Genomic DNA, 116,401 nt, shown 5'->3' with positions numbered 1-116,401 from the left:
CAAACTAAAGCAATAGCATTACTATAAATGACACATTGTGGAATACAAAAATATTAGCAAACAGTAACAGTGTCATGCATAATACAGTCCCTCCAGAAAAACGTGATTATGCGATCGCATGATTCGATGCATAATCAGCCAAAGTTCACATATTTATGTGGGGGCCACATTTTTTAAAGGTGCAGTGTGTAAATTTTAGCGACATCTAGTGGTGAGGTTGCGAATTGCAACAAACGGCTTAGTCCACTGCTCACCCCTCGCTTTTGAAACACACAGAGAAGCTACAGTAGCCGCCACTAGACAAACATGTCATTATTGGAGACAACTTAGTAAAAAATGTGTCCGTTAAGGGCTTCTGTAGAAAAATGGTGGCACAAAATGGCGACTTCCATGTGGGACCCTCTGTGTATGTAGTTAAATATGTCTCGTTCTAAGGTAATAAACACATAACAGTTCTTTATGAAAGGTCTTTATACACCACTAAAAATATAGTTCCTTTTCAGTCGGTCACTACGACGTCACGTCGTGACAGACGATTTGGGAACCGCTTTGCGGGTGACCTATCTACTTCGAGAAACTATGAAAACGCCAATGAACTTGGCATGCAGGTATTTGCATAATGCCGGCGCCGCCCCGACAGGTGCGTATATAAGCCGCAGGTGCACAATACCAAATAAGCTTTTATTGCTTCGAAGCCGGCAGATATCTGCTTACGAGAAGCATACTGATCTTCGTAGATCCTGTCTCTAAGAGGAAAATTCTCAGCTTGCTGAAGTTGGTTGGGCAAAGACACCTCAGCGGAGGCTCGCAGTGTTTTTCCTCCACCCTTTCTCTCTCTCTCTCTGTCTCTTAATTTAGGACTTGAGTTTGAGTGAGTGCGTTGCCTCTCCCTGTGTGTTTCACCAGCTCGCACAAAAGAGTGATTTCCCTAAAAGAGCAGCACGTTTGAGCTTTGTGTCTTTTTAAAGACAGCCACTCATTCGTGTCATGGTCGGGGTCGTCTTTTTAAAGATGGATTTCCGTCCACGCTCTGTTTCTGGATGCGGTGTGTTCATCGCCCCCCGGGATGGCCACGAGCATTGTCTTTCGTGTCTGGGGCTCCAGCACGCAGAGGCAGCGTTGCGTGATAGCTAATGCTTCGTCTGCGAGGGCATGACTGTGGCGGATTTGCGGAGACGGGTGTCGTTCCTCCGGCAACGGCCCCCGCCTTCCAAGTCTACCAGACTTGCGAAGGATGGCCTCCGTATAACAGTGCTGGGTCGGTCTGCTGGTTCGTCCAGTAGCGTCGGAGGGGGGGTTGTCAGCTTTGGACGTCGATCCAGACCCGCTCCCGCCTTCGGGTAGGGTTGCGTGTCCTGCGTTCGATCCCGAGATGGCAGTCATGCTCGCTCGGGCGACGGTCGGCTTGGAGTGGACTGAACCTCCCCCACCCTAACCGTCCCGCCTCAATGATTGGTACTTCGGGGATGCCAGGGCTTCTCAGTCCTCGCCCCCAGTGCCCTTCTTCCCCGAGGTGCATGAAGAGCTGACGCGGTCGTGGAAAACCCCGTTTTCCGCCCAGAACCGGACGTTTCAGCCTTCACCCCTCACCTCTCTCGAGGGTGGAGATGCCAGGGCGTACATCAATCGTCAAGGCGTTTTACGCTGGCGTCACCTGTTGCATCTCGCCCGTCACCTCCTTACTTGGAGTCAGAAGAATTTGAGGTCTCTTCGTGTCATTTACATTCCGGGCATGCTCAATGTAGAGGCGGATTTGCTCTCTCGGGCTGCGCGTCCCGGCGAATGGCTCCACCCCATAGCGGTTCAGCAGATTTGGAGACATTTCGTCAAAGCGCAGATAGATCTGTTTGCTTCCCAAGAGACGACTCATTGTCGCCTGTTCTATTCACTAGCCGACAACTCGCTCGGCGTGGATGCATTGGCACACAGCTGGCCGCGAAACACGCGCAAATACGCGTTCCCTCCGGTAAGCCTCATTGTGCAAACCCTATGCAAGATCCGGGAGGATGAGGAGGGCGTGCTGTTGGTGGCACCGTATTGGACAACCAGGAGTTGGTTTCCAGAACTCTCTCTCCTCGCGACAGCCCCTCCTTGGAAGATTCCCCTGAGGAAGGACCTTCTTTCTCAACAAGAGGGCACATTATGGCACCCGCGCCCCGACCTGTGGTACCTCCATGTGTGGTCTCTGGACAGGGCACGGAGGACCTGAGTGATTTACCGCAAGAGGTATCTAACACTATTGCTGCAGCGCGAGCGCCGTACGAGACAGGCTTACGCGCTTAAATGGACCCCGGCCCGGCTTCGTGCCCAAAGTTCCCACCACTCCTTTCAGAGATCAGGTAGTGAACCTGCAAGTGCTACCTTTGGAGGAGGCAGACCCAGCCATGGCTTTGTTGTGCCCTGTTCATGCACTACGTGTGTACATAGACAGGACGCAAAGCTTTAGGACCTCAGACCAGCTCTTTGTTTGTTACGGTGGTCAGCTGAAAGGAAAAGCTGTCACCAAGCAGAGGATGTCCCATTGGATTGTGGATACTATAGCCCTTGCATATCAAAAGCAAGACGTGCCTTGTCCATTTAATTTAGGTGCTCACTCTACACGCAGTGTGGCATCATCTTGGGCACTGGCTCGCGGTTCCTCGCTAACGGATATTTGTAGAGCTGCAGGCTGGGCGACACCTAATACGTTCACAAGATTCTATAGTGTTCGTGTCGAGCTGGTATCCACTCGGTTTCTTTCTGTAAACTAGTTAAGAACACAGAGGGTCGGCTCGTGTGTCGGCTTGGAGCCTCTATTTTGGTGCTGCAAATTTGCACCATTATGGAAAGCCGTCAAGGCAAAAACGTCACAAAAACTGTTTTTGGCTCTACTCAACCGCCCTGATAGCCGGTGTTGCGGAGCATCCGCTGTCAGCCTATCACTGATGTATTCTCTGTAAACCTGTGTAGGCTAGGCGTCCACATTTGTCCCCTACATGGGGTTCATTTGTGTGTATAGTCCGTGGGGTTCTAATCCTCCACGTTTTTCCTTAGCAGAGCCTGCTCTGCATCTCTCTGCATACCATGTATTGTTCAGAGACTTCTTTGAGCAACCTGTCGGTTGTTTCATATTTTTATGTCATCCATTTAACCTTCTTAGGGGATGGCTTCCATAGTGTTCTAGCTCCGCTCAGTTTAGACGCTTACCCAGTTCGCTGGTTCACTATCGTGGGTTAGGGAACAGGTAGTGACCGGCCTTCTGCATTTCGCCTTAGATTCCGCCCCTTATGTGGAGGGTGGAGGGCTTTTGCAGGCACTGGAAGGGTTCAGCTGCTGTGGCGTTTTGGTAGGGCTTCCCAATTCGTCTGTCACGACGTGACGTCGTAGTGACCGACTGAAAGGGAACATCTCGGTTACGTATGTAACCCTCTTCGGAGACGTCACGTCCCATCGCCACAGTTTGCTGTTCCATTGCTGTTTTCAGGCCGGGCACTGTTGCACGGCTTCTCAGCAATAATATAGCTGATTAGGTATTGTGCACCTGCGGCTTATATACGCACCTGGCGGCAAGGCCGCGTTATCCTAATGGGCAACATGGGCTGCAGCCCAGGGCCCCGAACACTAGGGGGCCTCCCAGACAATTCTATTTTGAGTTTTTAAAAACATTTTGATTGACGTAATTATGCGTAAGTGCTACCTAGAGCAGAGGCCCCCAACCACTGGGTCGCAAGAATGTTCTGAATTTTTTTTTATAATAGCTACGTAATAGCTTATGGGATATTTTGTCCTTTAAGAGCCGACTTCAAATAACATTGATCATTTCCACTCTTGTACAAGGCCGCGGTCTCTCTCTCTCTCTCTCTCTCTCTCTCTCTCTCTCTCTCTCTCTCTCAACGCATCCGCAATCATTGCTGTTTTTAGAGTTTGAGTATACATTACTTCTAAAATACAGAGGTATTATTTATGAATCATTTGCAAATGTACCTCTGCAAATGTACCTCGCAAATCATGTATACGTGTAGACGTTCAACATTGTAACATCGCAAATGACTGAAAAGTAGGCTAATTTCAGAATTATCCAGATCAAACCATGATCAAAATAAACTCTTTAACTGCAGTAATAATATTTTAACGGGTACACTTTTAACGTAAGACAGCATCCAAGACATAATCTATTAAAGACTTCTCCCTGTATTAATTTCGTGTAAGAAGGCTGTGTCTTTATTTCTTGTTTGTGTATGGATCGACTTTTTTCTTAGTTTAACTGTTTGATGCATACACGAATAGCCATCTTCTGTGGTAAGTCCTTACATTAAAAAAATGTATATGCAAAAGCGAAGTTGTAAGATAAGGCAACATGCATGTTTATTCTGTTTCATGTTTATTTCGTTTCATTTTGTATAGCCCTTTTTATTTTTTAATTTCTGCACCCAGAGCAACATGCCTTCGCTTTTTAAAAATAGTGTGTGTTGATAATAAACGTTTAAACTAACATTGTGATATGCTGAAAATATTTATTTTAAATAGTTGTTATTATAGGCAAGTGAAGTGTTGATTTGAGAGGCTCAATTCATCATGCATGTCGTCAACTTGCTGTCGGCCGCTAACCACTAGTTATCATAAAAACTTTAACAAACAAAAACTGCTCTAAAATGTAAATAAAAAAAGAAATATAACTATTTTGCCATTTAAAACAAAACTGAACTGCTTTAATTGCTGCAAGAGTACAGCTGTACAAGCTGTGTAAGCAGTTATTTTTTGCTATTTCTGCGGATTTCTTTTGCAAAATCTATGCAGAATTTTGCAGAATGATTTAAAATGTTTTAAAACGATCCGAGAGAATGTGCGCTGTGAATATTACAAAAAATAAAATATTTTATAACATATTATACATTTTATTAAAGGATTACCCTGAATTAAACTAGACCAACATGAACCAACAGATAATGGATAATGTGCTTTCACGACCATAGAGTTTTATATAATATACATATATTACTGTCTACAGTGTAACAGTAAAAAGAAAAGGCTTCTCATAATGAATGTAGCGTATATAGCAAGATAATTTCATCAATTTAACAACACAATGTATATATATTTATCTTGTTAACGGATTTGAAATAATAAATAATTGTCGTGTCACGTAGCAAGAGAGACGATAGAGATCTCATTAACTTCTCCGCAGTTTTATTTCAAATTCAAGTTTTACATATTAAATAGACTATTAAAAAGTTTGTGCTTCTCTCATAAAAACCTCACAGCAGACAGCACAGACTTCTACTCACAAACATACGCGATGCAGTAACTATATCTGCGGACACAGATTCCTAATGGGGAGAATTAAAAAGTTCGGACTCGGTCGGACTCGGGCTGAGAATTCTGGGCTCTACTACTTTTGCGTCAACTTGATTTTAATAATTTAATTGAGGAATTATATTTAAAGAAGAGCAGACAGAAACACTTTTAGTTGTGAGTTGCATTTAATAAATGTTATTTTCTGGGCTGTTTCTGATTGTAAAATTATTACTTGATAATATTGTTTAATTTATTTAAATAATTTCAGCCTACTTTTGCGTCAACTTGATTTTATTAATTTAATTGAGGAATTATATTTAAAGAAGAACAGACAGAAGCACTTTTAGTTGTGAGTTGCATTTAATAAATGTTATTTTCTGGGCTGTTTCTGATTGTAAAATTATTACTTGATAATATTGTTTAATTTATTTAAATAATTTCAGCCTACTTTTGCGTCAACTTGATTTTAATGATTTAATTGAAGAATTCTTTTTAACCCTCTGGGGTCTAAGGGGTTTTTAGGGCCCTGGGGAAGTTTTGACATGCACTGACATTTGTGCTTTTTTCAGTTGCTTAAACACATATAGAGTGCCGAAGTAATGGCGTCACTTTGTAGGCTAAAACGCGGAAGTGAGTTAGCATTTTAGCACTACGGGTTCCCTCGCCCTGAAGTCTATGGGTTTTTTGAATGGGTTTTTGCTAAATCGCCTGAAATAAGGTCTGTGGTTAACAAAACCTCTAAATATTTTCACGTTTTGTTCTATGACATAAAATACACCAGTTAAAATCTGCTTGTGATTTTTTTAAACTTTATTGTGCCTTAAAAACGGTGGTTGCTAACAAGTTGCTAATAGGGACTACATCCTTGGCGGGGAGTTTAGACGTCATCGTGACAAATCTGTCACTAGCCTTTCAGCCTCAGGTTCTCAGAAGTTTACCTTTCAGTTAATATACATAACGTTATATATTTAGTCTTTTCAAATTGTAGTTTTTCCACATATTGTTGTACTGTGGAGAGACTGTAGTTAGACATGTTTTGTTTTGTCCGGAGATGCAACCACAAGTCGTCGATGAAAGATGCTTGTCATGTGAATTATATAGTATATAGTTTGTTTTCAGTTTACTTATTTTATGAAAATAAAGATGTTTACTACAAAACTTGCTGCAATGTTTCTGTTGATCAGTGATTGGAGCATTTTGTTAACTTTTGTTTAATTCCCAGAGAACACGCTGATATCTATAGCTTGAATGCACTGTAAGTCACTTGTCTAACAAATACCAAAAATTAAATGTTAAATTATTGTATACTGTTGTAACTATACACCAGTCAGCTCACAGTAATGTGAGATAAAATTTACTACACAGGCTCTCACATTGGGGCTTGTGGATTACCAGGTAAAAATATATAGAAAATGTGAACAAAATTAGTATATATGGTTTATTTAGGGAACATGTATGGTTTAATTATAATATATTGTATTTAAGCATTGATGCTATTGGACAATTCTCTTTAAATTCAACATAAATAATTTTATATAACTATTATATTATGTTTGGAATTTAACTGTGTTCTGTTTGTTCAGAGATTGTATAGTTATCTTATAAATACATATAACACTTTATTTAACTCCTCTATCTCTCCATAGTTTTACTTAATGAGACTTGATAAACCTTGTCCCTCATGCTGGCCCTTACAATACCGGTAAGTAAACCAGCATCTAAGCTGCACTGTTATGTCCAGATTTATAGTGGTTCTCTCTCCTCGATCTATGGTTTTCTATCGTCTAAGTAAGAAAAAGTACATAAGATTGGAAATTGATACGGCAATAGCTAGGGCTTCTGAGATGTTTTTTTTTTCTGGCGAATTAGCAAATGGCATGCAAACATACAATCAAACATAATACAGTGAAAGATAATCTTTAAAGTTTATTTGAGGCACAATGATCATGCATAATAACCTTAATCATAAAGAAAATAATATTAAGGTTTATATAAACTAACGAAACAATAAACTAATAAATAAATAAAACATTAACAAAAAATCTCAAAGAGGCACGCGTAAACAAAATTTCTAACATTTCTGGAAATAACGAATGGGCAATATTTCTCATGAAAAAGTGGATAAGTGTCCATAAACAGCGCAGATCATAATGAGCGAGCGTGTTTTTTAAATAAAGTTTGAGGAAGCTTGATGATGACGTTGATCCGCGACCGGTGCGCTGTAGTCCGTTTATAGCATACCGTTAGCATTTTATATCTGACGGCTTTATTTAGGATTCAAAATGTATACATTTTCGATTAACTTATAAAGATTATCTTGATAGACAAAACGTGTAAGGTTCATAACTCTTTGTTGAACACAGATCTTATTTTTTGCGATTTTCCAAAAGTCTATGGGAAAAATGAATGGCTTTTCGATCGAGGGAACCCATGCGCCGCTAACTTCCGGGTTGGCCTACAAAGTGACGTCATGACTTCGGCACTCCATTAATGGCAAAAGTCTCATAACACTGCGTTCAGCACAAACTGGGCTACAATATCATATAATCAACATGTATGTACATGTTTGTATTTTTGAGAGAAAAATGTTTATGCGTGGTTTTTGAAAAAGCAAAAATTTTTAAGTCACTGATATAAGTCCACAAAACTAATTCTAAACATGTTTTCCCAAGACTTTCCAAAACAGGATCTAGTAGTCTAGAGTTTTTTCTTCAAAATGATGTGAAAATCATTCGGCCTACTCATTCACATAAAGCAAGATATTGATTTACAATTTCTAAGACACTTTTGCTTGGGAAAGGCTGTATGCGGGGAGGCGGGAAAGCTCCTGAATAATCAGTGATTGACAGCTGAGAGACAAAAGGGTTGCATAATGAGCCACATGAGCTTTGTGGGGATGTTCAACAGGAATGTAACTTTCTCTGTAGTAAACCATGATGGTTTACTTTTTAATTTAAATGTAAATACACACACAATATATATATACTATATTACATTAATTTCACATGTAGGCTATAAGTTACCTTTTAAAAACCATAGTAGCCTAATCATAGTGAACACAGGGTTTGTGTGCAGCAAAAAGCTCAAAAGAACAACTGCCTATCGTTGTTTGGACTCTTAGTTGTGTTTTTGTAATCATTATATCATTATAGTAGAAACACAACAAGGGACAAGCATGATAAACTTGCACGATAAACTTGCTCAATGTTTTGTTTACAGCCGCCGCCATTACCTCACGTGTTGCTCATGAAAGCAGCCGGCTTGTTCGACTTCATGTGGCGCTGCAAAGATCGACAGCCGGGTGACGGCAAACTACCGCGAGAGTGATCCGCGAAATCATATGGAAGAGTTTGCTTTTAAATCGCTCTCGCGAAACTCTGACGTCATTCGGCTGCCGGTTCTTGTGGCGCCGCATTAAGTCGAACAAGCCTATTAACAATGTGTGCACATGCGAGTGATCCTGTGTTTAATAAACGTGCTGTGCGGAGATATATGCTTAGACGCAACTAAATAATGATTGTACTGTTTGCAGTCGCGTATTTTATAAGAATACCAAAAACCGCGTTGATTTCCTGACTCGCGTGTTTGTGCATGCGTTTCCCATCGCGTGAACTGTTTGACGGAAGACAAAGAAAACACTTGCGTCTGGAGATAGTGACACACATACGCAAGTAAATAAGGATTGTACTGTTTTCAATCGCGTATTTTATAAGAATACCAAAAACCGCGTCGAGTTTCATGACTCGTGTGTTTGTTTATGTGTGTTCCCCTCGCGTGAAATGTTTGACGGAAGAACAAAGAAAACACTCGCGTCTGGAGATACTGACACACATACGCAAGTAAATAAGGATTTAGATGTCATGTTTTGGTGCAATCGGATGAAACAACAAGGAATGGAGAGACTGGTGGGTTGTGGACTGGATTGCGTATCCATTGACTGCAGGAGGCACAAGTTATGCATATGGATGTCTCTGCTCATTCACTTCAATGGCGCGGGGGCGTGGCGATCTCTTCTCATTACAGATAATCAGGTAACATTAGAAAGACGGTCACTCTCCTACTTCTCATACAGTTTACACCGAATGACAATATATGTTTTCGATCTAACTTACATCATTTAAAAGCTGACATTCCAATCATTATGTAGACATTTATCTTTTGTTTATATGACATGTATTCGTGAATTTACAGTTAATTTTCTGACGCGTTTCTGAAATGGCTTCACTGAGGGAGAGAGAACAAAACGCGCATCATGTTTATTTTCTTAATTTTGCGAAAAGCACAACATTCTGTTTTTATTGGGAGTGGACAGAAAAAAAACTAGACACTTTAACGTTTTAAATGATGTATAAATCATATATGTATGTCCAAAATCAGCAGAGTTATCTAAGTCTCTTTACGGAGTGATTGAAAAATAAAGAGTTGGCGGCGCCCGCGCCGCAGTCGACCCCAGAGTGTTAAAGAAGAGCAGAAAGAGGCACTTTTTGTTGTAAGTTTTATTAAATAAATGTTATTTTCTGTGCTATTTCTGATTGTAAAATTATTTGATAATAATATTGTTTAATTTATTTAAATAATTTTAGCCATTCAATGTTGCACATACGCTGTAAAAAACACTGGATTTACAAAAAATATAGACAGTGCATCGTTTTTGCATCCCCCTTTTTTAGTAAGTTTTACTAAAAAAATTACGCAATGGGGCACTTATAAAATCCAGCCTTTATTTTTTTCAGTGTATATTGGGGGGGCCTCAAACCAGCTTTAGCCCAGGGCCTCACAAAGGCTTAACCTGGCACTGCCTGGCGGGGCAGCGCCGGCATTATGCAAATACCTGCATGCCAAGTTCATTGGCTTTTTCATAGTTTCTCGAAGTAGATAGGTCACTCGCATGCGGTTCCCAATTCGTCGGTCACGACGTGACGTCTCTGTTCTCTTCCTTCAGGGAACGAGGGTTACATACGTAACCGAGACGTTTTGTTGCAAAACAAGAAAAAACTTAAGTTTTTTAAATGATTTAGAAATCTTGTTTTTTGGTTGTGCTGCAGTTGGTTTGTTTTGATTTAATCTGGTTATCCAGATTTGGTGATCCTGAAAAGTTCCTATCTGGATCAGATTGATCCAATCTGATGTTGCTTTGAAAAACTGGCTCAAAAGTAAACTGGATTACGTGATCACGGATCGCAAAAAAGGATTACTAAATCCAGATCAATTTTATCCGGATTAAACCTTTTGAAAAACCGGGCCCTGATGTCAAAGCCTTCAGCCATTTATCATCTAGACACAAATCTGTCTCGTATTGACTTTGGTTTAGCTCTAATCCAGCCCGGGCCTCTAGATGGCGTATCAACACCACGCTTCTCTGAGATGAAGTATTCAAATTCAAGTTCTCAAGTCAACTAACAGACTTTGTCGATATAAATAAAGGTTCAGTAGATAAACCGAGGATACTCTGGAATGCTGTCAAGGGGTTTATTAGAAATTTTACTGTATGTTATGCTTTCGAGATTGCATGGTTTAGAGTCTAAACTCTCAGCTTTAGATGTCCCATTACAACAAAGTTATGATGAGGATGTAAGGCTTCAATTTGATCTTGTAAAATATAGATAAATGCTATTATTAAGCAGCATGCTGAATTTTTAATTCACAGGACGCAGCAGTTGTACTATTTCATTGGGGCTAGACCTCACCGATACTCTCACTTAGATTGTGGTTAAATTAACATTTTTCAGATATAGTCTAGGACTAGTCTAATCCCTGTCCGGGAAACCGCACCTATAGTTCGGAGGAATTGCATAATCAGAATGCATGTGACAATTTTCTAAACGCAATACTGCTTCCTAAGCTATCTGAGGAAGACTCTGTAAAATTAGACACCCCCATTACCCTAGATAAACTTAAGGAAGCTGCTTCCATTATGCTGTATATCCATCCCCTGGGTTGGATGGAATTTTCCCTGAATTTTACACAACCTTCTGTCACGCCCTCTACGATTCAAACTTCTGTTGTAAGAGTGTCTTTTTCTATGGATGTAAATTTGACATTTTTTCACTCTTTCTCAAAAAGGACAAGAACCCTAATGATTGCTCAAGTTATAGGCCTTTGTACCTCATTAATGCTCATTTAAAAATGTATGGTAAATATCTTCCACGAAGGCTTTTGATCATGACTAAGCTTGTTAATTGTGACCAGACAGGTTTTATTAGAACTAGGTTAACATCTGATAACATTAGAAGATTACTCCATATATGGCTTTTCTTCATTGACTGTTCCTGTCGCTGTTCTTTCCCTAGATGCTATGAAAGCCTTTGATCGTCTGGAATGACCATATCTGTGGTCTGTGTTGAAAATCATGGCTTTGGGGTCCTCTTACATTTGTAAGATTAAGGTATTGTATGCAAATCCCACAGCCATGTTACTGACAGGTAGAACATTTTCTTCGTTGTTTGACATAGTCAGAGGCTTTCGACAGGAATGCCCTCTAAAAGGGGTCGCACACCGGACGTGCAGCTCAGTGCCGAGCCCTTCTAAAAAAATTGAACACATTATTTTCTATGAGCATATGCACACAGAGTTTTCCTAGACGTGACTCGATGCGGCGCTGCGCGGATCGACCAATCACATTCTCTATGCACCCCCACACATAGAATTATGGGTCAGGACGTCGGCCCTGTCCCAAATGGCGCACTTTATGTGGACTTTCGGTCTTGTGGCCTTAAATCGCACATGCTCGCAAGTCCGTGACTCTGTAGTGTGTCCCATCTGTAATTTTTACGCTACGAAGTGTGCACATCAGCGCCCCCTTTGCACCCTTGATGCGGGCTTCATCAAAGACCGCATCAAGGGTGCAAAGGGGGCGCTGATGAGCAAACACAATATACTACATAAAAACGTGTGTTTACATTTATAATTGTAAAGCCTGACAAAAAAACATGAGGGCATCTCCCTCAGGCCGAATTATGTGAGGAACCTAAACCTCAGCCAAAAGTGTTCTGTGTGTTTAGTTATCAGAACTTAAACTCCCCTAAACGTTTGCCCCCCAAAAACAATTTAACACCAGGTGCCACTGCCCGTCATAATATGTACTATTTAGATTATAGCTACAAAGCTGTACTTTCTAAAAGTGTACCGCCCTAGTGACAGCTTTTATACCTTTCTGAGTGTGCAGATTTGCTTACCGGATCATGTTCATTCAATTAAATCAATTGCATCTAATTTGGTGCTGGTGATTGTAGTGAATGTAGGCTACTTAATGCCAACACTAAAACAACACACTGTACAAAACAGAAGTGTGTTATGTATTTTTTTCAGTTGTTTTGGGTTCATATTGTGTGTATATAGCAATAGCAAAAGCATTTGAAAACAATAAAACATCCTAAAACATACACTGTGAATTTTTTTTGCTGTCTCAAATTTGTTTGTCATTTCAACTTACTATTGAGATGAGTGGCTACAACTTATAAAATGATGTTGACTTATTTCAACTATATTTTATAAGTTATAACAACTTGTCTCTAGTCAAGATAAATAATAATAAGTAAAAATGAGTTGTTTACAAAATAAGGCAGCAAAGATTTTTTTACAGTGTCCCTGCATTAAAAAACCTTCTTACAATGGCTTGACACATTGTGCTGTTGTTACGAAATGACACAACTCAGAAATCCCAGAGCAGAGGGTATTTTAATGTTGCACAATATCAGTGGGTATGTGTAGAAAATAAACAAACAACAATGTCTTCATGTAATAGTGCGTGTGTGTATGTGTAAATGCAAAAGTCACAAAGTGGGAAACACCGAAGGACATCCACCCGATATACACTTGCTGAAATCCTCGCAGGGCACAGAGAAGGAATCCTGGTGGGAGAGAGAGAGAGAGGCGGTCAGATCTTCAGCAGAGTCCGTGCTGGACAGCGCACTGCAGCGGTCCGAGGAAAGCGCAGAATTACGCGCCCGAAAGCGCACTGCGGCTGGACAGCGCAAGGTGCATAGCAGCGCCCGGAGAAACCACAGACTAAGAGTCCTTAGCTGGATGACAGTAGACACTCCAATCGGGAAAGACTGACGGCAGGACTGGGAAATCTAAGAGGCAAGGCAGCAGAGAGCTCGGTGAGTAATACAATACGAGAAACGGATAACAAACTCGACAAGACTGGAACTAGACTAGCTAGCGGGCAGGCACATACAAAGACGAACTTGCAAAGAACAAAGGAAACGAGGGGAATTTAAATCAAACCGGATTGGACAATAATGAGAATCAGGTGCGGGTCGCAGGTGAGAGAAGTCAGAGGTAATGAGATCACCAGGTGGAAGACGCGCACGTGTGGAGCTGTCAAAACAAAAACACAACACATAGTGAAACAAAGACAAAGCAGCCAATAAGACCGAAATCATAACAGGACTCCCCCCCCACGACCGCCACCGGGCGGTCCATGAGGAGGCTCACCCCGTCGCCGGCGGAGATCCTCTATCAGCCCAGGGTCCAGAATGTCCCGGGCCGGTACCCAACACCTCTCCTCCGGACCATATCCTTCCCAGTCTACGAGATATTGAAATCCCCTACCCCGGCGACGCACATCCAGTAAAGACTTAACTGAATACACAGGGGCACCATCTATAAGCTGAGGGGTGGGAGGGGTGGGGGCAGAGGGAACAGGATTAAGGTGGGAAAAATACACAGGCTTCAGTTTAGACACATGAAAAACTGGGTGAACCCGACCGAGTGCTGGGGGCAATCTGAGCCTGACCGTCACGGGATTAATGACCTTAACAATGCTGTATGGCCCAAGGAATCGTGGAGCCAGCTTGCGAGAAGGCTCACGGAGAGGTAAATCCTTGGACGACAGCCATACTTTCTGCCCACAGATAAAGCGGGGCGCGGTTCTACGGTGACGATCGGCCGCGGCTTTGGTTCGTCTGGAAACCTGACGCAACGTAAATCTAGCCTTTCTCCAGGTGCGTTTGCAACGACGGACAAAAGCTAGTGCAGACGGAACCACCGCATCAGGTTCTTGTGACGGGAATAAAGGGGGCTGAAACCCCATGGACGCTTCAAATGGGGACATGTTAAGGGAAGAAACAGGGAGAGAATTGTGGGCGTATTCAACCCAAGGTAACTGTTGGCACCAGGAGCTCGGATATTGCGATGTCAGACAGCGGAGAGCTCTACCTAAATCTTGGTTAGCCCGTTCACATTGCCCGTTGGTCTGAGGATGATACCCTGAAGACAAGCTAGCTGTGGAGCCTATTTGTCTACAAAATTCCTGCCAGAAACGAGAAATAAACTGAGGACCCCTATCTGAAACAACGTCTGTGGGCAGACCATGTAAGCGAAAGACGTGTTCGATCATTACCTGGGCAGTTTCCTTGGCAGTGGGCAATTTGGGCAAAGGGACAAAATGAACCGCCTTGGAGAAGCGATCCACAATGGTCAAAACAACAGTGTTTCCCTTAGAACTAGGCAAATTGGTTACAAAATCGATGGCGATATGTGACCAAGGACGAGAGGGGATGGGTAACGGTTTAAGCAGACCAATAGGGGCTTGATGAGAGGCCTTATTGCGGGCACAAACCTGACAGGCTAACACAAACTGTCTGACATCAGGACCCATAGAGGGCCACCAGAAACGCTGACGTACGGTAGCCAACGTTCTCCGAACCCCTGGATGGCAAACAAACTTGGACTCGTGACCCCACCGGATGACCTCGGAGCGAAGCGCATTCGGCACCCACAATCGACCCGCTGGGCACCCCTCTGGCACTTCCCCCTCCCGGCCGGCCCGTCTCACCCGTTGTTCTATTCCCCAGCGCAGGGCACCCACCACCCGCCCCTCAGGGAGGATGGTTTCGTCCCTATCAGAACCGGGACTTTCGAACAAACGAGAGAGAGCGTCGGGTTTGGTATTCTTTGAACCGGGCCGGTACGAGAGGGTGAAGTTAAATCTGTCAAAGAAGAGTGCCCAACGAGCCTGACGAGGAGATAACCTCCTGGCTGAACGGATGTATTCGAGATTCTTATGATCCGTCCAGACCAGGAAGGGCTCCGAGGTCCCCTCCAACCAGTGACGCCACTCACCCAAAGCCAGTCTGACCGCCAGCAGCTCCCGATTACCTATGTCATAATTTCGCTCTGCTGGGTTTAACCGATGGGAGAAAAAGGCACAGGGATGCACCTTGCCATCCTTAGCAGACCGCTGAGACAAAACGGCGCCTACCCCGACATCCGAAGCATCCACCTCCACAATAAATTGAGCAGCCGGATCTGGAATAGAGAGAACAGGAGCAGAGATAAACCGGGACTTTAAATTATCAAAGGCCTCCTGAGCACTAGAATTCCAGACAAACCTCTCCTTAGTGGAAGTGAGAGCAGTAAGAGGCTGAGCAACCTGACCATAATTTCTGATAAATCGCCGGTAAAAATTGGCGAAGCCCAGAAATCTTAATAAATCCTTACGGGACTCGGGGACTGGCCATTCGGCAACCGCTTTGATCTTGGCTGGGTCGGGACGGATCTCACCTGGGGCAACAACAAAACCCAAGAACGAAACTGACTTACGATGGAATTCGCACTTCTCCGCCTTAACAAACAACTTATTCTCTAACAACCGGCGTAAGACTCGGCGGACATGCTGAGTGTGTTCCTGCATAGAGGGGGAAAAGATGAGAATATCATCTATGTACACAAAGACAAACTTGTTAATCATGTCTCTCAGCACATCAGTCACCAGAGTTTGGAAGACTGAGGGAGCGGTACAAAGCCCGAAAGGCAGAACGCAGTACTCAAAGTGTCCAGTAGGGGTATTAAATGCTGTCTTCCACTCATCTCCCTCTCTTATACGCACCAGATGATAGGCATTGCGTAGATCTAGTTTAGTAAAGACCTGCGCTCCCTGCAAAAGCTCAAACGCAGTAGACATTAAAGGAAGGGGGTACCTATTCTTAACAGTAATGTCATTTAATCCCCTATAGTCAATACAAGGACGCAGGGAGCCGTCCTTCTTTTCAACAAAGAAAAACCCCGCCCCTGCGGGCGAGGTGGAGGGACGGATGAGACCGGCACGCAGAGCATCATTAATATACTGGTCCATAGCCTCTCTCTCAGGACTCGACAAAGAATAAAGTCTACCTTTAGGCGGAGAAGTGCCGGGGAGGAGATCAATAGCGCAATCATATGGCCGGTGAGGAGGAAGGGAGGTGGCCCGGGCTTTACTAAACACCTGAGCGATATCCGCATACTCCGCCGGGACCCCGGTCAAATCGACTGCCGGAACCTGAGGAAGAGAAAGAACAGAACCAGAAACAGCAGAACCAAGACATGACACATGACAAGACTGAGACCAAGACAAGATAACACTATGCTGCCAATCAACGTGAGGGTTGTGTTGCACTAACCATCCATGCCCTAAAACAATAGGAGATAGAGATGCATGAAGGATATGCAACACAATCTCCTCACGATGATTACCAGACACAGAGAGACTCACAGGAGAAGTGCAGTGTGTAATCCGCGCCATCTGCTGCCCCTTAAGGGACCAGACATCCAAAGGGGATTGGAGAGGGACAACCGGGATACCCCAGGCGCGAACCAGCGCTTCATCAATGAAGTTGCCCTCCGCGCCAGAATCGAGAAGGGCAGTGGACGGGTGATCACGCCCAGCGAAGGACACAATGACGGGGAGTTGGGTACTGGAAACAGGGGAGAGTTTTGAAGAAGTGCCCACCAGGACTCCCGTACTCACTGATGGGCAGCGGCTTTTAACGGGCAGACCCTTGCAAAATGCCCGGGCTTCCCGCAATACAAGCACAGGGCCTTCTGTATACGCCTCTCTCTCTCTCTCTGTGACAGGCGCAAACGCCCCAGCTGCATGGGTTCAGGCTCGACTGCTGGCAGAGGTGAAGGGGAAGTGATGGTTTCCTCCGTAAACACTCGCTGACGAATGGAGCGTCGCTGATCGCGAAGCAATCTCCTGGCCTCGATCCGGAGAGCGAGATCTATGATGGCATCAAGTGAAGGAGGAAGGTCTTGAAGAGCGATCTCGTCCTGAAGATCATCGGATAACCCCTCAACAAACTGGGCTCGGAGGGCCGCCTCATTCCAGTGACAGGCAGCCGCTAAGGTCTTGAACTCTATGGCATACTCTGTAACTGTGAGTCTGCCCTGAACGAAATGTGCCAGACGAGCTGCTGCGGCGTCCCCACGCACCGACCGGTCGAAAAGTTTCTCCATCTCCTCCCTAAACTCGTCAAAAGACCGACAGCAAGGATCATTGGCATCCCACACGGCCGTAGCCCACTCGCGCGCTTTGCCAACCAGAAGGGTAATCACATACGCAACCCGGGTGCGTTCCGAGGCATAGCGGCGGGGCTGGAGGGCAAAAACTAGAGAGCATTGTGAAAGGAAAGCCCGGCAGGAGGCGGGATCGCCATTATATGGAGGTGGAGGGGTAACGTGAGGTTCCGTCTGCGACGGCTGACTGGGCTGGGTGGCATGATGACTGACCTGATCAAGCCGAGCGGAAAGGTCATTCAAACGGGCAGATAAACCCTCAACCTCTTGAGAAGTGGTGGTGAGGCGAGTCGAGTGTTGTCCTAGCCATGAACCCTGCTGGGCGAGCGCCGCCCAGGGGGGCATCAACCTCCGCGGGATCCATAGTGGCAAGTTCGTCCTGTTACGAAACGACACAACTCAGAAATCCCAGAGCAGAGGGTATTTTAATGTTGCACAATATCAGTGGGTATGTGTAGAAAATAAACAAACAACAATGTCTTCATGTAATAGTGGTGTGTGTATGTGTAAATGCAAAAGTCACAAAGTGGGAAACACTGAAGGACATCCACTTGAAATACACTCGCTGAAATCCTCGCAGGGCACAGAGAAGGAATCCTGGTGGGAGAGAGAGAGAGAGGCGGTCAGATCTTCAGCAGAGTCCGTGCTGGACAGCGCACTGCAGCGGTCCGAGGAAAGCGCAGAATTACGCGCCCGAAAGCGCACTGCGGCTGGACAGCGCAAGGTGTATAGCAGCGCTCGGAGAAACCACAGACTAAGAGTCCTTAGCTGGATGATAGTAGACACTCCAATCGGGAAAGACTGATGGCAGGACTAGGAAATCTAAGAGGCAAGGCAGCAGAGAGCTCGGTGAGAAATACAATACGAGAAACAGATCACAAACTCGACAAGACTGGAACTAGACTAGCTAGCGGGCAGGCACATACAAAGACGAACTTGCAAAGAACAAAGGAAACGAGGGGAATTTAAATCAAACCGGATTGGACAATAATGAGAATCAGGTGCGGGTCGCAGGTGAGAGAAGTCAGAGGTAATGAGATCACCAGGTGGAAGACGCGCACGTGTGGAGCTGTCAAAACAAAAACACAACACATAGTGAAACAAAGACAAAGCAGCCAATAAGACCGAAATCATAACAGCTGTGACATCAGAAGGGATTAATAGACAATAGAATTCAGTCTGAATTTAGAAACTGAACTGGGGAGTTGAAAAAAAAGTGTTGCTGGGAAATGAAGGCCTTAAGGCAATACTGAGTCAGTTTTTGTTTCTCTTTTATGTATTGTGTTTGCTGATGTCATAAACAAATGTTATAGTTGTGTCATGCAAAAATGTTGTATTTATTTTATAATTAATTATTAATGTATTGCCTAAAAAACATCTGTTTATCAATTTTACAGCGCATCTAGGTCAGACGAAACTTGTTTTATCAATGCCATTCCAGCATCTATGTCTATATTCATGATAAGAACCGGTTAATCTACATGTTGATCTACACTTGAGGAAGGACAACTTCAGAATTGTTAGATATTCCCATCCCATAGAGTTCCAAACCCTTATGACTTTTAATTCGTATTCGGTCAAAAAACATAACAACTACTGTTAGCTAATGTATTTATTCAATTCAATTCAATTCAATTTTATTTATATAGCGCTTTTCACAAGTGTTAATTGTTGCAAAGCAGCTTTACATGAGAAGATGTAGAGGAGAACACAGAAAATCAATAGATAAGTAGATAAAGCGGTTAAACCGTACAAGCGAGCATATTAATAATGTAACGTATACAGTAAAGTGCTAAATTAAGCCAAAGTTGGCTGACTCTCCCTGGGACTAAAAACCCTCTAGGAAAAAAAACCCAATGGGAAAAAGTCCTAGAAGGACAAAAACCCTTGGGAGGAATTAATATATATTTATATATACAGTATATCCGCATCAGAACATCATAGAGACACGGGGGTTGGATAATTTTACTTGTGACTTGGAGTACATTTATTCTTGCATGATACTGTCCCTCGAAATTTGCCACAGCAAGCACCACTTCACAATTTCTTCAGGAAATGTACCTAGTATCTATTTTTTTAGTATTATTTTATTATAAAAAATATACTTCTAAAACATGCTTTGATAGTTGATGAAAGACGGAGGCTAAAGCCCTCTAAAATGGATCCCAGCACAGCCGGGACTTGAAGAAGGGCCTTGTTACATTCCATACTTACACACTGTGCCGTCCCCGGATAGGAGAGCATTACTGTCTCATTGGTGTTTAACTAAATAAGGCAACATATTAAAAAAACAAAAAAACAGAAATGGACCAGATTATGTGTAGTTTGTAGTTATGTGTAGTTTGTGTGTAGTCCTCACTGGTGTTCACAGAAATCTTATGAACTTTCTTAACCCTGTATGACCCAAATATAGAAAAAAAAATTGAAAAAAATATTAACCTTTTATATGTTGTTGTATGAGTCCTCTAATGCAAAAATCAATTGTTTTTTTTTTACATTTTTTACATTTTGGTAAGTTTTAATGAAAATTTTGTAATATTACAACATTGGGCCTATGGGGTAGCAGAATTGCTGTGATTTCTCTCACTGTCTGAACAAATGTTAATAGCATCTAAGAGTTCATTAGCAGGGTGTACTGCTTATGTAGCTCAATAACAATAGCCTATATATCCATATCAAACAATACATAATAGCCAGACAAACCATATTTTTATAAAAAATCAATTTATTGTAAAAATATGCTCAGATTGTATTTACAAAACCAAATAAACTGAAAGAAAACTGGTATTTACTGTGTTTACAAACATGTTCAATGATAGTTGTCCCATTTTGTTGTTAATGAAAACTCCTCTCTTTTGGAAACTGTACTCATTGGTGTTATCTATCAGAGCCGTGATCATGTCTTCTGATGCAAACCTTCTGAGGTACTCCAGTGGTATATAAAAGGAGATGGCATCATTAGTGATGCCAATAACAGAAATATCAGTATGGGGCAAGGTCTGTGTTCTTGAATGAGTTGGTTTCGTTGCCGTCATGTCAACATAATCATCATATGGGCATAAAGTTTTTAATTTCTCTTTTATAGAGAAATCTTCTCTTTTATGAGGTTTGTGTGTGTGTTTGGATTATGGGGACAAACTTTTCTCCTCTGAACACAAAATGTACAGGCAATATACAAATAATCCCTGTAAACCCACAGCATATGATATATTTAGCCGGTTCAGTGAACTTCAAGTAACCTAATTGGTGCGTCATAACAAATTCATACGAAAGTATTTTTATTATTATAATCAGTGAACACTCCTTTTCTCGTATGTGAACAAAGGATGTTACAGGTATGTGCATCATGCAGAACAAGGAAATAATTATATATTTTTTGCTGTGCATATCATAGGTTGCTCTGCCTATTAACTTAGATCAAGTGAACATGAAGTAGTCAAAAGAAACAAACTAGTTTAGTCTGTAGATGACCCACAAGTGCTGTGGTGACTACAAAGACACTTAATGGGTGGATCAGTCAACATCAACAGAAAGTCCTCAGAGCCCTAGAAGTGAGGTGTCGGCACACTAATGGTGTCACTTCAGGACTGTTACACCCAGGTAAGGTCAGAGTGTCAGAAATCAATGCAACTATTGTTTTAAAGGGATTGTGCTGTTAACCTCTTTTGAAATCTTTAGCCTAGTTGTAAACTATTGTATATGTTTATTGTAATTGTTTATTTTATTTTTTAAAGAACTTTAGTGCTTGGTAGTGATAATGTTGTGTTTGTTGTATATTTACAGATTATATTATACAGATTTGAATATCGGAACTCAAATTTGATTTAAAGAGAGGCAACAGAAAGTGCTGATATTTTATCACTGTCACAGTAACCACTGAATCGGTCCTATAGCAACGATATTAACTTCATCAGTCAATGTGTCACAGCAGAAACAGGTACACAAACACCCTCACACATGCTTAGTCTCATTTTGTATCTCTCGTACAAACGTATTGTTTCTTGTTACTCCAGTATTGTTAGTTTTGTTATGTACATTACCCCTGTAACTTTGGGTTCAGGGTGGGCTTTTGTTATTGTTTTGAATGAAAATTGTAAGTTTTTGCACAATTAACTTGTACAAATTCATTCAAATATATAAAATATGTATGAATTCTTGTGAAATCATACTGTCTTTTCTCATTTCGATACAAAAACTGCCCAAAATTGGTGTACCTACAAGCCAATTTGCATATGTTTACGTACTCTTTTTGAAAAAGTAGTCAATTAATGCAATTTGTTGCAGTTCAACAGTAATATTTTATTCAAATAGCATTTAATTTTTAGATTTTGATATCTAAACAGTCAGACCAAGGAGATTCCCATTGTAGCCGAACATTTATGCGTGTTAACCCTTCACGTCATTTCATTATCATCTATAAAATGTGGTGTGATATTGTGTTATGAATTGTGTTTAGTGTATGTTCACTGTATTATATTGTTGCATTATATATGTTTTGGTTATGTTTCAGTGTATTTTTATTTACATTTATAATTGTTTATATTATATCAGTCCTGTAACACACACATAAATAGTGTAAAAGTTACTTTGATCAGACTTTAAGCAGACAAAGTAATAGTTTTCTGTAGTTGAACACTATATGCAAATATGTTTGAATTTTTTTTAAAAATAAGGTCCCACTCAAAGTGAACACCACACTCCTAAAAATAAAGGTGATGCAGGGTGCCAAAGAAGTAACATTTTGCCTCAATGGTTCTGTAAAGAACCTTTAACATCTGCAGAACTTTTCTGTTTCACAAAAGGGTTCTTTGTAGAAAAAAAAACATTTCTTGTGGAGTCAAGAAATGTCTAAACATTAAAATGTAATTTTGCCTCATGATGCGTTATAAATTGTAAACTTAAACATTAATTTTTAGACTTTTGTAACAAATATACCAAATACATTTATCAGGAATGCCAGCACAAGATAAAGAAAATAAGATTAAGAATGTGAATGCGTAGATCTGTTTGTTTCAGCGCTTTAAGAATTTGGGCGCGCACAGATCTGTGTTTCAGTGCATAAGGAATGTGGATGAGCAGAGATTTCTGTTTTCAAATGTGTAAAGAATGTCAACGAGCACATCTGTCTGTATTTCTGCGTGCGCATGGCCTTTTTGTGCTTCGTATGTCTGCTGCGTATGTTTGCTGCAGCTGAACAACTCCATGCAAATGCAATGATATGAGAACATTTAGTAAACAATAACTATAATAACATAAAAATATTATTTCAGTTGTTTTTAGTTTAATGGTTTTCGCAAATAAACTATGATTTGGCTGTTTGGTCTTTTCACGATGTGTCACAGTGCAAATGTAAATTTAGCGTATGAATAATTGTTATACATTTGGCTTTGTAACCTTGGTTAATGCATTTGAGAAGGCAACAGGGTGGGCCGCCTGTACGTATTTAAAGGTATAGCAGAAGATTTTCTTTTCCCGGCTGGATCATCAAGACTATTGGTCATCCCAGTTGTCAATCATTCTGATGATATGTTGACATATGGCCGTCTATGTGCTCGTCCCTAGGTTCGCATTCTGCACATGCGAACTTTCAGTGTTGCGCATGTGCATTTTTTTAAAAAGTGGAGGGGTGGTTCATTTCCAATATTCGGGAAAATCTTCGGCTATACCTTTAAGATAACGATAACAAGCACGCAAAGCAAAATTTGAAATAATTATTTTACATACACAATTTTAAAGTTATTGTGAGCATTTGAATTGTAAAACTTTTAAAAATTGTTTTCAAATCCATAACTTGATTTTCAAAGATTTATTATAAAAACGAATTATTTTTTCCACAAAATGCAATAAATCAAAAAGTTTTTGTTTCAAAATGCTAGAAATCTATTAATTTAATGTACAAATGTGCATTCATCTTTGCCATTTTATATTCATTTTGTTGAACAGTTGTACACACTGATTAAAAAAATAAACATTAATGTCATTAATCAAAACACTTACTTTGTCATATTAAGATCACTGTCATTGCAGCGGTTTACTTGACATCGTTGCTTAGCATTTTTCACAGCGATCAGCTGTAAAATTTTTTGGTCCTGCTCGATTTTCGTTGACAATCTTTCCCGTCACAGAAAACAACCACAGGCTTATCAATGCCATTAAAGTATTATTTTGTTTTGTTTGTTGATCACGAAGTACAAAGTAGATGAGGAAAACTAGGACTCCGTGTACTCAGCGCGCCGCCATTGTTTGTTTACATTGCGTGAATGGTGGGCTGTAATTTCTAAAGTGGATTTATTGCGTCCTGTAAAAAAGGAGGAGTGTCGTTTATCGCATTTTGGGAAAAAAGGGAGAAAAGATGACAGAATAACACGGTGGATATTGGATTTTGCATAAAATTAATTATTTACTTTTAAATACTGACCTGATATAATACTGATTTTGGCAGTGACTCATTTTTTTCAAAAATGGCGTTTATCGCGTTTTGGAACCAAACTCTTCATATACTAAATGTATATATATATTGATATACTTTATTTACTTTTTTACAGATTGTTTTGGACGCCTTTTTTCAGAAATCTTAAACTACAGAAATCTTTTGTTCTGCAGAAATCTTTGTGACTTGAATACTTCAGTGAGAAACATGGCCAGAGAAAGTAAACGAAACTGCATATAACTTCAGCTTTTTGTTACTAGGTTTATTCTTTACATAACTATTGGTTTGACATGTGGTCCTCAGTCTTTTTTCTTTATCTATATCTTCCTGCAGTATTTGGTTCCAACCCTTTAATTTTACGTGAAGCCATCCAACTTGTTGAGCTGGTTTACAAGTGATTGATGCGATTTTAAATTTAACCAACTTAGTTCCGCCTCATTTTAACCTCTTAAACCCTGAGGACCCAGTCCCGGGTACAAAATTTCGTATTTTGACTCAAATAAAATATTCTTTTAATCTTTAATGGTCCATCATGGACCCCAGTAACACATATGAGATACTGTTTGAAAGCTTAGACTCTCTACTTTCTCCAGATATGCATCACTTTGAGAAATCTTTTACTGTAAGAAAGTTATTTACACTTAATTTACACTATCACCCCCCCATAATTTTTTATATGATTTAATATTCACATATTTCATATTTTTCAAGTATGACAAACATGGGCAAGTCTTATATCAACTGAAAGCTCTCATTCTCAGGAATAAGGCTGCAGTGTTATTTTTGTTCTATTATCAACACATATCCAACAATAGTTGAATGAATAATAAGGTAAAAAATCGTCTTTTGTAAACATATGGGAAAATTGAGTGTGGCCTGCCTCAGATAGCACATATAGCCACAAATGATACACCATCTTTTCTCTTAGGTCCTACTCTAAAAAATGAGTCCATTCACAGCATTTTCTTAGGTTGTGTGCATGAATAATCCCTTGTTATTTATTATATGTCCAAAACAAAAAATTAATATTTATATGAAAAATGTATTTTCGGACACTTCAGTAAAATGAAAATAACTTTTGAATGCGACATGCTAAAGAGATCATTCTTTTTTTGGGTGTTTACTGTCTGCTGCTGGTAACAACCAGAACTGTCTGCAGTCTGCTAGAGCACACAGAACCAGAGTTATACACTATCAGAGGCAGTATTTACAACATATAAAAAGAAAATTTGGTGTTTCCTCATATGAAAAACAACATAAATAACACTATTTGTCACAAACAGCAGCTTTTTATGTAACTTCAAAGGGTTTTCTTTGAAATGATATAAAGCAATTGCATTTATTCCACTGTATGTGGTTATGGTAGCACTTCAAATGTTTTTTGGCAGAAATTTAACTCCATAAGCGTATTATTCCTCCCATCAGTTGGAGTAAAATAACTTTTGCATAAAAGTTAAGACAAGTTAAGATTAAGACAAATCTGACAGTGTTTTCTGCTTTAATGTGTAGCATTTATGTGTGTTACACTAATGTCTGCTAAACTTTAAAAAAAACTGTACAATCTGATGCTGCAGTGCAGTTGTTGTAGCACAAGCAGTTGGACTGAGGGCCACTTTCTTTGTGTTTAGATATTTGAATTGTGTAACATAAATGCATACATGTAATTCATTTTTGGTAAAATGTTCTTTAGGCTCTGTTTAAAACACTGTGTATTTCTTTCCTTATACAGGAAAAATATTAAATCAGATTTTAGTACTTACCGCTGTTATCCTGATTACCAATTTGTTTGAGGTGGAGACAAATGAATTCCAAGACGGAAACATGGCTTTACAGGTAAACATGCTTTTTAAAAATCTAAAACAGCAAAAAGATATTTATTAGTGTTAGGTCCCCATGAAATCTTGAAACCTGTTTGTTTGTGTGTGTTGTGTTGGTATATGTGGTTTACGTGGATTAAACACTGAAAAGTGTACTGTATAATGACATGTTTATGATGCTATGGAAGTGCACAGGAAGTTTCCCCATATACTAAATGGCTTAAAACCATACTAAATGTTACTTTTTCATATATTGAAGACAGCCAACAGGTTTTTGTGATGGTTGGGGTTAGTAACTGGAGTTGGTTAGGTGTATGTGTGTGCGCGCATGCGTGTTGCGTGTGTGTTCACATGATAACTTTTAAGTGGAAATAAATGTAATGTATATTTTTTACTTTAATTTCAGTTTGGCTACATGGATGAACCATGGCATCACATAAGACAAAAACGAGCAAGTATGAATCATGATTCTGTATACACATTGACCTAGCAATAGTATGATGATACAGTGTATAGAGAATTTCAAGCCAACAGCAAATGCGCTGTTGAAAGCTGATTCATCGTAACTTAACTGTATTTATGAAACAAATTATGTACAAATACTAGCAAAATCTAAATGTGTGGTTAACATACATCTACACTTGTCATTCATTTACATGTTGTTATTGCTCATGCAGTACTGTATATTAAAGCTACAGTCGGCTTTAACTCTGAAGGATTAAGATGATTTCGAATGTTTACAATTTTCATGCCCTTTCACAAGAGGCTGTTGCTTAAAGTCAAATTTACTCTATAATAATGATTTAATATGCTGACCTTACAATGCTGTACTTGTTGGCTCTTCCCAGATACAGCCCTATATACAGTCCCATATACAGTCCCATATACACAGGTTGAAATTGTGATAAATGCATCAGACATCTCTGTGATCAATGAGCTGAAGATTTATCTGAATGAGCTTATTCAAAATTATACTGTGATTGACAACGTGACATTAGTTGATTTTAACTTCACCACAGGTAAATATCACATCTACCTTTTGACAACAAACACAATAGTCATGGCAAACAACACGGATTTGTAAAACATAACTTATTTGTTGTTCTTTTCTTAGTTTGCAACATGTTACCAGGCACCACTGACTACCAGTGTAATTGTGAGGATCAGTATTTCTGGCATTGTGACAACTGTACAGAATTTGGGAGATGTAATAACAGCATCACTAACAACACGTGCAGCTGCATCAATGCTTATCCAAATAATGGACAGTTCTGTCGACCAATCAGCGAGATGACAGGTAATAGAAAAAAAAAATATTTTATTCTGTTTGTTGTTACAAAATCTGGAAAACTGTTACTAATTATTTTTTATCCTTTTTCATATATTTACTGGAAGATGCCACAACATGTCAGCAAACAGGTATGTATTATCTGCCTCATAAAGTCTGGACCGCAGCAATAAGATCATAGTGTATCATTTTTAGATGTTTTTGGCCATCTTGACAAACGTCAAAAGTTTGTTATTAACATTGCTCATATTTGACTTATTTTTCTAGAACATGGCATGTTTGATTTATAAAATTATAAAATGTGCAACGTTAGATTAGGATAGACTGCTTTTTACTCACTGAAAAAATATCTGCCTTTTTCATAGATCCGCCTATGGCTATGTATGCAAATTGTTATAGCACAGATCCAATTTTAGATCTAGCTCACTAGATGTCTCTCATTTCATGGGAAAAAAACAGAACGCTTAAGACGAAGTGATGTTAAATAGAATAAAGATGCTCTAATAATTAATCTTATATGCGTTTTCGATGGTCTGACTGACTTTGTCTGACTAGAAGCAGATTTATTAGCTGTTATTATACACACAGTTATTATATCAAACACAGACAGTGTACATTTACTGTATTAACTGCATACAGAAACTCTTTGTAAATTATGTTAGTGCGCTGTATGTTTTTGTGTTCGCCAAAAGAATACTATTTATGTAATATTTTTTTCATTTCTGTTATGAAGATGTGGATAAATGTGTGGTAATCCCTGAGATTTGTGGTCCAAACTCAATCTGCAACAACACTGTTGGGAGTTACAATTGCTTGTGTATGAGTGGATATAATGTAACAGACCTGAACCTCCCTATAAACATCAGCAACCCATGCATTGGTATGTTTTTGATAAGGTTTTATGATTTCAGGTGTTGTTTTATGGAAATCATGATAAACATTAGGTTGTTGAATGGGGGTAATATTATTCACGTTTTTTTTATTTTCTTTTTAAAGATATAAATGAATGTGTTGAGATTCCAGAGGTCTGTGGTCCAAACTCAATCTGCAACAACACTGCTGGGAGTTACGCTTGCTCGTGTATGCATGGATTTAATGTAACAGACCCAAACTTCCCTATAAACATCAATAACCCATGCACAGGTATGATTTTGATAAGGTTTTATGATTTCAGGTTTTGTTTTCTGGAAATCATAATAAACATTAGGTTGTTGAATGAGGGTAATATTACTCACTGTTTTTTATTTGTTTTTTTAAAGATGTGAATGAATGTGTAGAGATTCCTGAGGTCTGTGGTCCAAACTCAATCTGCAACAACACTGCTGGGAGTTACAATTGCTCGTGTATGAGTGGATTTAATGTAACAGACCCGATCCTCCATATAAACATCAGTAACCCATGCACAGGTATGTTTTTGATAAGGTTTTATGATTTCAGGGTTTTTTTTTCTGGAAATCCTGATAAACATTTGTTAGTTGCATTAGGGTAATATTATTCACTGTTTTTTGTTTGTTTTTAAAGATGTGAATGAATGTGTTGAGATTCCTGCAGGCTGTGGTCCAAACTCAATCTGCAACAACACTGCTGGAAGTTACAATTGCTCGTGTATGCCTGGATATAATGTAACAGACCTGAACCTTCCTATAAACATCAGTAACCCATGCACAGGTATGTTTTTGATAAGGTTTTATGATTTCAGGTTTTTTTTTCTGGAAATCCAGATAAACATTTGGTAGTTGCATTAGGGTAATATTATTCACTGTTTTTTGTTTGTTTTTAAAGATGTGAATGAATGTGTTGAGATTCCTGCAGTCTGTGGTCCAAACTCAATCTGCAACAACAATGCTGGGAGTTACAATTGCTCGTGTATGAAAGGATATAATGTAACAGACCCAAACTTCCCTATAAACATCAGCAACCCATGCAGAGGTATGTTTTGATAAGGTTTTATGATTTCAGGTGTTGTTTTCTGGAAATCATGATAAACATAAGGTTGTTGAATGAGGGTAATATTACTCACTGTTTTTTATTTGTTTTTTAAAGATGTGAATGAATGTGTTGAGATTCCTGAGGTCTGTGGTCCAAACTCAATCTGCAACAACACTGCTGGGAGTTACAATTGCTCGTGTATGCCTGGATATAATGTAACAGACCTGAACCTCCCTATAAACATCAGTAACCCATGCACAGGTATGTTTTGATAAGGTTTTATGATTTCAGGTTTTTTTTTTCTGGAAATCCAGATAAACATTTGGTTGTTGCTTTAGGGTAATATTATTCACTGTTTTTTGTTTGTTTTTAAAGATGTGAATGAATGTGTTGAGATTCCTGCAGTCTGTGGTCCAAACTCAATCTGCAACAACACTGCTGGGAGTTACAATTGCTCGTGTATGAGTGGATATAATGTAACAGATCCAAACCTCCCTATAAACATCAGTAACCCATGCAGAGGTATGTTTTGATAAGGTTTTATGATTTCAGGTGTTGTTTTATGGAAATCATGATAAACATTAGGTTGTTGCATGAGTAATATTATTCGCATGTTTGTTTGCTTTTAAAGATGTGAATGAATGTGTTGAGATTCCTGCAGTCTGTGGTCAAAACTCAATCTGCAACAACACTGATGGTAGTTACAATTGCTCGTGTATGCGTGGATATAATGTAACATACCTGAACCTCCCTATAAACATCAGTAACCCATGCAGAGGTATGTTTCGATAAGGTTTTATGATTTCAGGTGTTGTTCCCTTTCAGTCGGTCACTACGACATCACGTCGTGACCGACGAATTGGAAACTCGCATAGAGAGACCAATCAGCTTTGCTTTTAAATAAAAGAGCCAATGAATGTTGGCAGTATTTGGATAATGCTGGCTCCACTCCGCCAGGTGGGTATAAATGCCAGCAACAGACTGCATTCAGTAGCTTTTCGCTTCGGAGCCATCAGCACTGCTGCTGTGTTAGAAGCTTGTGTGTCTTATTGTTAGGAACCTGTGCGTGGGTGTTGGCACGACAGCGCTACAGCGGCTTCCACTGCCTGCGTTCATTTTTTAGTTTAAACCGGAGCGTGTGGTTACTGTTCCCCTGTGTGCTTCATCTTCCATCTGCACTAAAAGAGTAGTTTCCTCACAAAAATAGGTGCACAGTGATTTGTGTCTTTTTAAAGACTACATTTCTCTGTGCCCCACAGGCGGTTTCGCGTCTTTTTAAAGATGGCGTTCCGTCCGTGTGCTGCTGGATGTGGTCGATATATGGGACCTTTGGATGGTCACGATTGCTGCCTCTCGTATCTGGGTGTCACACAGGCCTTTTCTCCGCTTTGCGTTCAAGGGGCAAGCATATCAGTACAAAGTCCTGCCCTTCGGGCTCTCCCTGTCCCCCCATGTCTTCACGAAGGTCGCGAGGGTGCCCTCGTTCCCCTCAGAGAACATGGCATTCGCATCCTTGCTTACCTCGACGACTGGCTCATAGTAGCACAGACTCGAGAGCAGCTTTGCGAACACAGGGACATGGTGCTCAGGCATCTTGCCCGCTTGGGTCTTCGGGTCAACTGGGAAAAGAGCAAACTCTGCCCCACGCAGAGGATCTCTTATCTCGGTATGATTTTGGATTCGGTCAAACTTACGGCACGTCTCACAGAGGAACGTGTTCAGTCAATGCTCAAGTGCTTGAGTTCGTTAGATCACAAGACGGCGGTCCCCCTGAAAGTGTTTCAGAGGCTCCTGGGGCATATGGCAGCGGCGGCAGCTGTGACACCGCTCAAACTGCTCCATATGAGACCGCTTCAGCATTGGCTGCTCAGCCGAATTCCGAGATGGGCGTGGCGCAGTGGCACACACCAGGTGCAAGTCACACCAGCGTGCCGTCGCACCCTTCGCCCGTGGTCAGACCCGTCCTATCTCCGGGCAGGCGTGCCCTTGGAACAGGTCTCCAGGCATGCTGTGGTCTTCACGTATGCCTCGGCCACGGGCTGGGGCGCCACCTACAATGGGCGTGCAGTTTTGGGCATTTGGACAGGGCCCCAACTGCACTGGCATATCAACTGCCTCGAGTTGTGGACGGTGTATCTTGCTCTGGTCCGCTTCAAGAGCGAGTTACAGGGCAAAGATGTGTTAGTTTGTACAGACAATATAGCGACCGTTGCCTACATCAACCGTCAAGGTAGTGTACACTCCCGTCGCATGTCACAGCTCGCCCGCCAACTCCTCTTGTGGAGTCAGAAGCATCTGAGGTCCCTTCGTGCCATTCATATTCAATCGTGCGGCCGACGAGCTATCACGAGTGGTGAGCCCCGGCAAGTGGCGACTTCACCCCCGCGTGGTTCAGCTAATTTGGAGACGGTTCCGAGCAGCACATGTAGACCTGTTTGCGTCCCCAGAAACCTCCCACTGCCAGCTGTTTTATTCCCTGACCAAGGGAACCCTCGGCACGGATGCGCTGGCACACAGCTGGCCTCTGGGTCTTCGCAAGTACGCATTTTCCCCAGTGAGCCTTCTTGCACAAACATTGTGCAAAGTCAGGGAAGACGAGGAGCGGATCCTCCTTGTGGCCCCATACTGGCACACGAGGCGCGGTTTGCGACTATACGTGGACCGAATGCAAAGCTTTAGGACCTCAGACCAACTCTTCATCTGTTACGGAGGACAGCAGAAGGGAAAAGCTGTCTCCAAGCAGAGGCTGTCACACTGGATAGTGGACACCGTTTCCCTTGCGTATCAATCGCAAGACCTCTTGTGCCCGCTCAGGTTATGGGCACATGCCACTCGGAGCATAGCATCCTCATGGGCGATGGCGTGGCGCCTCGCTGACAGACATTTTTAGGGCTGCGGGCTGGGCGACACCCAATACGTTCACTAGGTTTTATAGTGTTCGTGCCGAACCGGTTTCCTCCTGTGTACTCACTTCTAGTAGGTAGAGACACTGGGAGCCCCAGGTTCATGTGTCAGCTTGCCTTGCCAGTATGGTGTTTTATTGGTGCCATAAATCCCAAAAGAAGTTTAGGTAGAGTTTGGTACTTCCTCCAAAGCCCATGATATTCAGACGTTGCGGAGCATTTTATGTCAGCTTTGCATCAGATGAATTCTTGAAAACCTGTGTTGAGCATCCATATGAGCGACCCCTAGACAGGGGATCCCATGTGTGTATGTCTGTGGAGTTAATTCAAACCCACATTTTTCACTTTAAGTCTGCAGTCTCTGTGTAGGTGTAGTCTCATTAGATAGCCACCCCAGAGATTTTTTGATATGCAGAAAGCCCTATGCGCTTATTCCATATCGTAATATGCCGCCTGCCTAAGATACCTTTATGGGATGTGGCCTCCACAGTGTTCTCTGCTACCGCCAGCGGGAACGCTCCCAGTGGTGCCTAGTGGTTACTGAGTGGGTTGGAACAGTAGTGACCGGCCTCCTCTGCATAGACCCAGGTTTCACTTACGTAAAGGGGTGAAAGGTTAATGCAGGGCACTGGAAGGGACAGCTTCCGTGGCGTTTTGGTAGGGATTCCCAATTTGTTGGTCACGACGTGACGTCGTAGTGACCAACTGAAAGGGAACGTCTCGGTTACGGATGTAACCCTCGTTCCCTGAATGAAGGGAACGGAGACGTCACGTCCCTTCGCCACGGCCGCTGTACCATTGCTGAGTCGGCCGGCCTTTAGATGGCTCCTCAGCGAAAAACTACTCAATGCAGTCTGTTGCTGGCATTTATACCCACCTGGCGGGGTGGAGCCAGCATTAACCGAGACGTTTTCTGGAAATCATGATAAACATTTGGTAGTTGCATGAGTAATATAATTCACTTTTTGTTTGCTTTTAAAGATGTGAATGAATGTGTTGAGATTCCTGCAGTCTGTGGTCCAAACTCAATCTGCAACAACACTGCTGGGAGTTACAATTGCTCGTGTATGAGTGGATATAATGTAACATACCTGAACCTCCCTATAAACATCAGTAACCCATGCACAGGTATGTTTTTGATAAGGTTTTATGATTTCAGGTGTTGTTTTCTGTAAATCACAATAAACATTAGGTTGTTGCATGAGTAATATTATTCACTTTTTTATTTGCTTTTAAAGATGTGAATGAATGTGTTGAGATTTCTGGGATCTGTGGTCCAAACTCAATCTGCAACAACACTGCTGGGAGTTACAATTGCTCGTGTATGAGTGGATATAATGTAACATACCTGAACCTCCCTATAAACATCAGTAACCCATGCACAGGTATGTTTTGATAAGGTTTTATATTATCAGGTGTTGTTTTATGGAAATCATGATAAACATTTGGTAGTTGCATTAGGGTAATATTATTCACTGTTTTTGTTTGTTTTTAAAGATGTGAATGAATGTGTTGAGATTCCTGCAGTCTGTGGTTCAAACTCAATCTGCAACAACACTGATGGGAGTTACAATTGCTCGTGTATGAGTGGATATAATGTAACAGATCCAAACCTCCCTATAAACATCAGCAACCCATGCAGAGGTATGTTTTTGATAAGGTTTTATGATTTCAGGTGTTGTTTTATGGAAATCATGATAACATTAGGTTGTTGAAGATAGCAGGCTTCACTCAATGTGTCTAAAATTAAACTTTAAGAGTGCTGGCCTATATAATTTAAATAAATAAGATAAGAAAGAGGCCGCACTATGCATACATACTTTTTATTTGCACAAACGCGTTTTGGCGTGTGCCTTCTTCAATGTGCAACAAATTAGCAATGTGATCAATCTTATATAGCCACACGCATTCACACACCCATATTTACATCAACCAATAACATTGAAATGATATCCAGTCCAATCAAGTCATGTTTAAGTCCATCAATGAAGGAAAACAATTGTTTGTCCATATCCACAGTGTGCAAGCAGTCCACAATAATTAATGTTCCATTCATAAAAAAAACAATTTAGAGACAAATCTTCATTCATGCCATTTGGAATACATGTATTTAAATAAAAAATAGAACAAGCCTCTCTCTGCAAGAGGCGGTTCTCACGGTCTCCCCCTCTTGGAGACAAATTGACATGTTCCAAACCCATAAATTTGAGCATATTGGCAGCATGACCCGCAGCATTAAAATGTCTTGTGACTGATGATGTATCATCATTCTTTCTGATGCGCATGTATGTCCAAAAATTCGGGTTTTGAGTTAATTTTTACAAGTTTAGCTGCTCGGTTAAAATGAAAATACAATGAACACTTAATATGCCCTCCTGGCTTTAGACTGAGTGGTAAAAGAACGAGGTCAGAATCAGAGGACTCGCTGCAGAATGGTATCGCTGCGGGTCAGACGCAAGCTTTTTCCAATACAATCTCCGCTGTCACGGCTGTCAGTTTGGTTCCCCTCGACACAACTTCGGATTTCCTCAGGCGATGTGCAAAGTAAAAACATTATTGAAATTGTAATATACATCTAGTTTAATTGCTAAACTACAAGTGAACAAAATGTCATGAATTTGAACATCGCGCACAGGAGTTCTACCACCCGCAAAATAGAAAACAATCGGACAAAATAAAGTGATGACTTTCGAGTTTCAAATGGCCAGTATTTTGTTATTCTTGAACCCATAGACATGATCTTGGTGTCATTTAAAAAAAAATTTTCAAGCTCTTTCTATCCGAAGTTCAACTAGTTTTAACATTTAACCATGTTGAAAATTTTATTTTAAAAATAATAATTTTTATTATTTTTACAAGGTCGTCTGTTGACTGCTTTAATCTAGGAGGAGTCGAGTCAGCAAAAATAAAAAATAATAGACTAGCACCTCTTTTGGGCCACTTAAAGCACTGGGTGTGGCTATATAAGATTGATCACATTGCTAATTTGTTGCACACTGAAGAAGGCACACGCCGAAATGCGTTTGTGCAAATAAAAAGTATTTATGGATAGTGCGGCCTCTTTATTATCTTATAACATTAGGTTGTTGCACGAGGGTAATATTATTCACTGTTTTTTTGTTTACTTTTTAAGATGTGAATGAATGTGTTGAGATTCTTGCCGTCTGTGGTTCAAACTCAATCTGCAACAACACTGCTGGGAGTTACAATTGCTCATGTGTGAGTGGATATAATGTAACAGACCCGAACCTCCCTATAAGCAGCAGTAACCCATGCACAGGTATGACTGACAGCTAAAGCAAAAAAATATTTTTACATCCATTCAGCAAAATGTAAAAAAATCCTTTAATTAATTTTTTTCTCATTCTCCTACATAAAATCCTTTGCGATTTGCTTTAGTGTGCTGAATGTTTTAGAGATACTAAAAGCAAACAGTTTTTCTAATGTTTTGTCCTTGTTGTAATTAAGATGTGAATGAATGTGCTAAGATTCCTGCAGTCTGTGGTCAAAACTCAATCTGCAACAACACTGCTGGGAGTTACAATTGCTTGTGTAAAAGTGGATATAATGTAACAGATCTGAACCTCCCTATAAACACCAGTAACTCATGCATAGGTATGATTGACAGCTGAAGCACACAAACATTTTTACAGTCATTTAGCAACATTTGCAAAATCCTTTAATCCAAACACCACCGATTTTCAATATTTTATTATGTTCTTATACCTCAACTTAGACAAATTAATATATTTTATCAATACGTGCACTTAATCTATGTACAGCGCGTTGTGAATGTGCATTTAGCCTAGCCCCATTTATTCCTTAGGATCCAAACAGAGATGAATTTAGAAGCCACCAAACAATTCCATGTTTTCCCTATTTAAAGACTATATGAGTAGTTTTAAATAAATATGGCGGAACAAAATAAAATGTGCCGATTTTTTAAGCAGATAAAATGAGAACCACAGACAGCAATTATTTTATTAGTTTTAACACTGAAGCTAAATGCGTCAGATTATATCTTCATATCCAAATTTAAATCCTTATCCAACCAGGGTTCACATTACCATTGACTGTCTTATAATTTTTGTATTGCCTTGCACATACCTTGAAAGGCTAGGCGGTGCTTCAAGGGGGTTTCAGCAGGTCCAGTCAGTGTTGCTTTGATGACGTATGCAGCCTGGTGGCGGTGTTGCCAGATTGGGTGTTTTTTCCGCTACACATTAAGGCCTGTTTACAGTGTTTTTTAGCCAGGTTTTCCCCTGGAAGACTCTACAGAAATCTGGCACCCTATTGAAAGACATTAAACTGAGAGAACGTGCCATTCACAGACACCAGAATGAACGAGTTCACCTTGCATTCATCAGGCAGTAATGCAGTACGTTCAGTTCACGTTCACCCAAAATATGAACGAGTTCATGAACTTTCGTTCAATGAACTCGTTCAGGCACAACACTGCGATCACCGATTTGTTGTCTTCGTGATCGGCCGATACCAATGCCTATACCGATTTTTCAAGCTGATATGCAAGCTCTTTGATGACTGTAACTGTTAAAAATTTTTCTAGATGAAGTAATAACACAGATGTTGCCTTTATTATATTACTTGCAGTAATTAGGTTTATTATTGTTTGAATGCAGAATCAAATAAATTAGCACAACAAATATTTCTTCTGCAAAGAAAAATTTTATGTCTTTAAAAAGTCTTATGTCTGTTAAAAGTGATGAAAATAAAACACTTCACAGTCTAAACTGTATGAATTAAACATACACGCATTCGTATGAAGTATAACAGTTCTTTAGTGAAGAGCAGAAAGTTATTTTATTGAGAGATGAATTAGGTCACTGGGTAACACTTTATTTCGATAGTCCACTTTAGACATTTTACTAATTATAAATAACTTATAATTAACTACTTATCAACTACCAATCTTTAGAGTATTAGTAGACTGTCTGCTTAATATCTATTAACACTTTATTGTGATGATCCCTCAACAGACATTCAACTGACTATAGACCCCTTCACGATTCACGTCACAGGCGGTTCCCACTGCGCATGTCAGGGTCAGAAAAGTCATAACAGCAGATTGAGTTGCGTATTATTCGGTATCGTCAAAAATGCCTACTTGCGTCGTGGCCTGTGAAAATCGCACCAGGTCTTCCGTTAAGTTTTCCCGATTCATGCAGAATCTCAAAAACACAAAAATACAACATCTGCAGCTGCAAGCAATTAACGTGCACACTGGAACAATGCAAATATCAAAGAGGCTTGTGTTTGTAGTGCTCACTCCATTTGAGGTAAGTCGTCATTTTTCAGCTCTGTTAGATTAAATTATAAAGCCTAAATGGTATAAACAGTTTGACCCCATGCTGCGCACGCACCCGATAGCATTCAATGTTTACAAACATTGAAGGGGTCTATAAGTATCTTTGCAGGTGCATGTCAACTTATTCCACTAACCCTAACCTCTTCCCTAACCCTAACACTTACAGTTTACTAATACACTAATGACAGTTAGTTGACATATAGTTGCTAATTAGTGAACGTTAGTTGAGATGTAGTTGTAAGTTATTTGTAGTTAGTAGAATGTCTAAAGTGGACTATCAAAATAAAGTGTAACCGGTTACGGTAGCTTTAAGACGTGAGAGATCACTCCGTTCACGTGCACTGATGACTGTCTTCTGTGTACGCGCGCTGGATGTACGCGGACGAGAGCAGCTGTGAGGAAAATGAAAGTTTAAACGCTCAAAACTTGAAAACACATGCAAATAATAAACTTTTGGCATGAGGATGCAATTATCTGCGATATATGTGTGTTGTATACGTTGTTTGATGGGGATGTGAAGACACGTCGCGCTGTTGATCGGATCGCGTCCTCATAGAAAATACACTTATCTCTGCAAAGGCAAAGAGAGAAATCCAAATCTGCATGTCGCACATGAGCGATGGGTTATAAAAATGCTCGCATTTTTTGCAGCCGCATTCAGGAGCCCTATGTTGACAAAAGTAAATAGAAAGATCGGTTTAGGAGATCGGCAAATTTAGCAAGGACCGATTGAGTCATTTAATGACGTTATCGGCCGATACCGATCTGCGGCCGATCGTTCGGAGCATCCCTATAAATCATACCATTTACGACTGCCTTTACTTTTTTTTCCAGTTTTTTTTTTTTTTGGTTAGCAAGTTTCCTTTAAGAAAATAGAATGTTATTTTTAGGTCAGTTTAACATTCCCCTAATGTTAGAAAAATTCAGTTATTCTATTACTGAAATATTATATTAATGTATTATAACAGGTTTTTTTTTTTTTTTGGTTAGCAAGTTTTCTTTAAGAAAATAGAATGTTATTTTTAGGTCAGTTTAACATTCCCCTAATGTTAGAAAAATTCAGTTATTCTATTACTGAAATATTATATTAATGTATTATAACAGGTTATTTTTTTAATAAAAATACTTCAACACATCACACATTGTATTTATATAACAACAGAACAACAGAAATTTATTAAAAAGGAATATTATTAAACTCACTTTAGGTAAACAGATCTTACTACAGCAGTTTAGCCGCCTTTCCGTTATTAAAATTTACAACAATCAAAAGCTTCTAACACAATTTCTTCATATGGATGGAAATCACTCACTCACTAAATGAAGAAAGATAAATAAGAAATCGCTAGATGTTATAATGAGGTAAAAGGAAATGTAAAACAGAAAGGGCATTTTAATTACTTTAGGTTAACAGATCAGTTTAACTTTAGCCACGCTTAGCTCTCCGTTTTTACAACAATCAAAAGCTTCTCATATCTTATACTCTTCATGGAAATGACTAAAATATATTTTCCTTCTCACGTCACCTTTTTAAGTTAACTTACTAAATGAAGAAAGAAAAAGAAGAAATTGCTAGAATAATGTTAGACTCTGAGGTAAAACGACATGACAAATATATAAACATTTAATTCACTTTAGGTTAAAAGATCTTACCACTGCATTTTAGTCGCCTATTGGACTTTATGCACGGCGGCGCTTGATGAATTTCCGGTGAAATCTCAGGATGCTGGACTACTTCCACCAGTCATAGAGCTCTATATGATATTCAGGAACGTTGGTTGCCAAAATAAAATAGCCAAAATAACAAAGCTAATTTTGTTGATACATGTTTACTTTACATAGAAATTATGCTCCACACTTAATACCATAATGACATTAAAAACATATGGAAGTATATTTTTAAAGACGGGAGGACAGAACTTCTAGCCACCACTGTTGTGTGTCAGTGTTTACAGCATTAGCCTCACTGGAAAGCACGCCAACTTCTACACTGCTACCCTGTATCTGCATTACCACTACTTTTAGCTAAAAATTGCACTGATAACAGTGCTATTCATCTGTTGTTGATATACTTATGAATTGTGTATAATTGTTATGTAGTTGTTGTGTGTACTAGCTAAGATAACATCTGTGGTTATACAACCATGTATCATGAAATGACATACCTAGTCACGTAATTTTGTTAACCAATGGTTTGAAAATAGGACAAAACTGTTGAGTAACAAATACGTGACAGTGACACGTACACAGAAATACGTGACATGTTCTCGCAAAAACGTGTCAGTGTCACAGAAAACACAAAATTAGATAACTTTTTCAGAGAAAAATAAAAAACACACACAACAAACTAAATACAGAGGGTATTAAAATAAACAAACAGTACAAGAGATAAACAAATAATGGAAAAATTGATTTCTCAAACAGATTTTGCGAGCACCATGATTTTAGAGATACTAAAATAACAGTTTTTTAATGTTTTGTCTTTTTTGTAAAGAAGATGTGAATGAATGTGCTAAGATTCCTGCGGTCTGTGATCCAAACTCAATCTGCAACAACACTGATGGGAGTTACAATTGCTTGTGTAAGACTGGATATCAAGTAACAGACCCGAACCTCCCTATAAACATCAGTAACCCATGCATAGGTATGATTGACAGCTAAAGCTCCAAACCCTTTTTAAAGTCATTCAGCAAAATTTAAAAAATCCTTTAATCAATTTTTTTCTCATTCTCCTACATAAAACCTTTGTGATTTGCTTTAGTGTGCTGAATGTTTTCGAGATACGAAAAGCAAACTTATTTTCTAATGTTTTGTCTTTGTTGTAATGAAGATGTGAATGAATGTGCTAAGATTCCTGCGGTCTGTGATCCAAACTCAATCTGCAACAACACTGATGGGAGTTACAATTGCTTGTGTAAGACTGGATATCAAGTAACAAACCCGAACCTCCCTATAAACATCAGTAACCCATGCATAGGTATGATTGACAGCTAAAGCTCCAAACCCTTTTTAAAGTCATTCAGCAAAATTTAAAAAATCCTTTAATCAATTTTTTTCTCATTCTCCTACATAAAACCTTTGTGATTTGCTTTAGTGTGCTGAATGTTTTCGAGATACGAAAAGCAAACTTATTTTCTAATGTTTTGTCTTTGTTGTAATGAAGATGTGAATGAATGTGCTAAGATTCCTGCGGTCTGTGGTCAAAACTCAAACTGCATCAACACTGCTGGGAGTTACAATTGTTGGTGTAAGAGTGGATATCAAGTAACAGACCCAAACCTCCCTATTAACATCAGTAACCCATGCATAGGTATGATTGACCAGCCTGGTCTTACTGTTAATACGTAGTATTTACACGTAAATTTAAAAAGACAAAACTTATTTTTTGTACGTTTAAATAGATGCTAAAACATACAGTGTATTACAACATTTAAACGTAGCATTATTATCTTTTGACAGCTAAAAAACGTAAAACATTTACGTATCTTTCATTCCATAAAGATTGCTGTATAATTTCCTTTTAACCATTTTAGTGATAATTTACAACCTTAACCCTACCCCAAACCTTACCCTAAACCCAAACTCTTTTTATACAAAATGTTTAAATACGTAATGTATTCTTTTTATATTATGCAACGTAACGGACAGATATGTTTAGGAAAATATTAGTAACAATATAGCATTCAAAAGATATTTTAAGGTGCTACAGTCCTACGCAAAACAGTTTATTAAAATAATTTAACGTTAGGCTACTGTTTAAAAAATCATAAGAGACAGACAACTAAGTGTAATCACAACCACTTATTTATTGCGAATATATTAAAATCAATACCAAAAGTAGTTAAAATGACGATGTGCTACAGCCAAGGTCCTCTCTGGAGTATATGAAGTAAAGTAAAGAGAAGTATTCAAGTTATTAATTCAAGAGTTTGATCAGCGTTGATCCGGATTCCCTCTGTCACGGTGCGCTTTTTTAATTTCAAACGTACACCATCGTAAATGGAAATGACGCAAATATGTCACGTGGCACTCAAAGAGCCAATGAGCTTTTGATATCACTGCCGTAAAGTAATGTGTCGTAAAGCTTCTTGAGGCGGGATATTTGAATTCACATTAACGAACGCGCGATCCGACTTTAAGGTTTCTGATGAGAACTCGGATCATGATCGCTGGATAAAGGGCTGAATTTAAATCTGTTCCTCGCAATCATATCAATTTTAAAGATGTCGATTACAACAAATGAATAAAAGTAACATCTTTTGTGAATTTATGTTGTATTTTGTTGTAATTATTGCTTAGTAGTAATAATAACGTATTGCATAGAAGACAGCAGGAGAAAACGCGTTTTTGTGTGTCATGGCAAACAAACTAAATATAAATACAGAAATGCTATTCATTTAAAGTTTTAAAATGTTAAATATTGTGATTATATATATATATATATTAGGGCTGTCAATAGATTAAAAAAATTAATCTAGATTAATCGCATGATTTCATGAGTTAACTGCGATTAATCGCAAATTAATCGCACATTTTTATCCATTCTAAATTTACCCTAATTTAACACTTTTCAGGTTTTTAATATTCTAATCATATATACATATATAGATGCTTTATGCAAATGTATGTTAACAACAGCCTGTTTACATTTTAACAGAATCACCAGCCATTGTTTTGTATATGAATTTTCCTTTCAGAAGATTTTTCTTTCTCCATTTTTGTTTGCTGCTGCATCATTTGTGACATGTGCTGGCAAATTGAGTCGGAATTAGCAAATTTAAAAAAAAAATAGTTGTTCATATTTTGACATTCTCTATTAAAACATAGAACAATGCATGATTTGTTGAAATATAACAAAATATGACAGAACTACACGTGTTTGAAGTTGAAAGAGTCAAATTACCACAAACATTTCCACATCCATACATTATATTACCACATCAATACCTTAAAATCACTGGTAAAACTAATAGATTTAGCACACACAAAGCAAAAACATCATCAATGTATGTTCAACTTTTTTTCCTTTTGTTTGATTGACATTGAGACAGACTGCTTAAAATCTAAGTGATCTAATATAATGTTACACATCAGATAGTTTTACCCAACAGTTAACCAAACATTTACTTAAAACATAACAGATTATAGAGCCTACCTGCGTGAATTCTTATCAAAACAGATATTTGTAAAACTGTAATTTTGTGTAGATGTCTATATATCCGGGTCGCGCACTCGCGCGTCTGTGTGCACGCGCTTCAGATATCAGTCAGTCAGCGTGAGGGGATCGCTTTTGAGTCTTGTCGCTCTTAATAACTCTTTAACATTAATCAGGTACCGAACTTTATCTCTCTTAATGACTCTTTTAACATCAAGCAAGTCCTGCAGTCTATTTTCTAAGTCATGCATAAAAGCGAAACCAAAATGAATTGAGACGCATTTTTGTATTAGATTAAGCATTAGGAGGACGGTAACGTTACACCTCTCAGACGTATAAATAAAGATCATATCAGATGTCCAACGAGCATTTAGAGCATTGGATTTGGTAGACGATTTGCTTAATGTTCTTATTTTTATGAAAACCTTTTACTCATTTAGAGAGAGTCACATTTGTCTGCGTCTCTGTTCATTCAACTATGGGCTGGACCAAGGGTCAAACAGAAATTGCGCGTTGCGTTAATCTCCGTTAATAAAATTAGTGGCGTTAAAATGAATTTGCGTTAACGCGTTATTAACGCGTTAATTTTGACAGCCCTAACATTTATATTTCTCTGAATATCATAATCATTTCATTAGGTAAATGGGTAAACTGTCTTTAATAAATAAGTCAGAAAATATGACTGAAAACATGTCATTTTTTGAGTAAGAAATGCCAATGACCCTCGATTTTAATATTTATGACAAGGAATAACTTACGTACAAATTTGTACGTTTGTGAAGCTGTAAATACGTAAATAATTTACATATTAGTCCTGTCAAAACGTCGATATTGTACGTTTCAGTGTGTTTTAAACGTTTGACAGCTAACGCTCTAAACCATTTTTAAAGTCATTCAGCGAAATTTGAAAAATCCTTTAATCCATTTTTCTCATTTCCTACATAAAATCCTGTGTGATTTGCTTTAGTGTGCTGAATGTTTTCGAGATACGAAAATCAAACTTATTTTCTAATGTTTTGTCTTTGTTGTAATAAAGATGTGAATGAATGTGCTAAGAGTCCTGCGGTCTGTGATCCAAACTCAATCTGCAACAACACTGCTGGGAGTTACAATTGCATGTGTAAGAGTGGATATCAAGTAACAGACCCGAACCTCCCTATAAACATCAGTAACCCATGCACAGGTATGATTGACAGCTGAAGCTCCAAACCCTTTTTAAAGTCATTCGCAAAATTTAAAAAATCCTTTAATCAATTTTTTCTCATTCTCCTACATAAAACCTTTGTGATTTGCTTTAGTGTGCTAAATGTTTTCGAGATACGAAAAGCAAACTTATTTTCTAATGTTTTGTCTTTGTTGTAATAAAGATGTGAATGAATGTGTTAAGATTCCTGAGGTCTGTGATCCAAACTCAAACTGCAGCAACACTGCTGGGAGTTACAATTGCTTGTGTAAGAGTGGATATCAAGTAACAGACCCGAACCTCCCTATTAACATCAGTAACCCATGCATAGGTATGATTGACCAGCCTGGTCTTACTGTTAATACGTAGTATTTACACGTAAATTTACAAAAGACAAAACTTATTTTTAGTATGTTTAAATAGATGCTAAAACGCACAGTGTATTACAACATTTAAACGTAGCATTATTACCTTTTGACAGCTAAAAAACGTAAAACATTTACGTATCTTTCATTCCATAAAGATTGCTGTATAATTTCCTTTTAACCATTTTAGCGATACTTTACAACCTGAACCCTACCCCAAACCTTACCCTAAACCCAAACCTTACCCTAAACCCAAACTCTTTTTATACAAAATGTTTAAATACGTAATGTATTCTTTTTATATTATGCCACGTAACGGACAGATATGTTTAGGAAAATATTAGTAACAATATAGTATTCAAAAGATATTTTAAGGTGCTACAGTCCTACGCAAAACAGTTTATTAAAATCATTTAACGTTAGGCTACTGTTTAAAAAATCATAAGAGACAGACAACTAAGTGTAATCACAACCACTTATTTATTGCGAATATTAAAATCAGTACCAAAAGTAGTTAAAATGACGATGTGCTACAGCCACGGTCCTCTCTGGAGTATATGAAGTAAAGTAAAGAGAAGTATTCAAGTTATTAATCCAAGAGTTTGATCAGCGTTGATCCGGATTCCAGGGCGATCTATGGTCGTGCGTAGGTTCTACGCCGTAGCTATGGCGTAGGCTATCCGTAGCCTGTGCGTAGCTCTGCGTAGCCTGACGCGCACCTCGCAAAATTTTTAACAGCGCGTCAGTTCTACGCGGACCGCAAGCGCTGTGATTGGTCCACCAGAACCCCTCCCGTCAGGTGTCATATGTATTTCCGTTTGTGACGGTGAAAACAAAGATGAGCCAAATTGAGGAGTGATTTAACTCAAACTGCAACAAAAGTCGCTGTTTATTTACTTCCATCATTGCTGGTCTTCTCAAATTATACACAACAAGTTGCTGTTTCTTCTTCGTTTGTGGGTTAACTTGCCCGGTTTCTTCTTCTCTGACGGTCGCGCTGCAACTGTGGTTACACGCGTGGGTACTGGCCACCAGTGGTCGCGTGTGTGTTTGCACTTCGACGCAGATGACGACGCAAAAGTATAAATGAAAACCGACGCGGAACCTACGCCGTCGCTGCTACGCCGTAGGACCTACGCACGACTATAACGAGCCCTCCCCAGTGTTGCCAACTATTTTCAATGGAAAGTAGGTAAAGCTTGCTTGGAAAGTCGCTAAATGTTGCTAGATTACGTCATTGCGTCATTAGCATAATAGTGACGTCATCACGTCGTATTTGCATTCTTACTATATTGGCTTTTTCACGTTTCTCTTTCTCTATGAGCGATCACAAATGTCATTTTAATACACATGAATGCATAAATATGTTTTCTCGTTCTTTACCTGCTTTTGTTCTAATGAAATGATCATGTTTAAAATATGTCCAAATAGTACAGTTTTAAAACATATGAGGATAAACTGATAAATGATGGGAAATGTTGTTTTGCAGGTATATAGCTAATTAAAGCGTCAACTCTGTTCACTTTGTCTGTTCTGTGCTGCTGCTCAGCTTACTCAAATACATTTATTTTTGTACAGTGATTTATTTTATTAAAAGACCATTTATTTACATCCCGCCATGTAAGCCATCGCGGGATCAGGCAGCTCCGGCTTCCCGCATGCACGATTATGCCGTCTGGACGCGGAAAGATGTACAACATATCCTGCCCAGACTGCAGCTGGGAGAGATCTGCTCTCCTGCGCGAGGACTAGGCCACCTGTGAGTGCTTTGGGATGAGGGTGGAGCCCACGGAAGCAACGGTAGCTGCTCGTGGAGAATAGTGAATGATACGTGCTTTCAAGTCACAAAGTCTCCAAAAGTCTCCAACAACGCCAGAAAAAGTCGCTAGATTTGTCGCTAGTCGCTTTTTAAAAAATAAGTCGCTGAAGGGGTCTGAAAAATCGCTAAATCTAGCGACAAAGCTCCCTCTGTCACGGTGCGCTTTTTTAATTTCAAATGTACACCATCGGAAATGACGCAAATATGTCACGTGGCACCCAAAGAGCCAATGAGCTTTTGATATCACTGCCGTAAAGTAATGTGTCGTAAAGCTTCTTGAGGCGGGATATTTGAATTCACATTAACGAACGCGCGATCCGACTTTACGGTTGCTGATGAGAACACGTTTTTGTGTGTCATGGCAAACAAACTAAATATAAATACAGAAATGCTATTCATTTAAAGTTTTAAAATGTTAAATATTGTGAAATTCTCTGAATATCATAATCATTTCATTAGGTAAATGGGTAAACTGTCTTAAATAAATAAGTCAGACTGAATTTGACTGAAATATGACTGAAAACATATCATTTTTATGAGTAAGAAACGCCAATGCCCTCGATTTTAATATTTATGAAAAGGAATAACTTACATACAAATTTGTACATTTGTGAAGCTGTAAAATACGTAAATAATTTACATATTAGTCCTGTCAAAACGTCGATATTGTACGTTTCAGTGTGTTTTAAACGTTTGACAGCTAACGCTCTAAACCATTTTTAAAGTCATTCAGCGAAATTTAAAAAAATCCTTTAATCCCTTTTTCTCATTTCCTACATAAAATCCTGTGTGATTTGCTTTAGTGTGCTGAATGTTTTCGAGATACGAAAATCAAACTTATTTTCTAATGTTTTGTCTTTGTTGTAAAAAAAGATGTGAATGAATGTGCTAAGATTCCTGCGGTCTGTGATCCAAACTCAATCTGCAACAACACTGCTGGGAGTTACAATTGCTTGTGTAAGAGTGGATATCAAGTAACAGACCCGAACCTCCCTATAAACATCAGTAACCCATGCATAGGTATGATTGACAGCTAAAGCTCCAAACCATTTTTAAAGTCATTCGCAAAATTTAAAAAATCCTTTAATCAATTTTTTTCTCATTCTCCTACATAAAACCTTTGTGATTTGCTTTAGTGTGCTGAATGTTTTCGAGATACGAAAAGCAAACTAATTTTCTAATCTTTTGTCTTTGTTGTAATAAAGATGTGAATGAATGTGCTAAGAGTCCTGCGGTCTGTGATCCAAACTCAAACTGCATCAACACTGCTGGGAGTTACAATTGCTTGTGTAAGACTGGATATCAAGTAACAGACCCGAACCTCCCTGTAAGCAGCAGTAACCCATGCATAGGTATGATTGACAGCTGAAGAATCAAATCATTTTTAAAGTCATTCAGCAAAATTTAAAAAATCTTTTGCAATTTGCTTTAGTGTGCTGAATGTTTTTGAGATACGAAAAACAAACTTATTTTCTAATGTTTTGTCTTTGTTGTAATAAAGATGTGAATGAATGTGCTAAGAGTCCTGCGGTCTGTGATCCAAACTCAATCTGCAACAACACTGCTGGGAGTTACAATTGCTTGTGTAAGAGTGGATATCAAGTAACAGACCCGAACCTCCCTATAAACATCAGTAACCCATGCACAGGTATGATTGACAGCTGAAGAATCAAACCATTTTTAAAGTCATTCAGCAAAATTTTAAAAAATCCTTTAATCCACTTTTTTCTCATTCACCAAAATAAAAATCCTTTGCAATTTGCTTTAGTGTGCTGAATGTTTTTGAGATACGAAAAGCAAACTTATTTTCTAATGTTTTGTCTTTGTTGTAATAAAGATGTGAATGAATGTGCTAAGAGTCCTGCGGTCTGTGATCCAAACTCAATCTGCAACAACACTGCGGGGAGTTACAATTGCTTGTGTAAGACTGGATATCAAGTAACAAACCCGAACCTCCCTATAAACATCAGTAACCCATGCACAGGTATGATTGACAGCTGAAGAATCAAACCATTTTTAAAGTTTTATGAAGTTATTTATGAAGTTATTTATGTAGAGTATGAATTTAAAATTAGGGATGAACTCACTTTAAAATCAGATAGAAATGAGGTGGAATCTTTATTTGTCAAGCTTTTTACTGGTTCTGGAGGAAAGAACATCATTGTTGGGGTTATTTACCGACCACCTGATTCTAGTATACAAGATTTTAATGAAAGTTTTGCCAATTCACTTGATTTGATAAATAATGAGCATAAATACTGTTATATTTTAGGAGATTTTAACATAAATCTCTTAAATAAATCTGATACCCCTACTGCAGATTTTCTTAATATTCTTTATTCTAATTATCATTTTCCTCTAATTCATAAACCTACAAGAGTTACAGAAAAATCAGTAACATTGATTGATAATATCTTAACTAATTCTATAAGTGAAGGAATTAAATCTGGTGTTTTATATTCAGACTTATCCGATCATTTTCCCATATTTCATTATTCTGAAATTAGGATTAACAGAGTTAAACTTTCAAAAGATATACAGCAAAAGAGAATCATGAATAATGTAAATATTTCTAAATTTAAAGATTTGATTGCTAGTACTTCCTGGGATAATCTGTATGAAGAACATGATGCTGAAAGAGCATATCAACAATTTATGACTATTATTAGCTCTAGTTTTAATAAATGCTTTCCAGTTAGTAGCTCTGTAAAGAAAACCAATCATTTTAATAAACCTCGGTATACAGTTAGTTTACAAAAGATTTTGAGGACTAAGAACAAACTCTATAAAAAATATGTTTTAAATCCTACACCTCTCACTTTAGGGGTTTATAAATCTTATAGGAATAAATATAATCAGTCTATAAGATGTGCAAAAAAAGCAATATTTTAGTGAAAAATTTAAGAGGTGTTCAAATGATATTAAAACAACATGGAAAGTTATAAATCAGGTGCTGCAAAAAGAGAAGATTACTTCAAAGCTACCTTCAGATTTTGTGGATGGTGACAGGTCCTATAATAATCCATATGATATAGCTCAAAAATTTAATGATTTTTTTGTTAACATTGGTCAAACATTGGCTAATAATATTCCTGTTGGTAGTGGCAAACCTTTGGATTATTTATCAGGAAATTTTCCTGTTATCTCGATCTTTAAATCACCTGAGATTGATGAAATAAGTGAAATAATTGATGATTTAAAGTTATCTTCAGCTGGATATGACAATATTTCTGTTTTTCTTGTCAAACAGGTGAAAGGCTTAATATTACATCCGCTTGCTCATATCTTTTCTCTTTCTTTGAAAACAGGCATAGTACCAGAAGATTTAAAATTAGCCAAAGTTATTCCTCTGTTTAAAGCAGATGATCCTCAATGTTTTAACAACTATAGACCTATATCTATTTTACCATGTTTTTCAAAAATCTTAGAAAAAATTGTATATAAAAGGATTTTATGTCACTTAAATTCTAATTCTATTCTTTATAAACATCAGTATGGATTCCGAAAAAAAAACATTCTACTTATATGGCTCTGCTTCACCTGATTGACAATGTTACTCTTGCACTTGAAAATCATGAATTCACTTGTAGTATTTTTATTGACTTGTCAAAAGCGTTTGACACAGTTAATCATTATATTTTATTGGAAAAGTTGTACAAATATGGCTTTCATGATTTTTCATTTAAGTGGTTAAAAAAATTACATCTCCAATAGAAGACAGTTTGTTTGTGTTAATGGTTGCTATTCTAATACAGCAAGATTACTTTGTGGGGTTCCTCAGGGGTCCATTCTTGGACCCTTACTATTTCTTATAAATGATCTATCGAATGTTTCAAATATTCTTACCCCAATAATGTTTGCAGATGATACCACGTTAATTTTTTCTCATTCAAATTTTAATTTATTGATTAAGAGTGTAAATGATGACCTAACTGCTTATGCTAATTGGTTTTTTAATTTAAATAAATTATCTCTAAACTTAAAAAAATCTAATTTTATTATTTTTAGTGGAAAAAAATTATACCCTAAGGACTTAGCAAAAATCACAGCTGAATCTATTGAGTTGCCCCAAGTGTCAACTGTAAAGTTTTTAGGAGTTTTTGTTGACGAGAGTTTGAGTTGGAGGGAACAAGTTGATTATGTAAGTAGGAAAATGCATAAATCTACTGGAATAATAAGGAGGGTTAGGCATCTTATTACGACAGAGTGTCTTCTTACTCTTTATTATAGTTTAATTTATCCGTATCTCTCATATTGTAATATAGTTTGGGCGAGCACTTTTCCTACCACTCTTCATAAATTTTTTTCCCTTCAGAAACGTTTTGTTAGGATTGCAACCCGATCCAATTCATATACATCATCGGCTCCTCTATTTCAAAAACTTCAAGTTCTTACTGTTTATGATATCAACATTTCTCAAATTTGTGTCTTTATTTATAAAATATATTCGGGTGAAGGTAACATTCCAGAGCAATTTACAGGGTATTTTAAAGTTAATTCACAGGTTCACAGTAACTTAACTCGTCAATGTGCAGATTTTCATTTCCCTAATATTCTTACTTGTAGAGGTCAATATTCTATACGATTTAGGGGTATTAAATTGTGGAATAATTTATTTCATTTAGCAGAAAAATTTTCTTCTTTAGAAAGTTATAAAAGATGTATAAAGAATAATTTTATTGCTAATTTGTAATTGTGTTTTTGTTTATTGAGGTTTTATGTATTTTATCTACTCTATATAGTTTTGATGTTTATAATTATTATTCTTTGTTTAATTTTATATTTTGTTTAGTTTTGTTGTTGTTTTGTTTAGGTGGAGGCTTTAAATAAGCCCTTCGGGTTTTTTGCCTCTCCCTGCACAATATATGGATTGTATTTTGTTTTTATTGTATATATTTTTGTATCTGTGCAAATAAACCAAAAAAAAAAAAAGTCATTCAGCAAAATTTTAAAAATCCTTTAATCAATTTTTTTTCTTTCTCCTACATAAAACCTTTGTGATTTGCTTTAGTGTGCTGAATGTTTTCGAGATACGAAAAGCAAACTTATTTTCTAATGTTTTGTCTTTGTTGTAATAAAGATGTGAATGAATGTGCTAAGATTCCTGCGGTCTGTGATCCAAACTCAAACTGCAGCAACACTGATGGGAGTTACAATTGCTTGTGTAAGAGTGGATATCAAGTAACAGACCCGAACCTCCCTATAAACATCAGTAACCCATGCACAGGTATGATTGACAGCTGAAGAATCAAACCATTTTTAAAGTCATTCAGCAAAATTTAAAAAAATCGTTTAATCCACTTTTTTCTCATTCACCAAAATAAAAATCCTTTGCAATTTGCTTTAGTGTGCTGAATGTTTTCGAGATACGAAAAGCAAACTTATTTTCTAATGTTTTGTCTTTGTTGTAATAAAGATGTGAATGAATGTGCTAAGATTCCTGCGGTCTGTGATCCAAACTCAATCTGCAGCAACACTGATGGGAGTTACAATTGCATGTGTAAGACTGGATATCAAGTAACAAACCCGAACCTCCCTATAAACATCAGTAACCCATGCACAGGTATGATTGACAGCTGAAGAATCAAACCATTTTTAAAGTCATTCAGCAAAATTTTAAAAATCCTTTAATCCAGTGCTTCTCAAATAGTGGGGCGGGACCCCCAGGGGGGGCTCGAAGCGACACCAGGGGGGGCGCGCGAGACCCGGGGAAAATACTTTTTCAGGAAGTGATTTTTTTTGCACCGTCACTTAAAGACATTACACCCCAAACACGCTGATAAGCAGCTTGAGTTTTTTATTATTATTTATTGATTATAGTTAATTAAATTTTTCAGTATCAACTGGTAAAAAAATATGAAAATTTAAGTAAGTATTTATTTATTTATTTCAGGCAAATTTATGCATATTTAGTCTTTTATGTTACAGACTAAAAAAACAATGTTAATAAAGTTATTCTTTTTGTTGTAAGTTGATTGATATTTCTTTTTTTTGTGTTTTCTTTAATGTTAATAAGGATACAATGTTTTGCAGATGTGTAATTTTATAGACAAATTATACTATTTACAGTCTCGGCGGAGAGTTGGGGGGGCGCGAAATGTTTACTTCTTCCTAGGGGGGGCGTGACAGAAAATAATTGAGAAGCACTGCTTTAATCCATTTTTTCTCATTCTCCTACATAAAACCTTTGTGATTTGCTTTAGTGTGCTGAATGTTTTCGAGATACGAAAATCAAACTTATTTTCTAATGTTTTGTCTTTGTTGTAATAAAGATGTGAATGAATGTGCTAAGATTCCTGCGGTCTGTGATCCAAACTCAATCTGCAGCAACACTGATGGGAGTTACAATTGCATGTGTAAGACTGGATATCAAGTAACAAACCCGAACCTCCCTATAAACATCAGTAACCCATGCACAGGTATGATTGACAGCTGAAGAATCAAACCATTTTTAAAGTCATTCAGCAACATTTTAAAAATCCTTTAATCAATTTTTTTCTCATTCTCCTACATAAAACCTTTGTGATTTGCTTTAGTGTGCTGAATGTTTTCGAGATACGAGATACAAATTTTCTAATGTTTTGTCTTTGTTGTAAAAAAAGATGTGAATGAATGTGCTAAGATTCCTGCGGTCTGTGATCCAAACTCAAACTGCATCAACACTGCTGGGAGTTACAATTGCTTGTGTAAGACTGGATATCAAGTAACAAACCCGAACCTCCCTATAAACATCAGTAACCCATGCACAGGTATGATTGACAGCTGAAGAATCAAACCATTTTTAAAGTCATTCAGCAAAATTTAAAAAATCCTTTAATCAATTTTTTCTCTTTCTCCTACATAAAACCTTTGTGATTTGCTTTAGTGTGCTGAATGTTTTCGAGATACGAGATACTAATTTTCTAATGTTTTGTCTTTGTTGTAAAAAAAGATGTGAATGAATGTGTTAAGATTCCTGCGGTCTGTGGTCCAAACTCAAACTGCATCAACACTGCTGGGAGTTACAATTGCTCACCAAAACTAACAGGTACGTACAGTACTAGTAAAAGAATAAGATACACAACAAATATTTGATGAATATTTAGCATAGTGTACACTGTAAACTTAAATTTAGCTGGATACGTTGGCTTTTAAACTTAAAATTAAGTTGGCTTTAGCAGTTAAAGCAAGTTTGCAAGTGAAAACATTTTACAATGACTTAATTAAGCCCATGAAAGGAAATTAAACAAATTCTAAAAACTTGTGTTCTGGGAAAAAATAAAACTGATAAAAATTTTATGTGGATTGTAACTTCTTTTTCATATTGTTTTTGATTTCTTTAAATGGGTTTGTTTAAATGCAATTTAAAGTACAGGACATTGATGTTTAGTACTGAGGGTTGTTGTGTAAGCCTGTTGACATGCACACATTTATTTATTTATCTTTTTATTTTGTATTTATTTTTTAGTTATTAAAATGTCTATGAGGATAAATATAATTTTTGAAACCAGTCTCACCAACAAAACTGATCTGAAGTACATTTCCTATGTAGATAAAATTACATCCGCGGTGAGTATTATGCAGTATTTTTGATGCATAGTGCAATAAAATGCAAAGTGAGAGTTAAAAACAGAGGAACATGAGCAAACGTTTCAGCATATTCTATCCTCATTGCTCACTGAGAATAGCAATCTGTTGAATTGTTTGCTTGTGTTCCTCTTTTTTTAATTCACCCTTTTCTTTGTTTAGACATTTTTTTCTGTTTTGTTCTATATATATATATATATATATATATATATATATATATTATATTGGGTCCACGCACCTGAAGGAACAGATAGAAAACTGAGAGCACAACAATTTTCTCTACAGCATTAAGTGCAAGAAAATAACAGATTTATCCTTTACTTTTTACAGATTGAAAATAGTTACAAGAATCTGCCTAACTACATTAAAGGTTCAGTAACAGTCATTGGCTTCAGGTATGAAAGTCTAGAGTCTACTGTATACACGAATGTCACTCAAAATATGCTATTGATTTCTGTAAAGGGGTAGTTCACTTCAAATTGAAAATTCTGTCATCATTTACTCATCCTCATGTTGTTGTAAACCTGTATGAATTTCTTTTGTCTGATGAACACAAAAGAAGATATTTTGAGAAATTATGGTAAACACACAGCAGTAAGTGACCATTTACTTCCATAGTAGGAAAAAAATATTTTGGAAGTATTGTGATAAATGATAAAAAAATATTTTGATCAATGATGGTAAGCACACAGTTGACGTTACCCATTAAATTCCATCATATTTTTTTATTCCTACTATGGAAGTTTATGGTCACTTACTGCTGTGTGTTTACCATCATTTATCAAAATACCTTCTTTTGTGCTCATCAGACAAAAGAAATGCATACAGGTTTAGAACAACATGAGGATGAGTAAATGATGACAGAATTTTCATTTTAAAGTGAACTATCCCTTTAACTCTTGTTCCAGTGTCTTCTTACTGCCATGGTTCGTGTTTTGCTCCATAGGTCTGGTAGCATTATAGCAGACTACACCATTACTGCAAACAGCACCAATCTGGATCTTACAGCTGCAAACAAAGAGGTTAATAACACTCTAGCAGCTCAAGGAATCCCTTTAACTCAGGATGCTTTTGCTGAAAGTGGTATGAAATCTTAAAACATTCGTATTTCTGAATTCTCTTTTATATGGATTCCTTTGCTATTTGCATTTATTTCCTGCTGTTTATTGCTCATAGTTCATTCTGCTGTCTCGCATAATATTAATGAATTTGATGTTATTATGTGCATGAGTATTGCTTAAAAAATAAGAAAAGTGAGATAAGCTGTATTGCTTTTACTTTCAGTGGAAAAAAATCTGACAACCAAGGATAAATTTTATCCTCAGCAAGATGTGGAACTGAGGTGTACCCGTCCTGATTCTGTTGCGGGAACAATGAAATGGAGTGTGAATGACAAAGATCCTGCAGAAAACAGTGCAAAATACACCATTACAAATGATGGGATTGGTAGCACTCTTATTGTAAAAGCTGCAAGTGAAAGTGACACTGGTGAGTTACTTGATTTATCTTTGTAGCCAGCAGCCATATTACCATGTAGCCCAAGAATGGATGCGCCCTACACAAGGGTGAGCACATGGCAAAAGTTTGATGTCCACTGCACTATGAAGATATTACAACCCAAAAATCAGAAAAAGTTGGGACACTGTAGAAATTGTGAGTAAAAAAAGTAATGGAATAATTTACTAATCTCATAAACTTATATTTTATTCACAGTAGAATATAGATAACATATCAAATGTTGTAAGTGAGATATTTTTAAAGGTGCTGCCAAATATTGGCTCATTTTGGATTTCATGAGAGCTACACATTCCTAAAAAAGTTGGGACAGGTAGCAATAAGAGGCCAGAAAATTTAAGTGTATATATAACGAACAGTCGAAGGACCAATTTGCAACTTATTAGGTCAATTGGCAACATGATTGGGTATAAAAAAGCCTGTCAGGGTGGCAGTGTCTCTCAGAGGTCAAGATGGGCAGAGAATCACCAATTCCCCAAATGCTGCAGTGAAAAATTGTTTTCTGAGTTTCTCAGAGAAAAATTGCAAAGAGATTGAAGTTATCATCATCTACAGTGCATAATATAATTCAAAGAATCTGACAATCTGAAACAATCTCTGTGCGTAAGGGTCAAGGCCGGAAAACCATACCTGATGCCTGTGATCTTTGGGCCCTAAGACAGCACTGCATCACATAAAGGAATGCTACTGTAATGGAAATCACAACATGGGCTCAGGAATACTTCCAGAAAACATTGTCGGTGAACACAATCCACCGTGTCATTCGCTGTTGCCAGCTAAAACTCTGTAGGTCAAAAAAGAAGCCATATCTAAACATGATCCAGAAGTGCAGGCATTTTCTCTAGGCAAGGCTCATTTAAAATGGACTTTGGCAAAGTGAAAAACTGTTCTGTGGTCCAACGAATCAAAATTTGAAGTTGTTTTTGGAAAACTGGGACGCCATTTCATCCGGACTAAAGAGGACAATGACAACCCAAGTTGTTATTAGCGCTCTTTGCAGAAGCCTGCATCTCTGATGGTACGAGGTTGCATGAGTACGTGTGGCATGGGCAGCTTACACATCTGGAAAGGCACCATCAATGCTGAAAGGTTTATTCAAGTTCTAGATACATATGATCCCATTCAGACGTCGTCTCTTTCAGGGAAGACCTTGCATTTTCCAACATGATAATGCCAGATCACATACTGTATCAATTACAACATCATGGCTGCGTAGAAGAAGGATCTGAGTACTGAAATGGCCAGCCTGCAGTCCAGATCTTTCACCCACAGAAAACATTTGGGGCAATTTAAAGAGGAAGATGCGACAAAGAAGACCTAAGACAGTTGAGCAACTAGAAGTCTGTATTAGACAAGAATAGGACAAAAATCATATTCCTAAACATTGGTCCTCTTTCAGCTGTTCCTTATATGTACATTTAACTTTTCTGGCCTCTTATTGCTACCTGTCCCAACTTTTTTGGAATGTGTAGCTCTCATGAAATCCAAAATGAGCCAGTATTTGGCATGACATTTCAAAATCTATCATTTTCAACATTTGATTTGTTATCTATATTCTATTGTAAATCAAATATAAGTTTATGAGATTTGTAAATTCTTCCATTCCTTTTTTATTCACAATTTCTACAGTGTCCCAACTTTTTCTGATTTGGGGTTGTAGTATAACTGCTGAATGCAAGTTTCATCAAATCGGTTATGCAAATCAATTAAACCTACTATTTTTACTTTTTGACTAGTATTTTGTTAAAATAACATAAACAAGTTGAAATTATTAAACAAACCAAACAAAAAAATATGTTGATATGATTATGCACATTGTAAGTCCGTAAATGAACCAAACTGAGTAGAATTAAAATGATTGATTTTGCTTTATGAAATAACACATATGTATTGTTATCATGGTTTACTTGCAGGTAGATACTCGTGTATCATAGAAAGGTCCACACAACCTTACATTCAGTGGCAAACAGTATCTATTGAACCACGTCCTAATATTATAGTGGATAAAACTGATATAAAGCTTCAGTGTCAGGACAAAACTGTCACAATGACATGCTGTGCAGATGGTTACTTAGTTGAGTGGTTTGGGATTCCTGCTGTTGATGTCGTGACAAATTCAGGTAGGGCAGACTGGATGATGTTATTATATTCTTATAAAAGCTACTGATGTTTTATTAGTTTCATTTGGTTTTAAGAGTCCACAATGAAATTTTAGGATTCAAAATCACACTCTAAAAATGCTGGGTTGTGTCAAAAGGGAAGAGCCCAGCCCACTGGGATGTAATTTCACCCATGCTTGGTTGTTTCAACCCAAAATGTTGGGTTGTTTTAACCAATTGTTACGTAAATATAAACATTTTCTGGGTTAATTTCAACCCAGCTGCTGGGCTGAGCATTCAACCCAGCAATTTTGAGTGCACACTTTCAAAATAGTTGAATGCACTGCAGTCTGTATCTTTAAGCTGTATAGAATTGCAGGTTAGTTACGCATTTATCTTTATGGGTTAAATTCAAATGATGTCAAACTGACCTCACCTGCGAAATCAAACCCAACTTATAAAATTGCAGTTTTAAGGGAAAAAATGATATCACCTGTGTTGGGAGTCAGGTGTTAAAGTGATCTAATTACAATTCCTAAAATTTGTGCAAGAGATGAAATTGAAGATAATTTTCACTTGTGGAATCCTATGACCCCATTTTACTATATGTGTTATTTATTCATTTGTATTTACCTGTTTAATGCATCATCAGGAACTGGCTGTATTAAATTACAACATCAAATAATCACAACGTGTGGGAATAATGAAATCTTAAAATGCCAACTAAAGAACATGCCAGACTTACAAACATTTGATTATAGCAGCAGGACAGTCAAAGTTCAGACAGTCAGAGGTGAGCATCACATCTATATTTCAGTATCAAGTTTGTTGTTCTGTTTATGTTATAAATAAATAAATAAATACGTTTTTCTGAACATTAATATTTGCAATTTCCAGACTTTAAGTGTATAAGTGACACACTTGGAGTTGGAAAAATAGGTGACACTGTAACAGGATTGTGTGAAAAAGGCCTGGAAGGCCTCATAACTTATCAATGTAAACAGATAACAGATCTCAAAGATGACTGGACAGAAGTACAGAGAGATTGTGTTGTTCCGGCTATCAAAGACCTTGAGAGGAAATCTGAGGTTATCTATTAATCACATTGATTAACAAATAGAAAAATGTCCATTATACATTTTTCTAGTAATTACATTTCTTCTTTTTGTATTTCATCTTGTATGTAGGTTTTATTTGTGGAGCAGATTCCAGTCTTTATGACAAACCTCAGTAACACTGTAGTGCAAGATAAACCTGCGATAACACAATCTGCTGACACTGTGCAAACCATTGTTAACATACTTACCACAGTTGCCAGTGTCTCACAAACTATTAACATCATTCAGCCAGTGATGAAGGTATGTGTATTTGGTTAATATGCAAATATATTGTATTAAAATTATTATTTTTGTTCCAGTCATCCATCATCAGTCATATTGTGCATCATACTCTGATGAAACAACTGTGGATTATCTTGAATTAAAATGTCTGATATTAAAAGATTGATTTGATAGATTCAGTTATTTAATTTTTTCCCCCTTGTTTTGTTTATTATACTAATCATGATTTTTATTTAATTTCAAGGATTTTCTTAAAACAGTGGACATCATTGTATCAGATGCATCTAAAAACACATGGACAGAATTGAACAATGACAACAAAACAGAAAACAAAAGCACTGAACTTCTTCAAGCTATTGAGACTATGAGTGATCGTCTCTCTGATGTCGATGATTACATGTTTAATGAAACCTCCATTCAGTTAAACAGAACAACAATTAAAAACTCATTCACTGGATCATCTTTACTCCCAAACTCAACTACTAAGATTGTGATACCAAGTGTTCTTAAACCGACCATCATAACCACTATTATCTTCACAAAGCTTGACAATGTTTTACCAACTCGAAATACTTCTAATAATGACAACAAGACATCAGAAAGCATCATCAATGGAGACGTGGTTGTTGTTAGGGTTAATGAACCAATTAACAACATTTTATTTACTTTCGATACTACAAATACATCATTGAAAAATCCTCAGTGTGTCTTTTGGAACTTTTCTTTGGACCATTGGGATACCACCGGATGTAAAGTCAAGCCATCAGGGAATAACACGGTTACATGTGAATGCGACCACACAACCTCTTTTTCAATCCTGATGTCACCGTTTGCAATTGACAACCTTGCCTTAGCCTATATAACATACATTGGTGTAGCTATTTCAATGGCCAGCTTGATTCTGTGCCTCATTATTGAGGCGATCGTATGGAAGTCAGCAACAAGAAATGACACGTCGTACATGCGTCACGTCTCAATAGTCAACATTGCTGTGTCACTGCTGATCGCAAACATCTGTTTTATCATCGGCGCTGCAATTGCAGACCAAGAGCAGCCGATCTCAGTGGGTCACTGCAGTCCAGTGGTTTTCTTCATGCACTTTTTTTACCTGGCTGTTTTCTTCTGGATGTTCATTTCAGCACTTTTGCTTCTTTACCGCACCGTCATGGTCTTTTCTCAAATGTCAAAGACTAATATGATGGTCATTGCCTTCATGGTTGGTTATTGTGCACCTTTGCTCATAGCGGTTATTACTGTTGCATCCACAGCTGGACCTAAAAACTATGTCTCAAAAGAAAATGCATGTTGGCTGAACTGGTATGAATCTAAAGCCCTGCTGGCATTTGTGATTCCAGCTCTGACTCTCATCGCCTTTAACCTCGTGGTTTTGATTGTGGTTGTGTGTAAGATGATAAGGAGAGGAATTGGTGCTCAATTAGACGATAGACACACTCTTGTGGTCATTGCTCGATGTGTGGCCATTCTGACTCCTATCTTTGGTCTAACATGGGGATTTGGCATTGGAACCATGGTGTCACGTCTCTTTGGCATTCATGTGGTGTTTGCAATTCTAAATTCACTGCAGGTAAGATATTCTTCCTGCATTTTTGACTTCATAGTAAAATTACATTGTTGTTTTTGCAAATAATATTACCCCAATCATCATACCCCACAATATTCAATAATATTTAATAGCAACCTGCATACCAATATAAAGTCTTGCAATGGTATATGATAATGTCTGTAGGGTGTATGATAAAGTAATATCCAGACAACTTTTTCATAATTATGAAAATTAAATAACAAAGTAACATTTTCCTTATATATTTGTAATGTTACAGGGATTCTTTATTTTGGTGTTTGGAGTGCTTCTGGACAGCAAGGTATGAGTTTTTGTTGCAGTGCATTTTGTTCCTGTATACTGACATGTTTTTGTTGTAAATGAGAATTTTTTATTGGGCTCTTGGGTTTAGTAATTTCACTTTAATGGCAATGAAACAGTTATTGGTCATTTTATTGGAATTTAACACACACTGAAATAAATGATTCATTCAATTTACTCAATTATTTTAAGGTAAGTGGTTGCAATCAATTTAATTAAGCTACATTTAAACAAAAGTTTTTTGTTTTGTTTTGTTATTCAATTTTTTTGTGTTTAAATGAAGCTTAAATAAATTGATTGCAACCACTTACCTTAAAAAAATGAGTAATTGTAAATCATTTTTTTTCACTGCATTCGACTGTCTTTAGCTGCAAAACCCTCTACTAAAAATAAAATCCACTTATTTGGACAAGACACAGTAAACAATTGCAAAATCACTAAAGATGTTATTAAACATTGCAAATAGTGAAAGTCAAAGTGTAAAAATGAAGAAACTGAGCCATAAAATGTTGAGATAAAGTCAATATATAACAAGAATAAAGTCATACAATTTCGAAAATAAAGTCAATATACAGTATATCGAAGTCATAATATATTTATAATAATGTCATATTTTTTTTGAGTGATGTAAACAAGCAGATCAGAAAAAATCAGAAAAAAGTATAATAAAGTTTCACTTTAGACATATTTTCAAAGTTGTTTGCATCAAAGCAGTGATAATAATACACTAAATGTTTTGTTAATAAAATGTTTGCTGAATTTGGCATTTTAATATCACTGTGGAAAAGCATTAAGTTACATTCAATGTTTTTTTCAAGTTTTTATAAAGGAATGCCCTTAACGTAAATCTTGTTTTCATATTCTTGCTTTCATGAGAACATTTATATTCTGCTCATTGCCTGTTTTTAAGGTGTGTTCTAAATTTTGTCTGTTCACAATATCTCCCCTATATTGCCTTTTATATGAGGGAGATTCCTTCAAATTGCCTTTTTGAGTGCATCTCGCTCATATTGTTTTATTAATAATTTGTTTGTTCACATCAATCCAAACATGTTCATGTAAAAATATGACATTATTATCAAAATATTATGAACTTATTCTCATTTTATATAAATTTTATTATTAAAATTTTAACAACTTTATTCTCGTTATATATTGACTTTATTATTGAAATTTTACGACTTTATTCTCATTATATATTGACTTTATTCTCAAAATTGTACTACTTTATTCTCGTTATATTACAACTTTATTCTCGTTATCTTACGACTTTATTCTCGTTATATTACGACTTTATTCTTGTTATATTATGACTTTATTCCTGTATTATGACTTTATTGTGTTATATTTCTTCTTAATTCTCGAAATATTATGACTTTATTATCGTAATTTTAATATTTCTCGAAAAACTACTAGTTAAATCTCAAGATGTTTTTTTTATTTTAGCTTGGCCCTAATCCTCCTTGGTAAGATCCACTGTAATGAAAGGATCAAATATAATGTTACACATTAGATGTTTTCCCCCAACAGTTCACCAAACATTCACTTAAGACATAACAGATGATATCTTCGTGAATTCTTGTCAAAACAGATATTTTTAAAACTGTAATTCTGTGTATGTGTGTATATATCGAGGTTGCACTCTTGCGCATCTGTGTGCATGCTTTAGAGGTGTCACTCAGTGCAAGGAAGATTGTATTCAAGTCTTGTCGCTCTTAATAACTCTTTTAACATCAACCAGGGCCCAAACCTTATATTATCTAATTCCTGCATGTTTTAAAATCGAAACCAAAATGTCAGTCGCGCAAGTGTATGGACACGCAACATTGTATTAGATTAAGCATTTAGGACAGTACGCCTCTCAGAAAACGTAGAAATGAAGATAATTTTAGATGTTTAAAGACTATTTAGAGCATTTGGATTGCTAGGTGATGGCTTAATGTACTTGTATTTATGAGAACCTTAATTTCAACCAAAATCGACATTTATACTTTCTTGTGCTTCATTCCGACTCAATTTGCCAGCACAGGTCAAATTTTTTTAAGTTTCCCAGACAGGGCATACTTGAGCTGGCTTAATTTAAAACATTTTGCCCTGACATATCTTAACATATATCAGTGACAGTGTTTTTTCAAGATGCACACAACACAAGTATTGTTTTTGTAAGGTATGTTTGTAAAAAATACTTAAATGTCTTAATATAAGATCAGTCCTAATTTACCAAAACCCTGTCCGGGAAACCGCCCCTTAATGAATTAGTTTTAATCTAGATTAAAATCATTTGGTCTGAAATGTAGTTTTAAACCATTTTGTCATTCTATAATTGCAGATCCGGGAGATATTGGCAGGAAAGTTGTCACTGAGGAATCTTACCAGCTCTGACCGTACCAGGGTAAATGTCAAAGCACTACACACCCATCAGTTCTCCTTCACATCAGTGTTATGTGCTTTAATGATCTCAGCTTTGTTGCCACATTATAAATGTATTTATTGTAGTTCACATCTGATATCTCTACATTACAGAGCACTACTGCAGGACAATCTTCAAGTGTACTGGATTTTTTCAGAAGGAGAAAAAGTAAGTTAATGTTTGTGTGTGTGTAATTGCGATGGATTAAATAAGCTTTTATTAATACTAGCAGTCTTATACATACATGGAGTAACAAAAACACATTATTTGCAGATGTGTACAACGTATCTGAAGCAAATGCTTTCTCTGGAGTTTCATCTTCAAACAACTCCAGTGAGGCATATTCTTCATTGAGTCCATAACTACTTCATGATCTAATGCCAGAAGACCTTTACAAAACCTGTTTCCTTTATGTGTATGTTACCTGCTTTCTATCTTTAATGATAAAAAAGGGGTATGATCTGCTATTTGGTATTTCATTAATCAAAACACAAACAAAGCTGTGCAACTACTGTAGACCCATATTATTGATACTGTATCATCTTTCTGTTATAAGTGAAAGTCAAATCATGCCTCTATCATGGTATTATTATTAAATACAATTTAAATTCACATTTTTAACAAGATATATCTCAGTCTTATCTACACTGTCTTGTTTTCAAACAATTGCCCAAAATAAATTGTTTAATGTTTCAATAATAGAGTGTCTTTTAATTTTTTAATTTACTCTTAAATTGTTTTGTATTTTACATATCATCGCTGTCCGATGAAAACCACGTATGTCCATTTTGCAGATTTTGAGATTTTTTGACGGATTGAATGTCCAGGGCCGGGTTTCCCGATAACGATTGAACTTAGCACTTAAGAGCGCTTTCTACGAGCTACTTAACAAACATTCGTTGTTCATTTACGTGCGTATCCCAAAGATGCACGTGAAACGATCGCTCGCAGCTGGGTTTTAAGTGCTACTTACGAGTCGCTATCCGTTTGTCAAGTGCTGAAATGTCACCTATGGAATGACTTGAATTTGTAGCAGAAGCTTGTTTAGGCTAATGATCTTTAGCCGATGTGCACTAATATTTTTATAATATTTTTTTATTATTGTTCAATGACTTTTTAAATGTTTTAAAATTGTTCATAATGAAATATTCTTTTCCATATTCAGTTAGGACTTGTCCCACTGCAAAATGCTTTCTGCATTTTAAATTATAGTTTAGATTATTATTATTATTTGTTGTTGTTTATTATCTATGTTTATTTATTATTATGGAGTATTGCATTGTACCGTAAATATTTATTTGGTTTCTTTAATCAGATGCCAACCCTTCAAAAAAATGTTTTTTTTTTACTGTAGCCAGGTGAATTATAGCAGAAAATGGTAGGAACAATTATCAATTTGCTAGTACCAACTTTTACCAAAATTGTACCAAATACGTTTTCCTTCTTTGTTCATTTATGTTTAGTCATTTAAATTTTATTTTTCATTTGAATTTTAAATATATTATATTAAAGTAATTTAAACAAATAAGCAAAGAAAACCCCAATAAATAAATATAGCCTACATTTAAAACATTACATTATCGTCATTGCAGGAGTGCAATTTGCTTGTTGTCCTGTAGTTGACCTTGTAACACTGTTGTCTTACGATGCACTTATGAATTAACGATTACTCCAGACCACTCGTAGATCTACGATGATTTTTAAGTGCAACGTAAGCTACGAAGCTTTTGGGAAACGGCCCGTAATTCTAAGATGATTCGTACAATCGTTTTTACGATCTACTTAGTCTTACGATGCTTTTGGGAAACCCGGCCCAGGTTCATTTCCGTATACAGTTTGCTTTACATATCAAAATGGCCAATGAAAAGTTGTGAAATCATATCATCTGATTTTCACGTATATCCATTTTTTGTCAAAGCTGTCAATCATGCCGCGTATCTCCCGCCCTGTAGAACCATCTCGCCGGTCTCATGAAGTTTCATCGAGGCTCAGCACTGGATAGCTAAATAAACATAGCCTGGTGAGACAATGACTTTCCTTCATCGAGTAAACATTCCCCCCTGACGCCAGACGTACGTCTAGGAGTGACAAAATTATCGTAGGACTGTGTACAAAGTATCTGTCTAGCTTTACCATGTCAGTGTATTGGTTTATTGTCCCTTCATAGTTTGCAAGAGACATTTAATACATTTATAATTAATATTAAATAAATTAAGTATATTTAATAAACTAAGTTGTACACTCTAAAAAAACAAACGGTGCTATATAGCACCAAAACTATTGATTTGAATCGTAACCATAGAAGAACCGTTTTTAGTGCCATATAGCACCGGTGAAGCACAGGTGAAGCACCTGTGTAGAACCATATAGGTGCCATATAGCACCACTATATCACCACATTTGGTTTTACATAGCACTATATGGTTCTACACAGGTGCTTCACCGGTGCTTCACCGGTGCTATATGGCACTAAAAACGGTTCTTCTATGATTACGAGCAAAGAACCACTTTTGGTGCTATATAGCACCGTTTGTTTTTAGAGTGTAGGCTATTTAATAAACTGAGCGTATTCATCTGTCAATATAAAACGCGACTTGGCCATTCTAATTAATGATCGGAAGAACGCGTATCGACCACCGTTACTGTAAAATATGCACATTATGTCCATTTAAACTCAATTTTGGTCAAATGTGGATTATATCATTACACTGGCAAGAATATGGTTACATGTAAAGATGCCGTTCCAAGTATGACAACGCTACATTTAACTGCTTTTGAAATACAGTGTTTTTTTCACTTCCTGAAAAGTAACCTTTTGGACATATGGAAGTTTCATTGGGCAGCGACGATATATTGTACTACTGTACCCATACTGTACTTGTATTTTACAAATTGTTGCTGTAGAACACCCATGTGAACAACCGAAGTAGTGCGCACCTGGAGCGCAAATGGGGGAAACTTGCCTTGCTCAAGGGAACCTCAGTTGTTGCCTGCTGGTCTTGGGAATCAAAAAATTGACCTTCAGGTAACAAGACTCTCTAACCACTAGGCCACGATCACCCTTTACGTTATGCCTGTTACCTTGCTATCCATTTAGCTGTGTCCCAATTCGAAGGCTGCACCTCAAGACTGATTGCATCACTGCCGAGTCAGGCTGTCTGAATTTGAAGGATGTTTTAAATACAGCCTACGGCCTTTGAAGGCCTTCAATTTGGGTACAGCTTATGACTGAAGATAGTTTCAAATATTTTACAGTTAAATTCTTCTAAACTGCTTTGTCAATCTAACTTCGCATTACAGCTGTGTGTGGTGGATGGAGGTTGTTTTGATGTCAAAATAGAGATGTTGAGCCTCTGTCTGCAAAAACTTCCTTTGCCCAAATACAGTAATGATCAATACCATAATCATGTGGGATTTTCCCAAAAGTAATTAAATATGGGATGTTAGCGAGTGTAATGCAGCCATAAATATATATATATATATATATATATATATATATATATATATATATATATATATATATATATATATATATATATATATATATATATATATATATATATATATATATATATATATATATATATAATATATATATATATATATATATGAGACTTCCACCCAAGGTGGACTGGCCGTCTGGCAGAAGGCAATTTCCAGCTGAACCAACATACTTTTGGGGCCGATTCATCTTTTCCTTTTTATGTCATAACACTTGTAGATGCAGCCCATTTCTTTATTTTTATTTTTCTTAATTCATTGATGGTGCTGTAACAGTAATACTGGCTATGCATGATATGATGGCTAACATAAATATAATGTTTTCAGTTGTGTCATTGTGAAATTTAGCAGTGTCATGCATAATACCTGAAATTACACTTCTGTAAACACCACCATCAACTAGGACATACACACACACGTGCACACACACTTGGATATGTATAATAAAAGTACAGTCAGTTTTCATACAAATTGTTAGTATTTATACAATAAACTATGTCACACAAATATCTTTTATGCCATGTTTAAGAATGCAGATGACAACACAGCGATTGGCCAGGTCAGGAACAATGATGAATGGGCATACAGGGAGGAGATCCAAAATCTGTCATCTTGGTGCTTTTACAAGAACCTCACCCTCAAGTCTTAAAAGCCAAAGAGTTCATTCAGTCTAAAAGCATCAGACACTTCCTTATCTTTATCAATAGGACTGAAGTAGAATGTGAATGTACTTAATGCCAAGACTAAAGTAACACTGCACTCTAAGATAAAATTTGACAAAATCCGTCACTGGGGCAGTACCCAAAGATCCTAATATGTACACTTTAGGTGCACCTTTAAGGTACCAAAATGTACCTTTGAGGATTATGCACCATTTAGGTACAAAAGTTGGGTACTTTTTAAAAAGATACCACCCCGGTGACAACTTTTGTATCTTTTTATTCCTGAGAGTGTAAATACAGAAACATCTGCATATTTTTGTTGATTTTGGTTCATTTTCACTCAAAAACAAGACTTTTGCCAATTTTACTTACTTACTTTTACTTATATTTATTTTTAACATTTTGAACTTAATTTAATATAGTTCATTTAACAAAAAGGTGTCTTGTCAGCTTTACTTAAAAAAATATATTATTTGTGAGTTGTATTGAGCAGCTGCTTTGATCAATTGATTTGGTGTTATGGACTTATTAAATCCTAATTAAAAGGGTGGAGTTTATAAAATGGCATTATTCAAATGTTTTGTCATCATTATTTAAAATGTACATCTACAATTAACTCAATTGTTGTGTGTTGACTCTACTAAGGTTTGTTAAGTTTACTTAAACTTTTTTTGTAAAATGAACTAAATTATTGTTTGTTGAAATTTCTTAAACAAATTGTGAACCTGTTGACGTAATATTTTTAATTAAACCCAACATTTATTTTTATTTAGTGTTGTAGGTATATAGCAAGAAAAATCATCTGAAACAATGAAACATACAGTAATACTGGAAACTTTAAATGTATAATTTTGCAGGTAAATGTTTTGCTATTGCTGCTAAGCAACCTGGGCTATGCAAATGGAATGCTGGTTGTCCAACCCAGTATTCAGATTTGTAAACATTTGATATGAGAAATATGTGGTTACAGATTGTATTTGTATTTAGCCAAAAAACATACCAGAATATTGTTTGAAAATTTCCTTCTTACCTATTGTGCTGTGACACAAGGAAGTATTAATAAACAATAAAAGGCTGAATTTAGAAACTGAACTAGGGAGTTGGATTCATAAAAAGTATGCTGGGAAATGTGGGCCTTTAGGCAATACTGTAGCAATTGAATTGTTGTTTTGCTTTGATTTTGTATTGTGCAGGCCTGTGTCTTCACCAAATGTTGTGTCACGCACCAATATGCACACATTTTTGTCATTATTTAATGTATAATTAATTCCTTTCTATTAAAAGTCACGTAACATGTTAAAATAAAAGTAAAAATCAAATTACCTAAAACATTTGTTTATTAATATTACAGCCTATATGTGTCAAATTAAATTGATATGGTTTAGCTACAGAAGTTTTGGTGTTTGTTATAACAGTTAAAACAATTTTCATTATTTTAAGGTTTTTTATGTATAAAGTCAAATCCATTATAGGGAGTTTTATTTATTTATCTGTTTGTTTATTAATATGGCTATATTCATGACAAGAACCGGATAATCTTCATGTTGATCTACACTTGTGGAAGGACAATTTTTCCTACAGTAACCTGCATGTCTTTGTCATGTTACGTTTAACCCATTTTAGGTCAAAAAGGGGCGAACCCAACCCACTGGATTAAATGTAATCTATTTTGGGTTGTTTTAACCACTTTTTGAGTTAAATATAAACATTTTCATGGTTAATTTAGTTTTTGCAGTTTAGGTAAAAAATTAAATCTTATTACATCTTAAAGGTGTAGCGGAGGATTTTCTCGAATTTTAGAAAAGAACCGCTTTCTCCACTTTTTAAAAAAAAATGCAATTGCGCAACACTCCTGATTGACAACTAGGAGGACCAATAATCTTGATGATCCACCCGGGAATAGAAAATACCTTTAAGACTTGTGTGTGTGTGAATGCATCCATTTATCTGTTGATGGTGGTGTTTACAAAATAAAATATGTCAATTATGTGGGTTAAACTCAGGTATCATGTATATGACACCACCAAATGTCACAATGGCATTAACTAGTTTAAGACAACACATTTTCATTAAAGTGCACCTATTTCATTGCTAAAGAACAATATTATTTGGTGTATTTAGTATAATACAGTGTGTTTGTGTGGCTTATGGTTTAAAAGACACATTAATTTCCACATATCGTACATTTTTGTAACTCCAGATACTCCTATCTTCCTCAAACGTTTGGATTTTGTTTCCCTGACTGGCCTGATTGGCCAGCTAATCTGTATGTTGTGATTGGCCTGAATACCTCTGACGTCAACTGGAAATGTTACGCTCCTTACCATGTTTGAAAGATTCACTCACAATGCAATGCTAACAGAAGTTAACTAACAGGCTGTGAGTCCGAAGCGGGAGGAATTATGATAATGGAAGTCTTGTCTACATCACCATTCCCAGGAAGTAAACGTTTGCCTACAATCCGTGTGTTTGTTGTAGTCCGAGAAAAGAGATTTATGTTAGAGATGATAACTCGCGTCATCATTTACTTTAGGGTATGTACCATTTGCATATCGTTAACATGTACTAATACACACTTACACACCAAAGGCAATGTAAAAACATGAATCTGACAATAGGTGCTCTTTAACACCTTACTTGAGTCGTAAGGTGTTTGCACAAACTATGAGGTTGTTATTTTGGTTGGCCAGTCTCGTAGAATGGGTGTACAGGTGTTTTCTCCTGTTGTGTGCCCATTTTCCATCCCACATCCAGGATATAATCTTTGTAAATCCACAGGACAGGTTATTACAGTATAATACAGTTTAACCTGTGCACTGAGCTTCAGGTATTTCGTGAGTCATACCAAATCCATACACACATATTTTTATTAGTGAATACTCCCTTTCTCGTATGTGAACAAAAGCAGTTACTTGCGTGTACATGCATCATGTGCATTGTGCACCAGGATTTTTTTTTTTTTTTTTTTTTTTTGCTGTGTATATAGTACTGTTGTGGTGACTATAAAGACACTTTATGGGTGGATCATTCAACATTAACAAAACGTTATCAGATGCGAGTCAGCACACTAATGGTGTCACTTCAAGACTGTTTAACCCAGGTAAGTGCCAGAGTTTTTTTAATGATGTATTAGTGATGTATAGTGCCTAGATGTATTGTAAATGTTTGTTGTAATTGTTTCTTGTATTACTGTACAAACTATAGTGCTGGGCAGTGTATACTTATGCTTATTATTTTTTTAATCTCAACTGATAGTGACATGACCTGGACATTACTGTAATAAAGTATTGTTGTGTCTATGTTATGTATCAATCTCTTGTATATTAAACAGTACCGATTTAAATACCGGTACTTAAATTTGATTTAAACAGAAGGAGTGGAAACTGGGAACTGGGACACTTTACCATTTAATATCACTGTCCGAGCAACCACTGCAAAGATATTAACTTCAGTAGTGAATGTTTAATGCGTAGCTTAGCCATAGGCTAAATTAAGAAACTGAAACCAAAATTCTAAAATTTATCAAAAATGATTAATGTCTGGCAAATTTGGGCAATATTTATTAAACACAGTCAAAAAGGTTTGTAAATTAAATCAGAATGGCACAAAATGTCCCTATGATCCTTAAGGGTTTCCTTTTATTTAATTTTTCACAATGCACTGCAGCACTGTTAATTTGATACTGTATATTTACTGATATATTTAATTTTTTACAGATTTGACTTGAATTCTTCACAGGGAAACATGGAAAGTAAAAGTAAACTAACCTGCACATAACTTTTACTTTTTAATTACTATTTAATTTTTGATTTTTTTACATAACTATTTAATTTGACATAAACCATTGGTCCTCAGCGCTCCGGTAGGATTTGGTTCCAAATGTTATTTTCAAGTTAAGCCAAGCCACCCATCTTATTGAGCTGGTTCATGTGTGATTGATGTGATTAAATTATACCAACGTACCAACGTTTCCTTATTTTTTATTTGACATTGTGGCAAGTTAAAGGTGCAAAAGAGGATGTTTGTTTTATACATTTTTGCAATATTACTTGAAACTGTCTTTACTAAATGATAAAAGACTATTTATTAGGTGCACTGAAAGTAATAATATTACTATACGTCATCTGTGCACAAGATGGGGCCTAAAAACATCAGCCAACTGCTCATGCGGTCATTGCAATCATTATTGGCCCTCTGGCTTGTCAATCACTGCCATTACGATCCTTGTGAGATACGTGCACGCTCCAGTAACTTTACACAGGCGACGCATGGCATAGCGCATGATACTCCGTCTTAAGTTTCGGTTTGTTTTCATTGTCGATCCTGCTTTCCTCCTCGAATTTGCCAACACAGTCTCACACCCTATTCGTCACATACTGCCGTTTGGTCATGACCCCCTCACGTCCATAGCGGACGTTGAAGGTACCCCCTATTCGTCGCTTGAAAACGTAGAGGGTCGTCCTATAGATTTGAATGCAAACCCCTCATCTTTGAATTTTGACGAAATGGGTTTATCGGTTTGCCTGCGCAATATGGTTTTAGGCGATTGATTTTATGCTGCAAATGTGCATTTTGCACAAGCGTGCGGCGCATAAACGGTTACAATCATTATTGATGCGGTGACCAAACATTTTCGTGGAGCGGAAAGCCTTCTGAATCGGTGTATCACGACTTTTCTCTCTCTTTCTATATAGATATATTTGGTATACAATAAAATGACATATTTACAGGGCTGTATTTGCTGTGTGTTTAAAACATGCCTTAATTAACGTAGATATTTTATTATTTTCGATCACGCACAGTTGGTCATTCCCCCTCACGTCTATAAGCTGACGTTGAGGGTACCCCCCAATTCGTCGCTTGACAACGTAGAAGGGTCGTCCGATATTTGAATCCAAATCCCTCATCTTTGGATTTTGACGTAATGGGGGTATTCATGCCTGCGCTGCAAAGTATGTTTTAGGCGATTGATTTTATTGTTCAAATGTGTATTTTGCAGTAGCGTGCGGCTGTTAATTCATTGGTGCGGTCACTACATTTTCGTGGGGCAGAATCCCTTGTCTGAAGCGGGATCACGAATTTCTCTCTCTTTAAGTTTCTCTTTAAATATATATTGTTCTACATTAAAATGACATGTTTACAGGACTGTATATTTGCTGTATGTTTAATTAAGATATACCCAAGGCAGTTCGTGTAATTTAATCGATTCGTGTCCATGGACACGATTTTCCCCTTTTTTCGTGCCAGTCAGAACGACTTTCAATCTAATGTATTTCAATAGGAAGTATTTTTCGTGCCTGCACCACGTTTTTTTGTCCTATTATTTTTTTCGTGTTTATAAGCACGAATTTAATCTAATGTATCGCAATAGTATATACCAGGGATTGTTTTACTTTATTTGTCATTAATTGATTACACTTTAAGCGCTACTTTACTCAACATTTAATCAGGAGATGTTTATCCTATAATATAGATTTTTTTGATCGGTTTCGTGTGTCAAATACAAGAATTAATACTACAGTACCCATGAGCCTTATCGACATCTACTATGGTGAAGGCACCAGCTAAAACTACATGTGGGCCCGCTGCAGATCACAATATTTTCTCAACACATGAATACTAACGTGTGCTTGATAATTCAACAATACGATGTTATGGCCATCAATTTTGATTGTTTCTACTTTGATTGTAAAAAAAAAAAAAGTCAGTTTCGGACGCCTGCATTTCCCAGAATCCTCTCTGCCTTCGTTGCTATGGAATCTGAGCCAGTCCTCTTTGCTATTGGGTGATTTCTTCTTCGGTACTCGTAATTGACAGGGATTCTCTCATACGCGAAAATCATTGTCCAGGTAAGTGATGCTTTCGTTTAAAGTTCACTATTTGTTTAAATGTTATAATTCACGCCTTTCTTTTGGCATTACGCTGACATTGCCATACCCGTACGAAAATTAACCATGTTTTTGTGGTAAAAGTGTAGTAACTACGGTTTGTGTATCGATTATTTGCAAAATGGTTTTACTAAACCAAACATGGTTTAACTTTTTTTTTTCAAATTCATGGTTCTTTCTTAACTTGCAACCTATCTCTATATACTGCATCTGTTGTACCTGTCTGTCCAGCTGTGTGTTTGTCTTTCTGTCTTTGTCTGCTTTGCAATGGCCACCAGATATACCCATCACAAACAGGATCCCCACTACCAAGAGGGGAGGCTCATGGCTCTTGAGCTGAACCATGACCACATTCTAGCTGAAGCCAAGGTTAGAGTTTTTATTTACCTGTTAGTTTATACTTAAACATAATGGATGTGTGACAACTTAAAATAAAAATGATAAATATGGAAAAGAGATGAAGATTTAATACGGTATATTGTAATAGCAACTTATTTAGCAACTAACATCCTATAATGTTCTGTGGCATGTTTTAATAAGGTCATATATTTTGGAAAAGAGAGGTTTCATCCCCTGAGTTTCAGAGACTTGGAGGATCTATTCCAAGGCTCATTAAGGTGTTTCAATACTTACATTATGCTGTGTTTCCTTTTAGTTGTTGCATGTCTTTCACGTCCTGTACCTTTATTAGTCTTACAAGAAATATTCACTTCAACACACACAGAGCAGCTGTGGAGACGAAACGTTTATGCCCTAGAAGAGACCCTTCACAGACCTCTAAAAGGATCTTTGTTGGCTGGGGCAAGCCGAGGGGGAGGCAAGGAGGGTGACGCCAAGCCTCAGCTACAGGGTATATCTGAATTATTTCAGATTTGTAGGAATTGAAATGTAAATGGTGGACCAAATCAAATTACGGAATAACATTGTAATTGTATTTGAGTATTAACAGTTTAAAACATTTAAATATGACAAAACACATAAGAAATAGAGTATAACACTTAAGTATACTATCATGTCAAGTACTTCGTTATGTCTTTACCAAACCCTTAACAGAAATACATCTGATTTCATAAACAGTTCTGTATATATGTTGAAAAATATCATGTATGTAGTGATAGCCTAACCTGTTCTGTGTACTGTTGCAGTCACTTTTACAGGTTGAGTGCTTCCTGTCATCCAGTGTGGAGTTTCCACTTAACTGTACCCTCAGCAAAACTAAATCCTCATGAGGAATTTGGTAAATCGCATTGATTAATTTGAGTTTAATTTTATTTAGTCAATAATATTAAACTTTAATTACTTAAAGTATGCTTGCTAAGAATTAATGCACAGTGCCCTGCTTTATGGTTTAAGATGCATGTTTTTGGGGGGGATTTGAGAAACCAGATAAAAACACATTTAAGAGAAAATTAAATCTAGGACCTTCTTGCTGTGAGGTGATAGTGCTAAACATTGAGCCACTATGCAATCCTATACAAAAAAATCAAACCTAGAATCCAACTAAATCTTGAATAGTCTGGTTTAGTGTATTATTTTTATATGAGTTATTCACCTAGAATAATGTTAATTTATTTTTCTCCCTAGGTGCAGAGAGTGGTTCTGTGGGGACCGTGATGTATTACGTCACAAAAAACAGCCACTCCCCAATAGGGAATGTGTAATTAATAGTTTTTTTGTAGCCATCCGTCCAACCAAATGCATCATTAAAGGGGAAGATGGATATTGCACTCAACACAAGGTATGTTCTCACAAAAGCCCTAATTTTGATGTTTTTATGTGTCTGCAGCCAGTAACAGGTAATCTAAACTAGTGGTTTTCTTTCTTTTTGGCAGTCGGCAAGATGACATACCACTGTTGTAAACGCACAAACGTAATAATGCTTTCAGGCAAACCAATCATTTTAATTACCATCAATGGTAAAACCAATTCACAGTTTAGATTTCCATTTTAGATTTGATGTTTTTCACACTATGTTTTGATGTTTTCAATGCTGTGGCATTGTACTTTGCAGTAGAGTCAAAGTGCATTGTATAGCACATTACAATCCAAGTAGGGCATCGTGAGCAAGGCCTGTTGTGGGAGTCTAAATGGGGGTCAACTGCATGCAATTTATGTTTAGTTATTATTTATTTATTTTGTGATTTTAGATATGTTCATCATTCATCAGTTCTCACTTCCCTGGACTTCAACCTGGCTACACACATGGTATCGTTATTAATCGAAACAAAGACAGATATCTTTATATTTTTGTTCTCTGCAGACAAACAAAAAATGTTAGCTGTTGCAAAGCAATTTGGTGAGTTAGGAAATGATACTACTCGAGAAGTTAGGCAGAAGGAGTGCTATACTGGGATTATAGAAACTTATAAGATGTCTCTTAAACATTCACAATGTGCAGAATGAACTAACTGTTTTAAAATAGTATGTGGTAAATGTTTTTTTTCCAAGGGCGTTTTGACTTGCCTCAGCCACTGTATGTCTGTTAAACATGCAAACAGCAAAGGACCCCAGACCTGAAAGACCTTCTGAGGAGTGGATATTGGCCAGCTTCAATAAACAACACAACACTTTACACACTGGACCTCCTGATCTCCTTTCAAGAACTCAAGGTCATCTCTCCAAGATTTTCCAGACAAGCCTTCGGAAAGCTGCTGGAGCATTGCACGAAGTGTGGAAGAAGAGTAAGTGTAAATGTTATCATTTTATTCAAAACTCCATAAGCAGACAATATCACAATTACTATTTCATTCTATATATCTTCCAGTTTGGATATATCAACAGAGATGCACTGCAATGCAGCTTCTTGGAGTTTTCATACGCTTAATTTGAATCAGACCAGCTCTGGTGTGGTGCTCTTTCACCTGCCCAGCCTGAACGCTAGAATTGTTGGCTGCTTCAGCAGATCGAAACAGAAAGCTATATCGCTTTTGCCGAAACAGAAGGTGGTCTTTATTCCAGTATTTTTATTGGTTTATTTATTTACTTTAATTGATGGATTTCCTATTTTTCTTTCTTAGCTCTGGTGTTCCTGTTTTTTGTTTTCTTTTTTGAGGGGCCTTTTGTGGCTGAAGACAGTGCGGTGTCTAGATTTGTCAACACCATACAAAAAGCACTGAAAATGCAAGTTTTAATCATAACTTGACAAAATAGTTGTTACACAAAAAATCTTGTTCGGAGTTGATTTCTACTTTTGCCTACCAAGTACTCCTAAATCAAATTAGGAATAAATGCCATATACTGTATTGTATGACACCATCACTTTAATTTGATTTGTTGTGTTTGTTGTGTGTTTCATAGACTGTGGCTTGCAAATATTGGCCATACTTGAAGAAAGTTGCTAGTGTCCTTCCTGATCTTCAGGAGCTGACCTCAATGAAACCTTTCCTTAATGTCATGCATGCTTGAGCCACGCTACAACGTGTGAGGTATGTATAATATTTTTGCTTCATACGTACATGTGTAATGTACATTCATAAGAAATAGAAGTTAATGGCTTGACTACACTATTTAGATTCTTTTTGGCATAACCATTTCTTGTACAGGTTGTAAAAGCCCTTTGAGGACAAATGTGATATTGGGCTATATAAATAAAATGTATTTGAATTGAATTAGTCTTGAATTCTTAAATTAGTCTTCCACCATTTATTCACAGATTAAATGAAGTGGTAGGAACCAGGAAGGAACAGGGACAACCACCGGTGAGTGGAGCAAGTGAACAGCTACCTTTCACGTTGTGCCCGTACAACCAAATATATGTCCAAAGCAGGTGATCAGAGTGTTTGTAAGATTTTTGCATACTTTTTATATTGAGCATCATACCCTCATTATTTTCTTTCAACAGCACCGGTGGACATGCTTACATTGCATGCAATGGGCTGGAACCATAAAAAAGTATCTCTCTACATCAGGCACTTTCCACAATATATGTGAAAGTAAGTTTTTTTTTTTTATATATATATATACATTTTTTGTGTGTCTTTTAGTTGTTGTGTGCATTTTGCCTGATGTTAATTGTACAATGTACAACAATCCTGATTATTGAATAACAGACATCCAGCACGAGACTGCAAGGCTAGCAGAACTAAAAACAAAGCTACATTGCAAAGATGAAGTGCCGTCACAATGGCTTTCTGATGTGAAAGAATGGGCAGCTGGTGGTAAGCGAGACCAATATTCTTCCCACTACTATCTGAATTTTTCAGTTTGATATTAAACAAGTGCCAAATATGGTAGGCTTATCATCTATTTCTTAACCTCCTAAGACAGGGGTGTCCAAAGTCGGTCTTGGAGGGCCTGTGTCCTGCAGAGTTTAGCTAAAACTTCCCTCAACACACCTGCCTCAAAGTATCTAATATGCCTAGTAAGACCTGGATTAGCTGGATCAGGTGTGTTTGATTAGGGTTGGAATAAAACTCTGCAGAGACACCGGCCCTCCAGGAGCAGGAGTGGACAAAGCTTCCTCCCCTAAATGGATCTTTCAGTTACCTCTTTGTCAATCTAAATTGTAATTTTTGCATAAAATTCAATTGCTGCTTTCCCTTTTGCTTGTAACATTTTTTTCTTGGTGAACAGTTCACAAACCCCTGTACATGTCTTTCTACACAGCAGCATGCTTCGCCACCGCATTAGAAGTAAGCTGGCAGAGGACAAAAAGCTCCTTCTTCAGGAGATACAGAAATACAATGATCTTGTACTAGACTCTGCCACAAACATCATTGACCTAGCTTTGGTGGAGCATTCCCTCACTGGAGAGAGAGTGTGTCTCAGATATGGCCGTGCGACCTTAATGGCAGTGGTATGTCAAGAATTTATTTACAGTTTTGCTTTATAGAGTATTCTGAACAAAAGCATGCAACATAGTCAGTGTTAAAATATTCATTTAATTTATTGGTGTTTGCTTATTATGTATCAGTTTGTAAAAAGTATGCATAATGCTATTATGCAATATTGTCTCAAATTAACATATAACTGTTATTGATTCTTAGCAAACATTTCAGTCAAGAAACGATTGCATGACCAAGTGATGTTGACAATGTGACTGCAAGAGGAAAGGGGCATTGTGGTGTTGGAGATGGCACAAGACTACACATGTGTGCAGAGCCTGGCAGTGGCTCTCAAGAACAAGATGGCTGAGGAGGGTAAGTTAAATAAAAATCCTGTCCATTCAAAGTTTGAATAAAGAAGTCACCCTCAGTCTCTGAACTTGGATGGAGTAGAACGGTTATTGCTCTGTTTACCATGGTCATTTGGCTTGTACATAATAAAATAGGCATTATAGTTGTTCACAACAAATACGGCTTTGCTAGACTGTGATTTAGGTAGTACTAGTTAAACACAGTTAAATATTTAACACAATGCCAGTTTCTTTAACTCACAAAAGTGTTAAAGGGGTCACATTACGACATTTTTTATTGTGTAAAATAAATGTTTGGTGTCCCCAGATTACATATGTGAAGTTTTAGCTTAAAGTACACCACAGATAATTTATTATAGCATGTTAAAATTGCCACTTTGTAAGTGCGAGCAAAAACATGCCATTTTGGAGTGTGTGCTTTAAAGGAAACAGCCAACATCTAAACCTGGGTTAATAAAATAACACATAACACAGAGATGGTGATAGAGAGAATAAAGTAAAAGATTGCAGATCTTCATCAGTGTTACTTTTTAACACACTTTAATATTGGGACTATATATATATATATATATATATATATATATATATATATATATATATATATACCCAGCAGTGTTAGTTTAACTAGGGTTGAAGGACAACAAACACAAAAAGTTTATAAAAGTTCATTACAGTTAAAATCGAAGCATTAAAAATGAGTTTAAATAATTTAGTTTCACTAAATGACAGGGGACCAGCCCAAACGGAAGACTGAAATGTGTGGGTGGACTGTAATTGCATCTCTAACTGTACGTTCACAACGCTGATGGAGACTGCTAAAAAAAACACTCTGGCTGCCCTGCAAACAACGCTATAGAAAAAGAGTAGCGGACACTCGAATACGTTCTACAGAATCCTTTTCCACCTTCTGATTGGTTGCCGCCGAATGTTTTCTCTGACTTCCGGCCACATTAACGCTCTCGTCGGTGGCGGTGTGAACGCATAGTAAGGAAACTGGCATTATTAACTCTGTCAATTAACTCCAACTCTGAACAACAATTTACTCTGAATATGTTAAATTTACTCTTTAGGTGTTCAATTCAAGTCAGAAATGTTTAACACTGAAATTTTTACTGTCCAATTTTGCTGTGTACTTAAGCACAACTATATTGAAGATGAAAACGGTTAACCAAAAGGACCTATCAGACATTGGCTGAAACACAAAATGTGTTTTTTTTTCTGGTTTTGGTCTTTCTGCATTAAATTACCTCAGTGGGCCATCATGTTGCCTCGGTTTATATAGAATCATCTAGCCGGGTACCATTGCAACAATGCACAGAAAAATGACAGCCATTCTTGTATGTAGATTTAAATGGGTGAAATTGTTTTATTCTATTGAAGTTTTTTGGCCTCAAAAAGCAAAGTTAATATCAAGTTAGTTTGTCTTTAATGTAATCTCATTTGTATTTTAGACAAGGGAAATGAAGGACTTTGCTGTCTCTTAAGAAGAAGATCGTCAGTGGTGTCAGAAGGGTTGCAAGTCGTCCTTCAACAATACAAGACTGCATTAGGTCTTGAGGCCTCTGTCCTTCTACATGTTGAAGAAGAAGATCAAAGTGACCTCAGCAGTCCAGATACCAGCGAGGATGAAAACATAATTTAGGTATTTTATTTATTTATTTATTTATTTGTATGTATGTTTGTTCTCAAAAATTGACCAGAGGCTATTCCATCAAAGTGGATAAAGGAAAAGATTTTTGATAAGTCTCACAAATTTAAGTGGGAGTTCTGTTCCATTACTGTGGCTTAAGCCCAGTTCAGATCAAAGATTCACAACAAGACCAAGCTGTTTTAAAAGTTACAGGGGGAAGTTGCAGCAACATGAACTGGCTCATCTCAGCTCTACTCAAGCCAGCTAATGGGGTTGCTGCAACACAGCTTGTCAATTCGCCAGCTTCTGGTTTTAGAAGGTTTCAACACACAGTCAGCTTGTAACAGAGTCAACTGGTCAAGTCACTATTCAACTAAGTCAACTATTGGCTGGTTCAAGTTTTGGACGAAAGAAAGTGGGGAACAATTCGTTTATTTGTTTGAGGAACAGCTGTGTCTGTTTGACTAAAAACGTTAAATGTACTTAACTCTTCAGGGCACCTTATGTGCACGAGCACACTATATACCTATTCTGGCTCGGTTAAAGTCAACATGGACTTGTTATTGCTATATTACACTGACTTTCACTGTAGGCTCAAGCCATTTCACTGACAATGTTAATTTAAGCAAGGCTTTTTCAAGTGAGCACAGCTTTCCTTAGCTGCATTGATGGAATTTCCCCATTATTTTTACATGAAATCACATTTTTGTGTAATTAATAATGCTTTACACACCTAAAACAGCTGAACTTAACATTCTTTTTCTACCTCTTGCTTTCCCAGATAGAAACTGCACAAAGGACTGCGTTTAAGGAAATGGACTTGGCATATATCTGTGTAGTGTTAGTATGCTAACTACATTATTATCTGTATGCATCCTATATTGTTGAAATGTTCAACCTGTGTCTAGATTATCAAGCATGTTATTTAGGACGTTGATGCTCCTTAAATATGCACAAACATCTCAATATAGGTGTAACAATCGTATGATATTATCAGATGTAATAATTGAACTGATGTTATATTTGGCTAGTGTATTCATAATTTGTGTTTTTAAAGTTGCTAATGGGCATTGTTAGCCACATCACAAACTCAATGTTAAAACACTGCTTTTTGTGCTTTATTGTGTTTATGTACTTGCATTGGTGCAGTAATATCGATGTTATGCAGTAAGGTCATTGGTGTGTTTTACAATGGCTTTGAACAGAGCTCAACCAATCAGAATAATCATTGATAATAAAGTAAAAGTTTTATAACGGGTAAGTTGGTATGAAATATTGTAAGCACATTCATCAGGATGACTTTGCTGACCTTTTGACCTTTATTGCCACATTTAGGCCAAACTGTGAAAACTCTACTTGATTGAGTGTATTATAGGATATAACTGTTGTGCACCATTGAAGATAAACATCATAAATTCTTTCTTAAAGATGGGTAATTTGTTGGCCATGTGTCTGTCACTATCAGTTCTGTTCTTATAAGCACACTGTACATTAAGCACTATAGTATGCAAAAGAAAAATACACTACATTTATATTTTATGATTATACTTATATTGTGTATTACTACATTTGATAGATAACTTTATTCCCCTGTTCTGCTGGTTGTTTTCAAGTGAACTTAACAGTTTAGTGTTATTAAATTCAGCCTTATGGCTTGATTGACAAATTTGCATTTCATGTATTTTCACTGCTTTTATTGTGAAAGACAAAAAATAAAGTGTTTCTAAACATGAACATATTATGTTTTTACTTGTTCATACATTGTTAGTTAAAAACAAAATGTGATTATGCGTATTTATATGGGCGATCTTGGTTAATTTGACAACAGACTGCATTATACAATAAATGCATTACTTTAAAGCAGGGGTGGGCATTCCTGGTCCTGGAGGGCTACTGTCCTGCAAAGTTTAGCGCCAACCTTAATCAAACCTTTGATTGCAGCCTTTGATTAGGGTTTTTCAGGTGTGTTTGATTATGGTTGGAGCTAAACTTTGCAGGACAGTAGCCCTCCAGGACCAGGAATGCCCACTCCTGCTTTAATGCATGCATTGGTCTCCAACAAGGTTGCCTTGTGAATTGTCAAAGCACACTCTACTAATAGCCTGTTTTTAATTAATTTATTAAACAGGACTATTTATTTATTACATATTTTTATATTAGCTTGGCTTCTTTTATGTACGTTAACATTTTAAACTATTATAAAACATTAACAAGTAAAATAAAATAAAAATCAAGTAATACAAAAAAGTTTTTAGTAGACTATTTTAAAAAAAGTGGCCCTGCAGAATTGTTTTATCCATTGTGGTAGCCCTTGCTCACAAAAAGGTTGGGGACCCATGCTTTAAGGCAGGGGTCAACAATCCTGCTCCTGATGGCTCGGTGTCTCTGCAGAGTTTAGCCCCAACCCTAATCAAATACACCTGAAGGGCTGGAGCTAAACTCTGCAAAGACACTAGCCCTCCAGGAGCAAGACTGGTGACGCTTCCTTTAAGGCATATATTTTACTTATCTTCAAACCGCTTGCTTTTGCTTATATTTGATGATGTAATGATTCTAGCAGAAGTGTTCTAGCAGTGGTAGAGCTCAAACTAGATCAGTAGGACCCACAGCTCTGCATATTTTGTATGTTTTCCTTAACTGACACACCCAGAACCCAGATTTGTAAATGGATCTCTCCCTTAATGATGATCTAAATCAGATAAGGGAGACATGCAAAATGTGCAGAGGAGTGGATCACCTGGGTTTCAGATCATCAGCTCTGAGATTATGGAGAGATCCATAAACAGAAATTGGTTTGTCAGTTAAGGTAGACCTAGAAATTATGCATAGCCGTGGGTCACCTGGGACAAGATTGAAAACCACTGGTTAAGGCAGACAACATAGATCTTGGATGTCATTATCCAAATAAGGTAATAATTCAGGCCATGTCAAATAGTTTCTTTTCAAAGGATTCTGTGAAGCTATGCATGCAAAGTCATGTCCAAGAAATTATGAGAATTAAAACTTTGTCACACGACTAAACATATTGAAGAACTCAAACTAATTTGGGCACTATTTCTACATAAAATAACTAAATAAAAATGAAGCTTTGTGTTTATTTGTGTATATAATAGGCCTTCGAAGTGCTCTCTGAACTAGGCCAGGGACAGCTTGAATCAGTGAAATGAGGAAAAAAAAACATTTTATTATAGAGCTATACCAAATGCATCCTTGGAAAGGTCTTGACCTGGGGAGTAACATATGTGAGTGTAAAGATTCTACATGGCTCATGCTTTCTAAATTCTGACCCTTGAACCTTAACATTTTACCATTGTTGAAAGCTTATAATCCAGCAACAAGAATGTCTACAGATGTGAGACCAATAGTTATACACAGTTCTGGACCTCACTTATCACATGAGTATAGTCACTAATGGACACCATCCAAAAGTGCAGTACAAATAGCCCATAAGCAATTTTCACCCATTTAACAATTAGACTTTTAAAATCTGACAACACTAATGTTTTCCCCACCCCTTAAAACCCCTAGAAGTACCATCAGTTTTATATTACCACTTTCTAAATATGGTGAATATACCAATGTATTTAAAGACTACAATTCCCAGCAGAGACACGCCCTTGAACTTTTTACTAAGCATGCAAATCGGTGTCCATATTTGAAGTTCTTCAGACTTGAATTAGGGTTAGGGCTATAAAATGTATTTATACTATGCGTTTCAATAACCTACTACAGGTAAAACATACATATACTATATAGCGAGGACGACAGTTTATTGGTGATATTGTAGAGCGTTCAGCCTTCTCCAATGTGCTTATAAACTACAACATCCAGAGTAACGCGCCATAGAGCTTCGTACAAAGCGTACAAATCAGCCATAATACTTGTAGTTCTTCCGGTTTTCAAAGCGTGAATATGGTTATACAGATTTACTATTTATAAATCATCGATATTTTAGTTTGAACAGCCGAAACATAAATTATTATTTTGTATTTACATGTTCATGTTGAAAAACACGGCAGTATGTCAGTTCATTCGGGGTAGTTTAGCTAGTAGCCTACGAACTGAATTCAAGGTCAATGTCGGCGGGTGTACTGTACACTTCAAATAGCGATCTTATATTAAACAGTAAATACTTTCAAAAGCTGCAATGTCTACTCTCCAGACAAAGACTTTCAGTTCACAATAGTTGTTAACTAGTGACAAAAACGGTTTAATGCTAGTATATAATAGTGATTCAGATAAGTGGCCTATATTTATAAGTATTATCTCTAATTGGCATTTCAAAACCATCCACTTAAAACAACCTAAGGCAAAGTTATTTCTTTGTTCTACTTTTTCATAACCATGTCACCGTCATATTGTGTTTGGAATTAATATGATGTATGGAATAGTAAAAACAAAAAGGATTATCTTTTGCAATATTTGTGGCTCTTCACAAAGATACAGGTAAAAGAGACCAAACGCTTATTTATTGCTTAGTTATTCACTAGAAGCTTAAAGAGTGATCAAACAAATGCATTATTGAGATGCACAACAAATTTAAATGATGCAGCCTTTGGCAAATTGACCACATGTAGGTGCAGAGAAATGCATGATATATAAAGGAATCCTCAATTGGAGTCTAAACACTGGTGGTGGTGGTGATGAAGAGGTGAATAGCAATGCTCAAGCTCCTGGTGAATAAAGAAACTCCATGCGTCACATTTCTTGAATTTCTTGAACATTTCCACCTTTTACCACTACAGAAGGAAAATATGACTTCAAATGCAGCACAGAAAAATGTAATAAATAGTCAGAAACCAAAATGGAATTTTAGTGTAATACAATTTTTATTTAATTATTTTAATTAATTTGGAGAGAATCCTTTGGCTGCCAGGGATGGGTCCAAATCTCATCACTAAAACAGAAGAGAAAGTGTGGAGCACAAATTATAACATGTCTTTTATAAATATAAGTTTCTTTTTTGTCATTTGTGAAACAGTTCAGATAAGAAAATTATTGTAGCCAAATAAAAAACAAACAAAGTTAAAGTGAATAAATAAATAAATAAATGATGCATGCATTAATTGATAAAGCAAGCAAACAGAAGATTACATACCATACTGGACAGGGCTCCCAGTCCACCAAAATGTCTGCTTTGCCCTATTAAGGAAACAACAAAACAAAAAAGCAAACAGATGAATTTCATTTTTAGCATGATGTTTAGATTATGTTTGGCTATAGGCATTAAGTTTAACTAACACAGTGGGTCACTGTTGATATTTACAGCATCTGATCATGGATTTTTCTGTTCCTTCTTAGCCTGCAATTCAAAAAGACTAAAAACAGAAAGTATCTACCTAACAATTATGATGTCAATGTTATTTATTACCCACAAGGAAGTATTTGAATCCTATATTAGACTCTGCATATGGTCTACACTATGCATTTCTTTTATGACTGTCTAACCTTTGTGACTGTTGTAAGTAGTTAGAAAAATAAGCAATAGAACTATAACAAATAACCAGGGGTAAAATAGCAATGTCAACACACTGATAAAAGCTTTAATGTTTACGTACACTTACTCCTTTTAAGCTTTTTCTTATCAGGCATAAGCTTTGGTCCACCTGTAGGATAAAAGATTACAGTCCAGTCATATATCCACTAAGAAAAAACTCATTAATAAAAAGACGACAAAATGCTTAGTTGTAATGTGTGTCTGGTACTAAACATGGGCATCAGAAACAAAAAAATGTGGGTGGGTCTAAAATATTTACTGGGGTAGATACCATTTTCTTGTATTCTGGTGCATTTTAATATTAAAAAAATGCTTTTATAACCTAAAAGCTTTGTTTAGCGTGTTGTGGAAGTGCATCATGCAAAGTAGTAAAAACAAAAACAAAATGGAGTTTAATTTATAGGGACTCTAAATTAGACAAGCGAAACGGATTTGAGGAAGCAGCAACTAAAATGTGGAACAGAGTTGAATTTATTAAGGCATTACTCTAGTGCAGTGTTCTTCAACCCTGCTCCTGGAGGACCTCCTTCCAGAATGTTTTAGATGTCTCCTTAATCAACACACCTGTTTTAACTTATCAGCTTGTTAGGAAGACATTCTGGAAGGAGGCTGATGAGTTGGTTCAGGTGTTTTAAATATGGAGACATCTAAAACTTTCTGGAAGGGGGTCCTCCAGGAGCAGGGTTGAAGAACACTGCTCTAGTGGAATAGACTTGATTGCCGGTGCCCTGACAAGTGAAAAGACTAAAGGTACATTCACATAAGCGATTTTGTCGCTCGTCTCTTCAAGAGGTCGTTTGGGGGTGTTTCTAAATCTGGTTGTCATAAACAAATGAGTAACGTCTACTCCAGTAACTGATAAGAGACGGATGACATGAACTCCACTGCTTCGCTCTCACTGGTAGTTGCTCCAGAAAATCACTCATCATTTGCACAAAGTTAAGCTGCATTCAGACTAGCAGTAGCAGTGCGACGCGACCTCATCCACCTCAATGGAAGCTTGGTGACTTCTGGCGACACGACTGACAATGACCGTTGGCTTCTGAATGGGTGTGTCAAATTTGAGACAAGGTTGAGAAAAGTTTAACTTTATACAAATGATGAGCTACTTTCTGAAGTGACTACCAATGAGAGCAAAGCAGTTGAGTTCCTGTCATCCATCTGTAGTCAGTTACTGGAGTGGACGTTAATCATTTGTTTATGACAACTAGATTTAGATACTCCCCTAACGACCTATTTGAAAGAGACGAGCGGCACAGTAACAAAGTCACACGTAATATGTATGAGGCTTTAAACTTTTCTTAAATTTGTCGTTCGGCTGGACATGCCCAATCTGGTCGCCAAAGGTCACTGTCACTCGTGTCATCGAGCTGGCATTGAAATTAATGAGATCGCGTCTCTCTGCGCTAGTCACTGCTAGTCTGAATGCAGCTATATGCACTAAGATTAAGATGCATTCTAGTCGATCGGATTACAAGTGGACTACACTAAACACAGGTTTAAACAGTGTTCAAAACGTTTTGGGCTCATCCACTTTCGACCACATTCAGAGGTAGGCTTTCATTTTGTGAGCATGTAAAAGTTGTGCAAGCTTATTTCATCAATGGCTCTGAAATATCAGAGAAAGCTCTTACATAAACATGTACAAAACACTGTGCAGCATGTTTACTAACACCACAAGCAGCGACTTTGACATAATATTAGTTTGCGTCAATTTAAACCCGCCAATTCTCCCGCTCACTTTTAAACGAAAGCAGAGGGACTCGGTCAGTTTCTCACAGTAATTAGGATGAAGTGGTCGAAAGTGGACAAAACAGATCAAGTCAACTCAAGGTTTATTTATATAGCACAGATTTAACACAAGTGTAGTGTGTTAATCCATCTGTAAAACAGATACATTTAAATACCACCAATAATTACTCTACAAACATTATTTACATACCTGGCTTTTTCTTTTTGTGACAGAGTGCAAGATTTGTGACTGTGGCTGACCATGTGTAGACACCTGTGGGTTTGAAGAAAGAAAATTACTCATTAACCAAATAAACCTTTAACTTCTTATTTCAAATACTGGACAATCACAACATCACTGTGCTGCAGTACATGTATAAGTGTGAAGTACATGTATAGTTATTGTGATTTAAAGTTTTAAGTTAAGTGTTTATAAACAAGGACATTAAGGATCTACTGTATACATGATACTTAACATCTTCTGTAACTGTTTTTTTTTTTTTTTAAATAGCCTTTTGTTATGGGTGATCTATAAGCAATGTAACTGTGTTTCAGCTGGTGCCAAGAGTTTGCTTTACTTTTAAAAATGTCTATAGTGTATTGCATGTACAAAAAATGAAGCATGACCAAAATCAAATCTACTTTATGGTTGATCTGAGTGGCAAAATATTCTGCTGCGGCTGAGCAGATTTATACAACGTTACATGTCATCTTGTAAATACAGATTAGTGCTGTCAATCTTCCTCTGTTATCCCATTCAAAGTACATTTCATAGTATTTTTAATATTCAAATTATCCCAATATATTGAAATCTTAAAAAGTAGCCTGGTCACAGGCCTGTAATAAGCACATCTAATCATTCAATTGTGTCTTTATGAAACAAGAAAGACTATGACCATATTTAACACCTACAGCTACAAGTATAAGTGTAATAATTGACTCCGGTCCTTTGAATTATTTGAAATTAATGTACACCTGCGGTGTGATACTTCACTTTGCATCATGCCACATTACCACCTTGAATGTGCATTATTTTTGAATATTCGACTGCCCGTCATCAATTATTCCTAACGTAAAAAACATAGGAATAGTAATTTTGCACTTAAGATTTTTTGCACTTACAAATGACAATCCACATTGTGTGTTTTTTGATGTCTTGATGACACATGACAAAGACACCTATTTTAATGTCAGAAAACCCTATAACATGACATGTTTGAGTTCATTTTCGCAACTTGATTTCATGCGTCCTGCAATGTGACCATTTCACATGCACACAATGCAATGTTGATGCTGAAAATATATCAGCCTTAACCTAAATAAAGCTCTATGGGAAAAACACTGGACAACAGGTAGCGTTAAGGTAACCCATAGCTTAAATACTTGAAACCCAGATATAAATTGCAACTCTTAAAATCTGTCTTAATTACCTTGGCCCTTTGTAGTGCTCGCCTGCTCCAGCTGCCCTTCCATAGTGTTCGCTGCCTCCACCTGTCCCTCTGTAGTGGTCGCCTGCTCCACCATGTTTGTCATCTCTTACAGTTGTTTGCATTCTCCAGTGGGTCACAGGGTGTGAGGTGCAGTGTAACCAGCTGATCATAATGCCACTGGAATCCTGGGTCCAACCTGTGCAGGTTAAATCATATGGATGTTTTAAAACATAAGACTTTAAAGGGATAGTTGACCAAAAAATTTATAACTTTTGATCCTCATGTTGTTCTAAACTTGTATGAATTTGATTTCTTCTGTTAAAAACAAACAGATATTTTGACAAAATATTTTCTTTGTGTTCATTTGAAAAAAAAAGAATCACTTTAACCATGAGATTGGGCTGTGCCTCTTAAGTGTTTGAATCATATGGTCTAATTTTTCCAAACCAGATTTATTGGCACTTTAGATTAGAGCTGAGGTAATGATAGACTACTGGATGTATTAGATATGTGCAAATCTATATTTGATTGATTCTATAGGACTATAACAAATACAATATATCTTTTGATCAGGAAAAAACTGAGTGCTTATATTATCAATTCAAAGAATAACACCAAGTGTGATGTTTGTTTAAAAGAAAAATGTATGCTTTACGCTTTCAAGTTAGCAGCAGCGCAAGTGTATGATGTCTCCAGCCAACATTTGATGGTTTCCTTTTTTGTGTTATTTCTGCTAATGGTCCATCTGCATTGTAAGCTCTACATTTCATACACAAGAGTATAATGAGATTCATTTTCATTTGATTCGGTAACTGAGTGACCTAAAAAAGGACTTTACAAATTTCATGGGTCTAATTGATGTGTGTCCCTACAAAAAAATGTTTAAGTCAGTGTGCCTAAACATTAAAAATAATGTTGTATGTGGGCTGAAAACAAATAAAATATGGCTTCTACAAAAAATAAAACATTCCAAACATAATAATTCCAAAGTTAACAGAGTATGTATTCAGGTATATGCTTGAACCAAGTTAACTATGGGTACCAAATCCCATCCGCTTGTTTGTCTGACATCACACAGCACTGCTTCCGGATCCAAAAGCTCATCAGATGCTGAGGAAACAACAAAAATACTGATATACAATCACAATTCTAACCTCTCTCTCTATGTGGACATCCCAGATGATTGTTCAGTCGTTACAAGGGTAGTGCTGCGAGCCTGGAGAATGTAGTGCACAGTCTGAGTTTATAAAAGCTTAGCTTAAATGCGTGAAATCAATAAACTACTATGTTGTAAATGTCTGTTTAGATTTCACTCAAAATAAGTTTTTTTTTTACATTTTCTAGGTTGATAGAAGCACTGGGGACCCAATTAAAGCACTTATACATGGAAAAAGTCAGATTTTCATGATATGTCCCCTTTAAGATTTTAATATTGATCAAATCTTTTGCCTACTCAACACAAGCTGTGAACTGTGACTTTAAAAATACAGTGCATGCATCTCACCTTCACAAAGGTATTCATAAAAGGAACCGATCTTCTGAAGGTAGTCCTGGGCATAGGCGATAATCTCTCACACTTAATATTTTGCTTCTTGGTCTCCTTTTCACGAAGCAGAACTGGCTTGTATCCAGTAGCATGGAGTTTTTCAAGCTGCAATGACAACATTGTGTATTTACTGAATGGAATATTGGTTAATGTCATTCAGGATATTTTTTACTTCATGGTGAGTTTAGCTTTTGCATAACCAAGTATGTGAAACAGGAAAGAGTAATACATTAAAAGAAAACAGCAAAAACATAAATGACATCATAAGGTTATAATAGAACTTTCTGTAACATTAGTAGGTTTGGCTGGTACTATGGTAACTATTGTGCAATTGGACAGTGACAATCTACTGTATAGATTTATTCAAAATAAAGGCCAAACGTTAATCATTAAATGGGTTGCTTTGGATGAACTACAGAATCTACAATAGTAGTATGAATGCAGTCTATTTGATAATTGTCATTCAGAGAATTCCCAAGTGTCACTTATATTTTGTTGTGGTAGATAATTTAGGACTGTGATGTGTTAAAGTGAAAATGTGGTTACTGAAGGGAATTGCCACTAAAAAAACCAATATATTAAAAGAGATATATAAGAATATGTAAGAAATTCTACTTACTACGGCTGCACGATAAATCACATGTGATTTTCATGCGCATCTCGTCAGTAAAGCCGGTTCTTTGATTAGTAGTACACCAACATCACCTGCTTTCAGATGGATCAGCATTTACTACACAAAGCCATAGTTCATCGACAACCAGGGCAATCCCGCATTAATTATCGCCTGCGATATGGCCCAGCTTGTCAGTGAACTATGGCTTTGTGCAGCAAATGATGGCTTTTAAAAGTGCCTTTGGGTTTATAAAATAAGCAACGTTAAATCTAAGTTGTGACAGGTGATTCGAATGACAGGATCTGCAGGGAGAACAGAAAATTTTTATTATGTAGTGTAAATTAGCTCTAATATAAGGCTTAAATAGTGTATCCCAATAGTTGGGATTCCTATTTTCTTACAAATATTATAAGACAAATATTAAAACTTTAGACTATATTAAGCTCACACAATAAAACAATGAACACGTTAAGTTACCCTAAAGGTTGATAACTTAAACTAGGTTAACGTTAGCTTATTAATGGGACTTTAATTAGACTTCCCTTGCAAAAATTAACCATTGTTTTACTACAGTTAAGAAAGAACCATGAATTTGAAAAAAAAGTTAAACCATGTTTGGTTTAGTAAAACCATTTTGCAAATAATCGATACACCAACCGTAGTTACTACACTTTTACCACAAAAACATGGTTAATTTTCGTACGGGTATGGCAATCTCACCCTAATGCCAAAAGAAAGGTGTGAATTATAACATTTAAACAAATAGTGAACTTTAAACGAAAGCATTGTGACTTACCTGGACAGTGATTTTCGCATAATGAGAGAATCCTTGTCAATTACGAGTACCGAAGAAGAAATCACCCAATAGCAAAGAGGACTGGCTCAGACTCCATAGCAACGGAGGCAGAGAGGATTCTGGGAAATGCAGGAGTCCGAAACTGACTTATTTTTTTTACAATCAAAGTAGAAACAATCAAAATTGATGGCCATAACATCGTATTGTTGAATTATCAAGCACACGTTAGTGTTCATGTGTTGAGAAAATATTGTGATCTGCAGCGGGCCCACATGTAGTTTTAGCTGGTGCCTTCACCATAGTAGATGTCGATAAGGCTCATGGGTACTGTAGTATTTACTCTTGTATTTGAAACACGAAACCGATCGAAACATCAATATTATAGGATAAACATCTCCTGATTAAATTTTGAGTAAAGTAGCGCTTAAAGTGTAATCAATTAATGACAAAAAAAAGTAAAACAATCCCTGGTATATACTATTGCAATACATTAGATTAAATTCGTGCTTATAAACACGAAAAAATAATAGGACAAAAAAACGTGGTGCAAGCACGAAAAATTCTTCCTCTTGAAATACATTAGATTGAAAGTCGTTCTGACTGGCACGAAAAAAAAGGGGAAAATCGTGTCCATGGACACGAATCAATAGATTAAATTACACGAACTGCCTTGGGTATATCTTAATTAAACATACAGCAAATATACAGTCCTGTAAACATGTCATTTTAATGTAGAACAATATATATATAAATAACTTAAAGAGAGAGAAAGTCGTGATACCGCTTCAGACAAGGGATTCTGCCCCACGAAAATGTAGTGACCGCACCAATGAATGTAACAGCCGCACGCTACTGCAAAATACACATTTGAACAATAAAATCAATCGCCTAAAAAATACTTTGCAGCGCAGGCATGAATACCCCCATTTCGTCAAAATCCAAAGATGAGGGATTTGGATTCAAATATCGGACGACCCTTCTACGTTGTCAAGCGACGAATTGGGGGGTACCCTCAACGTCAGCTTATAGAGGGGGAATGACCAACTGTGCGTGATCGAAAATAATAAAATATCCTACGTTAATTAAGGCATGTTTTAAACACACAGCAACAGCCCTGTAAATATGTCATTTTATTGTATACCAAATATATAAAAAAGAGAGAGAAAAGTCGTGATACACCTATTCAGAAGGCTTTCCGCTCCACGAAAATGTTTGGTCACGTACCGCATCAATAATGTGGTCACCGCATCAATAATGATTGTATGCGCCGCACGCTTGTGCAAAAATGCACATTTGCAGCATAAAATCAATCGCCTAAAACCATATTGCGCAGGCAAACCGATAAACCCATTTCGTCAAAATCCAAAGATGAGGGGTTTGCATTCAAATCTATAGGACGACCCTCTACGTTTTCAAGCGACGAATAGGGGGTACCCTCAACGTCCGCTATGGACGTGAGGGGGTCATGACCAAACGGCAGTATGTGACGAATTGGGTGTGAGACTGTGTTGAATTTGCACCATGGAAGAGAAAAAACCCGAAGTACTGTAGGACGCAAAAGAAAGACTTTTTTTAAGCCACTGGGAATAGGAGAAAATTGTCAGAAGAACGTAAACTTAATGTAACCACCCAGACAGCAGACGATTCTGGGCCGGATCCGCTCCGGATCTGTGCCGAAGTCAACAGCTCTGGCGCTGATCCAGTGCCGATCCGGCCCAGAGTCGTCTGCTGTCTGGGCGGAGTCGTTAATGGAGAAACATTTCAACGCTGGATAGCAATGAAGGAACAGAGAGGTGTCAAGACAGACGCGCAGTTTGCAAAAATTCTCAACAGGTAAAAGTGATTATTCTTTCTTTGTAGAATAATTATTGTTGTACTGTTATTCAGGTATATTGACGTTGTTATTGTACTGCAGTTGTAAGGCAGTGACCAGTCTGCTACATGCAACCTGATCTCACAAATTTCCGTGGGATAGTCACGGAATTTTGTGCTCATTTTTCCGTGGCATTCTCACGGATCTCCGCATTTTTCCGTGGCCCTGCTACGGACTGTCTTTTTTCGTGGCATTCTCACAGATTGGTTACTCAACTGTTTTTTCCTATTTTCTTACCATTTTTCGCTTCGGTTTAGGGTTAGATTTACATGAAATGACATCCCTACCCAAACCCAACTCTAACCCCAACGCCAGGCAACAATTGTTTAAAGTTTAGAAAATATAAAAGAATAAATCAGAAAAAATTGTATAAACCAATATTTAAAGTGACATACTAACACAAACACCAAATCTAACCCTAAACCGAAGCGAAAATGGTTTGAAAATAGGAAAAAGCAGTTGAGTAACCAATCCGTGAGAATGCCACGGAAAAAGACAGTCCGTAGCAGGGCCACGGAAAAATGCGGAGATCCGTGAGAATGCCACGGAAAAATTAGCACAAAATTCCGTGACTATCCCACGGAACTTTGTGAGATCATGTTGGCTACATGCTAGTTGAAATGGGAGTAAGTTGGCGTCGACTGATCTAACGTTTTAACGTCTTATGTGTTTATTATCATATCATTTCACATAATGAATCCACTGACGCGACACAGCATATGACGGTGGTAAAAAAACACTCGTTCAAATATTCGTGCACAGGTTTTGGAAGGCGTTCCCTAGAAATGAGCTGTGAAGGAGGGAGGCTGTTCTTACGCATGCGCTTATTTAAAAAACTCAGTAACCGTTTTTGGTTTCTCAGTTGGCGAAAAACATCCTCTTTTGTGCCTTTAAGGCAAATCTGACAGGTTTTTTGTTTTTAAATGCTGTACAATCTGTCCAACCTGATGCTGCAGTGCAGTTGTTGTAGCTCAAGTACTGTAGTTGGACTGAGGGACGTTCATATTTGTCTTGTAAATGCAGACATTCTATTCAGTGTTGTTAAAACGTTCTTTAATTTCTGTTTATACCACGGGTCTGTTGAATGCTGCATTCTGATTGGCTGAGAAATGTTCTATGGGTGTTGATTATTTTTCTGTAAACCGCACACCTAATTTGTCAAATGTCTTAAAAATAGGCACCAGAGCAATGTTTGTGGTAACCGTGGTATAAGCGGAATAATTGACTCCGGTCCTTTGAATTATTTGAAAATAATGCACACCTGCGGTGTAATGGCACTCCACTTCGCATCGTGCCGCATTGCCACCTTGGTGTGCATTATTTTCTTATAATTCAATGGCCCGTCGTCAATTATTCCTTACTTAAACCACTGTGGGTTTTTTTTTCAAATTTCTCTTACAGGACAAATATTAAAGCAGAATTTAGGACTTACCGTAGCCATCCTGCTTACCCATGTGTTAGAGGTGGCAACAAATGATTTCCAAGAAACAAGCATGGGTTTACAGGTAAAATAATACTTATATTGGTGTGTGTGTGCGTGCGTGCGTGTGTGCGTTAGTTTACATAATAACTTTTGAGTGGAAATGAATGTATATTTTTATTTGATTTCAGTTTAGCTACATAGATGAACCACGTCATCACATAAGACAAAGACGAGCAGGTATGAATCATGATTCTGTATATTTGTACACACTGTCAAAATAAAAATAATAGTAATAATAAGATGTTATAGTTTATTTAAAGGCAACTGCAAATGTACTGTTGAAAGCTAAATCCTTGTAACTTAACTGTATTTATGAAACAAATTATGTACAGATAATAGCAAAGTAAAGTGGGCTAAACATGCACTAGTCATTAATTTTGTTAAATGTTGTTTAGTTCATGCATAAATATGAAAATACACTAAAAGTACTCTATAAAAATGGTGACCTTACAATGCTGTACTTGGCTCTTGCACAGACAATACAGACCTTGTGGTTGAAATTGAGATACATGCATCAGACATCTCTGTGATCAATGAGATGAAGATTTATTTGAATAAGCTTATTCAAAATAATAATGTGACTGACAATGTGGCATTACTAAATTCAAACTTCACAACAGGTAAATATCAACATATTATAACCTTTTGACCACAAATACAATAGTCATGGGCCCTATTTTAACGATCTAAGCGCATTGTCTAAGCGCACAGCGCAACATCTAAATGGGCGTGTCCGAATCCACTTTTGCTAATTTAACGAGGGGAAAAATGGTTTGTGCGAAAAGGGTTGGTCCTATTTTTTTAATGAGTAATGGGAGTATTTTGGGCATAACGGGCAATAAACCAATGAGAGTCTCAGCTCTCATCTCCTTTAAAAGCCTGTTGCGCTGGCGCTATGTCTAATCCCTATTTAGATGACGGACTTTGTAAACTGAAAAACTAAGTAAGAAAAGGTTTGTATTCTAAAAATACTTTATTTGTAACAAACAGGAGATAAAGAATTTACAAACGGCTCTCCGCACGTTTCAGCACTTGGACAGCGTCACGAGATTTTTTAAGCATTACTTAAAAAATTTTCTCATCTCACCATATCCACAGATACAGAGTCATCATATACAATAAATCTGTGAGGAAGCATTTAAAAAAACATTTAAAAACAGATGCATTTGTTTAAAGCAAAGCATTAATTAACTTACCAGGCTGCAGGTGAAGCAGCTCTAGCGCCTTTAACGTCTCATAATTGGTCCTCATTTATGTCCAAGAGACTCAATAATAATCTTTTACATTCAATCCTTTAATCTTTCATATTTAAAAAAAAAGTTTTTGTGCTGCTGCGCATTCATGTGTGTGATAAGCAAACCCGCGTTGTTGTCCCGTTTATAGGTGCATATTACTAATGCACTCTATAAATAACAAAAAACATATTGCGCCATTGACTTAATACCGGGTTTTTGTGTGTCAATGGCGTAGTCTATTTTAGTTGCCTCCAAATAACAACGCGCCAACAATGCGCCTGAACACACCTCGTTTTCAGACCGCCCATGGGCGCAAAAAAGGGGGCGCAAATGCATTTGGTATTTAAACAACATGGCACTTAACGTGAACATGATAATTGCGCAGGGTGAAAACTAGCAAAAGACACATGCGTTGCGCATTGCGCTGCATTGCGCCGGGTGTAAGATAGAGCCCCATGACTTTATACTCTAACATTACAGATGTGTAAAAAGTAACTTTTTTTGTTCCTTTCTTAGTTTGCAACATGTTACCAGGCAACACGAATTACCAGTGCAATTGTGAGAATCAGTATTTCTGGCCTTGTGACAAATGTAAAAAATATGGGCGTTGTGGCAGCATCACTAACAACACATGCAGCTGCATCAATGCTTTTCCAAATAATGGAAATTTCTGTCAGCCAATCAGAGACATGACAGGTAATAGAACAAATCCCATTTTATTTAAATCTGTTTGTTATTACAAAAACCCTGGAAGAAATGTTCCTACTTACTTTTAATAATTTAAAATATTTATATTAATTTATAAATATTTTTCTTTTTTATCCTTTTACTGGAAGATGCCACTGCATGCCATCAAAGAGGTAAATATAATCTGCCTTAAACTATAAAGTCTAGACCACATCAGTAAGATCATAGTTTCTTATTTAGACTTGGGTTAAGTTACCTGGATCTTAAAAGCATAGTAAAGATTAAAATTTTTTATATGGTGACTTGATAAAGCCAAACATAGACAAATACGCATTACAACGAACTGGAATAGCTATACATCTACAATGACCTTTTACTACATACGAAAATCGAAACCGAAAATGACTTTTAACAAAATATGTTAAAAAAGTTTTTTGTATAATTGTATAAGATTTTTATTGATTTAATGAATCTGAGTTGGACTACAAATCACACCAAAATAAGATTAGTAGATTATTAGAAAAATACAATAATGAAACCCCAACGTCACAGGGGAGAAAGCAAATCGTACACAAATGTATAAATGTGGTTAGCCAAATTATTATGAACTAGCCAAGTCGTAAAATATGAGACTAATGCCATTTTCTGCCAAAAATTTCCATTCCTAATTATTAGTATGTGTTAATGATTGCTTGTAATAAAACCTCTTTTTACAGTAATTACAATGTCAGTGGAAATCAACGCAACCTTTGATACCAGCCTCACAAACCTTAAACATGAAAAGTACAAAACTAAAGCTCAACAAATTGAGACCGCGGTAAGTATTTTGTATTTCATATATTACAGAAATGTATTGTTTTCTCTTCTTGTTCTTATAAAGGGAATTATTTTTGAATTAGCGTTTGTGTTTAAATGCTACCTCAAATGCTGATAGATACAGCTTGACAATCAAATTTAAAGGGGGTAATATTAAAGGACAAGTTCTGTATTTTACACTTAAAGCCCTGTTTTCAGATTGTTTATGATGAAATAGAATGGTTTGGACTGAAATTTGGACATATGATGCTGGCCCAAGAATTTTCAGGTGTTGTTTGTATCACCTCCCACCTCTACAATGGCTGTATAGGTGCATAGGAACAATCCTTCCTAAAATACACTTAACTTTCGTTTACAAAGACGTGAAACTCACCGAGTTGTCAGGGGTGTTCACTGATATGCTCACACAAAAATCGCTGCAAAAGATGCTTTCCAAGAGGTGTTTTAGCATTCGTTGAAAACTTGTGGAGCTATTTTTCCAAACGCCTCACACCCGTACATTCTTCTGTTGAGAGCTTGAATAATAGACACTCCAGCACAGACGGTGGCGATAATCAGAGATTTATAAAACGATGAAGTAACCGTTTTATAAAAGCAATAAGCCCCAAGAAGCAGTGGGATACCAGTGCATTTTATAACAGCTAATGGGCCTTGTTAGGCACGACGCGAGTGCCTAAAACCCCCTTAGCTGTTATAAAATGCACTGTAACCCCACTGCTTTGCAGGGCTTATTGCTTTTATAAAACGGTTACTTCATATGCATAACATGATTTCATAAAATAAAACCCAAATAAGTTGTGATTATATTAGTAAAAATATTACTCTTCCGCCAAACAAAGTAGTTCCTCAGAATCAAGTGTGGCTGCAACAGAGCACAGTTTTAGTTTAATGGCTTTCAGAAAATAATCTTCTTTAACTAAACATAAAAAATATCAAATGAAAGAACAGACGCTCCGCTTAAAAAAAAACGTTTCATCCTACCTTCATTTGTTCTCTTATCACCTCTCAACTTTTCAGCTAAAAACTGAGATAATTCAATTTTTATGAAGAACTTTTCTAATATATCAGATTCAGAGCCATCAAAACTTAAACAGTGTTGAGTAAGTGCGTTTAAGTTGGGTAAGAACGCCACCCAGTGGATAATAGCGGAAACACTGATTTGATTTAGAAACTCCTCAGAGAACATTTTCTCTTTATTTACGAGATTTATCTGGATATCGCCATCAAGTGTGCAACTGTAGAAAAATTAAAAATATGATTAAAACTGTGGTGTTTAACAGTGGCACAGTAATACTTATGTAATGCGGTCTGAACCGTGGGGTTACCGGGGTATTTTATCACGGCTTAGAACGTGTTTCAACCAATCAGAATGAAGAACGAAGAATGGGCTGTTTAATAATATACTTTTTAATCATTTTATGTGTTTTTTACACTCATCTCTGTGCTATTATTGAAACAACACATTTTGTGTTACTTTTAACACAACTTGTGTTTTATTTGAACACATCCTTTCTAAGAGTGTATTTAATATTTTTCTTTTTAACAGATTAACAAAGGTTTCAAATCTCTGTCTAACTATGTTGACGGTTCTGCAAAAGTCACTGGCTTCAGGTATGAACGTCTAGAATCTACACTTTTTTAACAAGTAAAGCAATACTCAGTGATTAAAACATTTTAAAAAAATAAACCCAGAAAATGATCTTCATATATGTGCACTGATAAGGAAGTTAACCCGAACCGTCATTGAGCCCCCTAAGACTGAACTGTGATTTTGTGTTTTAAGTTTGTGACACTGCTTTAATAGTCTTTGGATTTTTATCATGTTGTGTATGTGTAACTGTTTATATCTCATTTGTAAATGAATAGCTGTGTTAATTCAGTGTCTTGTCATTGGTGTGCATTGTGTTTTGCTCCATAGGTCTGGTAGTATTATAGCAGACTTCACAATTAATACAATATCCGACAGCCCTGATTTTACATCAGCAAATGTTTCGGGCCTCCCTTTAGTTCAGAATGCATTTTCTTTAACTGGTAAGAGTAGTCTGTACAATATTAAAGGGAAACTCCACTTTTTTCCAAAATAGGCTCATTTTCCAGCTCCCATGGAGTTAAACATCTGATTTTTACTGTTTTGGAATCCATTCAGCTGATCTCCAAGTCTGGCAATACCACTTTTAGCATAACACTATTTCTTTTGGTTATTTTCAATAGCAAGGGACTATTTTCGGGTACTGCGTAATATCATTGTGCCTACTACAGCCATGGTACGGCAGCAAGGTGCATGATTATTATGCTGGAATGAGAGTATAGTTTCTAGCCATATCTTTAATTTTCCGTTGGTCTACTCAATGTAAATACAGCAGAGTCAAGATTTAAATAGGAAAAATATTGAAACTCTTCTTCATTTTTGACCGTGATGGTAATGCTAATTTGATTTAATAGATTATGCTAAGCTATGCTTAAAGTGGTACTGCCAGACCCGGAGATCAACTGAATGGATTCCAAAACGGTAAAAATGTTTCCCTCAAGGAGATCTGGAAAATGAGCATTTTTTAAGTGGAGTGTCCCTTTAAAACAAACATGTTTCTATGTTTCTTGTTTCATTTGTTGTGTCATTGATGTAGTTTTTTTTTTTTTTTTATTTGATAATAAGATCTAACAAGATATTTGTGTCTTTTGCTTTTAGAAGAAACAAACTTCTTCAACAGATCAGATAAAATATATCCTAAGCAAAACGTAACACTTTACTGTCCACAATCTGTTAAGGGACAGATAATGTGGAAAGTAAATGAGAAAGATCCAGACAGCCCTAAATACTCTTTTGGTCTAGGCAAAAGCACACTCACTGTAACAAATGCTGATGTCAGTGACAGTGGTGAGTAATTTATAGTAGTCATGTTTATAGTTTCTCACATGATAATGCAATAGATATGATAGCAGTTTACCTGTATGGCATATGTGCACAGTAGCATGTAGACATGGAGCCAGTTTCCTAAAACAATTATTCTTATAGAGAAGAGCTTCTACTCTGTATGCAGTGCTCTCAACATGGCTTTTCATTTCCTTTGTGATGGATAAATTATATTCTGTATGTACTATAGTACACTTTAAAAATACAGCATGATGTTGAAGCCTGATCTCACGAAATTCATACATATTTTACGAGATGGCTAATTTGTATGAATTCAAATTGCACCTTTAATAAAGTTTTATACTTAATAAAATGAATAATGATTTAATCAAGTTTTGATTTTTTTGTTTTTTTCACTTGTAGGCAGATACTCCTGCATCATACAAACAAATTCATTACCTTACATCTGGTGGCAAAATATTTTTATTGAACAAGAACCCAGTATCATGGTGGGTGATAATGAACAAGTTTATTCATGTGAAGACCAAACTGTTCAACTCAAATGCTGTGTTAATGGAGACTACAGTATTGAATGGGTCTCGCAAAGCAATGTGCAAATTCCAGGTTGTAAATATCTGGTACATTTATATATAGCTCATGTTCTTACTGTGTGATTTTATATTTGTAATAAATGTATTTCCCTTTTCCAATCAGGGTCAGGTTGTATCACAGTAAATCATACGATCCAAAAGACAAATTGTAATGGAGGTGACTATACATGTCAACTGAAGGATTTACCGCAACTACGTGATTACAGTTATAGCAAAAGGAATGTCAGAGTAAAGATAGAAACAGAAGGTATGTTTTTAGTTTTGCAATGTTTACATTGTGCAGCAGTAAGTTTCTTTTTTGTCCGGGTTCCATTGATTTTGGTTCACTGACATTGGCAATGATTTTTCGGATTCTTGGATGCATTCACACACATAAAATTCGATAAAGACATGTGACGTATTGAAAGTCCAGCACTTGATATTTTTTTCCTATCTAAAGATTGCTTATTGTCTGTGATTTTCCTCTTTTCCAGCTTCAGCACAAATAGTAATGAGCTCCCTGATCTCAACCTCAGTCCAGTTTGCAAACATTTTTTGAAATTAATGTTAATCTCTTAACTAATTAGTTAATAATTAATAATTAATTAATAATAATTAATCTCTTAATTAATGTTAATGTTAAAAAACCCTTGTCAAAGAGCTGCACGATAACTTCTTGTTGCAAGGGCACACACGTGTCACTGCAACAAGAAGTTAACATAACCCCTAATTTCCACCGACTGCGGAAAGGCTGCGGATCCGTTGCGGAACGGCGGCGGACTCAATCGGTTTCCATTCAAGTCAATGTGTGTATTTCCACTGACTGCGTTCCGAATCCGTCACAGCTCCGGCCATCCGCAGCCCTCCGGCACAAATACGCAGAGCTTTTATTTTTGCCGGATGCCGGACAGCTCCGCAGGGCGGAGACATGAATTTATCGCGTTATCATAACTGAATTCGCGAGATCTCGTGTTGTAATCTGGACTGGTTTGTAATAACGTCATAATTCAACGTCATAATGGGCGGAGACAGGACTAGATATCGCGCGATCTTCATGTGAATTTGCGAGAACTCAGGGGTCCTCGTCACTTCAGCACGCAGCCGCTGCATCAAATACAGATCGGGTGGGTATTGGCGGACGCCGGAGTGCGGAGCCGATCTGCAGCCGCTCCACAGTCGGTGGAAATCAATACGGCATGCCCCTTTCACGCAATTGACCTATGGCTAAGCCATGCCCCCAAACGTGATGAGCCAATCACAGTGCGCATATGTAACGGTTGTTTTCAGATTTGAGCTTAACAAATGTCACATACTTTGGATGGACACAATCACACAAGACTCTGGTTTTTCTTTTAATTCTCCGCAGGAACAATCTGAGAAACACATCAAAATGTATCACAAAACAGGGTGCAGACACTGCAGACATAAATCACCACAGCAGTGTCAGCAATTTTCTGCTGAACTACGGTGGGGGCAAAAGGAGAAAATAATAGATGTCTGCAATGTTTTAACCACTAGGGGGCACTAAAACACCATTTTATTTAGTTAATCCTCTAATTTCATGTAATTCAACACCATGAATATCATTAGAATTAATGTTCCTTTGTTAACTCCGTTACACATAGCAACCCAATACACTAAGACAGTCTTTTCTTCCACGTCCATGAAATGCATTGCAGTTGGTCAGTTTTCATTCGTTTTTATATGTTTTTCTAGTCATTTTAAGTTTAAAATGGTCAAATGGTGTGCATGCGGTACATCTAGGGACTCTAGGTATCCCGAAAGGCTGGGCGACAGTGTGTATTTTTAACCCTTTCCCAGCCACATTTCAACCGAGATAAGTATCTGCTTTATCCAGATTAAGTTATGCGGTAAAGCACAACACCAACTAAATGTGGATAAATTAAACAAGGATGTCTACATCTGTTTTAATGTAAGTTAGCAATGTATTTGAACGTTATCTTTAACATCTCTAACGTAACATAAAACGTTAACGTTAGCTTCTAGCTGCGTTGTAAATCATGTCACTTAGCTTCATTAACGTATCTGTAAATAACCGAGATAACAAATGCTATTTGTAATAGCAATGCTGTGCTGAATGATTCATGTAAATACTGTAGCACCAATCTAACGGAGAAGTAACTTACTCTTGGTAAAGATGGTAAAAAGGCTTGTCCTGGAAACATATGCTGAAGCTTTTCATCAAACTTCTCAACAATAAAATTATTAATATAACCCTTCAATGCATAGTTTAGACCCTTTTGGTGACTTCGAGATGATATATAGTCTTTCTGTCTCCAAAAAAATAATTTTCCTCCTGTGAAATGTCTCCTACTGTGACAGCTGCCATAGCGCCTGTCACCAAGTTTTGATTGTTTGTCCGAGTGAGTGGAGGGGGCGTGGCTTAGCCATAGGTCAATTGTTTTGTTCTGCCTTTTGTACAGACAGGAAGCATTCCGTAAATGTTACGGCAATGTTTCCCATTTAGGTAGCGATCCCGGAACATTTACAGGATGTGTTTGTCTTCACACAGAAGACTCTCTGCAAATTTTATGAACATTTTCTGGGATCAAAGTGCTGTGTGAATGGGGTTTGACTTAGTTTAACCTGACTTTTATCAAATTAATGCACAAGCAATGGGAAGAGTTCTTTAACACTGCAGAAATGCATAGTATTAAAATGTACCAGGTGTCATGTACAGGCAGTATGTGTCATTATGTATTTTGTTTTAACGGACAGAACCAGCCTTGCCTGAGTCTCAGTTAAAATATTTTACAAAATTATAGATAAAACAACTCAGTTGTTTATTGTTTATCATTAATTTAAAAAAATATATGTTTTGGTCATTTGTGACAATTAATTAAATTCTTGTCATCTCCAGTTTCTAAGTTTCTATGTAAAAATGAAACGTTTGAACTTGGAGAACTAAATCAAATAACTGAAAAGCCATGCGATGCAGGCAAGGAAGGAAGCATAATGTATACATGTGTACCAGGAGGATGGAACCTAACAAAGAATAACTGTGTAGTCAAAGCTATCAAAGAACTTCAAACCAGAGCTCAGGTGATCTACTAGTCATTTATCTACAGTATTAGTATAAAAACTATACATTTCCATTGGAAATTTATTTATATTTGTATTTCTGTACTTTGGAATTTAGGTCTTGGTTGTTGAGAAGATTCCAGAGTTTGTGGAAAAGCTCAGTTTTGAAACAAAGCAATTTAAAACTGATATAGTAGAGTCTGCTGCGACTATTCAAACAGTTGTTGAGATTCTCACCACAGTTGCTGACATCTCACAAAACAGTACTATTCATAAGCCTGTGATAGAGGTTTGTATAGGTTTTGTGCAAATTTAATTTAAGTATTATATAACATCTATTGGTAACAAGTTACAGTTAAGTTGTAATTGTTTGTAAACACATTAGCTAACATAAACTAACAAAAAGCAATCTAGTTTTCTCATAAAACAGTTTTTTTTTTTTGATTGTCAAAAATTAAAGTTAAATATAAATGTGTGTAATTTATAAATATATAATATCATATATTTTCGAACAATTTGTTAAATTTTGATTGTATATGATACAACAACCCAATAATTACCTTTATTGGTGTGCTGCGGAATAAATAATTTTCATGATTTCCTTTTCCAGGATTTTCTTAACACAGTTGAGATTATTACATCAGATGAATCCAAAAACAAATGGACAGAACTAAACAATGGAAACGTGACAGAAAAAAACGCCAGCAGTAATCTTCTGCAAGCTATTGAGACTATAAGCAGCCATCTCTCAGATGTGGACTTTTCTATAACAAAACCATCCATTCAGTTAAATAGGACTATAACTGATGATAACTCTAAGAATATCGATGTAAATTCTCACCTGGAGAACTCAACTACAGGTTCTGAAATTCGGATACCAAATGTTCCTAAATCAACCGCCATAACCATCATCATCTTCACAAAGCTTGACAATGTTTTACCAACGCGAGATACTTCTAATAATGACAGCAAGACATCAAAAAACATCATCAATGGAAACGTGGTTGTTGTTCAAGTCAACCAAACAATTCATAACATTTTATTTACATTTGGAACTACAAATACATCAATGAAAAATCCTCAGAGTGTCTTTTGGGACTTTTCTCTGGACCGATGGGATTCCAATGGATGTAAAGTCAAGCCCTTTGAGAATAAAACAGTTACATGTGAATGCGACCACACAACCTCTTTTTCAATCCTGATGTCACCGTATGCAATTGATAACATTGCCTTAGCCTATATCACATACATTGGTGTAGCTATTTCATTAGCCAGCTTAATTCTGTGCCTCATCATTGAGGCGATCGTATGGAAGTCAGTGACACGAAATGACACATCGTACGTGCGTCACGTCTCAATAGTCAACATCGCTGTGTCACTGCTGATCGCAAACATCTGTTTTATCATCGGCGCTGCAATTGCAGACCAAGAGCAGACGATCTCAGTTGGTCGCTGCAGTCCAGTAGTTTTCTTCATGCACTTTTTTTACCTGGCTGTTTTCTTCTGGATGTTCATTTCAGCACTTTTGCTTCTGTACCGCACCGTCATGGTCTTTTCTCAGATGTCAAGGACTAATATGATGGTCATTGCATTCACAGTTGGTTATTGTGCACCTTTGCTCATAGCGGTTATTACCGTTGCATCCACTTCACCTACAAACTATGTTTCAAAAGAAAATGCATGCTGGCTGAACTGGTTTGAATCTAAGGCCCTGCTGGCATTTGTGATTCCAGCTCTGACTATTGTTGCTTTTAACCTCATAGTTTTGATTGTGGTTTTGTGTAAGATGGTCAGGAGAGGAGTTGGTGCTGTAACTACTTCAAATGAGAGACACACTCTTGTGGTCATTGCCAGATGTGTGGCCATTCTGACTCCTATCTTTGGTCTAACATGGGGATTTGGCATTGGGACCATGGTGTCACGTGATTTTGGCCTTCATGTGGTGTTTGCAATCCTCAATTCATTTCAGGTACCACTTTCTTTGTCCATGTCATTAATGTTATGTATTTATATTTTACATTTGTTTTATGCTTGTTTTTTAAAGCCACATTTTCTTTAGTTACCGCTGAAGTGCTGTGGCCCATTTTTATAATAATTTAATAAAATAGAAGAAATTGCAATTACAATTGCAATTCTAATACAAAAATGTAACACTAATAAATACATCACATTTCTTTTAATAGGGATTCTTTGTTTTGGTGTTTGGAATACTTTTAGACAGCAAGGTAAGAGTTTGTTTTAGTTTCTTTTTTTTTTTTTGTCGCTTTTTGTGCTTTGATAAATACCTTTATGATTTTAATGATCTTGGATTATAGCCATATTGGATTTAGCCTAAAAATCAACCATTTTATCATAACAAATCAGATATTTTACCACTCATACCTTCTGATATCAAATCCAAAAATTAAAAAATAAGCTACATAATGAAACTAATTTAATAAACCATGCATTGCAAAGAAAATATGTTTTTACTATATAACCTGGTATTATTTTGAGTATTTCAACAAATGTCTTTCTTATTAACTGAGTTTTAAGACATGCTGTCATTTTCTGGTTGCAGGTCCGTGAGTCACTGGCAGGAAAGCTGTCATTAAAGAACCTCAGTTCCAGTCCTACCAGGGTAAATTACACTATACTGTATAAAGCACCCTGCATCGCTAAATATCTCATCATTTTCTAATAAAAGCTCAACCAGTTTGATTCTAGACTTTTCTTGACTTTGACGTTTTTATATTACAGAGCACTAATTTCGGAACATCATCTACAGGTGGACTGGGTATCATAGATTGGCTGCGTAGGAGAAGTAAGTAGCCTAAACGATGTACAGTAAATCTTAAAACATTTGCAGAACATACTCTGATAAAGGAATAAATGTACAGTAAAGACAATATAAAGTTCTTGAGTAACATGCAAACAACTTTTTGCAGATGTGTACAACTTGTCTGATCCCAGCCCAGCTACCTCTGCTAACAGCTCCAGTGGCTCTCATTTAATCCCTAATTAACTACATCTATTAACTAAAACCAGCTGACTTATTTAAAAGCATTTTGTTTGTTACAGTAGCTATGTACAGAATATTCCACTTTATGTTCCTCTTTTGGAAAAGAAATATGTGTTCTGTAATCAATGTTCTTTCATGATTTTATTTAATATACATTGAAATACATTCATTTAGGGGAGACGGGCTAACAGGCACTCCAGTGAATTTTTATTATGGTCTTTTAAGGTAAATTTATTTATAGCCACAGCTATTAAACAGTTTCACAGTTTGAGGTAAAAACATATATTTCACTGAACACAAGACTTACCTTGGGTCACATTACAATGAAATCTTTGAAATGATAATTTTTTGTTTGGATCTATAATTAAAGTACAAGTATTTGGTAGGTGCTTTAAATCAACTTACAAAACGTCTCGGTTACGGATGTAACCCTCGTTCCCTGAAGGAGGGAACGGAGACGTCACGTCGTGACCGACGAATTGGGAGCTCGCTTAGAGAGACCAATCTGCTTCGAATACTACTAAAACGCCAATGAACTTGGCATTGAGATATTTGCATAATGCTGGCGCCGCCCCGCCAGGTGCGCATATAAGGCGCACGTGCAAATAGGGAAATCAGCTTCTGTTCGCTGAGAAAGCCGGAAGGTGACCGGCCTAAACAGCAGGTGGCAGCACCTGTGGCGACGGGACGTGACGTCTCCGTTCCCTCCTTCAGGGAACGAGGGTTACATCCGTAACCGAGACGTTCCCTTTCAGTCGGTCACTACGACGTCACGTCGTGACCGACGAATTGGGAAACCCTACTAAAACGCCACTAGGGGCTGACCTCTTCCAGTGTCTGCTTAAAGCCCTCCGGTTCCACTTAAGGATAGGAGAATAGGTTTCAAGGCAGAAGGCCGGGCACTAGATGTTCCTTTAACCCCACAGTAGTGCCAGCGACTGGGAAGCGCCCTAACTGAGCGGTATAGGGACGCTGCGGAAGCCACCGCCCCGTTAAGGGCTAATGGTGGACGAAAGTCAACCGTAGTTGAGGTATAAATGACAGCCGTGGCTGTGTAAGCAAAGCAGTGCTCTGCTAAGGGAAACGTGGGCTGGTAGGATTAACCCCACGGAATAATACTCACAAAGGAACCCGTTGGGACACAATGTGGGGCCCTGGCCAAACACGTAGGTTCGTAAGAATACAGCTAGTGAAAGGCTGACAGCCAATGCTCCGCAACAAAGGCTGTCAAGGCAGTGGAGAGAGCAAATCAAACCATTACGCATTTTTGCTCTGTTAGCCTTCCATACTGAAACTCAATTTGGAGCCTCAGTCGGAGGCTGCAAGCCGACTTGCGAGTCTGCTCTCCGTGTCCTCCCTGGTGAGGACAGAACACGAGAGGATACAGGCTCGATACGAACATTGTAGAATCTAATGAACGTATTAGGTGTCGCCCAACCAGCAGCTCTACAGATGTCTGTTAGCGAGGAACCACGAGCTAATGCCCAAGATGAGGCAACACTCCGAGTGGAGTGCGCTCTCAAATTAAGGGGCAAGGAATGCCCTGCAAATTATAAACCAGGGCGATAGTCTCAACTATCCAATGAGACATCCTCTGCTTAGTGACAGCTTTCCCTTTCTGCTGGCCACCATAACAAACAAAGAGCTGGTCTGAGGTCCTGAAGCTTTGCGTGCGGACCACGTAGAATCGCAGTGCGCGTACGGGGCACAACAAAGCCTCGGTTGGGTTTGCCTGCTCCAAAGGCAACGCTTGCAAGCTCACCACCTTATCTCTGAAGGGAGTGGTGGGAACTTTGGGCACGTAGCCTGGTCTGGGTCTTCAGTGAGACAGCAGGACCAAACTAAAAGCACGAATCGTCAACAGAGAATGCATGTAAATCTCCTACTCTCTTCATGGAGGCCAATGCTAGCAGGGTCAGAGCTTTCATTGATAAAAACTTCAGACTCGCACACTGCAAAGGCTAAATCGGAGACCTGAAGGCTTCAGCACCATGGACAGGTCTCAGGAAAAAAGAGGGAGGGCGCGAGGGGTTTAGCCTGCGAGCGCCTCTTTAAAATGTAATAATTAAATCATGCTGGCCAACTGATCTGCCGTAGATAAGTGAGTGATGAGCAGAAATAGCGGCGATATCAATTTTAATGGCGGAGGGACAGCCTACCATCTAACCCATGTTAAAGATATAAAGCATAATGTTAAAGGGCATTCTCTGGGTCCTCGCGTTGCGAAGAGCACCGGGTGACGAAAAGGTTTCATTAAGCGCGTAAGCCCGTCCTGTGGACGGTGCTCGAACCGCGTCGATGGTGTTAGATACCGCTTGCGATAAATCACCTAAACCTTGCGCGCGCTCAACGACCGTACATGGATATCCACAGGTCGGGGCGCGAGTGCCAAATGTGCCCCTTCCTAAGAAAGAAAGTCCTTCCTCAGGGGAATCCGCCAGGGAGGGCTGTCGCGAGGAGCATTAACTATGAAAACCAATTCTTGGTCGTCCAGTACGGACGATTAATAAAAAGGCTCTCCTCGTCCTGCCTGACTTTGCACAGTGTCTGCGCAATAAAGCTCACTGGAAGGAATGCGTATTTACGCACCCCCCGCGGTCAGCTGTGTGCCAACGCATCCACGCCGAGGCTGCCCTCGGTTAGTGAATAAAATAGGCGACAGTGGGTATCGTCCGGCGACGCAAACAGATCTATCTACGCACAACCGAACTTCTTCCAAATTAGCTGGACCGTCTGGGGGTGGAGTCGCCATTCGCCGGGGGCGCAGCTCGGAAGCGCGTACCGCTGTATTGAGCGATCCCGGGATGTAAATGGCACGAAGGGACCTCAGATGCTTCTGACTCCAAAAGAGGAGATGACGAGCGAGATGCGACAGGTGACGAGAGCGCAAAAACCGCCTTAACGGTAAATAACGCAACAGTCGCAAAGTTATCGGTGTCGACAAATACATCCTTCCCTCGCATCTCCATAGCGGAGCGTACAAGTCCCAGATATACAGCGCACCGCTCGCGGCAGTTGGGGTGCTATGCACACCCCAGACTGCAGGCCCGTCATACGTGGCTGAACATCCCGTGCTTAGGGCATCGCATGCTACAGAATGCCAGGAGACCCCTCAGAGGCATATCTTGCTATCAGAAATGCTGGGTCTACTACGGGGAAATTTAAATGACACGCAGGTGTAGTGTTTACACAATGTATGCCGGTGCGCCACGCTCTCCTCGAGACTCGATCGTAAAGCCAACGCTGAAGCGGTCTCATATGACGCAGCTCGCAGTGTCACGGCTGCAGCATGCTGTCATATGTCCAGGAGCTTCTGAAATTGTATCAGAGGGGCCGCGTACTTCCCTCGAATTAAACCGAGGCAAGTCAGAACTGACTAGTTGCGCGCTCTTGTAAAACACGCCAATTAGTTGATCGAGTCTAATTCCATACTGAGAAAAAGGATCCTCTGCACGGGCAAAGTTGCTCTTTCCCAGTCGACCTGATGACTTAAACGAGCGAGATGCCGAAGCATTAACTCTCTGTGTTCGCGCACGTCTGCCAAGGACGGGCTATTATAAGTCAACGTAAATAAAGCAGAATGCGAACAACGCTCTCTCTCTGATATCTTAATGCCGTGACTAACACTTTCATGGAGACACGGAGAGAGAGAGACAGCTCGAATGGTGTACTTAATATTAATATGCCCACCCCACGACGCAGAGCGAAAAAACGGTCTAAGGCGAGGGGAGATGGACACAAAAGTACACGTCTTACAGGTCTAAAGCTGCAACCGATCTGAATATTGAAATACGAGCCTCGGCGTTATCCTCCAAAAAGACCACCTCCGTAGAGCCGGGCGTAAATCAAATCGATCGTAACCCACCGCGTATTTCGGGTACTATGAGATAAAGGCTGGAAAACCCTATCATCATATCATCATCTCGGTAAGAGGGACCGGCTCGATAATCCTTCGCCAGCAGGACATCGACTTATGCACGCAGTACATGTGCATCGGATACTTTCACTATAGTGAAACGAAAGCCCGAGAATTTCGGGGTTGTGCCGGTAATTGTATTTCGTAACCGAGGCGGATCGTGCGTAAAACCCAACGAAACGGGCTGGGAACTGAAGCCAAGCACCCAGGCACCGTACGAGGAGAATTAACGACACTACCAAAGTACCCGCGGTGGGGCAGCGAAGCGAGACAGGTGAGACTGCCGGTGCGTCTGCCGTGACAGCATAAGCATCACAGTATGTGTGTGTGTGACACTGACCTGAGCCCGCTGAGGGAAACGGTCGTCCGGTCTCCTCAGCTGAGGACGCAGACACCGAAGGTGATAGAGGAGAGGTAGGGTGAGCTGGTGTGTGCCCGCTCACGGCTCTCTCGATCCTCTGGAGACCTGGAGAGGGAAGAGGAATGCACTCTGTGTGTGGTTAGTGGGCACCGGCTAAACAGCCGGTGGAACATATGTAAACCAAGAATTTTCCACCCGACCCTCTATCGGGGGAAGGAGCGAATACCGTCTCCTGAAGAGTGATCCTCTGCCAATCCAGGTCGCCCGCTTACTGGCCACTTAAACTCCCGAGTCACGGGAAGCGGCTAAGCGGGCGGGGCGAGCTGCTGACGACCGGTTCCCCCGCGCTGCCGAGATGGAGTCCGAGGAGGGGAACGGAGGTGGTCGCCGCAGGACGCCGACGGCGAGAGGCAGACTGAGGAACCGGCGTGGTGGTTTTTACCAAGGGCAGCTCTCCTTCGCCGGGGCGTGACCACAGAGATCGCCTCAGTCTGCGCAGCGGAGCTGTACGACTCCACGGCCTCGCCGAAGAGGCCGGTCTGTGAGACAGGAGCATTCAAGAAGTTGTTCTCGCCTGCGTCCGTCAGCCAGACACAGCCAAAGGTGGCGATCTTGAACCACTGTCGTGAACATCGCACGACTGAAGGTCGCGGCCTCCCTCGTAAATCCTTGGTGAACCCGTAGCAACGTTATTGCGTGCAGGGCTGAAGCCGCCTCTCCGCATGCCTGACGGACAGCGCCCGTAACCGGACGACTATCTACAAACACGGGAGGGAAGGGTTGGGTGGTCCCTCCAGGAACGCAGCTGCATCGCAACCCCCCGCTCCACTGAAGGGTCCCTGCCCTTAGCAGCTCCATTGGTGAGGGAGGTGAGGGGTGAAAGCTGAAGCTGAACGGCCGGATGGCCGCAAACCACGTCAGCTCTTCGTGCCGTCGGGAAGAAAGGCACAGGAGCAGAGGACCGAGAGGCCCGAGCAGCTCCGAAATACCAATCACGTGGGCGGTACGGTTCGGGCGGAGAGGGGTTAACCCCTCCAACTCTACCGTTACCGCCGCTCGAGCGGGCACGGCCGCCATCTCCGGAACGACTCCACTCCGGAGGAAATTTGGACACCCCTCTGATGCTGCAGAAGTGAACGGGACCAGAAGGAGGTCCAATGGATTCGGCAGACATCGTAGAACACGACTCTGCCGTCTCCACCGGAACCTCAACCGGCTGAGGATGAAAGGCCGGTAGGTGGAGGACGCGCCCTCCGTCCTCCTCAGCGTAGTGATGCGAAGAGCGTCATGCGAGCGCTTGACAGCCGCACCATGGCGGTGTCAGCACTGCAAAGACGCGGACAGCATTCCCGTAGAAACGTCAGTCGTCTCCGCAATCCAAGAGGGTTATGCTCTCACAGAGAGAACAAAAACTCTCCACGAGCGCAGCCTCAGAGTGCTTGATGCCCAAGCATGAAGACAGCGCTCGTGACCGTAACTGGAACCCTTAGACCTCTCACATCCAAGATCGCACGGACGAAAAGCAATCCTGAAAAGGACGCTGATCTCCGAATATACGAGAGAGTGGCTGTCTTTAAAAAGACACAGAGCTCTCACGTATCACTCTTTCAGGGAAATCACTCCTTAGGTGCTCAGCTGATGATGCGCACAGGGAAAGGCAACGCACACACTAAACTCAAAACAAAAAATATGCAGAGCAGTGGAATACTGCGAGCGTCCGCTGTGTTAGTACTGCTTGTCAATCAACTTCAGCAACCGTTCCCCGAAGAGCAGATAGTAGCTTCTCAGTCAGATAAAGCCGGCTTTCGAAGCGAAAAAAAGCTGATTTCCCTATTTGCACGTGCGCCTTATATGCGCACCTGGCGGGGCGGCGCCAGCATTATGCAAATATCTCAATGCCAAGTTCATTGGCGTTTTAGTAGTATTCGAAGCAGATTGGTCTCTCTAAGCGAGCTCCCAATTCGTCGGTCACGACGTGACGTCGTAGTGACCGACTGAAAGGGAACACTTTATGTATAAAAGACATTTGGATTAGAAATTATTATTTATATTATTATTTATTTTAACCTGTATTATCCAAATGAATTCCTAAATGTAGTCAAACACACTATTCTTAAATCTTTTCTTGGAGAGGGCAGTAAAATGAGATGGTGGGTGGGGGACAACATTTGCACTCCTGACTTTGCTAACTAGCTAACAAAACCATTAAAAACTGAATTGTTGATCATTTAAAAAAAAAGTCACTAATCTTGATCTTGGATTTCTTGGGCCATTTCAAGGAATATAAGTAATCATGCAAAAATTTTTCATGTACCCTGGTTTAAGAATTAATCTTGTTTTTTTCTGATTTTGTATTGATTCAAACATTCTAATTTGCATATTCATAACATTATTTGAATTGGACAAAGAACGTTCGTATTTGAATTGAATATAAGGGCCAGGGACATGCACAGGAATTTTGAGGGGCAGTTGTTTTGACCTGAAAAAGCCCCCCCCCCCCCAAAAAAAAAAAAATACATATAAGTTTAAGATATAAGACATTTTCTAAAAGTAACTGAAAATGTGTTGTCTGAAAAGTGATGGACATATGGATCTCGGACAGCTTGGGGGTGAGTAAATTATGGGTGAACTATCTGTTTAACCATTTTGATTTAAATAATTAATGTCATGCATAACTTCCATCATTCCTTCTTCTTGCTAAAACGAAATGTGAAAATTCAGCAGACATGTAGCTTAGTTTGCCTAATGCCTACCAAAAAAATTGTAGTCTAGGCGCTTTTTTCCAACTCGGAAGGGCAACATGAGTCAAGAAGGGCATATGGGTAGTTGTCCGGTCTACCTCAGCAAACCCCCTGTGCACGTCCCTGATAAGGACTATACTTGGAAAAACATCTGAATTAAGCAACATTAACATATGTATTATTAAATATATATATATATATATATATATATATATATATATATATATATATATATATATATATATATATATATATATATACAGAGATGTATAAAGTACTAGGGACCAAGACTTGAGTAAAAGTACAAGTGCTCTATCAAAAAAGTGACTTAAGTAGAAGTTGAAGTGCTCTTTAAGCACAGCACTTAAGTGGAAGTAATAAAGTATTAAACATTTTTTGTACTTAAGTATTGCAAGTAGTTTATTTTAAAATATACTACTCAAGTACTGAAAGTAAATGTACAAGTATTGTGTAATGTAGTTATTAAAGAAAACAGTCAAAAGTTTGAATATAATATTATTTATATTATTTCAAATGTTTAAGCTAAAGGACACTCACAATTCCTTTGGCTGTAGCAGGAGTACAAAGGCAGGAATGTTCAGATTAATTCAGATTAATTTAACTGACATGGCGATAGAGAATTCAGTATTAATTAAATATTAGTCGATATAAAGGTAAAGGTACAAGGTATTTCAATGTATTTAGGTTTCCTTCTTTCGGGCACACGCACCCTTTCTCGCGCATTCTCTCTCTCTCACGCAAACTCTGTCTCTCGTGCACGTTGGCTCTCTCTTCGCTTCACATTTGTCCACAACCGCGACTCATATTTGTGAGTGAGAGGGAGGGAGGCGTTCGCCCTTCACTATCTCCAATTGGTTTAGACCACGATAGGTGTGTGTTTCTAACGTGTATCACCGCTCCGGCAGTGATAATGTTGGTTTGGAATTATTCGTAACATTTTTATAACGCGTGTAACGAGTAACTATGCAGCACATAAAAAATGTATTGGAGTAAAAGTATTAAACTCAAAGAAAAAATGTACTGAAGTAAAAGTGGAAGTAGGAGAAAAAAATAATACTTCAGTAGAGTACAGATACTCTCTTTTAGTACTTAAGTACAGTAGTGAAGTAGTTCTACTTTGTTACTATACATCTCTGTATATATATATATATATATATATATATATATATAGGCTACATTACATATACATTATAATATTCTTAAAACATATGTTTCAAATGATTTAGTGACATCAAAACATTTAAAGTGTTTCGTAACATTAAAAGAGCAGTGGCCCAGAGATTATTTCCGGGTGAGGTGGGAAATGTCCTAAATCCGAGTTGTCTGAAATGTAGCATGATCCAACAAACGCCAACACACACTGAATGTATTCACACTGATCAAAAGGCAAACAAATTAAATTATTCCCCATTTATAATGTAAGGTAAATGTAATCTAATGTTAAAATTACAAGTTTTACCTTAACACCACATATATACACTAGATGTTGCCTAGGGGTTCTAAGCATACATCAAAACCGCCACCATCTTGGAACAGGGATCTTGCCATAGAAAGTAGCTAAGTAGCGCTTTCTCTGCCTGTTCTTAGAATTCATGCCGGACTTTTGTGCTGCGTATGGATGTTAGGCCTACTAGCACTATGCATTATATTTAGAAAAAGTAGATTTTCTTAATATCAAAACATGATTTTCTCAAGTTTTCTCGGGACTCAGTGCTAAATACATGTCTGACCATTGCAATGAACAAAAAAAAAAAATCGCATTCATGACTATTTATGATGATTTATTTCCCGTTACACCTTTGCCTACATTGACGCTGTTGCTGATGCATTAAAGAAGAGGGGCTCCCCTGTTTCAAGATGGCGGCTCTAGTTGACGCATTCGTTCCGATAAACTGCCGTAGCCAAGGCAACATCTAAGCTGTGTTTGAAACCTCTCCCTCGTTCACTGATTCATTAGTCCCTATCTAGGGGATGACAATTGAGTCCACTATATGGGGAAGTTACTACTGAACATGAGTATGCGATTTCGGACACTCATGTAAATACCATGCGTCAGAGAGCTGTCGCAGAGATTCACCATAAACCCTTTCATCTGTGTGGCTTTATTGATTGTACTGTGAAATGGTAAAGTCTACTTTCTTACTGTTTGTCACATTTGTCATGTTTATTGTATTAATTGATAATAAAGAGAACAAAACAACTGCTTGTCATATTTATTTACTGTTGTTTATTTATTTATTGTTGAAGTTGTGCACTATATTGTGGATGGGAGCAGTTTCGGACACAGCTCTAGTGTATATATGTATGAACACACCAGGGGCACGTTCAAGTTCCAAACGGTGTGCGATGTTTGCTTCGGTTTCCGGGTTGAACTACATGTTTCCTGGAAACGGTGTGCACCGGTATGCAACAAGGTTTGATATGCGTTTCCTCAATGGAGGTCGACATCTGCACCTAGCGGCCATCTTGTCTCAGTCAGCTCGCTCACTAGCAGCATTGTGTTTTAATGGTGCATGTACTTTTAAATAACCATAACTTGCAAAAAATGTTACCGATTTTCAAATGGTTTGGTTTGTTGTAAACGTCAGAGATGTACCTATGACATTGCATACTTATGAATAATGTTCAAGCATCTAGAATTATAGCCACGTTAATAATGTTAATAAGAAACCAAACCGTCTAAAAATCGGTAGAAATTTGAGCAATTGAGTGAGCTGACTGAGACAAGATGGCCACAGGTGATGACGTTAGAGACTCTGCCGTAACACATCTAGCC

The 116,401-nt window shown here is 37.8% G+C and overlaps 2 protein-coding genes and 3 long non-coding RNA genes across 13 annotated transcripts; all 5 read left to right on the top strand.

Annotated features, from left to right (window-relative positions):
• The first annotated feature begins 40,080 nt into the window (after window positions 1–40,080).
• Window positions 40,081–43,588, top strand: LOC141350596 (uncharacterized). The gene is made up of 3 exons (XR_012358695.1): window positions 40,081–40,223; window positions 40,410–40,556; window positions 43,438–43,588. It is a non-coding gene; the product is annotated as an uncharacterized lncRNA (long non-coding RNA).
• A 155-nt stretch (window positions 43,589–43,743) lies between these two features.
• On the top strand, window positions 43,744–63,273 carry LOC129429182 (adhesion G protein-coupled receptor F5-like). The gene is made up of 23 exons (XM_073855385.1): window positions 43,744–43,915; window positions 46,642–46,788; window positions 46,974–47,120; window positions 47,270–47,416; window positions 47,606–47,752; window positions 50,849–50,995; window positions 51,185–51,331; window positions 52,041–52,187; window positions 52,371–52,517; window positions 52,700–52,795; window positions 53,216–53,316; window positions 53,665–53,729; window positions 54,281–54,417; window positions 54,619–54,822; window positions 56,763–56,969; window positions 57,601–57,741; window positions 57,846–58,036; window positions 58,136–58,306; window positions 58,533–59,873; window positions 60,130–60,171; window positions 62,500–62,562; window positions 62,694–62,748; window positions 62,854–63,273. The coding sequence occupies exons 1-23, from the start codon at window positions 43,744–43,746 to the stop codon at window positions 62,940–62,942; spliced, it is 4,251 nt and encodes a 1,416-aa protein (XP_073711486.1). The 3' UTR covers window positions 62,943–63,273.
• Window positions 63,274–69,750: 6,477 nt separating this feature from the next.
• LOC129429684 (adhesion G protein-coupled receptor F4-like) lies at window positions 69,751–106,952 on the top strand. Its single transcript, XM_055186538.2, has 20 exons — window positions 69,751–69,843; window positions 70,460–70,500; window positions 94,283–94,386; window positions 94,493–94,541; window positions 94,841–94,984; window positions 96,116–96,295; window positions 96,436–96,459; window positions 97,003–97,103; window positions 98,649–98,713; window positions 99,021–99,133; window positions 99,789–99,977; window positions 100,377–100,577; window positions 100,668–100,811; window positions 103,425–103,606; window positions 103,704–103,874; window positions 104,196–105,554; window positions 105,769–105,810; window positions 106,146–106,205; window positions 106,325–106,388; window positions 106,513–106,952. The coding sequence occupies exons 2-20, from the start codon at window positions 70,488–70,490 to the stop codon at window positions 106,587–106,589; spliced, it is 3,282 nt and encodes a 1,093-aa protein (XP_055042513.2). The 5' UTR covers window positions 69,751–69,843; window positions 70,460–70,487; the 3' UTR covers window positions 106,590–106,952.
• On the top strand, window positions 71,147–75,284 carry LOC129434303 (uncharacterized). 5 transcript variants are annotated; one of them, XR_012358685.1, is made up of 7 exons: window positions 71,147–73,000; window positions 73,356–73,481; window positions 73,777–73,868; window positions 74,216–74,369; window positions 74,464–74,501; window positions 74,779–74,836; window positions 75,080–75,284. It is a non-coding gene; the product is annotated as an uncharacterized lncRNA (long non-coding RNA). The 5 variants fall into 5 exon arrangements; XR_012358683.1 differs by lacking the exon at window positions 74,464–74,501 and having other exon boundaries at window positions 71,149–73,000; window positions 75,080–75,279; XR_012358682.1 differs by lacking the exons at window positions 74,464–74,501; window positions 74,779–74,836 and having other exon boundaries at window positions 72,218–72,592; window positions 72,863–73,000; window positions 75,080–75,271.
• On the top strand, window positions 75,486–80,274 carry LOC141350589 (uncharacterized). Of its 5 annotated transcripts, XR_012358679.1 has the most exons (10): window positions 75,493–75,573; window positions 75,649–75,751; window positions 75,929–76,056; window positions 76,284–76,397; window positions 76,473–76,563; window positions 76,681–76,788; window positions 77,237–77,426; window positions 77,617–77,769; window positions 79,217–79,407; window positions 80,177–80,274. It is a non-coding gene; the product is annotated as an uncharacterized lncRNA (long non-coding RNA). The 5 variants fall into 5 exon arrangements; XR_012358680.1 differs by lacking the exon at window positions 75,649–75,751 and having other exon boundaries at window positions 75,486–75,573; XR_012358677.1 differs by having other exon boundaries at window positions 75,486–75,573; window positions 75,649–76,056.
• Window positions 106,953–116,401: the final 9,449 nt, after the last annotated feature.

This window comes from Misgurnus anguillicaudatus, chromosome 18, assembly GCF_027580225.2.
Source record: "Misgurnus anguillicaudatus chromosome 18, ASM2758022v2, whole genome shotgun sequence".
Taxonomy (NCBI): domain Eukaryota; kingdom Metazoa; phylum Chordata; class Actinopteri; order Cypriniformes; family Cobitidae; genus Misgurnus; species Misgurnus anguillicaudatus.
The sequence above is the reverse complement of the archived record's forward strand: the minus strand, read 5'-3'. Positions and strand labels throughout refer to the sequence as shown.

What these genes read in the sequence shown, in the direction of transcription:
- LOC129429182 (XM_073855385.1), top strand. Translation starts at nt 43,744, where the DNA reads ATGTTTTGTCTTTGTTGTAATAAAGATGTGAATGAATGTGTTAAGATT. An exon ending in CATCAGTAACCCATGCACAG is followed by an intron (nt 51,332 to 52,040) that starts GTATGATTGACA and finishes GTTGTAATAAAG; the next exon opens with ATGTGAATGAATGTGCTAAG. An exon ending in TGCAAGTGAAAGTGACACTG is followed by an intron (nt 54,823 to 56,762) that starts GTGAGTTACTTG and finishes GTTTACTTGCAG; the next exon opens with GTAGATACTCGTGTATCATA.
- LOC129429684 (XM_055186538.2), top strand. An exon ending in CACTGCATGCCATCAAAGAG is followed by an intron (nt 96,460 to 97,002) that starts GTAAATATAATC and finishes CTCTTTTTACAG; the next exon opens with TAATTACAATGTCAGTGGAA. An exon ending in TCAGTTCCAGTCCTACCAGG is followed by an intron (nt 106,206 to 106,324) that starts GTAAATTACACT and finishes TTTATATTACAG; the next exon opens with AGCACTAATTTCGGAACATC.